This window comes from Sceloporus occidentalis, unplaced genomic scaffold (assembly GCF_023333645.1).
Source record: "Sceloporus occidentalis isolate IW3139 unplaced genomic scaffold, rSceOcc1.0.p SCAF_126, whole genome shotgun sequence".
Taxonomy (NCBI): Eukaryota; Metazoa; Chordata; class Lepidosauria; order Squamata; family Phrynosomatidae; genus Sceloporus; species Sceloporus occidentalis.
In genome coordinates, this window is record NW_028317106.1 from 686 (window position 1) to 138,414 (window position 137,729).

The following is a 137,729-nucleotide window of genomic DNA, read 5'->3' on the forward strand; positions in this document are numbered from 1 at the left end:
CCCCCTTACACGTTATACCGAATACAGCAGCCCCTTATACGTTATACCGAATACAGCAGCCCCCTTATACGTTCCACCGAATACAGCAGCCCCCTTATACGTTATACCGAATACAGCAGCCCCCTTACACGTTACACCGAATACAGCAGCCCCCTTATACGTTATACCGAATACAGCAGCCCCCTTATACGTTATACCGAATACAGCAGCCCCCTCATACACTGAATACAGCAGCCCCCTTATACGTTACACCAAATACAGCAGCCCCCTTATACGTTACACCAAATACAGCAGCCCCCTTATACGTTCCACCGAATACAGCAGCCCCCTTATACGTTCCACCGAATACAGCAGCCCCCTTATACGTTCCACCGAATACAGCAGCCCCCTTATACGTTACACCGAATACAGCAGCCCCTTATACGTTACACCGAATACAGCAGCCCCCTTATACGTTACACCGAATACAGCAGCCCACTCATACGTTACACCGAATACAGCAGCCCCCTTACACTGAATACAGCAGCCCCCTTATACGTTACACCAAATACAGCAGCCCCCTTATACGTTACACCAAATACAGCAGCCCCCTTATACGTTACACCGAATACAGCAGCCCCCTTATACGTTACACCGAATACAGCAGCCCCCTTATACGTTACACCGAATACAGCAGCCCCCTTATACGTTACACCGAATACAGCAGCCCCTTATACGTTACACGGAATACAGCAGCCCCCTTATACGTTACACCGAATACAGCAGCCCCCTCATACGTTACACCGAATAGAGCAGCCCCCTTACACTGAATACAACAGCCCCCTTATACGTTACACCAAATACAGCAGCCCCCTTATACGTTACACCGAATACAGCAGCCCCCTTACACGTTACACCAAATACAGCAGCCCCCTTACACGTTACACCAAATACAGCAGCCCCCTTATACGTTATACCGAATACAGCAGCCCCCTTATACGTTCCACCGAATACAGCAGCCCCCTTATACGTTCCACCGAATACAGCAGCCCCCTTATACGTTATACCGAATACAGCAGCCCCCTTATACGTTCCACCGAATACAGCAGCCCCCTTATACGTTATACCGAATACAGCAGCCCCCTTACACGTTCCACCGAATACAGCAGCCCCCTTATACGTTATACCGAATACAGCAGCCCCCTCATACGTTATACCGAATACAGCAGCCCCCTTACACTGAATACAGCAGCCCCCTTATACGTTACACCAAATACAGCAGCCCCCTTATACGTTACACCGAATACAGTAGCCCCCTTATACGTTCCACCGAATACAGCAGCCCCCTTATACGTTACACCGAATACAGCGGCCCCCTTATACGTTCCACCGAATACAGCAGCCCCCTTATACGTTACACCGAATACAGCAGCCACCCTTATACGTTACACCGAATACAGCAGCCCCCTTATACATTACACCGAATACAGCAACCCCCTCATACGTTATACCCAATACAGCAGCCCCCTTACACTGAATACAGTGTAATACGTTACACCGAATACAGAAGCCCCATTATACGTTACACCGAATACAGCAGCCCCCTTATACGTTACACCGAATACAGCATTCTGCCCCTTCATTTAAACATTGCTAGGTAACGGAGGCCGTATCCCCGGTGTCATCCTCTGCCTTCTCCTCTTTTTTGCCCTGTGCCATCCACCATCCTCACGCATCTTCATCTCTTCTCCTGCTTTCTCCCCTCCCGCTCCTTCTCTGGATCCCTCCATCCCTCCTCCCATGTCTGTCTCTCTCTCTCTTCCACTCCTCCCCGCTTCTCCCCGGCTCCAGCTCATGATGAAGTGATGATGGCGGCTGTGCCCAGGCTCCGCGTTCCGAGCTGCTGCTAGTCTCCCTGATGGAGTGTGCGGGCCTCGGCGCGGGGACCCAGCAGCATCTCCTGCACTTCCTCAGGAGGCTGAAGCAGGTCTTCGACGTGTGCGATGAAGATGCTGACGGCTTTATCAAGGTGGAACATTTCATGGATCTGGGGCTACAGTTTGCTCGGGGAGATGAGGTGAGGACACCGGGCTTTACTGGCTGCGCAGACCGGTGGCTATTCATCGCGCATCTCCCCAAAAATCCCCCCGCTTTGGGAGGTGTCGGGGAGACCGGATTTTACGGCAGATCTGCCCATTTCTTTTCGGATTTAAAATCCTTATTTGGTTTTAGATTTGATTTTAGATTGAGTCATTCTAGCTCTAATGGCTCTAGGGTTTTCGGGGCCCTAGTTAGAAAGATGTAGGGCCCCTACTGCAAGGTGTTTTAATGAGCAATTAAATGCAATCACTGCAGCACAAATAACGAGTTTAATAAATCATGTTATTCATGATCGCCATTAAAATGGGCTGATTCTATTTTACCCCCATACCCTCTGGGGGCCCTAAGCACCATCTCTGCCGCAAACGCACAGCAGCCGCCGAGACTCCAGAGGCCGGGGAGATCTGGGGCCACGACTGGCAAAGGGCTCCCTAATACGGGCACCAAAGGCTGCCGTTCCGCACACTATGCAGGTCTATCCACAGCGCGCTTCCGGAAAACCCACTCATGGAGCATGAGGACCTGGTCTTCATGCGAATGCTGCATGAGTCTACATGTGTATGTGGGTGTCCGTGCGTGAATGCGGGCATCTGCGTGTGTATGGGAGCGAATGTGGGCGTCTGCGTGTGTTTGAGGGCCAATGTGCGAGAATGTGGGCGTCTGCGTGTGTATGCGAGCGAATGCGGGCGTCTGTGTGTGTTTTGGGGCCAGTGTGCAGGAATGCGGGCATCTGCGTGTGTTTTGGGGCCAACGCGCCGGGATGTGGGCTACTGGGTGTGTATGCGAGCGTCTACGTGTGCATGTGGGCGAATGTGCGGGAATGCGGGAGCCTGCGTGTGTTTGGGGGTGAATGTGCGGGAATGCGGGTGTCTGCGTGTGTTTTGGGGCGAATGGGCGGGAATGCGAGCGTCTGCGTGTGTTTTGGGGCCAATGTGCAGGGATGCAGGCTTCTGGGTGTGTCTGCGGGCGTCTTCGCGGGGATTTGGAAAGACATTAAATCTTTTTCCCCCAACAGGTGGAGAAACTTGTTAAATTCTTGGACCCAAATGACTTGGGAAGAATAAATTTCAAGGACTTTTGCCGTGGAGTGTTCGCGATTAAAGGTTGGGATTTCTTGTCACATCATACATGTAATCCGTGATGAAGGGGCTTGGGGCGGTTTCCTGTCCCCACGGAGGAGAAAATGGTGACAGATCCTTTTTCTTCCAGGGCGTGATGAGCTGGTGTATGGAGTGCTGGGGGTAAAACACGGAGAACGCCCTCAATATCACACGGGATATGTGGATTTCTACCACCAGGTAACAGAGTACTACAACCCCATCCAGACTTCCCGAGACGGCCCCCGAGCTGGGGAATTCCCGAGACAGCCCCCGAGCTGGGGAATTCCCGAGACGGCCCCCGAGCTGGGGAATTCCCGAGACGGCCCCCGAGCTGGGGAATTCCCGAGACGGCCCCTGAGCTGGGGACTTCCCGAGCACTAATAAGACCCCCAAGCACATGCATAGAAAGTGCTCCCAGTTGTTTCCTGACACTAATTGGCTGCTTCAGCCAGTGGGCGAAGGGTCAGACCCCATGAGCTGCAGCTTCACCCTAAGGTAGAAATATAAATGAATGGATATCCTTACAGAGTGCCGTCCGCCACATTATTTCATCGGTAGGAGGGCCGACTGGGGTTCCTTTAAAAGGAGAATGAGGAGACAATCACATTCCCCTTAACAACTATAGCTGCCAAGTGGCCCATTTTAGGAGGAACAGTACCAAATTCCAGGCAGGTGATCAGAGGCCTGTTCGGGAGACCCCCACAATTGCCCAGACCATGCAGGGATAATACTATTTTCCGGTACACACTGCTGTTTTCATGTTATATACATGCTGTGAGAATCATGCAGCTTACATGTTACATTCATCATGCCTTTTACATGTTACATACATCATGCCTTTTACATGTTATATAAATATTGTATAAGTCATGTTATTTACATGTTACACAAGCATGCCGTTTACATGTTATACGCATATTGTATGAGTCATGCTATTTACATGTTACACACGTCATACCGTTTACATGTGGCGCACGCGCAGCTCCTGTCTGTATCCGGGCGGAGTTAGGAGTGAGCGTGGCCAGTGAGACTGGCCCGAAACTCCTTCCCCTCCTGACACGCGACCTGATGACGTAATTGAGATGCGCAGCCCTAGAGACGCTTCTTGTCACCCAGCAACGGTGGCAATGGGCGGGTCCGATTCTGAGTCCCACAGAGTGATCGGAAGAGCTCATCCCGAGCGCAATACCCCCCAGAGGGACAAGGTGAGGGTGCTGTGCCAGCAATGCCCCCTACAGGGACAAGGTGAGGGTGCTGTGCCAGCAATACCCCCACAGGGGCAAGGTGAGGGTGCTGTGCCAGCAATACCCCCACAGGGACAAGGTGAGGGTGCTGTGCCAGCAATACCCCCGCAGGGGCAAGGTGAGGGCGCTGTGCCAGCAATACACCCCCCCCTCCCCCCCCAGGTTGGGGCAGAGGGGAACAGGCAATAAGTGGGGCAGGACGAATGTAGAAAGCTGGATTTTGAAAGCTTCTTCATAATTCTGGGAGATGTACTGAGAGGAAGCCCCGGAAGAATAATATCAGGGTCACTGCCGGTTACCGTTTCTATTGAAGCTGCGTCCTGCATAACGGGGTAACTGGCGCCTTCTGCTTCTCAGGTTGTTAAGAGAAATTAGGGTGAGAAAGAGGGACCCTTTCAGCCCCTCGATCGTGTCCTAGAGCATGTAATTGAGAGGTAAGTAGTGTTTACTGTACGCGGTTCACCATCCGTAGCCAGAGCGGAGCTTCCTTTTGGCGCTCTCCGTGGTGAGGAAGTCCTCCTTACAGCAAACGCAGTCTATTTTATACACCTTAGCGCTTCTCAAGGTTGGGAATCATTGACGATAATGCCTATGATCCGAAGGCGTTCGCTCTGTGATGTTGCATTTGCAGCTGTAAGTTGCATGTTGTCTCCTTGTGTAGGAACAGAGCACTGAGCTGCCAGACAGGATCTCCATGGACAGGCAGAGCACGTACAGTGATTCCGAGTCGTATCCAGACGAAGACCGGATTACATTGACGCAGTGTGGACTCCTCCATGAGTCCGATCCGGACAGCGCAATTGAGAGCACTCAGAGCTCGGAAACATCAGACGAGGGTCCGAGTGAAAACAAGACTGGAGAGCTGGATGGCCTCTACCTCCCTAGAGACCGGTAAGTGGGACCTGTATTGTTTCCGCTATATATGCGTGCGTGTGTGAATGTATGTCCACGTATGTGCGTGTGCATTATATATATAGGCCTGAGCCAGATGTGGTTTGAGGGGGTTTTGGGGAATTAATAACGTCTTAACATTGACGATATTAAATGAAATGATGAAATTATATTTCCCTAGAAACCTCCTGAACCCGTCAGCTGATTTCTCAACGCACTCCACGGCCTCCTTAATCAGTAACGAGGAGCAGTTTGAAGACTACGGAGAAGGTGAAGATGCTGATTACCGCCCCAGCAGCCCGTGTCAGGACGACGAGAGCAAAACCAATGCCTACTCTGATCTGGGCTCATCTGTCTCTTCTAGGTATTCACAAAGTAGAAGGACAGATCTAAATGCCATTCAGGGCTCCATGTTTTCTACATCCAATGAACTCTGGCCTCCATAAAACAAAATCATGCACGGTCACGTAGTCATGTTAATTAGCAAACAGGCTGCATGTGAGTCAGTGGGGTTAGAAAGCGTTACAGACATCGTGATCGTTTTACACACCGTCTGCGATGTCTGGGAACGTTTCTAGTGCTGCAGACATCATACAACATATCGGAAGCATGAACTTTTTCTTGGGGTTGGACCCTTAGCCCAGGGAGGGTAAACACTCAGTGATACCTGGACTCAGACTGTGTAATTCGGCATACATTACACATACATCTTGTAAAGAAAGCATAGGTGGAATCCAATCTGGAGACAAATGAGAGGAACCCCCACCTCTGCCACCTTACCCAGGACTTCCTGTTTATACAGGAAGTGTTGTAATAAACCATTTGTTATGTTAAACAGTGCAGGACAAACGCCGCAGAAGATGAGACGAACGTACAATGACGACTTACTAGACATGTACTGCTCCCAGTGCTGCAAAAAAATTACCCTTCTGAACGACCTGGAAGCCAGGCTAAAAAGCCTGAAAGCCAACAGGTGAGGTGTTTACAGCCTGATCTATCGGAGGTAAGAGAGGAAGAAACATCTAGAATAAGGGTTGTGATTATTGAACCTGAATATGTATGACTGTCAGTGTCATGGCCTCTCATCAGCCTCATGCTAACACACCACAGGCTGCCGGCGTCACGGCCTCCGCTGTGTTATGGATATTGATTCTGATGCAAAATCAGGTAGAAATCAGTGGCTCGATTACAATATACGAATTCTATGCCAACAGCTTGTGTTTCCTCCCTTCGCAGCCCTAACAGGAAGATCTCCAGCACGGCGTTTGGCAGGTACAGTATTTCTGGGAGGTCGGAGTCTGTAGCACTTAAGAAAAGTATGAGGGTCCGTTATTCTCCAATGCCCAAGGGGTTGTATCTGACGACATGGCTGCCTATGTGACAAGTGCATGCAAATTGGGGATAACGGTCTGTCCTCTCCGGTCTTGTAGCTTTTGTGCACATCATCGAGAATGTCACGTATGTAGAACGGATTTTTATAAAATAGCCTGAGGGATACGTACTAAGTAAATATGCTATTCAGAATGAATCTTTCATAATGAATGATGGGCCGCAGTCCACGGATGGTCTTAATTTCATTATGCTGATCATGGTGACCAATGACCTCTGGTGTCCTCAGGCAACTTCTCCACAACAGCAACCTGAGCAGCAGTAATGGCAGCACCGAGGATCTGTTCCGGGACAGCATTGACTCATGTGACAATGACATCACCGAAAAGGTAGGAAGGGCACGTGTCGGGCTATTTTTATTTGAGTCAAAGTGTGTGATAATGACATCACTGAAAGGGTTATTATTATTTATTTCTTATATAGCGCCATCATATTCCACAGCACTGTACACTGTTTAATCAGGACAGAACAAGGAGCAAAAGTCAAAACAGTTTGACTCACAGAAACAATAGTTGAGGAGGGCCTGCTCTAACGAGTGCGTATATACAGCGATCAGCCATAACATTATGATCACCTGGCTAATGCTGTGTAGGTCCCTCTTTTGACCCGTCGAGGCACCGACTCACTAGACCTCTGAAGGTGTGCTGCGGTATCCAGCACCGAGACATTAGCAGCAGGTCCTTTAGGTCCTGTAAGTTGCTAGGTGCGGCCTCCATGGATGCGTCCCGTTGCCCCGTGTTCTCCAGGTAAGCAACGCACCCAGCCATCAGACCGGCCACCTTCTTCCATCGCTCCGTGATCCAGTTCTTAGGCTCACGTGCCCGTTTTAGGTGCATTCAGCAGCGGTCAGCATGGACTTCCTGACTAGTGTGCGGCTACACTGCCCCATGCGCAGCAAACTGCGATGCACTGTGTGCGACACACAATATAATGCAGGTAGACATGGGTCTTAATCTGGGACTTGCTGACATCTCCTTTTGCTTTGGCAGGTGAGCTTCCTAGAGAAGAAGGTGACAGAGCTGGAAAATGAGAACTTAACTTGCGGGGATGTCAAAAGCAAACTGAAACATGAAAACACGCAGCTGGTCCATCGGTAAGACGCGCCAGCCTGGGGCAGTTACAAGGTGCAACGCATACAAGGAGAGACTAAGGCTAGGCTGCCATACGTGGGAATGATAGTGGGTATAAAGAAACGTATTATATCGTGACTCACAAAATAGAGGACAGAGACCATGGGTGTAAGTGGCGGGGGAGCTGCTGTTGGTCAGACCTAGGATATTGCCCATTCAAAATATGCCAATGCTTAACATATAGATTATAGTCCATATGTAACCATTTCCATCTATTATACAGTATATAGGTGAGATATATATATATATATATATATATATATATATATATATATATATATATATATATATATATATAGACCATAATGTATGGCCTGTATGGATGAAGGTGGGCCGAATATATTATCCTGGGTAGGTGATGGCCTTGTCATACCCTGGAAAATTCCATTGTTTCCCTTTTCAGCTTGTGATAACAGTCTCACAATATTCACATCCTTTCAGAGTCCATGAATTAGAGGAGCTTCTAAAAGATCAGGAGACGCGATCAGACCAGGTCATGGATGAGGAACTCAAACGGCACAGAGAAATGTTTGGCAAGCTCCAGAAAGAGAAAAACACAGAGACTGAACTACTGAGTGGCAGGTAATGGCCAAAGCATTTGTGTCTCAGAGACCTTCACATGTCTCATTTCAGGATGAACTTTAATATGTTCAGCGCTGACCCCGGGTGGTATATTCCGTTCTGCGCGTACCAGCAGCAGTCCTTCTCAGGGCACAGATAAGGAACGGCGCGAGTTTACTGCAGGGAGATCGCATCAAACCAACTCATTTTTTTTTGGACTGGGTAACTAAAATAATACCCCCTGGAGGGGTAGTTGATATTATCTATCTGGATTTCAGTAAGAGATAATACTTCAGGGAGGGGCAGTATATGTCACAGTGATATATCTGACTGTCCCCCATAGAGGACTTTTAAATAAACTGCAGAGTTTGGGTTTTAATGGTAAATAGTTGAATGGATAAGGCAATGGCTGAGCGACAGGAGGCAGACGTTTGTGGTTACTGGCTTGTTACTAGTGTCCCCCCCTCAGGGATTAGTCATAGACCCAAACTTTCTAATAATATCAGTAGGGATATTACAAAGCAGATATAGACAGTCCTAGTGAGGCGAGCCAGATGTTGAATGATTTAAGTAAATTAGAAGAATGGGGGGAGAAGCAATTCAGTGTTAGAAGAATGGGGAAGAGTGGAGCAGCTGAAGTTTAATGTTAGAAGAATGGTGGAGAGCGTGGCAATTTAAAGTTAGAAGAACCAGGGAGAGTGTTGCAGTTTAAAGTTGATAAATGTAAAATTATGCAGTTGGGATATAAAATCCCAATGCAGAATATAGTATAGGAGGCCCCTGTGCTGTCAGCGACAACAGAAGAGATGGACTTGGGGGGTAATTGTTTCTGAGGATTCAAAGGTAAGTGGGCAATGCAACTAAAGGGGCAGAAAAAGCAAACAGTGCTGGGTGTATAGCGAGGGGCTATTAGTAGCAGGAAAAGGGAGACGCTTCTGCTCTTTTACAGATCTCTGGTCTGATCTCACCTAGAGTATTGGGGACAGTTCTGAAGGATATTGATATTCCAGAGATAGTTCAGAGGAGGTCCACTAAAATGGGGAATGGATCTCAAGATAAAAATTTTAAGGAAACGTTTAATCGCAAGTGGAAGATGTTAATCCGGTGAAAAAATAGACTGTAAGCTCTGTGGGACAGGGACGGCCCTTCTTAATGTTTTCATATGTATTGAACCCCAAGCGTAATGTCTGTTGAGTGCTGTACTTATTATATGGCTGAACTCATTGTAGCTTCCTTTGTTCTTATACAAGAAACTGTAAAGCGCTGAGTACATCGGTTAGCATTACGTAAAGTACACAAATGTATACAGTGCAAAGCGAGGAGTAGGCCTGAGCTCTGATAGCAGCTGGAAAGGGCAAGATAGATGATACCAGCAGCTCAAAACTGCCGCAAAAATTCCAAGCAGGCATCGGTGCAGCCATTTTATTGTGATTTATTTTTCAGGGTTCAGGAACTGGAGGAGGAAAATGAGGAATTATTAACGTCCATAACCAGACTGAAATCGCAGACAGAGAAGATAGACGAGGTGAGCCTCCCAGGGCCTCAGATGAGACATGCCGACTTCACCGATCTGCTTTCAGCGTCTAGGTTTCTCTGACTTCAGAGTTGTCTGAAATACCAAAATTCTGCCACCCTCTCGTAAACCTTTAAACTCTCTTTAAACGGTGGGGCCAGAGTCTCTGCAGCCCAGGGTCTTCCCCCAGACTGCCATTTACAGCATACCTGCGGTGCTTGTCAGTCCAAACTTTGTAAACTGAGCCCACAATAAGGTTAAAAAGGTACATCTCCTAGGTCTTGGCTCAACACATCTCACTCCCTCAGCTTAGTGGCCGAGTTCCTGTGAAATTCCTCTTTTACATTTTAATTGGATTTTCTAGAACTCTCACAATACCAGACACCTATAAATGAATGAGGCATGAGCTCTATTGATTCATTTGCTGTTGATTAACTTGGAAAATGTAATCTTTGCTGCTGCAGGAAAGGCAGCGGATGTCAGACAAGTTGGAAGACACCAGTCTGCGGCTTAAAGATGAGATGGATCTGTACAAGAAAATGATGGATAAACTGAGACAGAGCCGGCTGCACTTCCAGAAGGAAAGGGAAGCCACTCAGGATGTGAGTCCGCTCTTTGGGCTTTGGGCATTCGGCTCAATTGGTATTTACACCACAGGGGGTAAGAGTTGGGAAGTAGCTACTCCCATGACCCTTGCTGTACCATGAATGTAAATCTGTAGAAGTCACACCGTGTGTCTTCCTGCTTATCATTCGGTTCTCTGACATGTCCCTCCATCTCTTTAATCAATAAACTACTATTTTTTAGCTCATTGAAGACTTGAGGAAGGAGCTGGACCATTTGCAGATGAGCAGAGGACGGAGCTTGTCTTCTGGGCAGTGTGAACTCAACGCCAAGACCAGGGAAGCAGAACTGGAGCAAGAAATCAGGAAGCTCAAACTGGTGATTACCTCTGACACTGTGATCTCCAGAACAAAGGAACTTTGGAGGCCTCAGAATTTCACAGCTTATTCCCATGCAACATCATTAATGTCTGCCATAGGTGCAGGTTGATTACCACGAGCTTGAGTTCATAATATCGCCAATGTTATTTATGTGTGAAGTTGCACACGGGTGTTACGCTGATTCACACGTGTCCATCACTGACCGTCCCTTCTGTCTGCAGGATAACCAGAAGCTCCTGGATCAGAACGACGACTTAAATGGCCAAATCCTCAGCCTCAGTCTGTATGAGGCAAAAAGTCTGTTTTCCACCCAGACCAAGGCTCAGTCTTTGGCCGCTGAAATAGACTCTGCCTCCAGGGATGAGGTAAGAGACACGTTCTCCCCCCAGGGATGAGGTAAGAGACATGTTCTCCCCACAGAAGTTTTACACGTGTTTCTCAGGGGCCACAGTCTGCGCTGTTGCGGTAATACGCAGCGATTTAATACTGCGACTCAGGACATCAGGTAATGAGAGCCCAGTCTATCCACAAACCCTCGCTACCATTTTTATTATTTGTTTGCAGCTCGTGGAGGCCTTAAAAGAACAAGAAGAGATCAACTACCGACTACGGCAATACATGGACAAAATCATCCTGGCCATTCTGGATCATAACCCCTCCATACTGGAAATAAAAAACTAATCTCCCCTCCGTCGAAAGCAAGAATCGGAGAAGACGCTTTTACCGCACAGAACATGATCTGATGGGAATATGGTGACACACTTTTAAATATCTGTCTGTAGAAGTCATGCCCGTGGCCATCATCGGAATTCTGCCGTTTTGGTAAAATGCGAATATAACATTCACATTTATGATCCCCTCGTTTTCTGAGGCATGTAAAATGTGTCTGCTGCAGATGGATAGCCCTCGAGAGGCTGGATACGTGTGAGCAGCTTGCCCTGATTCTCACATGAATGCTCTTCTTTTAAGCCACATTTATGCCAACCGGCTCTGTCACGTCTGTTTACAGACCATAGACTGTTAGCTTCCTAGCGTTTGGGATGGCATATTAGAGACTTCTAGAGGCCTCCAGGTCCCATTCGAAGCAGGATCAGAGCACGCTCCAGTCTACACATATGTTTACATGTGAGTGTAATTTTGTAAACACAACTTCAAAAGAGACGATGCCTGCCCCGGGTCGTTCTGGAGATACCAAGCGGTGGGAGATGTATAGCATCTGTAAATAAACCAATGGATTGCTGACCCATAAAGGGTTAACACTAGCCCATTTTGGGGTATGTACTATGAAAAGCAAGCCCCCCCTGCCCATCAGATTGTGCACTCTGTTGAAGGCTTATCATTTTCTGTATGACGGCAGGGTGCGTACGTACAGGGGGTATGTACCGGGGCAGTAACTGGATCACTTGCATGGGTTTCTGGGTTTGTGCCTTCATCCTACTCCATACATTCCCATGGACCATTTCTTTACGGTTTTCCACACCTTGTAAATGTGTAAATAAAGTAGAGATTTGTACATTTTGCGCTGGTTCTTAAAGTGTGGCGCCGGCTCTGTCTGTTTGCGCTCCTTTGCTGTATTCTTCATTAAATTGTATCACTAGTAATAGTACGAGGAGATTTGCATCAATCATCAGTACAATCGCTTTGCGTGATCCATGCGATCATGTAAATTGTAGCCGTTTGCTAAAGGCCGGAGATGGACGCAGACTGTGTGCGCGGCACCACCGGGCACCGAGTCACTGTGGAGAGCCCCGATTCCTGTTCCCTCTCATTAGCCCAGGCACTGGATCCCTCTTGTTAGCCCAGGTGCTGTCTCTCTCTCTCTCTCTCTCTTTAGCCACGGTTCTCTCTTGTTAGGCCCAAATCTGGATGCCATACTGACCTCTTCCCATGAGCCCTTTCGGGGGTAGTGGGGGGTGGCTGAATTCTTAGATACTGGGGGTAATTTTTCCACAAAGCTGCCCCCATGAATTTATGTTATAATAAAAATGCATGCGTGAGAACTTCATTCCACTTGCGTTACGGCAGCCAGGGTAGGTAGACAACAGGTAGGGGGGACCCCACCATATGACAGGTAACAGGCAGAGGCAACCGCAGTGATGTGGTCCTCCAAGGGCCACACAATAACAATGACAGCTCTGCCCTAGACCCAGGGTACATACACAATAGGTAGGGGGGACCCCACCATTTGACAGGTAACAGGCCGAAGCAACCACAGTGATGCTGTCCTCAAGGGGCCACGCAATAACAGTCACAGCTCTGCCCTGGACCCCAGGGAGCCCACTTCCCTAGCTCCCCTCATGCACTGACTCCGGAATAAATGCAGCGTACGGCTAAATACAGAACGTGAAGACACCATGGAGGGAGGCTGCTCTTATATAAACAGCGAGTAACTTATAAGTAGAGCGAATACATGCATAGAGTCTATACTATTATAGAGACACGGCACCTATATAAAAAGGATCAGTTATAGAGACACAGCACCTATATACAGAGCCGTAGCTAGCTCCTTTTGCACCCAAGGCAAGAATGGAAAATTGTTCCCCCCGGCTATTTTTTTTTTACAGAGGTTATTTTATTTACACTGCCCTTACACACACCTGTCCATAAACACACATACACGCTGCCTTTACCCCCACCTGCCCATAAACACACATATATGCATACACTGTCTTTACTCACACCTGCCCATTAATACGCATACACTGCCACTACCCATAAACACTATATACACATATAGTGTTTTTACACACCTGCCTATACGCACTGCCTTTACACACATGCCCACAAACACACATACACTGCCCTTACACAAGCCTGTCCATACACACGTGTATACACATACACTGCCCTCACACTCCTGTCTTTAGACACACACCAGCTTACAAATACCTACACTGCCCACACATAAATAATAAGGAATAATTATAGACACGGAACCTATAGAAAAAGGATCTATTAAAAACAGCTTTATATAAAAAGGATTGATTGTAGAGACAGCACCTATAGAAAAAAAGACTGATTGTAGAGACAGCACCTATATAAAATGCATCCAGCATAGGGAAGACCCGAGTTATAGAGATCAGCATTTTGTACATACAGAGTCCGGGGCTACTCCTAAGAGGGCTTCTCGGTATAGGGCGAGCTACGAGTTCTATTTTTAACACCCCAGCTCGGCGCGGTGGCCAAGTGGTAAGGCGTCGGTCTCGTAAACCGAAGATCACGGGTTCGAACCCCGTCCGTGCCTGTTAGTTTTTACGCCCGCAATAAGTTTCTCTGTGGTTAGCGTTCCTGCTCATTGCTTGATAGGTCGCTCGGAGGCGCTTTTGTTATGAAACAGAGGGAATCCGTTATTTGTTTACCGAACGCAGTCTCGTTCCCCCCCACCGGTACCAACTGCAAAGTCACCTGCACCGACCCCCTGTACCGGGCACACGAGGGAGCCATTCGGCAGAAAGACGGCGTGGCGTGGTGGCCTAGCGGTAAGGCGTTGGCTTCGTAAACCAAAGTTAAAAATGGGTTCGATCCCCGTCGGTGCCTGCCGCGCAGCATCAGACGCCCACCCACGGACAGCACAGAAAAATCCTCTATTCACATCACCTCCAGCCATCCCATTAAAATATATATATATCCGCTTCTTGCACCCACAGTGCTATATTTTCCTTTTTAACGTCCCGAATAATCTCTGATCTCACGCATGTAAATGGCGTCTGGCTGGGGAACCGTCCCATAAACTAAAATGGTCCCGTGAAACTGGGTGAGGGTGCATCCCCGCCTGCCTCCAGCAGAGGGAGCTCTGGGAATTGGTTGATGGTGCATCCCCGCCTCTGGCTCCACCAGAGGGAGCTCTGTGCCCATTGTGTAGCGCTGTGGAATACGAGGGCGCTACATCAAACAGTGATAGTGTTTTGCTAACAGCAGGCGAATGATGCCGATGGATGCTAGGAAGGCATGTGATGGGTTAAATATTCTACATACACAATCTACGTGTCTGAAATTCACATCTTTATTCCAAGCTCCTTTGTTTTTAAAGGAACAGGAAATAAACCACAAACCTACTAAACTAGGAACAACAAGAAACCAGCAGCGTAACATGGGTGCCGTCCGACCCAAAAACCTGGCCTTTCAGAGGAAAGCAGGATAAGGTTTAAGAGCCACGTCCTGCAAAAAACAATCCCTCCTCTGTGGCTACAGCCAGAACATTTCCACATAGTGGATTGAAGTAAAAATACAGAACAGAAAAATGATTAACATTTAACTTGTGGAATATGTCACAACGAGGAATCCAAGAAGCAGATTTTCCGGTGCAGGCGCTTCCTCGTTCTGGCAGCGATGAGACAGTAATGTCAGATTCCAGCAGAGAACAGGGTAGATAAAGCTCCAGAGAGGAAATAGATCACTACATCAATAGAGACATAAATACATAAACTAATTGTCCTGAACAATGACCTAACACCAGCCGAGCGGGTCAAGTACCAGATACACGGCCCCTACTTCTACTGGCCAGCCCAGCGGGTCAAGCACCGGGTGGAGGTTTGCATTTTGCAATCCCTATCCTCCCATAATCAACGAAAACCACCTGTCACTCATTTTGCCCACAGGCCAGAAAAGTGTATTTTTTTTTTTGACCCCAAATAAAGGGGAATTAGATTACCTTTAGGACAGATTCTTCTAAGGAAAATGACTTGGGCAAAAGATGCAAACAAGAAGTTCTTTGCAGCCTGACCTTCTGGCCCAGTCCTCAGCTCCAGTTCGTGGTGGGGATCAAGTTTAAAATGTAAATTCCAATAAGAAGCAGCTGTTCTCAAACTCTCCTCATTTCATAGTTCTGCATCCTCAAACTGCCCCTCCACTGCAGCGTTAGACACACAGCGCCACCCCATGGAGGGAGTGTGACATACACTCGGGATGAAAGGCATCTCGTCTGCCCATGGGTTTGCAGAGACCACTAAAGGCTTAAAGCAAAAGACGTCATCCAGCGCGGCCTGGTCTGCAGGTAACGAGAACCGATTAGTACATACGGGCGGCTTCAGAATGACCTCGACCGGCATTCATGCGCAATCACCTCCAAATATCCGCCAAACATTCTGGGTGTGAACGCAGGAGACCACACCTGGATCCGCCAGAAACGGGAGCCCCCGATGTTATAACAATAATGTGTTACAGACCACATACCGTAAACAGGACTGTCACACATACAACACAGTAACACCGGGGGTCACTCAGTGGAATGTCCTACCGTACGGGTGGTCTTGAAGGGCAAGCATCTCTGCGTCCCAGTCTTCCTTCTCGTAAGTACAGCCTGGCATATTCCTGGTTTGGGGGGAACCTTCATAGTATTTCTCGCCCTCCTCCTGAAAAAACCCGGTGTAAAGATGTCCACCTTCCACCCAGGCCTCGCAGGATGAATCAGAGCCAACACTCTCAGAATCAGAGGTCTGCAGCATGTGATTCTCTGAAACATAGAACAAGACTATGGTTAGACAAAGACACATTAGCTGGTGAAACCCACCACACCTCTGTGGGATCCGGCAGCGGCGCAGAGACGACGCTCTGCGCCCAGTAATGGAACGAATGATCCTAGTGAGATGATAAAAGGGAAGAGTTAAAATAATCCACCTTCAGCAAAATCTTCCCTCTCGGAGTCGGGGCTTTCATCGGGTTCCATGTTCTCAGTAACATCATCTCCCGAGTTGGTTGAAGCTCCTTTCCACGGAAGCCCACCGGCCACCGACCACGGAGCCCAGCCGCAGTTGTGTGTTTTTCCGTCAGATCGCCCGTAGAGATCCTCGTCTTCAAGGCCACAGATATTTAAAGCGACATCCGCTGAGGAAATAGCAAATATGGAGGATCCTATGATGTCATTCTGTGATTAGAGCAACAGCGGAGAAGGACCCAGCAGCTCTGCTCCAGAGAGCCTATCGCTCGATTCATCTGGCAAACGGCCCCCAAGTTATGCTGTTTAAACGGCCACAGTGGGATTTCAGAGTCCAACGGGGGCCCCTGCCGAAGAGGAGTCCAAAGGGGGCAAGGATCTCTGCTATAAATCCGGGGGGGGGGGGTTGAATCTATGCTATAAATTCTGCGTGAGACTCTAGAGACCGTAACCGGAAGATTTCGTTCTTACCTCTGTCAGAGTCTAGAGGAAGAATGGAGACGGCTGACGCACCACATGCTCCGCGGGCGCAGAGCGACCTCGCATCATGCGCCTGCGCAGAGAATGAAAATCCATCTTAATGTCCATTCAAACCCCACAACTTTACCCCCCCCCCCGGTCACCGGCACCAACACCAACCTCTGCCACTCACAATAACCCCAGCAGCCAGTGGACAAAAACCACCGAATAAACTGTGCCCAAGGGGCTCTGCACCGGGCCACACCCACTCTCTGAGGGGCTTCCTTCCCCACTCACACTCAGCTCCCATTCACACTCAGCTCCCACTGCTGCTGTTACCCACTCTTAACTCTCCCTACTGCCACTCACTACCCCTCACTCAATTACTTACCCTCGGCTCTTCCCTTTTCTCCATTAACCCAGCCGTCACCACAGTCCGCACGTGACGTCACCACGTTCCGCGGAGACACGTAACCCTGCTTCCGCTTAGACCACGCCCCTGCCGTCTTCTAGATCCGCCCCTCAAAAAAAGCTATGCTTGGTGACCACGCCCCCACAAACGGGTTTAGGAGGAGAAATCGTTTTGAGTGGCGAGAAATCTGGCCTTGATACATTCCAAGTGTCCCTGTTCAGTCTGCCCAGTCCCTCTGATGCCTCCTTTTCTAGGAGCGCAGAGCTGGTTATGAGGGTAAAACAGGGTTCTACAGCCTTAAAACCCCAATAATGGTGAATGCAATGGTGTAACCCTGCAAACGCACACTGCTCTGTCCCGTTGCCAGTAACTGTGGCTTTTTCCCCATTTTAGGGGCGATTGTTTGTGTGTGTGTGTGTGTGTGTGTGTAGATTAATAAAGATTTAACAAAATGGGGGGGCGCTGCTTCTAACCCTTCGGCTTTACTATTCCATAACCCCAATGAGTCGGCGTCTGAATTGTACCTCCTTGTAGGTGTGGCCAGAGGGCTGTGGTGGTGGGGGGGGGGAATTTAGTATGTATGTATGTATGAACATACGATATACACATGTGAGCTGGCGTGTGCGTGCACATAAAGCGGTTGAGGCTGTTTTACAGAGATTTCTTTATTCCCCACGAAAGGTTAAACAGCAAAAACACAACATAAAGAAATAATTGTGAATAGGGCCCCTGGGAAGCACAATGAGAAACGTTTGATAAAAAGCAGTCAGACATGCCCTGCTTGTAACAATGTGTACTGGCTAATAAATAGCTCCACATTGTCTCCTTCAAGTGTCTTCATGGCTCTCCAGTGGAGGGCGCTGCAATTCTCGGGCCTGCCTTCGGGATGACTGAGTTCCTCCTTTATATAACCCAACCACAGACCTGCAACAAGAACATTAAATGAGAGGCGCGGGCAGGCGGGCGGGCGCGAAAAAAGCGGGGCGGGCGCGAAAAAAGCGGGGCGGGCGGGCGGGCGCGAAAAAAGCGGGGCGGGCGGGCGGGCGCGAAAAAAGCGGGGCGGGCGGGCGGGCCGCGAAAAAAACGGCGCGGGCGCGCGAGCGAAAATAAGCGGCGCGGCCGGGCGCGCCGCAAAAAAAGCGGGGCGGGCGGGCGCGCCTCGAAAAAAACGGCGCGGGCGGGCGCGCCTCGAAAAAAACGGCGCGGGCGGGCCTCGAAAAAAACGGCGCGGGCGGGCGCGCCTCGAAAAAAATGGCGCGGGCGGGCGCGTCTCGAAAAAAACGGCGCGGGCGGGCGCGCCACGAAAAAAACGGCGCGGGGGCGGGCGCGCCACGAAAAAAACGGCGCGGGCGGGCGCGCCACGAAAAAAACTGCGCGGGCGGGCGCACCACGAAAAGAAACGGCGCGGGCGGGCGCGCCACGAAAAAAACGGCGCGGGCGGGCGCGCCACGAAAAAAACTGCGCGCGGGCGGGCGCGCCACGAAAAAAACGGCGCGGGCGGGCGCGCCACGAAAAAAACTGCGCGGGGGCAGGCGCGCCACGAAAAAAAACGGCGCGGGCGGGCGCGCGAAAATAAGCGGCGCAGGCAGCGTGACAAAAACACGACGCGGGCGGGCGCATCACCCAAAAAACGGTGTGGGCGCGCGCTAACAAAATGCGGTGCGGGCGGGTGCGCGACAAAAAAAGCGGCGCGGGCGGCACAGACCAGGCTTTACGGCTCCAAACTCCCTCAAGGCTCGCTCGTAATACTCCCGCAAATTCTGCATTTCACATGATTCCTGACCACGGGGGGGGGGGGGGGGGAATAAAAAAAAAAAAGGATTATGTAGTGTGTGAGCGTGGAACTCATACAAATAATATTAACAGACACACTGTACAGCGCTACATAAATGAACATGAATTATATCTGCATGCAAATGGCCGGGGTAGTAGATATCCGCCCTGGAACCAGCATCTGCGCCGTCAAGCAAACACTCACCTGCCCCTTCTCAATTTCAATCATGTTTTGGAAAAACTCCTCGGAGAACGGGCGGCACTCGTGCAAACTGTAAGACGACACAGAGAGAGCGTCAGAGAGGGCGGGCGCGCCACGCAGAGAGCAAGATGCCAGTGAGATCATGTAGAGGGCAGAAATACATAAAACATTATTCCTCCCCACTGTAGCACAGCGGATGGGCGGCTCACCTGCTGAAGACTTTTTTTGCTTTCTTGTATCCCTTTGTCCTGAACGCCCAGTCCAAGTATTTCTCTTTCATAGTCTTTGATACAGTTTGAACTGGGGCCAAGATGGCTTTCTGCAAAGCGTTAGCACACCGTTAACATGGCCAGGGCCAGAGACCCCCACGACCTTCAGACAGAGCGCGGCTGAGAGTGTTCAGAGTGCGGTAGATGGGTTTACCTGGTAAAGAGCTTCGGTCGCGTCTGGGTGATCGCCGCGTTTCTCGCTCCATTCAACTCTCAATGTCCACAGAGGTAAAAGGTCCTGCGCAAGACACAGAAAGTGGCCTTATTCCCCCAATTACCCCCCGCAGCCTGCACGCCCCCCCAGGACCAGCCCGGCCCCCCAGCCGGTCAATTGTTCTGGCAAACAAACAAAGGTGGACGTACCCGGCCCCCGACGTCTCTAAACGCCTCCTCAAACACTTCCGCCACGACACTTCTCTTCTCCTGGATGAGAAGCTCCAGGCGGAGCAGCCACAGAGCTACGGAGCCACTAAATAGCTTGGTGGCCGCTGCGGCAACGTCCACCGCAGACGCGGATTCGCCGGAAGCCACGAGTTGGGATATCTGAAAAACATGCCGCCAGCAAAGTTAACGCTTTAACTGCCGTGCAAGGTGTTAGAACAATACTTCTCACTCGTTACGGTGGAAGAACCTAGGAAGCAGCGCCACAGCCGGGGGGGGGGGGGTTATTGTTAGTGAGGCTCGTGGCCCCTCTGATTTACATATAAAATTTTAAACCATTTGGGGTTTCCCGGGTACACAAGAAGGGATTACAGATCATAAATAATAAAAACTAGCAAAATAAAAATAAAGGGGGGGGAGGGATTCACAGGAATCAGCGCGTGAACACGACGGCCTCTTACCCACTCTGCGCATTTATCCTCAGACAGCAAACGGGCTTCGTCTGCTCCACGAAACGCAGAAAATAATCTCTCCCGTCTCTGGAAAACAGTTCACCCGAGTCACCGATACAGTAATCAGTCATCAGACTGTGAGATCCTGGGGACGCCCCCCCCACTACACCCGTCAGCTCCGGGGGACGCCCCCCGCTACACCCACTCAAGCATCAGCTCCTGGGGAACGCCCCCCCACACACACCCGTCAGCTGCTGGGGACGGGCCCCATTACACCCGTCAGCTCCTGGGGACGGGCCCCACTACACCCGTCAGCTCCTGGGGACGCCCCCCCCACTACACCCGTCAGCTCCTGGGGACGCCCCCCGCTACACCCACTCAAGCATCAGCTCCTGGGGAACGCCCCCCCCACACACCCGTCAGCTGCTGGGGACGGGCCCCATTACACCCGTCAGCTCCTGGGGACGGGCCCCACTACACCCGTCAGCTCCTGGGGACGGGCCCCACTACACCCGTCAGCTCCTGGGGACGCCCCCCCCACTACACCCGTCAGCTCCTGGGGACTCCCCCCCAATACACCCGTCAGCTCCTGGGGACGCCCCCCGCTACACCCACTCAAGCATCAGCTCCTGGGGAACGCCCCCCCCACACACCCGTCAGCTGCTGGGGACGGGCCCCATTACACCCGTCAGCTCCTGGGGACGGGCCCCATTACACCCGTCAGCTCCTGGGGACGGGCCCCACTACACCCGTCAGCTCCTAGGGACGGGCCCACCGCCGCTACACCTGTCAGCTCCTGGGAACGGACCCCCCACTACACCCACTCAAGCATCAGCTCCTGGGGACAGGGCCTCCCCATTATACCTCTAGACTGTAAGCACCTCAGATTCAACTACCTTGGAGAACCACTTGGACAGCATGGAGGCAACACGCTGCCGAGGGCCGATCTATAAAGCGCCATCGAGAAAGGGCCACACGTGACGCCAATCTACATTCAGCACTAACCTGTTGCTGCAGCTCCTTGCTGTTCGTCTTGCGCTTGAATCGCTCCAGGCAGAAGTTTATGTATAAATCCCACATGGTCGCTGCAGCAAGAAATACGAGACGGTCAGCGGCCGACGTCACCGGGAATCATTTCCACAAAGCTGCCGCTCAATGCGCTATTAACGCAACCTGATGGCAAACGCCTGCTCTAACATCGAAGTCCTAATCTAAAGTATTATCCGATAGCATATTGGTCTGCGCTGTAATATAAACCACGTAAACGAAAACAAACAAAAATATCAAGGGAGAAAAGATGTAATAGAGGAACTGCCGCAACACCTCCAGCTGGCAAAGTTAGAGCAAAAAGAAAAATATACGAAATCGATACATTCTGGAGCGTGCGGCAAAACAAAAAAAACAACGGGCTAGAGCGTAAAAAACAACATTAAATACATGCTTATTGCATCAATGTTTAAAATGCAGAACTGAACAAACAGAAAACAACTGATATAAAATACAATCTATTTGCAAAACAAGTGCCAGCGACCTGAAGCGTTTCGCCCTCAAGCGGCTTCATCTTAATCCAGACGTCTGACCCTACAATCCAGGCAGACGTCCGCGATCGCCCCACTTCCGAACCCCGAATTGAAGCTGGTGAGGGATTCACGCGGGCCTTAAAGCTTACAGCGTCCGTATTAAGCCAGTTCTACACATGGGAAGCCCCTTGAGGGCGAAACGCGTCGGGTCGCTGGCACGTGTGTATTTGTTTAGCAAATTGTATATTACATCAATTGTTTTCTAGATGTCCATCTGGCGCATGCACCACAATTGATAGATTTTGTTATTCCTGCAATAACCCCAACATATTACTCTCTCGCCCTCTCTAAACAGTCCGCTAGACATTCTGCGCACAACGACCACTTCATAACCCAGCCTGTGTAAAAGCGGGGAGAGGAACCCGGCAGCGGAATAAAGTCTTTCCGAGACCTGTTTGCACGGCCTCGAGCGCCGCTTCATAGACGGCCCCGCAGCGCTGCTCCTTGCGTCCCACGTCCAGAGCTTTTCCTTGCTTGGAAGTGTATTCTGACGAAGATGGGGATTCCGTCTCCAGCTCCTGGCGGGCCATGAAGTCCCACATGAGAGGATCCTGCGCATGGACGGCTTGCAGACTGACACAAAGACAGGAGTCGGATTAATTGTCGCAAGCATGCTAATTAAAAACAGAGGCCACCGCATCTACCCTGGAGGTCAGGGGCCCGTCTCTCACACTCACTCGTCAAGGATTTCCTTCTGTAGGTCCTGGGTGAAGTCAAACATTTTGGCGATGGACAGAAGACCGAGATGGAACGCGGCACCTGCAGGAGGAGACGCCGCTTATAAAGAAAATACACCCACTGACGTCGGGCGAAGGACAAACAATGGAGGAGGAAACGCAGCATTGTGTCCACCGTGACTCCCCGAGCACAGAACCCAAGGAAAGCGCTTCCCTCTGTACAAAATACAAACGTCATCTCTTTGCTTCTAAATGAATCGTATTATTCTGGAGACGCTTCACACACAGCTCGTGGAGTAAAAGGAGTTGCATGGAACGGCCTCCCAGGGGGTCAGACTGCCGCAACCAACAAGGGGAAGAACAGAAGGCCAAATGTGGGGTTTTGGTTTTAAAATCTGCCATCAAATTATTAAGAAGAATTCTGCTTCTTACCTTTTATTTTCTGGATTGCAGATTTATAAACGACTCTGGCGAGCCCACCGCTAATGATTTCTTCAGAATACTCCGCTTCACCCTGCCGTATAAACACATTCATATCGGTAAATGTAAAATAGAGACCACCCAGCAGGGGGGATAACAGCCCATCTCCTGCCCACCGCAGCAGCAAAGACCCCCCATTGACTCTACAATCAGGATTATGTAAAGATTTCTGGACCTGGAGCCAACAAGCTCGAGTCGCTTAATGAAGTAATGAATGAGGCGCCCCAGACGAGGTCCCCAATGAGCATTTAGTAAAGAACGCTAAAATTGCTTACGATATCCATTTTGGCCTTTTCTAGATCGGCTTTTTCTTTTCTCTGTTTTTCTGCATTCATCAGCTCCATTCGAAAATACTAAAAAACAAAAGTCCCATTCCACATCAACGACGCGCACCCACGGCTAGAAAATCACACCCACTCCACGCAATGAATATACGCTGCTGTCCAACCGGTGCCCTGGGGGCCAAGACCGGCACGGCCATGTTAGCGACACCTCAGGGCTCACCTCTTCGTACACTTTGGGTGACTCTGGGTGGAAGCGCAAACCTCGGAGAAAGAGGAGTCTCGCACTTTCAGACGAAAGCTGATCTTCCATCTCCCACTTGGCTGCCATGATCCACAAACCTGAGAAGAAAAAATAAATAAATAAAAAGCAGCATTTTAGGGGGACGCAGCATTTCATAAACCAGATTTCTGTGACATCACCCCCCTCCCCCAAACAGGACAGACCCTGAATCTGGTACAAAGCGCTCTCACCTGGTTTGTCCGCGTGGACGGCCAGCAGAGAGGAGAAGGTCTTGCTGAGCTCCAGTTTGCAATTCTAGAAAGAAAAAAACATGAGGTGGGCGAGACGTTCTGCGTACAGCTGGAGGAGAGCATTACGCCGGCGCTCGCTAGCGGGGCCAGTCAGCGACATACTGATGCCAAGTGACGCCGAGCGCATTCCAAGACTCACCCATTTCTTACAAAATGCCACATGGGACATCCAGAGCTGCAGATCATCCTGAAAAAGAGAATGAACAGCTAAAGAACTTCGTCCACTGAATTCCAATACAAAACGTAGCAAACGTCATTTCCGCGCCGGGGAAACGCGCGCCAGCCTCGCCCCCGCCGGGGAAACGCGCGCCAGCCTCGCCCCCGCCGGGGAAACGCGCGCCAGCCTCGCCCCCGCCGGGGAAACGCGCGCCAGCCTCGCCCCCGCCGGGGAAACGCGCGCCAGCCTCGCCCCCGCCGGGGAAACGCGCGCCAGCCTCGCCCCCGCCGGGGAAACGCGCGCCAGCCTCGCCCCCGCCGGGGAAACGCGCGCCAGCCTCGCCCCCGCCGGGGAAACGCGCGCCAGCCTCGCCCCCGCCGGGGAAACGCGCGCCAGCCTCGCCCCCGCCGGGGAAACGCGCGCCAGCCTCGCCCCCGCCGGGGAAACGCGCGCCAGCCTCGCCCCCGCCGGGGAAACGCGCGCCAGCCTCGCCCCCGCCGGGGAAACGCGCGCCAGCCTCGCCCCCGCCGGGGAAACGCGCGCCAGCCTCGCCCCCGCCGGGGAAACGCGCGCCAGCCTCGCCCCCGCCGGGGAAACGCGCGCCAGCCTCGCCCCCGCCGGGGAAACGCGCGCCAGCCTCGCGCCAGCCTCGCCCCCGCCGGGGAAACGCGCGCCAGCCTCGCCCCCGCCGGGGAAACGCGCGCCAGCCTCGCCCCCGCCGGGGAAACGCGCGCCAGCCTCGCCCCCGCCGGGGAAACGCGCGCCAGCCTCGCCCCCGCCGGGAAATGCGCGCTAGCACACGGGGCATTTCTCCAGAACGATTCTATGGGGCAGGGGCCGTCTGCATTACCGGAACGCCTGCGACCATGCGCTATTTAATGCTTCCAGTGTCTCCAAGGGGCGAGAAGTAAAACAGTCCAGCTAGATGGCCTCCGGAAGCAACGAGCAGCTCGGTACTCACCTTCCACTTATTGGTGGCACGATAAAAGAGGCCGTGGATTCTCTGCACGATGGAATAATCGATTTCTCCTTTCTTGAAGGAATATCTGATTCTCTGCAAAGAGAACAGCAGCATAAAAGCACCTGGAAACATGGAGCTAAAAGACGACGCAGAAGAACGAGATGACGCTCCCCGGACCCCTTTTGACATCACACTCACCGTCCGTCTCCTCTTCAGCAGCTCCAGAAAGTTTATTTCATACTAAAAGCAGCAAAGATAACAGCGATTAAAAAACCGGCGGAAAGGGACGTTTCACCCGACGCGTTCCCGGCGATGGCGACCGGCACCTCGTTTTACCCAACCGCCCATCCCGTCGTTATGCAACAATTAAGATTCTGCGCGCATCAGACGGCGACACAACATCCCGCGGCCAGGATCAAAGCCGGAGAAGGAGACGTTTACCTGGACGTAGTTGATAAAATCTGCTTTAGTAACCGATCGCCGCTTTATTTTGTATTCTAGAGCCGTTACTTTCTTGATGACCGATCTGGAAAAAGACACAAAGTAAATCCCAAATCTTGCCTGTAGTTGTAACCCACGGGGCCGAACCGGCAGGAGATGTTTTACCCCGTTCCCTCAGCCTAACCCCTGGAACCAAAGCAGGAAGAACGGGGCCGTAGGGTGGGGGACCCGACTCACTTGATCTCCTTGGGGGTGAAAAGCCCCACTCTCTCCAACTGCTGTAACTCCGGAATCCTGTCTTCAATCCGCCGCTGTACAAACTCAGCCATTCCTACTAATCACACGTGAACAGTATCCACTTCCTGTGTGCGCTTCCCCGGCGCTCGCACTATAGTTCCGCCCGCACTATGGTTCCGCCCGTTCCGGGCTTCACTGTCTTGCATTCGTTTACTAAGAGCCGGAGAGAGGATTAGCCGATTAGCCCATGGCAGCTTGGGCAATGTGGTAGTTATGCGGGGAGCAGACACCCAGGTGGAGGAGCTCCCAGATGAGAGTGTCTGCTGAGTCCATTCGGTCTCCATAGCTGCCAAGCCCCTGTTTACTATGGCATAAGTCCCAAACGTCCCTTTTTGGGGAGGGCCAGTCCCTCTTTGGGCCCCAACCCCACGGGTATAAAACCAGCAGGAAATGAGGTTATAAATTCTTATAACTAGTGGCTATTGGCAGGCTCAATTAAATATAATGCGCAAGTACACCATACTCCTCCCACACTCCACTCGTTCCAGATCCATACTCCACTCATTCCAGATAAATACTCCTCCCACACCCCACTCATCCCTGATCCATACAACTCCCACACTCCACTCATTCCGGATAAATACTCCTTCCAAACCCCCACTCATTCCAGATAAATATACCTCCCACACCCCACTCATTCCGGATACTCATCCCACACCCCACTCATCCCTGATCCATACTCCTACCACACCCCACTTGTTCCAGATCCATACTCATCCCACACCCCACTCTTTCCAGATCCATACAACTCCCACACGTCACTCGTTCCGGATCCATACTCCTCCCACACGTCACTCCTTCCCGATCCATACTCCTCCCACACGTCACTCGTTCCGGATCCATACTCCTCCCACACGTCATTCGTTCCGGATCCATACTCCCCCCCCCCCACACGTCATTCGTTCCGGATCCATACTCCTCCCACACGTCAGTCGTTCCGGATCCATAATCCTCCCACACGTCACTCGTTCCGGATCCATACTCCTCCCACACGTCATTCGTTCCGGATCCATACTCCCCCCCCCACGTCATTCGTTCCGGATCCATACTCCTCCCACACGTCAGTCGTTCCAGATCCATACTCCTCCCACATGTCAGTCGTTCCGGATCCATACTCCTCCCACACGTCGCTCGCTCGCTCCGGATCCATACTCCCCCCACACGTCACTCGCTCGCTCCGGATCCATACTCCCCCCACACATCACTCGCTCGCTCCGGATCCATACTCCCCCCACACATCACTCGTTCCGGATCCATACTCCCCCCACACGTCACTCTCTCCGGATCCATACTCCTCCCACACGTCACTCGTTCCGGATCCATACTCCTATGTGGTTGACGGATCATATACTTCATTATCCGGATCCGGAACGAGTGACGTGTGGGAGGAGTATGGATCCGGAGAGAGTGACGTGTGGGGGGAGTATGGATCCGGAACGAGTGATGTGTGGGGGGAGTATGGATCCGGAGCGAGCGAGTGATGTGTGGGGGGAGTATGGATCCGGAGCGAGCGAGTGACGTGTGGGGGGAGTATGGATCCGGAGCGAGCGAGCGACGTGTGGGAGGAGTATGAAAGGCCTTGGGCTCTCAGGCACCGAATAGTGATTCGGGAGCTGTAAAGCCAAAAGAGAGCCCAGAGTGCCCCTGGGACCCCTCCCACTGTGCACAACTTTCCCCCTTTCCGCGCCGGATAGGCCCAGAATGCACCACGCCGGCTTCCCGCGATTTCACTTGAATGGAGGTGGCGCGCGCACAGACCAACCAGGCCTTCTAGCAACACTCGTCTGAGTGACGGAAGCGCCAGCCAATTAGCACGGGCCTTATCGCACGCCCACAGGTAGAGCCCGCCAATGACTATGTGGGAGGGCGGGGCTGGGTGCGTGCACTGAGAGACGCTGAGGGAATCGGTAGAGTGTCCGCGCGGGCTTTGCGCGCATGGCCCCCGAATAATTGGATGGCACCCCAAAAACAGGGCGGCTCAGCTCCCAGCAACGGAGCACCCCCCGCCTCACTGCCCCAGCCCATCCGCAAAGCCAAGATGGAGCAGATCCAGGCGGACCACGAGCTCTTCCTGCAGGCCTTCGAGAGTGAGTCACTCGGAGACTGCGCGGCCCGAGCCCCCATTCTGTTAATCGTCACGGGGATCCGGAGGGAAGGCAAAACGATAAAGACCGCCGGGGCGATTCATTGTGCCGGGTGCCCAGACCGGGAAGCCCTCGGCGTAGTGTCTGTGGGGTATAGGCTGGTACCCCTTAAGGAGTCCTTCTTGTGAAGCGGAAGAAGCTCCCCGCCCCTCCCGTGGGGTATAAAGCTCTGCCCCCACCCCCCATTGCCCTGTGGGGTGTAAGATATTCTCCAGGGGGGTATGGGGTCTTGCCCACCTCCATTCTCTTCTCCCGTGGGGTATGGGGTCCAGCCCCCCCTCCATTCTCTTCTCCCGTGGGGTTTGGGGTCCTGCCCCCCTTCTTGTTATGGTCTGATTGCTGGTCAGGAGGTTTAACCCTATGCTTGTGTGTTGAGCCAGACCGTAACATTCAGCTGTCGTCCTGGTTACCGCAGAGACGCTCACCGCTTCTTCTTCCTTTCACAGAACCCACCCAGATTTACCGCTTTCTGCGCACCAGGAACCTTATCGCGGTGAGTCTTGGGGCCGGGGGGCTGTGGGGGTTGGATGCTTCCTGCTGCCGCTTCAATAACCGCTCTTTTCCCCCCTTTGCAGCCAATATTTCTGCACAGAACGCTCACGTACATGTCTCACCGGAACTCGAGGTCCAACGGCAGAAGGTAAGGACGCTGCGCGCCTGCAGGGTGAGGGTGATGAGAGTGATTAGACTTTGTAGAAATTACGTTTCAACGAGTGCAAGCAATCAGCGCCTGTCGTCCGTAAGGGCCTCGTGCCGCTCCCTTTTTCTCGAGGTGCGCGGCTGCGTGAGGGTCTCGTGTTACCCGGTGATCAGCGGGAATTAAAGGCTATCGGCCTCGGTGCGACTATTTCGAGGTAACGTGAGACGTTTGGAAGATGTGGAATGAGCCGATACTGATGGCTGGAAGTTACGGAGGGGCCGCGGGCCCCCTCGGCAGATTCTCTGGCTCTCCACCGAGTGTGAATGAACCGCACCTTCTGGCGGCAGAACGCGGCGGCAGCTTCGCGCCCGCCGGTCGGTTACAGTAACCCTATCCTGTCTGCTCTAATTAAATGAAAATTTCCGTGGCTCGTATTTTGAGCCTCTAGGATTTCTCTGTTAGTCACGTGACTTTGCTTTTGGAGACGGATACGGAGGAACTGCTCCTGACTCGGACGCTGTAAACGAGCGGTTCCATGCATCCACTACCCTCTGAGCAAAGTACCCTTCCTTCCGTCAGCGGCTGGCGTGTTAGCCGTGTGCATGTCCCCGGCTGCCGGTTACTCATCTGCACACGTCTGTTTTTACGCAGGAAGTCCTTTAAGGTTGATGGCATGTTGCTGAAAGTGGAGAAGATGAAGGGCGATCAGGAGTCTCACAGGTAACGGCGAGTTGCTGCTGCATTGGGTGATAAATGGGGGGGTCATGGAAATAATCGGCATTGCCCTGACGCGAGGAGACGTCTGTTCACGCTAACCCCACGCCGCAGGGCCGGCTGCGGAAACGTCAGCGTGGCTAACGGCGGGGGCGGGGGGGGGGTGGTGGAATGGTCTGCAAATGTAAAAACACTCAGATTCTGCCTCTGAAGGTCTTTCGTGTCCCACTTTCATTCTAGTTTATCTGCTCACCTGCAGCTCACGTTCACTGGTTTCTTCCATAAAAACGGTGAGTACGGCCGTCGCCAAAATGGCCACGATTTATTTCCGGACCTCTGGGGGCTCCTCGTTTTGACGCTGCGCATGTTTCCCTTTCCAGATAAGCCATCCCAAAACTCTGAAAATGCACAAAGCTGCGTGACTTTAGAAGTCCTGCTTGTGAAAGTCTGCCACAAGAAACGGAAGGTGGGTCCCGGAGCGCGAGCAGCGGGTCGAGTGACGGATCTGCCACGTCGGTGGCTTCTAGATCGAGCAGAATGTTCGTGTGCTTCGCGCTCTGCTTCAGGCTGGCAGCGGACACCTTGTCATAACCTGGTGGCAGGTGGCCTTACGCAGGTTTGCACTCTAACCCGTGGAGCTTTTTTTTTTTTCTCCCCGTTCACGCAGGATGTGAGCTGTCCCATAAGACAGGTTCCTACGGGGAAGAAGCAGGTGCCTTTAAATCCAGACATCAACCCGGTGAAGCCGGGGAATTTGCCGTCACTCGCCGTTTCCAGCAATGAGTTTGAGCCGAGCAACAGTCACACGGTGAAATCCTATTCGCTGCTCTTCAGAGTGACCTGCCCCGGGAGGCGGGAATTCGGCTCCGTGACCAATGGAGAGGCGAACGAAAACATTGGTATGATGTGATGTATGAACCCCTGTAAAGCGTGATGCGTACGTCTCGCCTGGGTCTGTCCGGGTCGTTCTCTCCACGTCAGCCGTAGTCACTTACTTTGTTTCCGATTAGATGTCTCGGAGGAGCCGCCTGCTCGCAGGAAAAGAAACTCGTCGAATCGGGAGGATGGAGAGAAGACGTTCGTGGCACAAATGACTGTATTTGATAAGAACAGGTGAGTGTCTGAGCTCTTCTAATAAATGCAGCTTCTGGGAGTCTCTTCATTTCACTAAACATCTTAGCTGCTAGAACTTCCTTGTCATCGATACATCCACCACAATACCTCTCACCCTTTCTCTATGCCTTATGTTTGTCACCCCATTTCCCTCTAGATTGTAAGCTTGCGAGCCGAGTCTCTCCACCAAATGCATCGGTTTGTCTTAGTCTGTCAATTCTTGTCTTGTCGGACCCCTTGAATTTATGTATTGTATTAAGCGCTGCGTAAACTGTTGGCGCTATATAAATAAAGGATAATAATAAACGGAGCCGATGTTTGTGGCTTAAGGCGTTTGCAGTTACTGGATGGAGAATACGAAGTCGCCATGCAGGAGATGGAGGAGTGTCCCGTGAGCAAGAAAAGGGCCACCTGGGAAACCATCCTCGACGGGAAGGTAAATGCCCCTGGCTCTCCTAATCGGGTATGTTGGTGTTGCCGCCCCGGGGTGTATAATTTACGGCGGATATTTATCTGCAGAGGCTGCCTCCGTTTGAAACCTTTTCTCAGGGACCTACTCTTCAGTTTTCCCTTCGATGGACGAGCGACACAAATGATAAATCCACTGCTCCGATCGCCAAGCCTCTCGCCACTCGGAACTCCGACAGTCTCTCTCCGGACCTGAAACCTGCATCTGTCAAACCCGCTCATGCCGTGGGTAAGAGATGGAAGGGAAGCCGCGTCTAAACGACTCTCGCTGCCTGCTAATTGGGACCTAAATAAAAAGTGAAAGTGGGACCTAGCGGTGGCAATAAGGGTGCGAATGAATGGTCGCTTTTAACCGTGTAATAAAGCAATTTGTGATCTTGGTGAAATGAGAAGCGCTCAGAACCTGACGGCCTCCCTTTTCGCAGCTGTGAAGGAATCCTTATCTGATCTGCAGACGAGGAAGGAGAAGGACCTTTCCTGTGAACCGCGCCAGAAACTGCGGATATTTTATCAGGTAGCGTGTTTGGCGCGAAGGGGGAAGTAATAATCCGGGATGCATTCTGAAGGCTTTGGGACCCGTCATATACTTTCTTCCTTTTGCCCCTCAGTTCCTCTACAATAACAACACGAGACAGCAGACCGAGGCCAGGGACGACCTACATTGCCCGTGGTGTACGCTGAATTGCCGGAAGCTGTACAGTTTACTCAAACACCTGAAGCTGTGCCACAGCCGTTTCGTCTTTAACTACGTGGTAACAAAGAATTTCTTGCCCTGGAGTGCAGAATGGTTCTTATCTGCAGTCGCTTTCTGTTTCTCATGTGTATATCATATATATATATATATATATATGTATATATATATATATATATATATATGTATGTATGTATATATATATACACAAATATATATATATATATATATAATGTGTATATATATAATTTAGAGGTTAAGAGACAGACAGCTTCTGCTCTCCAGAGAGTCTGGTCTAATTTACTAACATGGCCACCAGCTGGCGTCATCGTCCTGCTAATGCTGACCGCCATGTAATGCAGGGGTGTCCAACCTGCGGCCCTCCAGCTGCTGCAGGACTACATCTCCTGTAATGCTTTTTCAGCAAAGGACCTGGTAGAGGAGTATGGGAGATGTAGTCCTGCAGCAGCTGGAGGGGCGCAGGTTGGACACCCCTGATGTAGTGGGTACCATGGGATTTCTGGCATCCAGACAGAGCCGCTTTTCAGATTCATTGGAGGAACATCGGGGACATTTGATTTATTTGATTTATATCGGCCTTTTGTGGGGTTTCTTGTTAGAAAATGATTAAAATCGATATTTGTTTTTTCAGTATCACCCAAAAGGTGCTAGAATCGACGTGTCCATCAATGAGTGCTACGACGGCTCGTACGCAGGAAACCCCCAGGACATACATCGCCAGCCAGGCTTTGCGTTTAGCCGAAATGGCCCAGTCAAAAGGACCCCCATTACTCACATCCTGGTGTGCAGGTAGTAATCCTCAGTATATAGAGATCTCGGTGCGAGTTGGATGGTGCCATCATATTCCATAGCACTGTATAATTTCATAGGCAACTTAATTCCACCTGTGGTTTATAAATCACGTTACCGGATGGAGAGAGATGACCTTTTCAATCACCCTGATAAGTGTTTTTCTTTTTTTAAATATTTTAAGACCAAAACGCACAAAGGCCAGTATGTCTGAGTTTCTGGAGTCTGAGGATGGAGAGGTGCAGCAGCAGAGGACATACAGCAGCGGCCATAACAGACTGTACTTCCACAGCGATACCTGCCTCCCTCTGCGGCCCCAGGAGATGGATGTGGACAGTGAGGATGAGAAGGATCCCGAGTGGTTAAGGGAGAAAACGATTACTGTAAGATTCCCAGCCTTGCTCCTTAATTGGAAGCTTAGGCTGACAGGAGATCAGTCTTAAGGCGGATCTGTTGCTTTTGCCTGCGTATTCGAGTTACTGGGGCCCCGGGTATTGCCAGCCCGCTGGTTACTGTGGGACAGGGTCGGTGGGATGAGGCTGGGAGTAGCGGCCGTGGTCTGTTGGCGGAGTTGAGGCACGTGCTTATAATAGGTTTCTCTAATTGCTTTCTCCTTCCTTTTAGCAAATTGAGGAATTCTCAGATGTCAATGAAGGAGAGAAAGAAGTTATGAAACTCTGGAACCTGCACATCATGAAACACGGGTAATTAATTCTTACCGGACGCAGGATGGCTCCAAACATCCGTCAGGGACTTAAACGGGACGTGTGGCGTAATGACGTGTGGCAGACCCTATGCTGTGGGGTCCATGGGTGGTGGGAGAGAGTGGCTTTGTGTGTCTGACCTTCTCCTTGCTCCGCAGGTTCATCGCAGACAATCAGATGAATCACGCTTGCATGCTGTTTGTGGAAAACTTTGGCTCCAAAATCATTGAGAAGAACCTGTGTCGAAATTTCATGCTTCATCTTGTGAGTATGCACGACTTCAACCTCATCAACATATCCACTATAGACAAAGCGGTTTCCAAACTGCGGGAGATGCAGAGCAAGCTGGACAGAGGGGAGTCTGCCTCCTGCGCCACGGAGGAACCGTGTCACCAAGCACCCGCCACAACAAATGGGTTTTGTGAGACCAACGGCAGAGACAAAGCTCTGGAAAACGACAGTGTCTCAGGGATACCAAAACAGAGCAAAAAAGCAAAGCTGTGAAGGCCTGGCAACCCTTGTCCTCGGAGGAATGGTCGTCTGGGGGTCTCGCGTGGACTAACCAACCCCGCAGCTGATTACAGATGTGGGGAGGGACTGGATTTCTCGTTCTCCGGTGTCTCGTACAGAACGTGCAGCTCTCCTGTGTTTTGGATGGCGGGCTGCACACAGAACTGTGTGTGCTTGTCTCGCTCCTATTTTGCTTCCACGCGATTTCTTTTTCTTCCCTTTTTAAGATATTTGTATGAGATGCAGCTCCCAGCGTGGCTGTCGCAGGATCACGTAGCACTTTGTCGTGTGCCTAGAGCTGCCATTCTGTCTCATACCGCGAATGCAGTTCACGGTCCCTTTCCGTTGGGGACGTCTCGTCTCCCACTGTCCCGTCTTTTCAGTTGGACGGTCTTTGGAATTAAATGCAAAGGATTTTTACATATGAACTGCAATAAAGACCTTGATTATTATTTATTCCTGTGAGGCGGACACGAGCCGATCATCACGAGCTGCTGGTTTTGGGTGTAAAACCTGTCATCTTTGTTAGCGAGCGACTAGTGCGCCGGAACCCAACCCGTGAAATGTGTTCTGCGCTGAATTCTGTGTATTTTAAAGGGATCTATCGTGCACCTTTCAGCCCAACGGCCAGGCTCCCGCTTTTAAAAATAGCCCCTTTGATCATGTGACTAACTGTGGATTACACCCCTCCCCAGGAATTAAAATCCAAGCAGACTTAAAGCAACAGCCCTATTTAACACTGTGCCCTTTGGGGTAATAAAATCCAGAATTGGTTCTAGGGGTGCGGTTTCTGCTCGGACGAGGATGGTTTTCTCCTCTTGTCATCTTTTTCTAGGTGTGTAAAGCCGTTGGCGGTCCTTTCGCCGTGCGCTCTTTCTGTGACGCGCGTAGAGCCAGATGCTCTGGAAGATAAGTCTGTCGCGCGCTTCTTTCGTGGATATTTCTCATCCGTCACTTGATTTGTGTAACAATAGGAAAGGGTTCTTGACTCGACACGCTGGCTTTAGGATGAATTTTCATTTGCTTAATGTTCTAGATCAGTTTTTTTGCGCTTGGCTTCCATTTCGCTTTAGTCTCCGCGTGTAAAACCGAATTTACTTGTAATTAGAGATCCTGGCAATGTGCACAAGGTATGGTGATGGCGCGCTCCCTCCTCGTACGGAAATAGTCATGAAATATCTTGTCCTGTTCGTTTCTAATAAATAATGAAAATAACAGGTGTGTGCGTGCTTTCTTCTACACCATCCTGTTTCCATGGTGGGGGGGGTGGGTGTTCATCTGATGCAGGGGCCACAGCCATATCTTCTGCTAGTAAAGGTATTTTAGAATGTGTGCTGCCCCTGCAAGCCTACACTTACTAGCCCAGCAGGGTCAGCGCTGCACATGGTTACAAAAATCCCGTTTATCAGACTTTGTAGAGAAGAGAAACAAGCAAGTTTTTGCACCAAAGCATTTCCATGAAATGTAACATTTTAATGAATTCTCTGCTGTTACAAAAAAAACATTAAATCATAGGCATGATTCAGACCCCCTATTACATTGTGAACACTGCGTACCTATCACGAGGCAGGCCGGGTCCCACTATTCCAACGTGTGGCCCGAGCATGAACACAGGCATAGCCCAAAATCAACATTGAACACTTGCTGTTAATCTGCGCACGCACGCTAAATTTACAGCGAAGAAAAGGAACAAGCGAACGTTACCATAATCCTCGGACCGAACGTAACGCAAGCGGAGTAGGCCAAGCCGCAGAATAATACAGAAAACGCCCTGAGTGGTGATGTGTAAACGTACAATGAGAGGCCGCTAATACTGAAAGGCACTCCGATAAACAGCAGTCGGGCAAAAAGGCCACAGAATCCTACTATGCAGCAGCAAACAGGGCGGACGCAGCTCATTCTCAAATACAACAATGGCTGCTATTAAAGGGCCTGAGAAGCACCCAGCGATGGACGCCCTCCCAACGTTCGCTGAGACGCTGATGAATGTGCGCTGTGTGTATTAACACGACGCAATAACAAAATAAAATCGATTCCCTGGTTATTGGGCCCAAGCCCCGCCTGTGAAATTTTCTATATTTAAAGAGGTACAAAATTAGGCTCAGGGCAGCAGCCAACACCGGAGACGTAGCGGCCCCCCAAACTCTTAATACATCCTTCCGCTAAAACACCAGGATTTTCCAGCCGGGGTGAATAAATGAACAACCAAAATAGAGAGAGTCACATGACTGATCCAGCAGCCAATCAAAGACCACTTCCCGATTGCTTGAACCAATAGTCACTCTTCTTTTATAGTTTGGCCCCTCGCTTACAACTTCCATGTCAAAGGTGACCGTGGCCCCCGGACACACTGGAGGCAGCTGGTTAGTCATTTCTTTTCCATTTACATAGACGGCACCTGCAAGAGAATCTATGTGATGAATACTGACCTCTGTCACAAGCACAAACAGTATAGGCGATGGTACTTACAGAGAGCGTGAGTGAGCGTGTGCGAGTACCCACATGGTTCACCTGCTCTGCATTTCATCAACAAATGCTACTCCTGGCGGAGCCTCATCGCACATGCATGCACGCACGCACGCTAACACACGCACGCTAACACACGCACGCCATGAACCCAACCTACCGCTTGTACTGATGCAAACAGCCTGATCCCGCTGCAAAGATTCACACTCCAGCTGCCGCTCTGCACAGACACCAACGCTGTCTCGCTTGTCCGTCGGCCCGACAGCCTCCACCCTGCACAAAGCACAAACTACCGTGACTTATCTGACTGCGGAGGTAGCCGATTGTTTCCAGTAATCAATTAGCCTAGGAAAACCTCTATATTTCCCTTCTGCGTGCATAAGGAAGGGTTAACATTAAAGACAGCCATGTGACATTCTGTCACAGGAAGTGATCTCCTGGCAATAAAATGATTGAAACAAATAAGGGCTGCAACTAACGATTATTTTAATAATCGATTAGTTGGCCGATAATTTTTTCGATTAATGGGATAAAAAATGCAATTTTTTTTTATTTAAAATTATGTAATAAACGTACAATTTACACTTTCATCTCTTTATTGCAATGACCTCTCTCTATTCACCTTCTTATTTTACTGACATAATAATAAAAGCTACAAGAACCCAAACACAGTGTTTCTCAAACTAGGTTTTAATACAAAGTTATTAGTAAATATTAATTCATATGTTAACTATTTTTCATATTTAATAAAAACTGAGAAAAAAAGCCTTGTTTAGATTTTCTTGTATTTACCAAACTGCCCCCAGTTATGCACATCTGACCCCCAGCTTGCCACTCTGCCCCCATATATGCCTTATACCTCTTATATGCCAGTGATATGCAACTGAGCCCCCTGATATACCTTTTACCCCCAGATATGTCTTATGCCCCCCTGATATGCCTTATAACTTCCAATATGCCACTCGCCCCCATTTATGCCTTATACCTCCCTATATGCCACTGTGCACCCTGATATGCCACTCCGCTCCCCATAAATGCCCTGCACCACCCTGAAATTCTCCCTGATTCACCACTCTGCCTCCCCCAGATATGCCACTCTGAAATTAATTATACCCCCTATACACCACTCTAACTACCCCAGATATGCCATTCTGCCTCCCTGAAATTCGTTATACCCCCCCCATACACCACTCTGCCTCCTCCCCCTCCTCCCATGCTCCACTCTGCCTCCTCCCATGCTCCACTCTGCCTCCTGTCAGGAACGGAGGTTCACAAGACACAAGGGAGCCGGGTAGAGAGGCAGAGTGGCGTATGGGAGGGGGAGGAGCCAGAGTGGTGACTCTGACTCCTCCCCCCTCCCATACACCACTCTGCCTCTCTCCCGGCTCCCTGGTATTTTGTGAACCTCCGTTGCTGACAGGCACTTTCACTGCAGCTTCATAGAAGTGCAGACCCATCACCGGCTGACAGAGAGGATGATCCTCTGCGGGAGACCTCGATTCTCTGTCAGCCGGTGGGGGTCTGCACGATGCGCACAGACAGCCTCCGTTACTGCCCTTCACTTACGCTGAGGCGTCTATGAAGCTGCAGTGAAAGTGCCTGTCAGCAACGGAGGTTCACAAAACACCAGGGAGTCTGGAGAGAGGCAGAGCAGTGTATGGGAGGGGGGAGGAGTCAGAGGGGTGTATGGGAGGGGGGAGAGAGACGGAAGGGAGAGACCGGCCGACAGTGAGGGGAATCCAGGTCCCCTGCAGCGTTGCGGGGGATCTGGATTCTAGTGTTATAATCCGATCTCTGTTTGAGGTCGGATTATATAAGGATAAAATCGATAAAAATCGATTCGACTAATCGATAATGAAAATCGTTGACAACGATTTTCATTATCGATTTTATCGATTACTTGTTTCAGCCCTAAAACAAATAAAAAAGGATTTCTGGGAATGATTTGGGGAGTGATGGGACGAGGTAGGATTTTTCCGACAATGTTTAGTTACAAACGTGTTAAATTCTGCAGCGTGGGTGGAACAGCAGCTTTAAAATCAAGAAACTGAGCACAGGGTTTGTCCTACGTGTTCGAAGCGCAGCTCACGCCACAAAGACACATGAACACGCGACCCTCGCTCCACAAAGACACATGAACACGCGACCCTCGCTCCACAAAGACACATTAACACGCGACCGCCGCTCCACAAAGACACATTAACACGCGACCGTCGCTCCACAAAGACACATTAACACGCGACCGCCGCTCCACAAAGACACATTAACACGCGACCGCCGCTCCACAAAGACACATTAACACGCGACCCTCGCTCCACAAAGACACATTAACACGCGACCGTCGCTCCACAAAGACATTAACACGCGACCGTTGCTCGACAAAGACACATTAACACGCGACCGCCGCTCCACAAAGACATTAACACGCGACCGCCGCTCCACAAAGACATTAACACGCGACCGGCGCTCCACAAAGACACATTAACACGCGACCGTCGCTCCACAAAGACACATTAACACGCGACCGTCGCTCCACAAAGACACATTAACACGCGACCGTCGCTCCACAAAGACACATTAACACGCGACCGTCGCTCCACAAAGACACATTAACACGCGACCGTCGCTCCACAAAGACATTAACACGCGACCGTCGCTCCACAAAGACATTAACACGCGACCGCCGCTCCACAAAGACACATTAACACGCGACCGCCGCTCCACAAAGACACATTAACACGCGACCGCCGCTCCACAAAGACACATTAACACGCGACCGCCGCTCCACAAAGACACATTAACACGCGACCGTCGCTCCACAAAGACACATTAACACGCGACAGTCGCTCCACAAAGACACATTAACACGCGACCGTCGCTCCACAAAGACACATTAACACGCGACCGTCGCTCCACAAAGACATTAACACGCGACCGTCGCTCCACAAAGACACATTAACACGCGACCGTCGCTCCACAAAGACATTAACACGCGACCGTCGCTCCACAAAGACATTAACACGCGACCGTCGCTCCACAAAGACATTAACACGCGACCGTCGCTCCACAAAGACACATTAACACGCGACCGTCGCTCCACAAAGACACATTAACACGCGACCGTCGCTCCACAAAGACACATTAACACGCGACCGTCGCTCCACAAAGACATTAACACGCGACCGTCGCTCCACAAAGACATTAACACGCGACCGTCGCTCCACAAAGACACATTAACACGCGACCGCCGCTCCACAAAGACACATTAACACGCGACCGCCGCTCCACAAAGACACATTAACACGCGACAGTCGCTCCACAAAGACACATTAACACGCGACCGTCGCTCCACAAAGACACATTAACACGCGACCGTCGCTCCACAAAGACACATTAACACGCGACCGTCGCTCCACAAAGACATTAACACACGACCGTCGCTCCACAAAGACATTAACACGCGACCGTCGCTCCACAAAGACATTAACACGCGACCGTCGCTCCACAAAGACACATTAACACGCGACCGCCGCTCCACAAAGACACATTAACACGCGACCGTCGCTCCACAAAGACACATTAACACGCGACCGTCGCTCCACAAAGACACATTAACACGCGACCGCCGCTCCACAAAGACACATTAACACGCGACCGCCGCTCCACAAAGACACATTAACACGCGACACCAGATATTCTTCACGGAGCAGCTCAGGCCGGATAAAGGGACCAGGAAGCACCCTGACGTCACGTCCGTGACGAATTCCTCGGTTCCAGTGCGGAGGGAGACAAAGATCGAGCTTCTCACCTGAACGTCAGCGTTTGCCCAAAAGAGTAAGTGGCAGCTTTAGAGTAGAGGACTCCGCGGCCAACGCAATCATTTCGAAGGGCAATGTTCCTTCTGCTACTCAGACTGTACCCTTCAAAGCCGCCACTCCACTCTGTCAAAAAGAAAAGGGGGAAACGTGAGCACGGTGAGGTGAGTGGCCGCTCCACGCTCATAATCTCTTTACTGCTGTGATCCGGAATATTAAAATTGTGTTCATATGAAGGTTCTGTAGGAAAGTTTGCGCTGGTGTAACGGCCGTGCAATGTTCACTTCCGGAGCCATAGAACATAAATCCACCCGTATGGACACACGGGCTGGGCCCCACCACACGATGACCCCCCATCCACCGGAATCACGCAATAAAGTGCATGCCCTGGCCCCGTTCCCCCGTGTTGGGCCTGAAACCGGCAGCACAAACATACCGTTCTCAGAAACGCAAATGATTTTGCTAAACGTAACCCAAAAGGGTTTTTACGGCCACGGCGTTAACATTAAACCGGTTCTAATGCTGCAATCTACCGTGCGGGAGCAGGCTGGTCCGCCCCAGCTGGGGAACACTCCACGGACTCCACTCCTGCCTCCCATCAGCCCGGCCGCACACCCTGAACTGATAATCGGTATTGGGGGCGACGTGCAGCACAATGAACTCCGGCTCCGAGCCCACGTACACGTCTTCAAAGAGATTGGATGAATTCTTGCGATACTGAAGACGATAATCCTGCGCCACAAAATCATCGTCAACCTGCAGGCAGAAAACAGGTTAATAAGCAGGGGCCCTGAGAATGGCGCAGACAGACATATATATATATATATATATGATATACACATACTATATGTGCCAACAGACAGATTTCAGGGTTAATAAACTTCTTCCCATTGGGGACATAATACCCAGAATCCCCGGTACAGATATCTAACTCTCCTTACCACGTAATAAGACGGCATAGGGGGCACCAGGGCACTTTGGGTATTAATGCTCCTTACTACATAATAACATGGCACCAGGGCCCCCTGGGTATTAATGCTCCTTACTACATAATAACATGGCACCAGGGCCCCCTGGGTATTAATGCTCCTTACTACATAATAACATGGCACCAGGGCCCCCTGGGTATTAATGCTCCTTACTACATAATAACATGGCGCCAGGGCCCCCTGGGTATTAATGCTCCTTACTACATAATAACATGGCACCAGGGCCCCCTGGGTATTAATGCTCCTTACTACATAATAACATGGCGCCAGAGCACTCTGCAGGAGAGCCGGGAATATTTAATATTCCCAGCTCGGCATTACGAAGGGTTAACCCCAGCAAGTTTCTTCTGCCCACAGTTTAGTGAATAAATGCCATGATCGGTTCTTTTCTTTCATTTTCGTGATGTCCCACTCTGCTCCCTCGGCGGGATCTTATAATTATGTCATACAATGTGAAGGGTCTTAACATTCCAGAAAAGCGGTCTAATCTTATGCGTGAAGTTCAACAAGGTCTCTGTGGCCTTTGTACAAGAGACCCACTTCCGGTCGAGTTCGGCTCCTAACCTGCTCACTTCCGATTACCCGATGGGTTTTTTTAGTCATAACCCTGTAGCGAAATCCAAGGGTACTGCTATATTATTTGACAAGTTCACACCTTTTGTGCCGACGGCTCAGCTTTCCGACCAGGAGGGGCGCTACATCTTTGTCAAAGGCACTATTGGAGAGGCGCTCTACACATTCGCTAATATATACTTACCTAACAGACTGCAACATAAATGCCTTTCCAAGATTCGCCGCTCCTTGCGCCCTTTCCAGGAGGGTGTCCTGATCCTGGGTTGGGACTTCAACGTTGCCGTGGACCCCAGGTTGGATGTTTCCGTGGGCCGTTCCAGTGCTGCTCCGTCTGTTCTGAATAGGATAAAGTTGCTTCTCAGGGACTTTCAGTTGGTGGACTGCTGGAGGGCCCTTCATCCGTCTGACAGGGATATTTTTTTGCCCTATTATCATCTTTCTCGCCTGACTGGCGCTCGATATGGCTTGATTACATTGTCGGATCATGCTCCTCTGGTTGTGTCCATCTCTTCCTCCTTGACTCGCCCTGCTTTTACGACGTGGAGGCTCAACGAGTCGCTTTTGACCGATGCTGTGAACTTCTCCAAAATTAAAGGGACTTTAACTGACTTTTTTAGAGGTAATTTGACCCCTGGGATGTCGCCATTGACTGTTTGGGTGACGCACAAATGCGTGATCCGTGGCCACTTCATTGCTATGGGTGCGGAACGGAAAAAGGCCAACTCGTTTGCACTTCGTCCCCTCTATGAGAGGATTGCTGAACTCGAGCGGCGCCACATGGACGACGCTTCAGCTGAGGACTACCAGTTGTTGTTGTTGCAATGCCGGAGAGAACTCTCTTCTATCCTCAACGCTCGTGCCCGTAAATCGTTTCTGGATATGAAAGCCCTGTTTTACGAACATGGTGATAAGCCTGGAAAGTACCTGGCACGGCACTACGTCAGAGACGCACGCTCTCTTATATTCCTTGCATCAAGTCCTCTCTGGGCACGCCTCATCGTCTCCCTCAGGACATTATGAAAGAATGTGTCATACTACACGGGACTTTACAATTTGTCTCCGGCCCTCTCCCCGGATGCCAAGCTCCGCAAATTGGAGCAAATCAAGGCTTACCTCCAGAAGTTCCTGCGACGGCGTCTTACCTCCGACGTTCCTGACCAGCTGGAGGCCCCCATCTCCCTGCCTGAGCTCGTGGCGGCGATGAAACATTCCCAGATGGCCTCCCACTACTTGATAGATATCCTGGGCCCTCAGTTAGTGAAGTCCTTTAATGCCCTTGTGGATGGCTTAGATTTTCACCCCTCTACCCTGATGGCCAACATCTCTTTGATCCCAAAGGACGGGAAAGATCCCGAACTTTGTAGTAGTTATAGGCCCGTTTCTCTGCTTAATGCGGATATTAAGTTATTTTCAAAGATCTTAGCCCCCAGGTTGCAACCCTTGGTTCCACGCCTGGTCCACCCTGACCAGTCCGGGTTCGTTAGGGGGCGGGAATCCCGGGACAATACGATGCGTGCTCTATCATACACGCAGCTGGGCACCTTCGGTCCCCTCTCCTGCTCCTGTCGACGGATGCTGAGAAGGCGTTCGACAGGCTGGATTGGTCTTTCCTGTCCGCTGTCTTACAGCACTTAAATTTTGGTCCTCAGATGCGTCGGTGGGTTCTTTCACTGTATACTGCCCCCTCAGCTAGAATTAGGGTTAATTGGGTCCTGACGGATCCTTTCCCTATCACTAATGGCACTAGACAGGGTTGCCCCCTCTCCCCTCTCCTGTTTATCTTGTCCCTCGAACCATTTTTAGAGGCCATTAGACAGAATCCGGATATCAGGGGTCTGTTGCTGGGGGGAACGCATCATAAGGTGCTTGGTTATGCAGACGACTTGCTTTTTGCCGTGACTGCTCCGAGGGTTTCTCTTCCTAACATCATTAAGGAGTTTCGACTCTATGGGGTGCTCTCAAACTTTAAGATTAATTCTACCAAGTCGGAGATACTCAATGTTTCTCTGCCGCAGTCTGAGGTCAGCTGGTTGATGTCTACTTTTCCCTTCAAGTGGGCTGCCGGCCAACTGAAGTATCTGGGCGTCTGGCTCACAAGTGACTTGTCTCGTATGTACGCCTGCAACTTTCCTCCACTATTGGCTACCCTGCAACGTGATCTGTCCCGCTGGTCCCCGCAGCATTTGTCCTGGTTTGGGCGGATTGGTGCCCTGAAGATGAATGTGATGCCTAGGATTCTTTACCTGCTTCAGACGATTCCCATTCAGCTACCCCCGTCCTTTTTTGCTTCTCTCAAGACCATGTTCCTTCGCTTTGTGTGGGCTAACAGGAGGCCCAGGAATAGGTTCTCTACGTTAGTCCTCCCCAAGTCCTGTGGGGGGATGGGCCTGCCGTGTCCTCGTACTTACTATCACGCCTGCCATCTTTTGAGGGTCCTGGAGTGGGCGCATGGTCCCTTTCACAAATTGTGGATAGCTATAAAGTCGTCGCTCCCGGGCATCCCTGTTGGTCACCTCCCGTGTCTGCAGCGGCATCACTCCCGGGACCTTGCTCGGGCTCACCCCTTGATATCCACGTCGTTACGAGTCCTGCATTCTCTCCATGTTAACTTGAGTCTGACGTCCTACCCATCACCACTGCTGCCACTGCGGAACAACCCTGATTGCTCCAGACAAACGAAGGCGCAGGAGACTCGCTACAAACTCCTTACCTACTGGTACATGACGCCTGTGGCGCTCCATAGAGCTTTTCCCGACTCCTCCGACAAGTGCTGGTGCTGTGGTGTTGCTCCTGGTACCCTACTCCATATCTGGTGGGACTGTTCTAAGATTGCTCCGTTCTGGTCGAGTGTCCATCAGACGGTTCAGCGTCTTTCGGATGACCCTCCACCGTTCCTGCCTAGTTTTTACTTGCTCAGTCATACCTCTCAGTCCATTGCTGGCTTCAAAAAGTCGGTGACCCGTCATTTACTATGTGCTGCACGGTCGCTTATACCGCTCCACTGGAAGGACGCTTCTCTGCCCTCCTTTCGCGAATGGATCGAGTCAATCAGGGTGTTTGAGGAGCTGGTGCTGCAATCCGAGGACCGTCATGCGCAATATCTCCGGACGTGGTTTCACTGGCTCTCATTCTTGGCGGACCCTCTTACTAAATCTCTCCTGCTGCAGTGATACCGCTACTTTGTGTTGTGAGCTGCTGGGTGCCAGGTGGGACCTCCGTCCGTGTGTGTGTGTGTGTGTTTTTTTTGTTTTTTCCTCTCTCTCTCTCCTTGGTGTCTTGTCTGTGTGTTTGTCTCCTTCTTTTCCCTCTTGCTGTTCCCTCTGGTTCCTTACCTTGATTCCTTTTTCCCTCCCCGGTGGGTGGTGGGGAGGTCTACTTGTCCTATGTATTATGCCTTATCACGCCGCCTTTATTTCCTTGGACGCCGCCGTTTCTGGTTTGCTCATGTTCTGATAAGCCTGCTTGTTATTCTCACTCTGTAAGGACCACTGTGTCTACATGGCTGCCCAGATGCCGGTGTTACATTTGATTCTGTACTGCCTTTGCCCGCTGCGTCGGGTATTTGTGCCCAGTTTTATCTCCTTGTGCCCTCCTCCCGTCCTATCCACCTGTACTCCTCCTCCCTATTTCCCTTTTTGCCCTCTCCCTTTTTCCCTGTCCTTCTGTTGTTCCTTGAAAACTAATAAAAATTATATTTACAAAAAAAATGCCATGATCGGAGTCACTTACCTTGCACCACCTCACCAGGATACCCCCAGGCCTCTCAATCAGCTTATCAATTTGCACAGGAGGCCTGGATGCCACCGCTCCATGTTTAGAGATGTGATTTCGAGCTACTGACAGGAAGGAATCATCCAGCTGGGCAGAGAGACAGGGGGCTTCCACCAAAGAGGGAACCTCCGGCAAACTAAAAATAAGTGAACAGATCAGCAAGTGAAGGGTTAAAGCAGAGGCATCCTCATCTGCCAGGGAGATTGCGAATCCGCTGCTAGGCGAGTCTGGCCTCGGTAGGGAGGGGGGGGGTCGCCGGCGCCATCAGCGCAGCAAATCCACAAATCACTGGCGATAACTGCCATTTGCGGCAACTGGGGAGGACCCAAGAGAGACTTCTCTACAAAGCTCTTGGGAGGAAATTGAAGCAAAAGGGTCAACAGAATCCATGGCGACCACAAGGGTACCCCCAGGCTGCTAATCCCAGGGTTTAAAACGGGGATCGACCCAGCTAATATCCTGCATGTGTGTTCGACTAGCAGGTGCCTGGCCATAGAAACACAGAAATGGGCGACAGACGAATCCACTTGGCCCTTGTGATCTGCACCGCTATATAAACACGATCACATACACACACTGGCATTCAGATACGGAACACACACACAGGTACACGTATAAGAGCGGCCGGGACTCACCTGTCCAGCTGGATGCGAAGAGCTTTATTTGTAAAATGATACAGGCTCTCGCGTTTACCGGCCGGGCAGGACACGGCAAGCTCTCCTGAATAGGGAAACAAAGACATTTTAAACATGGGACAACAGAACAGATGAGATAGGTCTGCGCCATAACTAACCGGCCCAGAGCCAGCTCTGCCAACGAGCACCCACCTTCCTTCAGGAGATCATCCGCCGTGCGGACTCCGTGCTCCAAGAGCTTCTGACAGTCATCCAGCGGCTTGATGTTTTCTTCCTCCACGGCATCCACCTGTTGCAGCAGCGTCAGTAGACGCTCGTCCAGAAGCTTTGTGACGGCTCCTTTAAGATCCAGGAAGTGCTGCTGCAGAGCCCCCCGAGTCTGGGCTGCACTATCTTTGATCTGTTGGGGGGGGGGGGGCGCATGCACAGGTGTAACCCTTCATGTAATAAAACAGTCAGTCAGGCAAACGTAGCCTGCTACCCTCATCAGTTCCACCGAGCCCCCTAAAACTCCAGCGTCCCCGCTCACTTCCGCCAAGCCCCTGTAGCCCCAGCTCAATACCACCGGCCCTTACTAAACCCAGCAGCCCCGCTCACCTGTTTCCGGACCTGGGTGAGGCCAAGTAACCGATGCAGCAGCTCCCTCTTGTAGTTACTGGCAGCCTCGATACTCTCTCCAGCCTCCTGCAAGAGAACCTCCACCTCGGCTGCCTCCATCCTCACCGCCCAGGGACAGTCCGGTACAGGATACGGAAGTGACTCGAACTACAAATCCCAGCACCCTCTGTGTCGGCAATCGCAAGCGAGGCCAGCGAACCAACCCCGTGTGGTTGCTCTGTTAAAGGATATGGGGCAATAACAGCCGGTGCAGGGTTACTACAGGGGTAATAATACGGGCAGCGGGATTCCAAGTCGCATATTTGGGCAATAATAATAATTTCTGTAATAACGCAGGGCATGATGTGAAAGCAGGGGCGGGGCGGACCCGTGTCATGTGTGGTGTGTCATGTATGTGCTGTACTGCTTCCCCTTAAGGCGCCAAACACCTCACACATTTTCCCACAGATAGCTCCGCCCCCATAAGTGACGTCGCTGCTTTAGCGTCGTCTTGTCTAATGGAAAGCGTTTTAGTTTGGCGCCGACCAATCAGTAGACTCCGTCGCACAGTTTTGCGGTCACGTGATGCGACCTCGCGCGGGAAGTTTCATTCGGTTCCCGTTGAGGTGACTGGGGGGTAAATTGAGGGTAACCGGGAGTGAGTGGCGGCACCTGCCCCTGCTGTATGAGGTAACCAGGCAGGAGCTGCGACCATGGCTGGGATACTTACCGTGTCGTCCCCCATCGGGGACTATAACGTCCAGGTAAGCCCTTGACAGAACCGGGTGCTGCTTTCTCTCTCTCTCTGCTGTCACTTTATAGACACCGTATTAGTTTTTTTATCTTTTTGGGGTCCGCTTTTCCTTTTTCTGTATAACTGGCTGCTGCTCTTTTTTAGCCATCCAAGAAGCAGCGAAAGGAAGATGACCCGCCGGTGAAAACCATAACCAATTACTTCCCGCCCGTGTCTCGCCTCCCAGAGAAGGAGCTCCCATCACCTCGATCCAACAACATCGCAGACTACTTCAAAAGTAGCTCGCCTGCAAACGAGATGGAGCAAATCTCGAGCACGCACACATCCAGCCCTCGCCAGGACGGCACCCGCGTGGCAGCAGTAAACGTTCACACGCCTCCCTCGGGGGACCCGGGCAGACCTGGGAAGCACGGCCAGAGGACACGTTTATGCAGGAGGCTTAACGTCACAAAGCCAAAGGAAGAGTTTGGGGACAGTGCGGAAACCGTTTGCGGGGTGACTGGTTTCATGGGCAGTGACACTGCAGCTTTACTCGCCGAGATCTGCAACAACAGCGACAATCTCCTCCATAATAAATTATGTTCCTCGACAGCCACGAAAGCCGATTCCCCAAATAATAAACAGTCCGTACAAAACAAACAAGACCGAGAGACTGCGTGTCACCCCCCCGAGAAGCGCTCTGCTGGAGAGAGACCCCCGCAGATGCCGGGAGAAGCAAGCCTTGGCGCCACCGCCGGGGACGCATCACCAGACAGCAGCAGCACGGTAACGGTTTCTTTTGAGGACTTCCTAAGAAGTCGGGAGGAAAAGGATTCTAAACACGAGACTCCCGTCAGGGCATCAAGTCCAACTGAGCCGGAGAGCAGGGAGCCATCCCCTAATACCGTGACCATCCATGCGCAGGTCCATCTGTCTCCCCCACTTAATGATTCCTGTCCCCAAAGCAAGGCCACAAAGAAGATTGCAGCGATTTTCCTACGGAAAGGAAACGGCGAACCGGGGAAAAGAGCCTACCAGACTTCGCCCGAACACACTGATCCTCAGCTCCAGAAAAGAAAGTCCAATGTGGTCATAGCGGAGGAGGATCTGGAATTGGCTGTCATCGAAGCTGATAATGAACCCGCTAAGCAGAAGAGCACCGCGGCAGAAAGACACCAATTTCTGAAAGCTTTTCGACAGCCGGGGGATACGGTAAAAAGTACTGGAAAGAAAAACCCTCTGAAGGGAAAAGATTCCAGTGAGATATCTGCACCAGCAGCAAATAACTACAGCAGTAACCCTGACATGACAGCCGGTGATGGAGCAACCGTAGACCAACCCGATGAAACAAAGTCAGGAGAAGCAACTCCAAAATCAATTAAATGTACGAATAAAGCCCCGAAAAATAATGAAGCAAACACAGCAACAATCAACAGGAAGAAAGCAAAAGAGAAAGTGGCACGGGCCGCGGGGGCTGAAGCTTCACAGTTGCCCACTGGTGCTGCTGGTTTACGACGGAGCTCAAGACGCCGGAAATCCAATCTGACGCCCTTAAAGTCCCCTGTGAAAAGACCTGTGGAGTCAGGCGGTTTGCTGGCGTCGACTCCAAAAGTGCATAGAATGTGCCGGAAAAGCGACATTTACAAAGCAGAGGTTATAACCGAACTCTCTGATGCGGAGTCACCGATCCGGTAAGCGCTCGGGGCGGCGGGGGAAACGGCATTCAAGTAGTTTGTGAAACATGTTTAGCACAGGAAAGGATCTTCTCATTACGTTCACGTAATGGTTAAATATGTTGGCGCGCTCCACGTTTAATCTGTATTTTTGTTTTTCACCTTAGAATGAAGTTTACGAGGCTCAGCACCAGGCGAAACCGGTCACAGTCGGTGGCAGATGAAGATGTATTTACCCCAAGAAGTAAAAAGGTTAGTAAAAACTGATTTGTGCGCTCAGGCTCGTACAAATCGCAAATGTACAGAATTTTGGTAGATTCAGGGATTCGTACGAGGCCAGACCCCCCCGTGGAAATAAATTCATCCGAAACTCATGAGAAACTCATGAGCCCACATTCACTCTCACCCTCTCTAAACGTTTCCCTGCCGACCGCTTCTGCCTCTTCATCTTCTGTCTTCTCTCGGTGAGCATATCGGGGCGAAACGGTGGCGCTTGCGGTGACGTCCGCTGAGATGCAGGCGAAGATGGCAGATTGAAGTGAGAGGAGAAGATGGAGATACGGAAGTGGTCAACAGAAGTTGGGAAAACACTTGGAGAGGGGAGAGTGAATGCGGGCAACGAGCTTAACATAACGAATTAAAAATGCCCCTGAATTTTCAGCCGAGCCGAATGGGTAACGTAATTAAGTTGCCAAGAATGAATGGCCCAAAAACTAACTGAAAAATTAGTCCTGTTTTCGGCCCGTTTGCACACAGCTGCTGCACAGTTGTGGTTTACGCGACGCTGTGAAGGGATAAAGCCGTGGTATTTGTGACGGGAAATCTCTGGCCTCCTGTAAGAAGACGATGCACGTTTAGTTGAATTTACTGTTTCTTGACTCAGGTTTCTGGCAGCTTGAAAAAAATGACCAAAGCAAAAGAGCTGCTTGAGAAAGCAAAGGCAATTCAGCAAAATATGGCCAAGAACGAGACTCCTCAGAGGTGCTCAGTGAGACGGGCGCGCTCTAAAAGGAAACCTGCTCTAGAGGTGAGTTTTCTTGTATTGTGCATTCATCCTGTATTTACTTTCTATGAATTGATGTCTTAGGCGGGACGCCCTCTCCCTCCCGGGCCGGCGGGCCCTCTCTGGCTGCCGCTTTCTTTTAGACAGGGGACACTGAGATCTGTTGTGTTGATTGGATTGCAGGACTCTGTTGTCTTCATTGACATCACTGGTGATATTGATGCAAAAATAACAAAGAATAAAAATCTCAGAAGCTTAAATGATGTGCTGGGGAAGAAGGCAAAGAAGCAGAAGCCTCGTAATATTTCTTCTGGTAAGAACTGGATGCCTTATCTGCAAAGCTTTGGCAGAAGGAGTTTCCCCATCACGCATGATGTCAAAGCGCTTATGGTTTGACTTATCTATAGTAAACAGAGGTACCGCGTGTTGGGGTGACCGTGAGAGCACATGGTGAACACACTGCGCTCAGTCCACGCTTAGCCTGGTTTGTTTACCCCAGCACGGAGCTGGCGGATGTAGATCTAACACGGGTTGACACACAATCACATCTCCGAAAATTTTCCTAGGCGATGCTGGATTAACCTGAACACCACATCCCCGAGAGCGTTCCTGCCGCATCTGTCAGTAATGGATGATGCGAAATCCTTAATGCAGAGTCCGCTGTGCAGTGCTGCGTAAACTCGTCTCGTGCCTCTGAGCCCGGAACAACGCCGCTTGCTCTAAGTCTTTTTTATTTTTTTCCTGACAGACGAAAATAATTCTGCCAGTACGCCGCCTGCCCCCATTATGGTTATCGATGATAGGTAAGTGCCCACACAACGTACATCGGCAGCTGTACGGAGGACGCGGCTTAAAATGTTTCTTTTATAGTTCAGAGGCCTCTGAAAATTCCCAAGATGATCGTCGATTCAAAGCGAAACGTGAATTTCTCAAGAGTGGCTTACCGGACTCATTGAAGAGGCACATTTCTAAGACGGCGGCGTTTATGGAAGCATACTCTCTGTCGAGTTCTTTCTTCCAGAATGTTGGTCACGTGCAGCAGAAAGATGGCAAGTGTTTTCCACCTTTAATTGAATGGCTCCCATCCAAGGTTGAGGGATCATTAGCCCCATTAAGTATTGCTACTGCGTGACTTCTTCCATCGTCCCAGCGGTACCGTGGTAGTCGCGGGTTACACATCGTGTGCCGCTACGTAAAGAATCTCAATTTTTTTTTCTCTCCAGGCTCTTTGATGTGGAGTCTGAGTTTGCCAACGTGCCCACAGCTAGCCAGGCTGTGCCGTGTGAGCGCAGACGCACCCAATGTGGCAAACCTTCGCCTTTCACTCGGTGACTTGACTGTTACAAGGAACAAGCTGGCTATTCAGCTGTACTCGAGTGCGGTTAGTATGTCCGTGCAAGTGTGCTATGTCCCGTTGTTTACATTAATTAACCTGGCATCGCTTTCCCAGAATGTAAAGCTATAGAAAACCAATATTTTCCTTTGCAACTGTCAATGAGTATTTGTGGGAGCTACCGGCGCATGTGCTCAATGTGAGCCTGCCATTATTATTTATTCTAAACCAACTTCGTGTTTTCATGTGCAAAGAAATGGTTAATGGTTCTGCCGTCTTATTGCATATATATCTGTTGTAACGGGGAACTGGTTAAACGTATCATCTGGTCTGTATTCTCTGCTTCCCTGCAGGTTAAAGGCCACCCTGCGCTGTCGAACGGAGTTCGTGATTGTCTCTTAGAAGAAATCTCTGCCTCTAATCCCCTTTTTCCTGTAAAAAGATTTTTCAAACAGCTTCTGAAAAAGCAAAATGACCAACTTTCCCTTCAAGAGCCGAGTCAGACAGGTTTGTTTGTCCTGCGCTTTGTAGTAATCCAGGCTGTATTTTCTGATATCCCAACGAGTCGGAAATCTTTAAATGTCTTCTGTCGAGTGGGTTCCTGGGTGTCTGGCTTATGCAGAAGTGCTGTGTCCCCCTGGAATTATTTGTCTGTGATGGCGTGTAACACACAAGCATAACAATTTACCCTTCTAACCATGCAGATAACCAGCCGCTAGAAAAAAGCAAAGCGACCTTGGTGGAAGATTGTAGGGCAACCGAGACCAGTAACAGGACTAAGAGGAAGAGGACGCACACCCCCGTCACAGCATCCAAAAGACTGAAGGCTGAAACCCAGCATGACTGCAGTACAAAGCCTCCCACCCCGCAAGGGCCCGTCTGTGGCCCACTTTCCACAAGTGGCAGAAGGAACCACACACAGGGTGAAGAGAGAGACAGACAGCCACCTGAAGAAAGACAGCCCCTTCCACACGACGCCATCTCTGGTAACTAGAAAGCTACTGAGCAAAATGCGGTCCCAAGCGCGATCCCACTCGCCAAACCCGAGTGACGGCTATCGTTCTATTCAGCCGATAGATGGTAAAGGATCCAGCGTTGGGGCACTGCTGGGATTCAGCCCCACCGTGTGCAGCTGGCGATGGGGGTTAATAGCCGGCTTCTTCCGCACGTGGAGACATTTGGGCTGGTGGTCGTACGTTTAAATTCACACTTACGGAGGACTTTATAGCCCTTCAGGCGAGCGCGTGCGCTTTCTTTGTAACGGAGACGGATGTCTCTGCCTGGGAAGGGGTCGCTAGTGGGTTACACTTGTCGGAGTGCACCTCAGTGAAACGTTCTGCTTTTTCTCTGCAGCTGATCTCGTTATTGAGGATGTTCTTTGGACAGAGAAATATCAGCCCTCTGAGTCCTCCGAGCTGGTTGGGAATTCTGCGGCAGTTAAACGTCTCCATGGGTAATCTGTGTTTGTGGCGCGTGAGTGTGAGTGGGGTCGTTGGCATATACTCACATTCTCCTGTTTACCCCCTAGCTGGCTGAAGGACTGGAAAGTCCGAGCTGAAAAAGAAGAAAAACGGAATCAGATGAATCAGACTGAGAAAGATAAAAACGGTATTTAAGATGGTGAAATGTATAATTTTCTGTCCGAATTTTTACTGCATAATATGAGGCCTTTTCCTGTTTGCAGACACCTGGGAGCAAAGCGACTTTATTGACAGCTCTGAGAGTGAAGAGGATTCCATGTGTAACACTGTGCTGATCACGGGCCCTCCCGGCGTGGGCAAGACGGCTGCTGTGTATGCGTGTGCCCAGGAGCTTGGGTTCAAGGTGTGTGCGCGGTTCCAGGTCCGTGTCCGTCTGCTGCCTCTGGGACGTGTGCGATGAATCTCATTTCCCTTCTAGGTCTTTGAAGTGAACGCTTCTTGTCAGCGTAACGGGAGACAGATTCTAGCTCAGCTCAAGGAGGCCACGCAGTCTCACCAGGTGGATCAGCAGGGTGTGAATGCCCACAGGCCCTGCTTCTTCAACAGTTACGGCTCCACCAAGTCTCCAAGTAAGTCGCAGGAATCGGAACGAATGTAAGCGAGGTGCGTCTGTGAGATCGTTACCTGCTCCTCCTCCTATCATGAATATTACGCAGAGCCAAGAGGTTTAGGTGTTTGGGGCCGCTGTAAGTGATGACTCCGTGTGGAAATGCTGTCCATGCAGCCGTCTGACATCCCTGACATCAGGGATGACATCACTCGAGAGCTCCTGCATACACATGATGGCATCTACATGGAGGCTTGTCTGTTTTACTTTGTAATGCGATTTCAGTGTGTAGGAATATGAAACCCGGAATAAATATCACGGGGTTCAGCTTTAGGACCCTCGTCTCCTGTGTGTGCAGATACTCCATTGGTGGGGATTAGAGGTTAAGCTTTGGCTGAGGCATCCATCGTGCTTGCCCTGCTGCAGGAGGAGCGTCTGACCGTTCTCAGAGCTATCCATTTATTTTAGGAAAGTTAAACTCTCCCAAGAACGTTGTTTCATCTCCAAGAAAACCTCCCCTGTCTCCCCGAGGAGTGGGACTCCGGAAAGCGTTGGCTCCTAAATCTCTGGCAAACTATTTTAGAGTTCCTCCCAAGCAAAGAAATGAGGATGCAAAGACCCCCGAGGCGCCTAAAGGTCAGCTGCTTTGCTCTCTTAGTTTAATCTGTAGCGTGCGCAGGGGTCCAGCAGATCACACCTCTCGTCTTTTCTTCAAGTTCTAGCAAATGGGAAAACGACGACAAAACAAGTTCCGTCTATAGAGAGAGGGCAGGGTCCCAATGAGCCCCCCAGAAGAACTGCAACCTCGCTGATTCTTTTTGAGGAGGTAACTTTTTTTTTCCCCCAAACATTTAGTAAGTGGGATACACTGTGGGGGGGCAGAGCATTAGTGGTGGGAGTGTGGAGCGAGTGGGAGGGGCTACAGTGTGGCTGGCGGGGCCATAGCATGGCTAGCGGTGTGTCTGTACAGCTTGTGATGCTCCGTATGGTGCTTTGTGCAGATAACGGGGGGGCCTCAATGTCTTCTCCCCTCAGTGCTTCTATCGCAGTATTTCTGCCGTTTGCAGGTCGATGTGATATTTGATGATGACTCCGGCTTTTTAAGCGCAATCAAGACTTTTATGACCACTACAAAGCGGCCGGTGATTCTCACTACCAGCGGTGAGTCTGTAGCCAGCGGTTACTGGTGATACTTAGGGCAGGGATCGCCTCTGTGCTTCCTACTAGTACAAAGAATCTGATTGGTTGCTCCCCACTTCCCTGAATTTCTCTGCTGCGATTTCTCGTGTAATGACACCGTCCCTGTCTGGTGACATTATCTCACTGGTATGTTCTCAGCGGGAATATGCACCCCAGAGGCTTTTTAGGCCTGGTATTGGGGGCTAGTTGCCCTGGGCCCAGATATTTGACCTTCTGAATGTTTGGGGTGCGCTGCTTGTTTGCGTTATTTACTGTAGGTCGCAAAGTAATTCTTTGTCTAATTGCTGTATTTATCGCCCACAGATCCGCAATCACAAGTAGTTTGTGTTCCATTCATACTTTCCCTCGCTTTTTTCCTTGCAGATCCCACATTTGGTTTGATTTTTGATGGTGTTTTTGAAGAAATTAAATTCTGTACTCCCTCCGTGGTAAGTATACGTGGGATGGTGTTCTGGAGACCGGCACTTAAAGGATAAGCCCTTCTTCATGCTTTTATGTTTCAGGCTGATGTCGCCAGCTTTCTCCAAGTGCTTTGTCTGGCAGAGAATCTCAGGACAGACCCCCGAGACTTTGCTACGTTTTTAACATCCAATAAATGCGACGTCCGGCAGAGTCTTCTCCATTTGCAGTTTTGGGCTAAAAGTGGAGGATGTTTGAGAGAAAAGCAGGCGGGTGGTTGTGGTAAGTAAGCCGCGTTCACATCATCCGAGTTATGCGGGTACAGAGACCGGGTGCCGCTTGCCTCTTCTGGGTGGACAGCTCTTGCCATAACGTCCGGTTAACCCTCCAGGTGCTTTCAGCATTTCGGTATTAACGCCGTCTGCTTTCTGCCAGGTAAACACAGCTCTGGTTCCAAAGGGGAAGAAGCTGCACTTAAACTCAATCCGGAAGATCTTCCAAGATGTAACTCCGGCTACGCCGAGCACACGGCAGGTCTTCATAACGTCGTCTCTCCGGCCGAGGGTTTGATATGCTTTGTAAAGGTGAGTCTGAACCCCTGGACCATGGAGATGTTTCTTTCGCGCTCTTGTGTGAATTTAACATTTTTCATTTCCAGAACAACATCGTCCAGGCAGAAGAATGGAGCCGGATCGTGCAGCTGCTCACAGAATTTCAAATGAAGAACATAGATTTTATATCTAGCAATTTAGAGTTGTTGCTACCGTTGCCCGTGCGCGTGGAGGGGTCGGACGACTGCGAACCTTCAGGTACATCAGCCAAGAGGGAAAAGCTTGCTGAGGCCAGGCCAGAAAACCCAACAAAGCGCAGGAGGAACGTGATGGTTCCGGACGATAGTGATTTGTTTGAAAGTAACACTAATTCCATGGACGAAATCCTCACGATCCCTTCAGGGAAGTCGTGCCAAGAAGAGGGTAAAGAGAAGAGTGGACTGAGCCGTGAGCCACATCTTACGTTCCCAAAGCAGAAACTCACAGAAGCCGAGAAGACGTGTTCGCGTTTAGTGCGACGGTGTCTGGGGTCACTGGCTGAGTTTGTGGATAACATGTCCCATTTGGATTGTTTTACATATAAATCCTCCAGCCAAGCCGAGCTCTGCGGCTACAGCTGGACAGAAAGTAGAATAAAAAATGGTCTGTGTGATGAACTCAGAGTGGAAAGCAGGGACTGGTGGAGCGAGCAGAGCTCCGGGGAACTCAAAGCCACGGTGGAGGCTCTTGCTTTCCGGAAGTGTTCTTCAGACATTTCCAGATACGTAAATTCTTCGTTGGAACGGTGCAAGGAACGTGGGAAGGACCCAAGCGAAGATCTTACTCTGCGTGTGTCTAAGGATTGGGATGCGGTGTCCTTCAATCAGTCCGCAGCTAACCCTGAGTAAGTCAATAAGTCCTAATTATCAGCTTCATTCTGTGGAGTTTGTCCGCCTCTGCACGGCTGGCCACCTGCTTTTGGGGATTGCTGCTGTGTAACGACACCGCCACCTGTGGTCTCTGCCGGTGAAAGTCCTGCGGTACCCTGTCTAATTATTTGTTTTATATAGTGCCATCAAGTTCCGTAGCGCTGTACAATGGGTGTATAATGCATCATTTAAACAGTGAGCTGCCGTTAAACAGACACAATAGTGTAAATGCGCACATAAACATTTTATAAACTAAGCAAAAGGCTGTCTCCTTAACAAGGTACTTATTCTGGGTATATGTGGGGTATACGTGGCGTCCTGCTATTTGATTTGGGGGCTTTTCGTGTCACCTGTAGAAGATGGTTTCTGCTGTCTTGTTACAGAGTGGCTGACAGGCGTTTATCTGTCGTGAGAAATGTGTTATCCAACCGAGCTTTTATAAACCTGGGCAACCGGCAATCCAACGTGACGGAGTATCTGCCGGCCCTTCGCACTATGTGTCGAACTCAGAAACTGAAGGAGCGAGAGAAAGCCAAACGGAGGTAAGTGGCCCTTTCCGTCCCCCAGCATTGCTACTCTCGCCGTGTCTAGAATGGGCTTTCTCGTTAAAGGGACGGTTTTCCAACCCGTTAGCCAAGTGAAAAACTGAGTCCCTCCACAGAAGCCTCTTCATCCTCAAGGTGGGGGGCCTCGTGGACACACACACCACGTTTCACGTGTAGCTGCCCCGATTGTATCTTGGGTGCTGCGTAAATACGATGATGTCATTCTCAATGCTTTTCTCTGTGCAGGTTTCTTCATTACTTCGAAGGGATTCATCTCGAGTTGCCCAAGGTTACGCTGAGTAGTTTAGCGGCTGACTTTCCCTAGGATGTGACGTGTTCCTGCGTGCATTTTCTATCATGAACCAATCGCCCGGTGCTTATCCGGGGCCAGATCTGCCTCCTCTGCGCATGCTGGGGGTAGTTACCCGTCCGAGAAGGTCCAGCCGCACCTCCGTTAACGTGGCCAGATCCGCTGTTATTCCTACCTCTTCATACACCACTTGTAAGCGGCTGTTTGGGTCGCGCGGCCATCCTGCACTAGACATTGTACAGATTTGTAAAGTTATGTCCTTTGTATAGATTTGTAAACAATAAGTGAATATCAATTTCTGTAAAGTTTTTTAAAATGCATTTTAATGTCTTTGATAATTATGCCCTTCTGGAATATTAAAGGAGGTTTTAAATAAACAAAGCTCCCTTTAACTTTTTTTTCCTGTCGGGGCTCGTACAGTGTTGGGGTCCAACCACCATGAGACCTGTGGGGGAGGGGGCACTGCCCAGATCTCAGGGAGAAGGTGGCAAGTTTGCCAATCAGACACTTTCATGAGGACACGATTCCCACAGAAGTTGTTGAGAACATGTGGCCCTTCGTCCCAGCTGCTGCTCAGACCCCGCACACACCCATGTTCCTTAGACACCCCCCCCCGGTCCCTCTGTGGCTCTGTTTACAGTTTAAAATATTTCCTGTTTGCAGGATCTACATGGTTATTCCTCCCCAGGCAGCTGCCAATTAGTGTCAGTTTGTTCAGACAGCCTTTGTCAGGGTGAAGGAAAAAGTTGTGAACTGCAACAGAAACTTGCCTAATGCTGGTTCTGCCAGACTGCCTTAATTTTAGGCTGACAGTTTACATTTCTTAATAACAATTACTCTGCTTCACATACAAAAAGCTCACAGGAGACTTCAGCTAACAAACAGACTGACCGAACGAGCCGTGGCGGCAGCCGTTCCTTCCGCTGCTCCAAACAGCCGGCTCGCAGTAACTCATTAAACGCCGGGAACGTCCTCGCTTTCTCTCCGTGGGGTTAAGTGAATGAATGAAATGTTCTTAAGACATTCTAACTGATTACTGTCTGGGAGAAATCCCTGAGCGCTTGGCGTACACGGGAACGCCGCTGTATTAAACCACTTTGTCCAATTTATTTAACACCGATCTGATGACAAAAACAAAGCACGTTATTCAGCTTTAAGTCACGAGGTCGTAGAAGGTAATGGCCTGTAACAAGGCATCGCACATCTCCTCGTTTCTCTTCTGGCTCCGTGTCTGGAATTGGTGGCGATAGCGCAGGATAAGCTCCTGGGAAAAGGTCACCCACGGCTTTCCCGGGGAGACGGATGCATTAATGAGCTGCTTCACTGTGTCCACGCCGCTAGTGCGGGATTCACCCACCATCAGCCCAAAGTGTTTTCCCACTGTGGTTCGAGCCATGCTGACGACACGGTGATCCCCATCTGCTGCATAGCGCATGTTCAGCAGGGAATAGAGCGTGGCTTCCACCATGTGCAGGTGCAACGTGACCGGGAACAGGCTGCTGTTCTGAACGGGGATCCCGGGTTTCTCCAGAACATAAAAATCTGCTCTTGGGATCTTAGACACAACCTGAGAGATCTACAAAGGGGGCAAAGGAGCCTTGATTAACATGGAAGCGAACGAATCACACGATTCTCATTCTGGTAACTGACACTTACGTCTTCCAGGTAGACGTGGCCGTGGTAGGTCCCTTTCATGAATCGGTAAAACTCTTCTTGCTGCCAATCGCACACGTTCATATTCCGCTCCATGTGCGCCCAGGCCATTTTTTGGGTACCAAATACAATGGAAACAACGCTTTCTGCAGCCTAGAATGAAATACACGCCACACGTAATCAAGTCACCTCCGTGATAAACCCACATCCACGTTTCAATGCATGTTCTTTTAGGTGCTCCTGAGACACTGAATCTCTACTCCCCATTTGCTCAGAACATATCTGCCAGGGGTAATTCCTTCAAAAGTGAGGCAGTTTATTAAGCGCCTGGGCAAAAAGCTCAATACATCCCGTATCCTTCACCGAGACACCCACAAAATCTATTCTACGCAAACCCGTGGAAATTCATATTAATATCTTTCAGAATTCCGAACGTTTCACAGATTCACTCGGTCTGTGGCAGGCGAAAGGGCCGTTTCTTTCTAATCAATTGTTAATTTTGTGGTTCCTTCACAGACCCGGATTAAACGTATTGGCTCTGCTGGGCCACGGGCCTGCTTTCGTTATGTGCGTGCGCAGATGGCACTCACCTCCAGCCGCTCTGCAGGAATGCTGGGTTTCACGAGTCTCGATGGGGCTCTTCCCTCGGGTTTTCGCTCCTTTCTTTGCTCTCTGGAAGCCGCATCAAGAATGGAGTCAAACACTTTGACGGCAATTTTGGATTGGAAGTAAGGAACTTGAACCAAACTGTCCAGGTCGAGGAAGGGGCCGTGCTGCTTCCTGTACTGCACCAGACTGGAGGACTTCTTCCCCCGTAAGAGTTTGATGCTGGAAAGCTCGCCCTCTGAAGCATTGTTCAGGGTGTCCAGGATGGCATCTCGCTCTCCCTCCGTATACGCCTCGTTCAGCCCAACTCTTGCATCCTCTGTTCGGTGCTCGGCCGGGGTGCTCCTCACTTCTAGGCTCCCCTGGGCCTTCGCCAGACATCTGGCACAGTGAACAAGTCTGAGTGCCTGAGCCGCAGTTTGCCACGAAAGGCCTCTGCCTGGAAACCCCAAGCAAGGAAGACGTGAGAATAGGAAGGGAGCTCCCATCAACTGCATAATATTCTTACCATAAACATCATTCTATTCTCTACACTATAATCCCATCACGCACTGTGTCCTGTTCTTACCATAGACATCATCTATTCGCTACATACACTGTGTCCTACTCCCATCACACACAGCCCAAAGCACACGACACCCCCCCGGCGAGCTGTACTGAGTATAATTAAGTATAGTTTAAGGTTACCTGCACTCAGCGCAATTTGTACGGATCTGATCATCTCTAAACCATGTGACCTTCCTCCAATTCGCTGGGTGGCAACAAACCAAAGCTTCCCTCCTCAACAAAGAGCTCGGAAGGAAGGTTCCGCCTGCAATCCACACACAGCACATTGTGAACTAACATTAATCCCCGCCCCTTATCGCCCATAAACCAAACTCCACCTCTAAATATCACCCACTATACATAAACCCCACGCCCTAAATATCACCCAAAGTCCTAACTCCACCTCTAAATAGCACCCCTATACTGTTTAGTTTGTCCAATCCCTCTCTCCTCCTCTCCTGTTATCTCTCTCTCTCCTCCCTTGATGCCCGTCTTCTCTCCTGATATCTCTCTCTCTCCTCCCCTGATGCCCGTCTTCTCTCCTGTTATCTCTCTCTCTCCTCCCCTGATGCCCCTGTCTTCTCTCCTGTTATCGCTCTCTCTCCTCCCCTGATGCCACTGTCTTCTCTCCTGTTATCTCTCTCTCTCCTCCCCTGATGCCCCTGTCTTCTCTCCTGTTATCTCTCTCTCTCCTCCCCTGATGCCCCTGTCTTCTCTCCTGTTATCTCTCTCTCTCCTCCCCTGATGCCCCTGTCTTCTCTCCTGTTATCTCTCTCTCCTCCCCTGATGCCCCTGTCTTCTCTCCTGTTATCGCTCTCTCTCCTCCTCTGATGCCGCTGTCTCCTCTCCTGTTATCGCTCTCTCTCCTCCTCTGATGCCGCTGTCTCCTCTCCTGTTATCGCTCTCTCTCCTCCTCTGATGCCGCTGTCTCCTCTCCTGTTATCTCTCTCCTCCCCTGATGCCCCTCTTTTCTAGGAGGTCAGAGTGTTTGCTGGGTATGAGGTATTATTGCCCCGATAATGTGTATAGAAACAGCAGGGAATGACTTTATAAATTAAACGAGGCAAGTAAAACCCATTATAAATCCTGACCTCCTGCTGTGGGGTGGAATGTAAGTAAAGGTGACCCGGAGAGGGGTTAACCAGGCTGTTTAACTCAGTGGGAGCTGTGCCACACGAAGCCACTGGCGGCTAACCAGCAGCATATAACCCATGCAGGAAGCTGCACTCCTCGTCCTGGAGGCGGATTCGGCCTCAGGTACAGACATAGTGGCCGAGTGCCTGGTTCAGGGTTACAGTCTGGTGAACCCGTCCAGCTCACCGTCACTCACATTCCACCCCGCAGCAGGCAGCCGGGCAGCAGGGACGTGAGCGAAGCCTTCCTGAAAAAAAGGGGAATTTGCAGTTATTGTGGTTGGGTGGGAGTGGCTGTGTCAGGCTGAGAGGGGATTGGCTGTGTCAGGCTCAGCAGGGTGTGGCTGTAAAATATATGGAGACTATAACTTCTAGTCTGTAGCTGCGAAAGGTCACTGACATACACTGCAGCAACAAGTTCTGCACTCCGACTCTGTACTCTCAGCCAGCACCGGACTCTGCATTCCTACTCTGTACTCTCAGCCAGCACCTCACTCCCACTCTGTACTCTCAGCCAGTACCGCACTCTGCACGTATTACTCCCTCTCAGGAAAACGATGGCAAACACCAGGAAGCAGCTTCTGGATTTACTAAAACTGCCGGAGAACTCTGAGTGTGCGGACTGCGGAGAGCCAGGTAAGAGCAGCTCGGTGACACCTTCCATACAGCCCTCTCCTGTGGCAGTAAACAGGACTTTTTCACAAACCTTGTTACATGAGGTAGCAATAGGCTGTGTACTAACGCTTGTAATTGTAGTTAGACGTGGAACAGCCTTCCAGTGAACTGTGACAATCGTTCATATGCCTCTCAGTGTCCGGGAACACATCCGTGTCTTTACCCCTGTACACTCTGACCAGCAGAGCCCCACGCCAGTCTGCTTAAGCCTGCTGGTATATAAAAGAAAAACAGCCCAAATTCCACGTGTAAAAATGTAGAAAAATTATAATAACAATAAATACTCCCCAAAGCCTGCTGGTATCAGGAATAACTCCTATTACTCAGAGCCTGCTGAGAGGTGATCCTGTCAATTTACAGGACTGGACTTGGCCCTGTTGCTTTAAGACCAATGGCCAAGCAAAGTTTGTGCTGCTGCCAGACACGACCAGGCACTATGCCCCTACACACTTGCACCGTTTGGCCACGCGAGAGGCAATAAACGTAAATGAATGGGCATTTGCCAGACAGCCAGTATACGGAGGTTTAGTAGCTTCCGAGATTTTTTCCATAACATGCAAATTAATGTGACGCCACATAATCCCTGCAGCCTTTGACGAGCCAAGTCCCTGCACTGTGATTGTGCACTCGTGCAAGGCACTCGCTGCTCACACATGACATCATTTGTGTTGACTTCCCATAAACATTTGTCTTAAGCTAAAATGCATCTCGACCTCAGCCTGAGCATTTCATGCCCTTCCTTTTTACGAGAAACCCTCCTAACATCAAGTGGTTTAATACAGGGAGGGCTAATATTTCAGAGTCTTCTGTTATATTCCACGCTCGTTCCTTCTACATGCAGCGAAGACACTATGGAACTTTTCTCCATAAATTGGTATTCAGCGGAGAATGTAGGAAGCAGTAAAGGTTTAGGGATTAGCGTTAAATATCTGTAGACGTGAACGTGCGTGTAAGCTCGGTGCCCAGATGGCGCATGTTGTGGTCTCACAGTTCCTTCTACCACTTGTGCAAGATGAAGGGGCAGAGAGGCTTCCTGAATAGAAACTGCTGATCCAGCAGAAAGTGGAGAAATCTCTCCAATTGCACAAGATACACGGATCGCATCCGGCCATAACAGGGCTGAAAGGGCAGAATAACAGGAGCCCAATGGCAGTAACCTTAGGGCCGGAATCATGGCTCCGCACAGTAACCACGTTTTCATGGGGCAGCCTCGTAACACCTGCCCTAGTCTGCCCCAAACCTTGTGCTATGTACCCTGCACTTCAAAAATGGAGTGATGGCGGATACTGGACGAGAGAGAACGCCTCGGAGGGGATGCTGATCAGCGCTTTCTTCTCTTTCAGATCCGGAGTGGGTATCGGGCACGCTCGGGGTTTTCATCTGCTTGCAGTGCTCTGGAATTCACAGAAACCCGTCAATTGGAAAAGTGAAGTCTGTGCAGTTAGATAACTGGGAAGACGACACCGTTCAGGTAAAAATAAATCTGTTTTGTTTTCCCCTTTCCCTAAAAGCACAGAATAGTTCATGAGGTTGCCAGCAGGCCAGCGTTAAGGGTACGTTTAGCTGGTCTTTGGAGAGAGTTCTGTGCCCAAAGTCCCAAATGTAATTATTGCCACCAAACCTTTCACCTGTTCCAAAGCATATAGAGCACCAAAACCTCTTCTTTGCCTCTGTGGAAGGACCTCGGAAAGTACTAGAACATTTTATGTGTGAGGAGAGCGCTGGAAACTTTTTTCTCCCTTCGGTGTGAGGAGAGCGCCGGAGACCTTTTCTCCCTCCGGTGTGAGGAGAGCGCCGGAGACCTTTTCTCCCTCCGGTGTGAGGAGAGCGCCGGAGACCTTTTCTCCCTCCGGTGTGAGGAGAGCGCCGGAGACCTTTTCTCCCTCCGGTGTGAGGAGAGCGCCGGAGACCTTTTCTCCCTCCGGTGTGAGGAGAGCGCCGGAGACCTTTTCTCCCTCCGGTGTGAGGAGAGCGCCGGAGACCTTTTCTCCCTCCGGTGTGAGGAGAGCGCCGGAGACCTTTTCTCCCTCCGGTGTGAGGAGAGCGCCGGAGACCTTTTCTCCCTCCGGTGTGAGGAGAGCGCCGGAAACCTTTTCTCCCTCCGGTGTGAGGAGAGCGCCGGAGACCTTTTCTCCCTCCGGTGTGAGGAGAGCGCCGGAGACCTTTTCTCCCTCCGGTGTGAGGAGAGCGCCGGAGACCTTTTCTCCCTCCGGTGTGAGGAGAGCGCCGGAGACCTTTTCTCCCTCCGGTGTGAGGAGAGCGCCGGAGACCTTTTCTCCCTCCGGTGTGAGGAGAGCGCCGGAGACCTTTTCTCCCTCCGGTGTGAGGAGAGCGCCGGAGACCTTTTCTCCCTCCGGTGTGAGGAGAGCGCCGGAGACCTTTTCTCCCTCCGGTGTGAGGAGAGCGCCGGAGACCTTTTCTCCCTCCGGTGTGAGGAGAGCGCCGGAGACCTTTTCTCCCTCCGGTGTGAGGAGAGCGCCGGAGACCTTTTCTCCCTCCGGTGTGAGGAGAGCGCCGGAGACCTTTTCTCCCTCCGGTGTGAGGAGAGCGCCGGAAACCTTTTCTCCCTCCGGTGTGAGGAGAGCGCCGGAGACCTTTTCTCCCTCCGGTGTGAGGAGAGCGCCGGAGACCTTTTCTCCCTCCGGTGTGAGGAGAGCGCCGGAGACCTTTTCTCCCTCCGGTGTGGGAGAGCAGTAGGGCCTTTTCTTCCCATGGTGCGGGGGAGTACAGGAATCTTTACGTTGGCTTGTGCCGGGAACCTCTCCTGTAGTCTGGGGGTTGGGGCCAAATATGTTTGTGAATTTGCAATAGCTGCATCATGTAATATCATATGGGGCATGAAGTCATTTAAAGGTCCAAATCTGTGATTTTACTTTGTTCCAGTTTCTGAAAGAGCACGGGAATAAAAAAGCAAAAGAAAAGTACGAAGCCTTTGTTCCTCCTTTTTACTACAGGCCACGAGCCAGGGATTGCATGTAAGTTGGGACATATAACACACAGCGTGAGACAGCAGCTAGAGGTGGAGAGTCTGATAGACAGGGGCCACCAATTTCAGACATCGGTGTCTCGAAGCTGAGAGGGAGCAGCCATATGACACCCCCCGGTCTCCACTAGTGACTCCTTTCAATGATTATCTTTTATTCTGCTCAGGGTCTTGAAGGAACAGTGGATAAAAGCAAAATATGAACGTGAAGAATTCATATCCGACGAAGAGTCTCCCTATACGACAGGTAAAATCCAACATTTCATCAGCAAGTAATCAAAGTATTCCCAGGCCTCACAAGGCCATATTAATATATATTAATACACCCACATCATGCGTGAACATCTGTCTTTTGTATTTGCGCACGTGTGTTCCAGTAGTTTTCACTTTCTATTGTTTCGGGGAGCGGCTGACTAATGTTCCGTTTTGATTCACACGATGCTTTAAACCGGAGGGTTGAGGTTTGTAAATATGGTGGGAAGTCTATCCTGGGTCAGCGTGATGTATTCCGGCTGCCTGCTCTCGGCTTTGTCTATCACTGTACCAACGAAACACGTCACCTTCTTTAAGTGGACTCTCTGCTTACCCATGTTTCCCTTAAGGACATAAAGAGGGAAACCTGTGGAAGAAAGGGCGCGATCGTAAACAGTTTCTAGAGCGGCGTTTTGTCTTCTCCGGGAGAGAAAAAGTCCTTAAATATTACATTAATAACGTGAGTATTAAGATTGTGGACTTATACAATGACGAAGGTCACTCTGCATCCTAATAAAGTTTGCTTTTTAAAATCTATACTATTTTGTTTTTCAGCATGCAGACCCTAAAGGAACAATTCCTATCCAGAGCCTAAATGCCACATTTCAGGCTGAGAAGATCGGACATGCCCATGGACTGGAGATCACATATATAAAGGACGAGCAGACCAGGAACTTATTTGTGTACCATGATGAAGGACAGGTGAGCGACTGCTGTTTGATCCAGCTTCAATATAAATGTAATCTAAGCAGGAATGTTAAGTTACTTGTTACATAGAAGAGCTGCGGTTCTGGGATAGGTCTGTGCAGATCTCCTGCGCTCGGTGTCGGGAGATGAAGAGCTGCGGTTCTGGGATAGGTCTGTGCAGATCTCCTGCGCTCGCTGTCGGGAGATGAAGAGCTGCGGTTCTGGGATAGGTCTGTGCAGATCTCCTGCGCTCGGTGTCGGGAGATGAAGAGCTGCGGTTCTGGGATAGGTCTGTGCAGATCTCCTGCGCTCGGTGTCGGGAGATGAAGAGCTGCGGTTCTGGGATAGGTCTGTGCAGATCTCCTGCGCTCGGTGTCGGGAGATGAAGAGCTGCGGTTCTGGGATAGGTCTGTGCAGATCTCCTGCGCTCGGTGTCGGGAGATGAAGAGCTGCGGTTCTGGGATAGGTCTGTGCAGATCTCCTGCGCTCGCTGTCGGGAGATGAAGAGCTGCGGTTCTGGGATAGGTCTGTGCAGATCTCCTGCGCTCGCTGTCGGGAGATGAAGAGCTGCGGTTCTGGGATAGGTCTGTGCAGATCTCCTGCGCTCGGTGTCGGGAGATGAAGAGCTGCGGTTCTGGGATAGGTCTGTGCAGATCTCCTGCGCTCGCTGTCGGGAGATGAAGAGCTGCGGTTCTGGGATAGGTCTGTGCAGATCTCCTGCGCTCGGTGTCCGATTCCCTCACCCTATTAGCCTCCACCACTTCTGCTGGCAGATGAAGGCACGCTACAAACTGTAGGGTTTATCAGCTGGAGTTCCCAGTTGATTTGTCGCGTCGGCTGCAATCCAAGACTGTCAGGAAATGTTTGTCTGAACAGTGTCTTTATCGTGATGCAGGAAATAGTGACCTGGTTCAACGTGCTACGGGCGGCTCGATTCACTTACCTGAAGGGAGCGTTTCCGGCAGTCCCAGAGGAAGAGGTAAAGGCAGAGTACTGAATGCTTTGCACGAGTTTACGTGGTGGTATGCTTCTTTCTTCTATTATCTGTATAACCTGATATTTATAGAAACACAAAGCTGCACCACATATTGAGTCAGTTGTAGTCTACAGACCTTCTCATTGGGTACAACAGGTATGAACATATGAGGGATGGAGGTCATATATAAACATATGTATACGTTTATATATTACGCTATGCCCGTGACCCGGGTGAAAGGGCCCTACACATTTCCCATGCACAGAAGGTGATTGTTCACAATTTACAAGACCTACGATGTTGCCAGACTGAGCCGGTCGCCCAGCATTCTTTCCCGTCTCTCAGCGCCTTGCACACTTCCTTCTACTGAATCGAGTGAAGTCCCTGTGCTGATGTGCGGACAGACAATACACGAGACAAAGCCCTGGCGGGACTGCAAAGAGACTCCATTAGCACAGCAGCAAGGGGAACTCGGGGCCTGGTATATGAACAAAGACTAGTGCCCCCCCATTGGGGTAACAGGCTGCTCACGTACGGAAGAGCTTTAAACTTGAGAGAGCCTTACAGTAGTTGGGGTAGGATTGACTTTCACTCTTGGTGAAGGAAGGATACTTTGACATAAAAGATACATAGAGGTATCCCCAGGGGTAAGGAATGGTTCTGGTGTAGGGATCTACTCAAGGTGGTTGTATCTACATACTAATTATTCATTTAGGTCAGCGCTCTACACAGTGCCAAGTAGATTATTACATATGTATGTTTTACACGCATAGAATTACACCTGTAGCTTGTCAGCAGATAGAGGAAATGTGAACACGCTAATTTCCCTTTCAGCTCATCCCGCGGATTACACGAAATTATTCCAAAGCTGGATACATGGAGAAAACCGGTCCCAGGGTAAGATCTGTTACGTGGATCGGCAGCAGCATGGCCCCGTATGTGAGCCTGCATTTAATGATGCCAGGAATTGCACTTTAATTGGTAACAAGCATCCCGTGGTATTTCCGGAGACCCTAGTAACCTGCAGGTGTCACGAAGCCTATTTAACAAACGAGTACACGTTGAACCAATTCGGAATACATTGTAAATCCCTCTCGGTTTCTTACAGCAAAGGGAAGCTTTCAGGAAGCGATGGTTTAACTTGGATTCTGAGGAGCGAAAACTGCTTTACTACAAGAAACCTTTGGTAACGGCAACGCTTTCCACATTATTATGGGAATAAAATGAGTAACAGCTGCAGATACGGGTTCTGGGTAATGGCCCTCCTTATACCGTTATCACACGACACACAGATCTTCTGCGCAGCCGGGGATTCTGGGTAACAACCCCCCATTAACCCATAATCACCCCCAGCATACAGAACACCGCTGCAGCCTGGGATTTGGGGTAATAACCCCCCCTTACCCCATAATCACCCGGGATACAGAGCTCTCCCTGCAGTGGGTTTCCAAATATAATTTAGCGTTCGGTGTCGTGTTATTGGTTTTCTAGGATGCCTTTCCACAAGGTGGAATCTTTTTAGGAAGTAAAGAACAAGGATACCGGGTCTTAGAAGGTTTACCTGAAGGAACAAGAAGAAATAAGAGGGATGCTGTGATCATCATCAAAACACCAGACAGGGAATTTAAATTGACTTGTGAGAACACCAGAGATCAGAAAGAGTGGCTGAAGGCTCTGACCCAAGTCATATCCCGGCCAACGACCGCACAGGACATGGACGGTAATTCCCCGACCTCACGACTCACGTTATGCGAGTGTTAGCGGCTTGTTCAGCGAAATCACAAACCAGCACCGAGCAAAGTGCCACCAGAAATGGTCACTCCCTTGGCATAATCCTTTTAACAATAACTTGGTATCTTGAAATATGATTTTAAACAATTTACATACAACACGCTTAAATATTATGTTTTTTTCTTACAGAGGAGAAACGCTTCCGAAAAACGCATCACAAATAGATTAGATGGGAAACTTCAGACAAGAAATCTAAGGTTCCCGTGTAAATTAGGCCTTTATTTAACAATTAACAGCTGCATGGACTGGGCCGATATATACTGGAGAGAAGACGTTTACACCACGTGGAGCAATAATCACCGAGCCTGCCCAAAGGCACAGAACTAGGAATACCCGGCCACGGCAGAGACTGTGTAATTCCGCATAGCATCGAGACACTAAACGTGGCCTTACAGGTTGGGCTCTCTTAACGGGACGGCACTGTGAGCCCAGCAGCTGGAAGAGCCCAGAGGATGCGTGTGCAGCTGTCCGTGGCATTCAGATGGCTCTCAGGACTGTAGAGGAACTTATTTACAAAACCAGCCCCATGGAGGCCAGGGACGACATCTGCAGCCTTTCAGTAACACTATTTGGGTCACTAATTCAGACACATGAAGCTTGTCCTTATATAATATATATATATATATATATATATATATATATATATATATATTATACGTTGCGGAAACACGGAAAGCCTCTGGCAGGAAAGTAGGGTGTGATATATAGATTTTGTTGGTTTTAAAGGATAGAATTATCACAAATCAAAAGATACTCTACACCACTATACAACGGCAACCACCTTGTCACATAACTTCAGCAAAAGGTGATGAAAGGCTGGCTCACAGAAGCTTACAGTCTAAATATACATGTGGAAGGACAGGTAAGACGGGCCCTTCCAATCAGCTTACATCATAATTTTACTTCCATGTTTCAGGTCATGGTCCTGCTGTGCTTCAGCTGGCGGACGGCACCCTGACATTATCCTGTATGATGTGTCGATAAAGTTGGGAATTCATTGTCCCCTCGATGATGGGAAGCTGTCCAACCCAGAGGCAGCAAAGCAGCCCAAAATGTTACTTCCTTCTCCCACATCACCTTCTTACACCATATATCGTGCTGCGTGTTCTTCCCGAACAATTCAGCCTTAGTTTTTTCTGTCCACAAAACATTTTCCTGACCGTGCTGTGGAGTCAAGCTGCTCTTTGGCAATCTTCAGGTACGCAACATTGTTTGTTTTTTTTTTGCAGAGCAGCGACTTCCTCCGAGGTGTCCCACCGCAGACTCCATGCCTGTTTAATGTTTTGCGTACGGGAGACTCATAAACAGAGATGTTAACTGGTTCCAATGATTGCTTTGAGGCTTTTGCTGTTACTGCCGGGTTCTTTTTTTTACCCCATTGAGCATTCTGCGCCGTGCCCTTGGAGTCACCTTGGCTGGGCGTCCACTTCTGGGGAGAGGAGGCAGAGCACTAAATCTCCTCCATTTACACACAATTTATATAACTGCAGACTGATTAATATATAAACTCTTTGTAACCCTTTCCAGCTTTTTTTTGCAAGGTATGGTTCACTTCAGCAGATGCTTCTAGAGAAGAGCAAACCCAAAATGTTTGTGACAAAGTATCTCTAAATCTCACCTCCGATCCCATTTCATTGATTGGACACCAGGTTTGATAACCCCTGACTCCAAATAGCTTTTGTTGAAGTGATTAGCCTTGGGGTTCACCCACTTTTTCCAAGCCACGCTGTGAATGTGTAATTGATGTGTTCAATATGAACAAGAACAATAATTTGTGTTATTAGTTAAAACGTGTGTTTATTATTGTAACTTAGATGAAGATCATACAATGTTTTAAGACTAATTTATATTACTAGAGTCACAATTAGTGTCCCAGAATTATATCTGACACGGGAAGCTGCCTTTGTTCTGTACAGAACTGTTCTTAGACACACTTCTTTCTACTGCCGTCTCCGAATGCAAAGTAAACATTGAGTTCGCAAAGTGCTTGTGTAATAGTCTCAGCTCACTGGAGCACGTGAGCTGAGACTAGTAGTCTCAGCTCACTGGAGTACTGCTTAGGTTACAAGGGAGTGTAGCAATGTAGGTGAAATTTCATCATGTATTTCCTCACTGGATTAGCTTCTATCACCTCTGCTGGAAAGCTGTTCCACTCTTCTACTAACCTCTCAGTAAAGTATAACTTCCTGTCATTCTATTTAAGCCTCTGGCCCTCTAGTGTTAGATTACCGCCTATTGTTGTAACATTTATCCTCTTTTGAAATAAAGGTCCCTCCTTTGTTACATCCCTTTATGTATGTAAATGTCTCTTTACCATCCCCTTTTAGTCGCCTCCTCTGAACTCTCTCCAGAATATCAATATCCTTCTGGGGGCTCCAGACCGATACATAATACTCTAGGTGAGGCTGGACGGGAGATCTGGAAACGGGGGCAGATCGGCCTCCCTATTTTTGCTACCAACGCCCTCGCTATACACCAGCACTCTGCTTGCTTTATCCGCCTCCCTTTGGCACTCCCCTCCACTTGCTTTCAGTTTCGTTTATTTAATCTACGATGGCGGAGGACAGGCAGTTGCTGCTCAGGCTGCAGCCCAATGACCTGACCTGCTCTATCTGTATAAGCCACTATACTTTCCCGACCACACTGCCATGTGGGCATACCTTCTGCAAAAACTGCATTGAGAGATACTGGCAAGAGAAAACCAGACTCATCTGCCCAATGTGCCAGACATCATTCGAAAAGAAGCCGGAGCTCAACAAGAACACAGATATCGCCTCTCTACTGGAGATTCTACGCAAACCAAATAACAGGACCCACAAGGACTGCCAGTCCTGCACCGGCCGAGGAGCACTAAAACTGTGTTTACCATGCATGGCCCCTCTGTGCAAAGACCACCTCCTGCTCCACAGTGAGGATACGCTAGGACAGCGACACCTGCTGGTGAATACGTTAACTGGCGGCTCCACCTGGCTGTGCAGGGACCATGAAGAAGGGCTGCAGTATTTCTGCGAGCCTCACTGCTCCCCCTTGTGTCCAGCCTGTGTAGTGCAGCATGAGGCTTGTAAACCTGAGCTCTTGCTGCATCGCTACGGGGCCAATAAGGTGAGCGGTATGGGGGGTGAGCGGTATGGGGGTGGGAGGGTTACTGGCGTTAGTTTCTCACGCATTCCCAAATATCTTTGTACGTATTTAATTCAAAGTGATGACATCAGAATCTAAGGCATACAGTTCCAAGAGGCTTAATGCTGTGTCTAACCCTAACCCACACTACTCCTAACCCCGGCCGAACCCCACGCCGCTCCTAACCCCCGCCGACCCCACGCAGCTCCTAACCCCAGGCCGACCCCACGCCGCTCCTAACCCCAGGCCGACCCCACGCCGCTCAACGTATTTCATTGTGCTTTTATGTGTGAAGGAAAAAATTCAAGAGAGGATTGCTGAAGTGAACAAAGATATCACAATAAAAGAGCACGAGATAATGGATTTGAAAAACGCTTATCAGGAATTCCAGGCAAGTAAAGGCAATATACAGATCAAAAAGAGGTTAAAAAAAAAGGCTGCGCTTAAAATAACAGATATAAGATAACCAATAATAGTTAATAAGCTGCTATGGTGAGAAGCTCTTAAAAGCGCATATAAAAACTCCCCCAACTAAATATGCAATAGTACAAATGTAAAACAAACAAACAAACAAAAAAAAGAGTATTTCTCTAACCAAGTGATTATAAAATATTAAATCTATAAAGTAACCTTAAAATACTTAAATTCAAGCGTGCATAGGTCGGTCAGCGCTTTTCAATCGATGTCTCTCAAATGCAGATATCGTATGAAATATAAAAGGCAAAGAGAGACATCATAGAGCAAAAAAAAACATCACTGTATAAAATAAAAATGTTAAAACCTATACACAGTCTGCTCACCGTATTATTATTGAAAAGCGCTGACCGACCTATGCACGCTTGAATGTAAGTATTTTAAGGTTACTTTATAATCTATAGATTTAATATTTTATAAGCGCTTGGTTAGAGAAATAAGCTTTTTTATTGTTTTACAAGTAAAGGCAATAACTATAAAGCCGCGATCACAGCGCGTGTCTGTGTGCGTGTCTGTCTCTGTCTGTCTCTGTGTGTGCGTGTCTGTCTCTGTGTGTGCATCTCTGTGTGTGTGTGTGTGTGCGTGGACAGCCAGGTGCGATTGCAGAGGGTGACAGCGGAATGCGAGCCGGATCTGAACTCTTCTCTTCAGAAAAGTTGAAAGTTTTTTTGTACAGAACGTTCACAGAGTGGATGCTGGAAGTGTCCGGGTCTCTACTAAACATGCATTGCGTGCTTTTAGATCCTAGTCTGTGATATTAAAGATAATCTCACCCGAGACTTCAGAGAGATGAGGGATTATATCGAGAAGCAGGAGCGGGCATCCTTTTGGAGAATTCAGATGGAGCGAGACAGAGCACAGAAGGGCATTCTGGGAGCTATCCAGCCCCTCACTGTCCAGATTGAGGAACTGAAGAAACTCAAAGCAGATCTGGAGGACAATCTACAAAATAACTGGATGGAAGTGCTGACGGTAACGGCACAGAATGCAGAACACACAGGGCAGATACCAGGGCCCCGGGGAATCCTACTGCGCCCCTGGGACCCTTACCCTTTCTTTCTCTCTCCGTGGTCTTGCTTTCCGTATAGCGCATGGTCTCTCCATGGTCCTTCTTTCTGTAGAGTGCATGGTCTCTCCGTGGTCTTGCTTTCTGTAGAGTGCATGGTCTCTCCGTGGTCTTGCTTTCTGTAGAGTGCATGGTCTCTCCGTGGTCTTGCTTTCTGTAGAGTGCATGGTCTCTCCGTGGTCCTGCCTTCTGTAGAGTGCATGCTCTCTCCGTGGTCCTGCTTTCTGTAGAGTGCATGCTCTCTCCGTGGTCTTGCTTTCTGTAGAGTGCATGGTCTCTCCGTGGTCTTGCTTTCTGTAGAGTGCATGCTCTCTCCGTGGTCTTGCTTTCTGTAAAGGGCATGGTCTCTCCGTGGTCCTGCCTTCTGTAGAGTGCATGCTCTCTCCGTGGTCCTGCTTTCTGTAGAGTGCATGCTCTCTCCGTGCTCCTTCTGTCTGTGTTCTGTATCAGCTGGATAGTGTCTCTAACTTTTTATTCCGTTGTTTTCAGGACACAAAGGAAAGCAATATCAGCCAAAGAGCATCTCCTGCAACGTGGCATACATCGATATTTGATGAAAACAGGATTATAGACACGACCCTTGTGATATCGGAAATTAAACAAAGTCTCCTTGCTCACGGTCTTCTAGAACAACGTCCCTGTCCACCAAAACAAGGTTTCTTGCCAACAAAATAAATAAGCAGACAAAAGTGAAGTCTCCTTAGGCTTATATCCATGTAATCTGTATGAATCTGTAATTATGGAGTAAGGTATGTTTTACCCAGAATCCCCTGGTGTGATGGGAGCTAAGGATGTAATTTGATTATGGGGTAGGTAGGATAGTGTGTCTATGCTTTATTATCATGCATATTATTAGTAAGTTAGATGGGTACCCAGAATCCCCTGGTGTAGCAGCATTCTATGCGATATTATTAGTAAGTTAGATGGGTACTCAGAATCCCCTGGTGTAGCAGCAATCTATGCGATATTATTATGCATATTATTAGTAACTTAAATGGGTACCCAAAAAGCCCTGGTGCCAGTCCGTGTCAACGCCATGCGGTTATGGGGTAAGGGAGGGGAATCAGTATTTGGTATCCCTTGGTGCAGCTGGAGGATGCCATATGATTAGGGTTAGGTAAGGTTGTTACTTTGCAGATGCAAATATTTGTATGAAGAGTAAATCTGCTGATGTGGCATGTAAGGTGTATCTTGTGGAAAACTAGATTATTCTGTCTGCACTCTGCTTTTAGTGTTTGAAGAAACAATTGGATCCCAGACAGTTCCATCTACTGGGACAGGGCACCCGGCAGTAAATGCGCCCCTGGAGATGGGGGACCCGGCAGTAAACGCGCCACTGGTGATGGGGGACCCGGCAGTAAACGCGCCACTGGTGACGGGGGACCCGGCAGTAAACGCGCCACTGGAGACGGGGGACTCGGCCGTAAACGCGCCACTGGAGACGGGGGACTCGGCCGTAAACGCGCCACTGGACACAGGGTACCGTAACCTTCTGCAGTGTAAGTAACATCTTTTACAAGCAAACTCAACCTACATGCTCAATGCGAGTGTGAGGCTTGGGAGGTCTCAGCATCACAGTAGCGCCCCCATGAGACCGGGGATGTCGTACGATGCAAATACTAGGGGGAGCCAGTGAGTTGTGATGGAGGTAAGAGGGCGCGCAGGCCGGAGCATCAGTCTGTGACTGTCTCACTGTGAGCTCTGAATACAGAGATATTGCCTGCTTACCCATATTTGCCCTCGTTTTATTAATTACTTTGTCGGCTATTGGAACATTCCAGTAAATCTGTCTCCTGGGCTCAGATACAGAATAAAGCAACACGTATGGAAAGTGGTAAATACACACTTCAGTTACGTCACCTTTCCTACAATGTCCTCGCCATATGTATAAAGTATGTGTGCATGAAGCCACAACGTGAGGTTTTCTGTAATTTCAGGGGCACGGAACTTATCCTTTGATCGTGAGACTGTCCATAACCGCTTGTCTCTGTTACAAAATTCCAAGACGGTGATTGTGACCGGCACGGTGAATAAGCACCCCAGACACTCCCGGAGATTTACCTGCAGTCAGGTGCTGTGCTGTGAAGGCTTCTCTGCCGGCTGCCACTACTGGGAGATTAACACCAAGGACAGCAACTCCTGGGCCATCGCGGCTGCAGCCAAAGAGATGGGCATTGAAGACAAATTGGGTCGAAATGGCTGCTCGTGGTGTGTGGAATGGAACAAGGAGCACCTGTCCACGTGGCACGCCAACGAGGCTATCATTATCCCCCATGGAAAGCCGGACACTGTGGGAGTCTTCCTCGACTGTGGAGAGAGGGTGATCACGTTTTATTCGGTGCAGGAGGCGGCCGTGACTCTGCTTCACTCTTACAGACTGGATTTCCAGACCGAAATCTTCCCCGCCGTTTGGCTGTTTGGCTTAAAAGCAGGAAATTCTTTAACGATAAAAGATTTAAGAAGGCTTTAGATTGTTAGCTCTTTGGTTCAGGGTTGTCATTTAACACATATATGTTATCCTCTACTTTTCTTTATGAATAAAGTCATTATCTACTCCCTAGACAATGCAATCTTGTACCCCAGTGAATAATTCACAAGGAGGCCTGAGATAACGCAGTCCCAAAAAGGCAGGCAAGACACGAACGCAGTGTATAGAAACCCTAAAACAGAGGAATATGGCCTATAGCCATGAGACCCCCCCCCCCCTGACATCATGATGGCTATAAGTGGAAAGTAATGTAAAGGAGGTTCAACCTCACTGAGAGTGTGAACACAAGGGCTTCAGGCAACGGCTGCATACATTTATCTCATATACACAGTAAATACCCAGGGGTTGCATATATTTACCTCATATACACGGTATATACCCAAGGGCTGCATATACTCACCTCATATACACGGTATATACCCAGGGGCTGCATATATTCATCTCATATACCCAGGGGCTGCATATATTCATCTCATATACCCAGGGGCTGCATATATTCATCTCATATACCCGGGGGCTGCATATATTCATCTCATATACCCAGGGGCTGCATATATTCATCTCATATACCCAGGGGCTGCATATATTCATCTCATATACCCAGGGGCTGCATATATTCATCTCATATACCCGGGGGCTGCATATATTCATCTCATATACCCAGGGGCTGCATATATTCATCTCATATACCCAGGGGCTGCATATATTCATCTCATATACCCAGGGGCTGCATATATTTACCTCATATACACTGTATATACCCAGAGGCTGAATATATTTACCTCATATGCATGGCATTTACCCAGGGGGTGCATATATTCACCTCATATACACGGTATATACCTAGATGCTGCATATATTCATCTCATATACACTGTATATACCAAGGGACTGCATATATTTACCTCATATACATGGCATTTACCCAGAGGCTGCTATTCATCTCATATACACGACATATACCGAAGGGCTGCCTATATTCAGCCCCTAAAAAATCTCGGATTCATTAAACTTCCCTGCTCCACACTGCGTAATATCACTCATAGCGCAGGCGGGCCTGTCCTGGACAGCCCCTGCACACCAACCGCACCAGTCACATGATCTGCTATGCTGCTGTCACTTACCTGGGCGGGAACTATCTGACGTCACGAAGCTGCGCGCATTCTCTTTGGTTGGGTCTTCTGTCCCTGGCCGGCTTCCGTCCGTGTCTTCTGCCCGGGCCGCGCTGTGAGGTGACTCTGGGGTCCTGCCGCACCGGCAGCATGAAGAAGGACGTGCGGATCCTGCTGGTGGGCGAACGTGAGTGGACGGTACCAGGGGAGGCCGGCTGTCCAAAGGGTGCCGGGGAGGACAACTGTCCGAGCGGTGCCAGTGGGGGACGGCTGTCCAAAGGGTGCCAGGGGAGGGCGACTGTCCAACGTGTGCCAGGGGAGGACAGGGGTACCAGTGGGGGACGGCTGTCCAACGTGTGCCAGGGGAGGGCGGCTGTCCAAAGGGTGCCGGGGAGGACAACTGTCCCAGGGGTGCCAGTGGGGGACGGCTGTCCAAAGGGTGCCAGGGGAGGGCGACTGTCCAACGTGTGCCAGGGGAGGACAGGGGTGCCAGTGGGGGACGGCTGTCCCAGGGGTGCCTGGGGAGGGCGGCTGTGCCTGGGGAGGGCGGCTGTCCAAAGGGTGCCAGGAAAAAGAGGCTGCATCAGGGGGCTTAACAGGTAGGTATTTTTCTGCATAATATGTAAAAGGCATGAGGTGCAAACACAGAGGTGCAGATGAATAAACCCAAATTCATGGTTAGGGAGCTGGACACCACAAGGGGCCGAGGACACAACTCGCATCACTTTGTTTCCTTCTTTTACAGCCCGGGTTGGGAAGACTTCGCTCATTATGTCGCTGGTCGGTGAGGAGTTCCCTGAGGAGGTGAGAATATAATGAAAATTAAACTCCAAGCGCCACGTTACGTTTGAGAATGTTAAGTGATACTTTGCAAGTTGACACCTAATGTTGGAACAGGAAGATCTGAATCCTCATCCTTTTGCTTCCAGGTCCCTGCCCGAGCTGAGGAAATCACTATCCCTGGGGATGTTACCCCCGAGAGGGTCCCGACTCACATTGTGGATTACTCTGGTAATAAATATAGATAGATAGATATACAATTGTGCTTGCAGACTTGGGCCCGAATTGCTCAGCTAAATCTTTTATGGATCCCATGCAGGGATCTCCCGGCTCGGTCACCACAGATGGGGTGGGATCTCCTGGCTCGGTCACCACAGATGGGGTGGGATTTCCATCATGAAGAAGTGACAATGTTTCATTTTAAATACTAACTCCTTGTCTCCTTGTTCCTGGCAGAGGCAGAGCAAACAGACGAGCAGCTGTATCACGAGATCTCACGGGTAAAGAGTATTATCTGTTTTATCATGCTTGCCATGGGGCTGGCAGATCTATAGATGTAATTAACGTATTTTCTGGGTTTACAGAGGCAGCGTTCCTGCCAACTGTTCACATTTCCGTCTATTTTGCATGGTAGAACCACCACCCGTAAGCATAAAAAGGGAGTTTTACCCATATTGTCTGGTTTAAATTTGACCAGCACAGCGCGTGGATGCTGTTTGGTGTCAATGCGTACTTTTTTTGTTCACACGCATGTATTGTAACAGGAGAATCTGTGTTAGGTAGAATATATTTGGTTATTTTAAGGCTAAATATTTGAAATCTTCAGATATTAAATAATGGTTGTTATCTAAAAGAACAAACACCTGTTTTTTCTTTTATTGTAAATTAAGTATATTTGTGCCATAAAAAATATTTAAATTTCTTTTAGGCGAATGTTATCTGCATTGTGTATGCCGTCAACAACAAGAACTCTATAGACAAGGTAGGACCATCTCGTCATCTATGCAGTTACCAATATCTCCAGTAAATGATTTCTCGTTCCCTGACATGCTCTCGGTACATCAGGAGTTAGTGTGAAAATTGGTGTTATCACTATAGCAAGCAAGGTTTACCCTGATGCTCTTATTTTTTTTCATCTCCGTCAGAGAAGAGCAACCCCTACCTATTCCTTCCCTAAATATACAATTTTGCTGCTGTACATAGCATTCCCAAACCTACAGACCTACCTACCTACAGAAAAAACCTATTTTTTCTCATTTAAACTGCTGTTCACAGGTCACTAATCACTGGATTCCTCTAATCAATGAGCGGACGGACAAAGACAGCAGGTAGGGCTGTTCAAGGACGTTTATTTCTTGGCCAGACCGGGCACAGCTTTCTAGGCTCCTGTGTGCGCTTGGCAGCCTTAGTTTTACCAGAGTAATTATGATTATGTGTTTATTAATAAAATTGTGCCCGATGAGAGTGGAAGTGATTCCGGCACATAAAGTTTCTTATTGATCTTTTGGGAAATACTCGATTTCCCAATGGTTTGTCGGTGGATGCTGTGCTATTCTCATTAAGAGCATCCCACTGTGACTAATCCTGGGCACTTTTTAGCGAGACGTCGGTTATCGCCTGTAAAAGTGAGGGGTATTTGGGGTAAGTTATTTGTTTCTGTTGTCACTTCGCAGGGTACCGTTGATTCTAGTGGGGAACAAATCTGATTTATTGGATTCCAGCAGCATGGAAACGGTCCTGCCCATTATGAACCAATACTCGGAGATTGAGACCTGTGTGGAGGTATGTCTGATGTTAAAGAGCGCTGCCACAGGCACGGATTTTAGAACCATTAAATTAGGGTAATTACTTTGGGTAAAGGTGAGGGGCTAATTTGAATCCAGCGGAAATTAGTTCAGGGGCAGGTGAGGCAAAACATGCATGACTAATTACTTTCATGAACTCATCTACCTTTTCCTGACTCCACCTTGTAAGGCTGCTAGAGCCAATCAGCTTCCACCAAAGGGGAGGAGTCAGTGGGGATAGTAACCCTTGGAATCGCATGAAATGCAGATAAGGGGATTTCTAATACTAATAAAGTGTTTTAATGGCGTATGTGGCGCCTCCCATTTAAACCCGTTAGTTCAGTATTCAGACTGGAAAATGACATTTTTTATCCAATTAGCTGGATTGATGGGAAGCGTAATTTGTCTGGTTTGCCGTGTCATTGCTTTGTCTCTGGAGCACTATTTACTTTTGCATGTGTATTTTCTACTTACAAATCGTTGTGTACTGACTCTGATCCTGTCTTTGGGTTTCAGTGTTCTGCTAAAAACTTGAAAAACATATCTGAGCTGTTTTATTATGCACAGAAAGCTGTGCTACACCCGACTGGGCCGCTCTACTGCCCTGAAGAGAAGGAGGTAGTCCGTGCTTCATTAGTAAAGTAATAAGTACCTTGTGCGTTCCTCTTATAATAGTCCCCCCTCTCCCTGTGCTTTCTGGGCAGCTGAAGCCGGCTTGTATTAAAGCTCTGACTCGCATCTTCAAGATATCAGATTTGGATAATGACAGGATCCTGAATGATGCTGAACTCAACTTCTTCCAGGTAATATTCCATCACTGTTCCGGGAGGTGACCACCTGCACTCCTTTGTCGTCTGTATGATGGGGTGTCGACTTGTGATCTAGTTTACGAGAGCTCCGTTAATAGGTCAGGCGTTATTTGTGATGTCTTGCAGAGGACCTGTTTTCACATACCACTAGCACCACAGGCTCTAGAAGATGTTAAGAATGTTGTGCGCAAGAATGTCAACGATGGCGTGTCAAGAAATGGGCTGACGCTGAAAGGTAAGTGCTCCTGTGTCCCATGACACCGATCCCAACTGGTGTTTCTCATTCAGAGATCATGGCAAGTCTGGGGGCAGCTGTAGCTTTGGACAGACCCCTATGTCGCTTTTCTTACTCAAACTGATGCTGCCAAGAGTGTTATGCCTTGAAGCCAGTTGTGCCACCATATTGTGAAATACTTGAAAGGGTACCTATCTCTGTTTTCAGGATTCCTGTTTTTACATACACTTTTCATTGAGAGGGGAAGGCACGAGACCACCTGGACCGTGCTGCGACGCTTCGGATACGATGATGACCTCGAACTGACCCCAGAGTATTTATTTCCGCTGTAAGTCTGGTATCCGAATATTGACAAATTGCTGAAACTCATTTCTATTTTTATGGTGTTGAAGGTGGCACCTGGTTAGGACAGAGTGTTTAATGCCGGGGTGTCCAACCTGTGGCCCTCCAGCTGCTGCAGGACTACATCTCCCATACTCCTCAGCCAGCCCCTTAGCTGAAAGAGCATTATGGGAGATGTAGTCCTGCAGTAGCTGGAGGGCCGCAGGTTGGACACCCCTGGTTTAATGTGTCTGCACCCTGTGTGCGGCTCACTACAGACTGGAGGCCACTTCAATCTGTATTAGAATTGGGTTTTTGCGCTGCGATCCCAGACAAAGTCTGTAATATAGTTTTGACTTGTAGGCATTTTGGAAACACGTATATGCACATGCTAGATTTCTGGCCGCTCGCCGTATTTATAACCTTGGAAGTTCCGTGTTCAGCTTGTAAACTGGCAGTTAGTACAGATGCAAGCTTTGTAGAATAGAATCTCTTCTTATTATAAACATTACTGTAGACTTAAGATTTATATCGGCATTTAATATGAAGACATGACGTTATTTATTTAACAGGTTAAAAGTGCCCGTGGACTGTACGACAGAACTTAACCACCATGCGTACCTCTTTCTTCAGAGCGTATTTGATAAACACGATCAGGTGTGTGGCATTTTGGCACTTATCACCAGCTCTTCATTATTCTGTACGTTTATGGGAGTCACACGTTAACAGGGTATTATCAGTATAAAGCAAGGGTGTTCAACCTGCCGCCCTCCAGCTGCTGCAGGACTACATCTCCCATAATGCTCTTTCAGCTAAGGGGCTGGCTGAGGAGTATGGGAGATGTAGTCCTGCAGCAGCTGGAGGGCCGCAGGTTGGACACCCCTGGTATAAAGGGTTCCTCTCAAATCCTAATGACGCTGTGCATAGCCCTCAGTGTCTCCTCGGTGTGGATGTATCACAGACTCGTGGCTCCTGTGTTGCAGGACAGAGACTGTGCCCTATCTCCTGAAGAGCTCCGAGATTTATTCAAAGTCTTTCCTTACATGCCATGGGGACCTGATGTCAACAACACGGTTTGCACCAATGACAGGGGATGGATCACATACCAGGGCTTCCTCTCCCAGTGGACGTGAGTGTAACTGATAGAGTGCCGCGTCAAATATTGCAGAGCATATCGCTTTTACAACATGTGACTGCTCCCTGCTATTTTCATTTTGGCTTTCCAGGGGTAGGGTGCTGGAAATGAACTACGGATGACTCTTTGACATTAGTAATACTCTCCAACCAGACGCCCTTTGGAACAATTGTTGCCCTCTGCAGCTTTGTCAGCGGCCTGTAATTATTGGATTATGTTGTAGGGAAATTATTATTGAATAAATTAATGATGTAATCCATGTCCTTCTTTCAGATTGACAACCTACTTGGATGTACAGCGGTGCTTGGAATATCTTGGTTATTTAGGATATTCTATATTAACAGAACAAGAGTCTCAGGCCATGGCAGTGACAGGTACCCAAAGACCTGTTTGTACTTGTCATAGGTGTATACCCTAGAGCTGACTTCCATCATCGAGGGTTGCAGACAGACCAGGAATTAGGTTTAATGAATTTAAATTAAGAGCTTCTGCTCACGACGTGGCATCCAAAAAAATTGTTGCCTGTTGTAGCCCTCCACTAGAGAATGACCCTGGGGGGGGGGGGTTGACAGACACGCAGAGAGCCATCTTATAGGTACGTTGGATGTATAAAGACTGCAGTGTGACCTATATGATGTTGGTTATTTATGTCTGGACGTTTGTTCAGGAGACGTTTATTAGGAAGGCAAGCTGCTGTTTGAGTGTCAATGCCAGCCCGTACGTTGAGTGTCCATATCAGCTATGGAGCTCCTGGAAACCTCTCTAAAAATGTTTTTTGCTTTAGTTACCCGAGATAAAAAAATTGACCTGCACAAGCGACAGACGCAGAGGAACGTGTTCCGGTGCAATGTCATTGGCTCAAAGGGATGTGGGAAAAGTGGCATTCTCCAGTCACATTTAGGACGAAATCTCATGGTAAATTGTAGGGTGATAAGTACCTTCGCGTTTCTCTCTACTTGGTCCTGGGGTGGTTGGGTCAGGGAGGTCCATGACTAAATTACCTGGTCAGGGGGTTGTTCATGTACAGGGCTCAGCTAAATGTGCCACCTTTATGCTTTGCAGAGACAAAAACAAATTCGAGAGGAACACAGATCGTTCTACGCCATCAACGCTGTGTATGTGTATGGCCAGGAAAAGTATCTGCTGGTGAGTTTTAATGGGAGTTATTTGTTTACTGTTGGTTCTTTTACTTCCTTGAGGACATCAAATCCCTTTTCCACATAAAAAGAGACCTCCAGGGTTAATATATAGAATTCTTGCTCTGCACTTATCTCCAGTACATCTGGATGAATGAGTGGATGGTGCTCAGATTTTATACATTTAATTTTGCAGCTGCATCACATCCCCGAGTGTGAATCCTTGTCTCCTGCTGACACCGTGTGTGATGTCGTCTGCTTGGCCTATGACATAACTAATCCCAGATCGTTTGAATACTGTGCCAGGATATTCAAGGTTAGTTTGGCTGTTACCATGTCCTTGGTCTATGGGTGCAAGGACTCAGACCTTCACCCACCCTTTTTATTGTTATCGTCGGCACGTTTTAAGGCTATTGAAGTTGCCCCAAAATTCAGAAGTGTGGAAAGAAAGCGTAATTGGGGATGGGGAAAACACAGCTCTGCAGCTTGTTCTTGATTTGAAATGCTTCTTCTTTCTAAAGAATCGGGCATTTCCACTATGGACAGACTCTGCATGCAGTTCAGTTCCGTGAAGAGGCTTCTGCAATCCCTTTTAATGTGACTCTTGTCTGTACAGCAACACTTTATGGACAGCAGGATGCCTTGTCTCATAGTGGCAGCCAAATCTGACCTCCACGAGGTGAGGCAGGAGAGCAGCGTCTCCCCGGCAGACTTCTGCAAGAAGCACAAGATGCCTCCGCCACAAGCCTTCACCTGCGACACGGCCGAAAGCCCGAGCCGAGACATTTTCATCAAAATGACCATGATGGCCATGTATCCGTGAGTAACAGCTGCCCCCTCGTCAGGTGGCAGTCATGATGAGAGCCCCCTTCAGGGGATGTTTAAAGAAGTTCAGTGCCGACTGATGTGATATAGTAGAGCTCACCTGGACACCCTGTTTACCTTGTCTGGGATGCCTTTCTTACCCCTTGTGGCTGGCTGTATTGGAAAGGTACCATTTAATGGTAGTAATGGTTTATTTGCACGCTCCGCTCGCTGCATAACCCTCCTGCTGCCGACAGAGCAAGGCCCCGGCCCTCTGTAAAACCTGTGAGTACAGGCACCCTTGGGAGCGTAAAGACCTGTTTGGGCTTTTTCTTGTTTGTTTTACCTGACTTGTGAACTAATATCTTATAGCGATGCTTCGCAGGCTGTTTAATAATCAGCATATGCTCTTCCCTTGCCTGCAATAGCCCAACACTCTCCTATAAGTCACGCTGTTCCCCTGTATCTGTATAGAGCCATATGTTTCTCTGCATTGCCCGCGTACGATGATGATTTCCAGGGGGATATGGTAGGTTGGTGGCTGCCGCGTGATGCATGACCCTTCTTCTGCTAGCAGTGTAACCTCACTGATATCGCACGGCCGACAGCGCTATCCCGTTTCAGAAAGGTGAAATCATTTTAACCGTTCAGTCCCACGCTGGCCAGTCGCATAATCCACTTAAAGGCAAACCGCTACTGGAAAGCTCCCCTCTGGCACAGCGTTCCTGGTAATATTGTTTCTCCCGTACGCTGGAATAGAAGGAAGAATAGACGCTTTCCTCAGTAACTAAACCACACAGCGAGGCTGCAGGTGGGTGGACTTTATTCAAATGAATGTGCCTCAAAACATGGCATAACTTTTTAAATAAAACTGTAAATAATAAAAAAAATAAAATTCTGTAGATAATTAGGGGGGGAAACATGCATGTGTCAGAAAAAAAGCAATGGGCACCGCCAGACGCAGCGTGAAACTGTTAGGGGACTCTGAGTCCTATTTGCGGGTAGCGGGATGTATGACAAATGCACTGCCCTCCGAACCCTGCCAGGTGGGCTCCGCTTTACTTAACCCGTCAGACGGTAGGCAGGAATTTCTGGAAGTCGGCGCTGGCTGCAGGTAATGTTTTTGCGCACGCACACACACACCTCTACGTGAAAGCTTGCTGCATCTGAACCTGTCGTTCTGTGTGTTTCTGCAGTCATGCCCGGCTACGCTGTCTGTGTACCTGCAATAGATGCACATTCTGCATCTGTCAGAACCTCCTCAGCTCAGACCTGCTGCAGTCTGTAAAGGACAAACTCTTCACTGCCGTTGTGAACAGGTCTTTCATTTTATTATTCGCCCCCCCCCCCCCCCGAGTGCCCTAACCCACTAATACTTAGAGAGAGCGCAGCCGTTCACAGCAAAGCCCCCGCGAGTCCCCGGCCCGGTCCGTGTCAAACAATAGGGTACAACCTGTCAGAAAACTTGCGTTCATTTTTATATGAAGCCTTAATAAAAATGGGAGAACTCCACATGCATCTCCGATAAGCAAGCCGTAGAGCCCCTGTGTGCGACGGCCCGGGTACCTGGGTGCTGCGGTGTTTCAGCGCGCTCGTGGTTAGAGGAGACAGGCCTTGATATGTCTGAATACCGTATTACTGCTAACACGCTAACCTTTTCCGTGTGTCCCCGTGTGGTTGTCAGAATGCGAATGTTTCACATGCAGAAGCTTGTCTTCTCGTTGTCAGAGTTTTTCAGGGGTGGCCGAGTAGCGTGAGCGGCACCGGCTTTCCGTCCGGCTCTTGTGATATACTTGAAGCTGGCCGGTGTTAAGCAATAACGTACATTTATCCTCCGCTGCTGGTTCCTGCGCTGCGTCCCAGAATCCCCTTCTCATAATCGCGCTGCCTTTCTCTTGTTCATTACTTCTCTCTCTTTTTTTCTCGTCTTTCCATAGGTGTTCATTTAAGATTATTTGGATGGTTCTCACTCTGTTTGTGCTGCATCGTTTTTCCCCGTTAACTTATTAAAATCACTTCCCCTTCTGTTTTTGTGAGAAGTGCAAAAAGATATATTAATCGTTATTTCTGCTCTATATTTCTACTCACCCAAAATCCCAATAAATGGAAAATTGATTTAGTCTATGGAGGCAGCATGGCGCGCATGCTCTGTCCCCTGGCATTGCTTTTTGGTTGTGTAGCTTCTCATTATACTGACACGGGGTAATTCCTCTTTACCTCTGTGAGGGGAGCCGATATTATTTTTCCCATATTTAATGATGCTGGACGTATATAGGTACATGCAAAGGAGTTTATTCACTAAGGGGTGGTTTCCACTCCCTGCCTTCACTGTTCGTTATAAGGGTTCGGAACTGACAGGCTTCTCCAGTTGACCATATAATGTAGGGAAACCTCACTCGTATAACTATACATTACACAGGGTCCCTCACTGGTTGAACTATACATTATACAGGGTCCACCAAACTTTCTTTCTCACTAATTGGCTCTTCATAATGAATCATGAAGTCAAGGAGATCGAACTCTCCAGCCAACTCTCCTTGAATGAAATCCAAATGAACAATAGCTAGTTGCGGATTCCCTCTGGGTTTCCGTCCCCGCTGGGTGATGGCGGATTCCCTCTGGGTTTCCGTCCCCGCTGGGTGATGGCGGATTCCCGCTGGGTGATGGCGGATTCCCTCTGGGTTTCCGTCCCCGCTGGGTGATGGCGGATTCCCTCTGCGTTTCCGTCCCGCTGGGTGATGGCGGATTCCCTCTGGGTTTCCGTCCCGCTGGATGATGGCGGATTCCCTCTGGGTTTCCGTCCCCGCTGGGTGATGGCGGATTCCCTCTGGGTTTCCGTCCCCGCTGGGTGATGGCGGATTCCCTCTGGGTTTCCGTCCCCGCTGGGTGATGGCGGATTCCCTCTGCGTTTCCGTCCCCGCTGGGTGATGGCGGATTCCCTCTGGGTTTCCGTCCCGCTGGATGATGGCGGATTCCCTCTGCATTTCCGCCCCGCTGGGTGATGGCGGATTCCCGCTGGGTGATGGCGGATTCCCTCTGGGTTTCCGTCCCCGCTGGGTGATGGCGGATTCCCTCTGCGTTTCCGTCCCGCTGGGTGATGGCGGATTCCCGCTGGGTGATGGCGGATTCCCTCTGGGTTTCCGTCCCGCTGGGTGATGGCGGATTCCCTCTGGGTTTCCGTCCCGCTGGGTGATGGCGGATTCCCTCTGCGTTTCCGTCCCCGCTGGGTGATGGCGGATTCCCTCTGGGTTTCCGTCCCCGCTGGGTGATGGCGGATTCCCTCTGGGTTTCCGTCCCGCTGGGTGATGGCGGATTCCCGCTGGGTGATGGAGGATTCCCGCTGGGTGATGGCGGATTCCCTCTGCGTTTCCGTCCCGCTGGGTGATGGCGGATTCCCGCTGGGTGATGGCGGATTCCCTCTGGGTTTCCGTCCCGCTGGGTGATGGCGGATTCCCTCTGCGTTTCCGTCCCCGCTGGATGATGGCGGATTCCCTCTGGGTTTCCGTCCCCGCTGGATGATGGCGGATTCCCTCTGCGTTTCCGTCCCCGCTGGGTGATGGCGGATTCCCGCTGGGTGATGGCGGATTCCCTCTGCGTTTCCGCCCCGCTGGGTGATGGCGGATTCCCGCTGGGTGATGGAGGATTCCCGCTGGGTGATGGCGGATTCCCTCTGCGTTTCCGTCCCGCTGGGTGATGGCGGATTCCCGCTGGGTGATGGCGGATTCCCTCTGGGTTTCCGTCCCGCTGGGTGATGGCGGATTCCCGCTGGATGATGGCGGATTCCCTCTGCGTTTCCGTCCCCGCTGGGTGATGGCGGATTCCCTCTGCGTTTCCGTCCCCGCTGGGTGATGGCGGATTCCCTCTGGGTTTCCGTCCCGCTGGGTGATGGCGGATTCCCGCTGGGTGATGGCGGATTCCCTCTGGGTTTCCGTCCCGCTGGGTGATGGCGGATTCCCGCTGGGTGATGGCGGATTCCCTCTGGGTTTCCGTCCCCGCTGGGTGATGGCGGATTCCCTCTGGGTTTCCGTCCCGCTGGGTGATGGCGGATTCCCTCTGGGTTTCCGTCCCGCTGGGTGATGGCGGATTCCCTCTGCGTTTCCGTCCCGCTGGGTGATGGCGGATTCCCTCTGGGTTTCCGTCCCGCTGGGTGATGGCGGATTCCCTCTGGGTTTCCGTCCCCGCTGGGTGATGGCGGATTCCCTCTGGGTTTCCGTCCCCGCTGGGTGATGGCGGATTCCCTCTGGGTTTCCGTCCCCGCTGGGTGATGGCGGATTGTTACAGGCCTTTAAAGTGCGGGAAATGCGTGTGATTATTATTATTATTTATTATTATTACTATTATAATTACTATTATTATAATTGGTTACTAAACATGTCTTCCTTCACGTGTTTACGGTTTGCTTGCTGTGGTGGCGGCTGCAATAAACTAATGCTTGAGTCCTTTACTCACTATTGAGCCAGCGGCTATCCTTTCCGGACTTTTCCGCTATGAGCCATGTTGTTTGCATGTGTGTATAAGGTTGCGAGTCGGGGTAGATGTGTTGGGAGAGTCGCTGCTGACAGACACGGGGACAAGCCTAGGACATCAAGTCCACCCCGTTTCCTACGTAGAAAGCTCCACTTTCATGGAGTCCTCTTCCCAGCGTCCTGAAGACCCTACCAGGTATTAATGTTGTGCAGAGCCCCCTATCCGCCCGCCGGCCTCGTAGATCCCGGCACGTTACCGGCTGCGATTAGCTGGTGCTGAGAATATCGCGTGTCTCGAGGGTGTCGGAGAAATCACTTCTTCTTGCTAAGGGTTAGGGTACGGCCAGCGGGGGCTGCGGTTTAAATGTCTGCTGCCATAAATAGGAAATATTTGTGCTCTTCCGTGTAAAACTTCTCTGGCTTCATACCCGTATCATGTGTAGTTTAATCAACAAGCCGGCCCCTATATAACGCACGGCAAACCCGAGCGCCAGGTCGCCATGGTGACTTGAAACCTCTATTAGGGTTTTGCGGGTCACATAATACACACTATACGACCCCGTTGGGTGCCTCGCATTATCCGCTTCACGGCGCGCCCGCGGGAAGGCATAGTGTGCTGGATTCACAATGGCTGAAGATATGCAGCGGAGTGAGAGGGGAGTAGTGTATGTGCGTGTGTACTATGATGTCCGAGTCGGTGTGTATGGAATGTATAGTGCCAGATTCGGTGTGTATGTGCCCATAGTGTTATATGTTTAGTGTTAGCCAGTGTATGTACAGCCAAGTCAGCATATTGTGTTAATGTGTGTGTATTAGTGTATGGTGTTATCATGTGCGTACGTGAGCGTGGAAAATAAAAACATGATTGGGGAAGGAAAACAATAAGCTGTCTCCTGACTTTTTATTGGCTGGCTCTTAGATCCAAACTTGTCGACCCCCCCCCCCCCCCCCCCCCGAGATAATGTAAATTCAACCCCCCCCCCCCCATCGCCCAAACTGCCGAGCTGCGAGAAAGGGCTTTCACCACTAAGATCAGCGTCCACGGTGGCAGCGTCCACGGGGGCTTTCACTCTCCCAAACACAAAGTAATCTTTTCTATTGTGTTTTTTATTTTGGAACCCAGGCACATGTCGCAGGCGGAGCTGAAAAGTTCCACGTTCTGGCTGCGGGCGAGTTTTGGGGCCACCATCTTCGCCGTTCTGGGGTTTGCGATGTACAAGGCTCTCCTCAAGCAGCGATGATCCCGATGGAGCTGCCGTCCCGTCAGATCCCCGCCACATCTCTCCAGCGTACCCGACACGAGCTTTCCACTCCGCGAGCCAAGCTGACTACGTGACTTTCATCGTGGTACCGCTCCTGACACTTGGCTCTAAAACATCATCAGTGTTCTGTAAACTTCCACAAAGACCCTTTAGTGAGGATCTGCATTGCTGGTGTGGGATTAGCACAGAGTATCCTCAGCGGACCTGGCTCTCCCCAGTGACCCTTTGGAGGACCGGTCCGTGGCGTCCCAAGCCGTGGATCGCTTTCTCGCACATCCAGCTTTTTTCAGGCAAGGAGGTAGATTTAATGCTGGTCGCGATACTTGGAAGCAGCCAAATTTCCTTTCCCGGGAAGACGGTGCTGGAGACGGTGCGGAGCGCGATTACCGAGCGGTGATGAGACTCGCGGCGGGCTCTGGCGTGGCGAAGCAGCGTTCTCTGTGTGCCGTGGTCAGTGATATAATGTATAAAGTGTGCCGCCACGGGGGGCTCTCCTTACCGCGGTGCCACAAAAAGACATGCCAGCTATATTTTGTTTTAAATGTGCATGTACCACGTGAGAGATTAGAAAGCTATTTAATGTTTGGGGGCAAGGGGATAAAAACCAACTCTGCCGGGTATTCTGAAAATGTCTGGAAGTTTTTGCGGTTTCATTTTTTTCTCAAACATGTCATTTTATGCCCAATTAGTGGTATTCCGTTTATTAGATGTAGCCTGTCCGCAGCGGGCAGTGAACGTGGCACTTTTACTTAGCACGGTCCTATAGTCCTTTAATCTGGAAACGTACACCGCTTTTTATTTGCCTCTTGCAGCGAGATGTCACGCCTTAGATAATAATTCCCACTTAGCACGTTTTGTAAGGACAGAGGAAGACGGATGGGATATTGACTCGTACAAAACCTATATTTTTCATCACTGGCCTTTTTTTTTTTTTGTGGTTTTCATTAAAAGCAGAAACCCAAATCTTGCGTGCCGTGAGTTTTGTGTCCCGCTTTGTTTAGAAACAAGTATTTTGGTTCTTTGTTTGAAATCTTTGCGTAGGAAATTGGAGGAGCGCAGGGAGCCTGATTCACTAAGCTGTGAGTCTAGGAGAGGTAAGAAATGTGTAAGCGTGTATTGCAGCGCTCCGTCCGCCTGCTTATCCGGTATGGCGTGCTGGCCCTGTACCCTGCATAGTTATGTGATGTGGTACCACGCTCCTGCCACGTTGGCAAACCATCTTGGAGGAAGACTCTCAGGGACAGGCATCGGCTAACGCGGAATATTTCATGTGATTATCGGCAGCTTTGGGTTACGGTGAACGTTTTCATAACGGTGTAATACTGTGTTTAATGGGTGCCACGTATTGCTCTTTGTCAGTACGCACGGCCTCTCCATTCCCGGCTTAGCACCTCTCACTGGAGGTCACACCACGCGGCTGTTACTCCGATATATAAATCGTTTCTCCTCCGGCTGTTACTCCGGTATATAAACCGTTTCTCCTCCGGCTGTTACTCCGGTATATAAATCGCTTCCCGTCCGGCTGTTACTCCGGTATATAAACCGTTTCTCGGCCAGCTGTTACTCCGATATATAAACAGTTTCTCGGCCGGCTGTTACTCCGGTATATAAACCGTTTCTCGGCCAGCTGTTACTCCGATATATAAACAGTTTCTCGGCCGGCTGTTACTCCGGTATATAAACCGTTTCTCGGCCAGCTGTTACTCCGATATATAAACAGTTTCTCGGCCGGCTGTTACTCCGGTATATAAATCGTTTCTCCTCCGGCTGTTACTCCGGTATATAAATCGTTTCTCCTCCGGCTGTTACTCCGGTATATAAATCGTTTCTCGGCCGGCTGTTACTCCGGTATATAAATCGTTTCTCCTCCGGCTGTTACTCCGGTATATAAATCGTTTCTCCTCCGGCTGTTACTCCGGTATATAAATCGTTTCTCCTCCGGCTGTTACTCCGGTATATAAATCGTTTCTCCTCCGGCTGTTACTCCGATATATAAACCGTTTCTCGGCCGGCTGTTACTCCGGTATATAAATCGTTTCTCCTCCGGCTGTTACTCCGGTATATAAATCGTTTCTCCTCCGGCTGTTACTCCGGTATATAAATCGTTTCTCCTCCGGCTGTTACTCCGGTATATAAATCGTTTCTCCTCCGGCTGTTACTCCGGTATATAAATCGTTTCTCCTCCGGCTGTTACTCCGGTATATAAACCGTTTCTCCTCCGGCTGTTACTCCGGTATATAAACCGTTTCTCGGCCGGCTGTTACTCCGATATATAAACCGGTTCTCGGCCGGCTGTTACTCCGGTATATAAACCGGTTCTCGGCCGGCTGTTACTCCGGTATATAAATCGTTTCTCCTCCGGCTGTTACTCCGATATATAAACCGTTTCTCGGCTGGCTGTTACTCCGGTATATAAATCGTTTCTCCTCCGGCTGTTACTCCGATATATAAACCCGTTCTCGGCCGGCTGTTACTCCGATATATAAACCGGTTCTCGGCCGGCTGTTACTCCGGTATATAAACCGGTTCTCGGCCGGCTGTTACTCCGGTATATAAATCGTTTCTCCTCCGGCTGTTACTCCGATATATAAACCGTTTCTCGGCTGGCTGTTACTCCGGTATATAAATCGTTTCTCCTCCGGCTGTTACTCCGATATATAAACAGTTTCTCGGCCGGCTGTTACTCCGGTATATAAACCGGTTCTCGTCCGGCTGTTACTCCAGTATATAAACCGTTTCTCGGCCGGCTGTTACCCTGATATATAAATCGTTTCTCCTCCGGCTGTTACTCCGATATATAAACCGTTTCTCGGCCGGCTGTTACCCTGATATATAAACCGGTTCTCGGCCGGCTGTTACTCCGGTATATAAACCGGTTCTCGGCCGGCTGTTACTCCGATATATAAATCGTTTCTCGGCCGGCTGTTACTCCGATATATAAACCGTTTCTCGGCCGGCTGTTACCCTGATATATAAACCGTTTCTCGTCCGGCTGTTACTCCGGTATATAAACCTTTTTTCGTCCGGCTGTTACTCCGGTATATAAATCGTTTCTCGTCCGGCTGTTACTCCGGTATATAAACCGTTTCTCGTCCGGCTGTTACTCCAGTATATAAACCGTTTCTCTGCAGCGGCGTCGGGTTTCTCGGCCGGCTGTTACTCCGGTATATAAACCGTTTCTCGGCAGTGGCGTCGGGTTTCTCGTCCGGCTGTTATTCTGATATATCAATCGTTTCTCGGCAGCGGCGTCTAGTTTTTCTCCGTGGCCGGAATCCGCTTTGCTTGTTGTGGTTCCGCTAGCAGCCGTGGCCGGTTTCGTCTCTTCTCGTTCCCGTGAAAGTGCCGTCTCGTTCCAGAATGTGGAGACAGACTTCCGAGCTGGGCAGCCGGACCCGACGTGTAGAAGCTGATGGAGGGTTCCACCGCGCATGCAGATCATGTCCGTGGTTCTGGCGTTGTAAATGATTGTTGTGCTCTGCCTCGGTGCTTCTAGCGAAATATATTCTATAGAAGCGCTCAGGGCCGACGAGTGACAAGTTACTCCCCAGCGAGGGTAACAAAGTCCAAAGCGTCTGTTATGATGTCATTATTCGGTTAAATAGCTGCTACTGATGCTTCCGTGAACTGGGCAGGGAAGCTATAGGTGAAAGGTACCTGAGAACAGACACGTGACACGTGGTTCCTCCCAGCGCCCTCACAGAAGGGGAAGTACAGACGAGGACGTTTTTTGCTTTTAATGGCGCTTTATAGACTGCAGCGGGACGGCGCGCTTCAGCACCAAATCATGGAGTCTGAGAAGGAGGACCTGATGTTTGAAGGGTTTCTACAGAAAAGAAAAGACACGATGGTGAGCGGCTGCTCAAGGGAAGTGTGTCACCTGTGTCTGAGCCCGTGTGTCACCTGTGTCTGAGCGCATGTGTCACCTGTGTCTTGGTACGTGTGTCTGAGCGCGTGTGTCACCTGTGTCTGGGCGCGCATGTCTGCGTGTGTCACCTGTGTCTGAGCCTGTGTGTCACCTGTGTCGGAGCGCATGTGTCTGCATGTGTCACCTGTGTCTTGGTACGTGTGTCTGAGCGCGTGTGTCACCTGTGTCTGGGCGCGCATGTCTGCGTGTGTCACCTGTGTCTGAGCCCGTGTGTCACCTGTGTCTGAGCGCGTGTGTCTGCATGTGTCACCTGTGTCTTGGTACGTGTGTCTGAGCGCGTGTGTCACCTGTGTCTGGGCGCGCATGTCTGCGTGTGTCACCTGTGTCTGAGCCTGTGTGTCACCTGTGTCGGAGCGCGTGTGTCTGCATGTGTCACCTGTGTCTTGGTACGTGTGTCTGAGCGCGTGTGTCACCTGTGTCTGGGCGCGCATGTCTGCGTGTGTCACCTGTGTCTGAGCGCGTGTGTCTGCGTGTGTCACCTGTGTCTGAGCGCGTGTGTCTGCATGTGTCACCTGTGTCTGAGCGCGTGTGTCTGCATGTGTCACCTGTGTCTGAGCGCGTGTCACCTGTGTCTGGGCGCGCATGTCTGCGTGTGTCACCTGTGTCTGAGCGCGTGTGTCTGCGTGTGTCACCTTTGTCTGAGCGCGTGTGTCTGCATGTGTCACCTGTGTCTGAGCGCATGTGTCTGCATGTGTCACCTGTGTCTTGGTACGTGTGTCTGAGCGCGTGTGTCACCTGTGTCTGAGCCCGTGTGTCACCTGTGTCTGAGCGCGTGTGTCTGCATGTGTCACCTGTGTCTTGGTACGTGTGTCTGAGCGCGTGTGTCACCTGTGTCTGGGCGCGCATGTCTGCGTGTGTCACCTGTGTCTGAGCGCCTGTGTCTGCATGTGTCACCTGTGTCTGGGCGCGTGTGTCACCTGTGTCTGAGTGCGTGTGGGCGCGTGTGTCACGTGTGTCATCTGTGTGGGCGCGTGTGTCACCTGTGTCTGGGCGCGCATGTCTGCATGTGTCACCTGTGTCTGAGCGCGTGTGTCTGCATGTGTCACCTGTGTCTGGGCGCGTGTGTCACCTTTGTCTGCGTGTGTCACCTGTGTTTGGGCGTGCGAGTCTCCTGGATGCCCGTGGTACCTGTCTCTGGGAGTGCGAGTCTCCTGGATGCCCGTGGTACCTGTCTCTGGGCGTGCGAGTCTCCTGGATGCCCGTGGTACCTGTCTCTGGGCGTGCGAGTCTCCTGGATGCCCGTGGTACCTGTCTCTGGGAGTGTGAGTCTCCTGGATGCCCGTGGTACCTGTCTCTGGGAGTGCGAGTCTCCTGGATGCCCGTGGTACCTGTCTCTCGGCGTGCGAGTCTCCTGGATGCCCGTGGTACCTGTCTCTCGGCGTGCGAGTCTCCTGGATGCCCGTGGTACCTGTCTCTCGGCGTGCGAGTCTCCTGGATGCCCGTGGTACCTGTCTCTCGGCGTGCGAGTCTCCTGGATGCCCGTGGTACCTGTCTCTGGGAGTGTATGTTAGAAAAGGGTTAAAGTTATACTCTCTTTCTGACCGGTTGTTTTGCTGGAAAAACCAGATTGGTGGTTATACGGCCACGTCTGGCGAGTGTGACGCACAGCGCTGCTAAACCGTGTCCTGTTACAGAGCGCATCCTATTGTATGAGCCTCAAAGACGTGGATCATCATTCTTCATAATTACTTATTTATCACAATCTGTGTGCAACTTGATCGCATTTTCTGTGGCGCTGTCTGCCCAGAAAGTTATTGAAAAGGGCTTGTGATTGCCTCATCACTCTGTGCCGGATGTGTGCATGCGCGGCTAGCAGTGGCCCTTTGATTCACTGGGTCAGATGGCTCCAAAAGGATCTATCGTTTTGTGGGACTCTCGCGTGGTCATTGGCTGTGTCAGCGTATGACATCATAACCTCAGGTGACAGATCGAGCAATGAAGAAACCCGCTGGGTCTGCCCCGTCACCCCAAGATCTGGTCTGGGGTCCTGCGAACTATAATAGGCAGAAGCGGTTTGGGGTTGCTTTTGCGTGGAAGCGTTCTGTGGCTCTGTGGCCATCGGGGTTATTATACGCGTTCTTCTGTATTTGTGCGGATTCTAAGTCCTTTCTGTGCTTTACAGAAATTTACGTGGGCAAGGTATTGGTTTAAGCTCCAGAACACGACCTTATACTTCTACCTCACTGGGGATGCCCAGTCGGTAAGTCCACGTTTTTACCGTCACTCGTCACCGTGTGCTGCCCCTGCCGGGGTAATCCACCGGAGCGTGGCTGAGGGTGCTGTAAATGCCAGCTAAATGGCTTGAGAGCAATATACTGCGTTTACTCCTAGTAACTAACACGACGACCATCTGGACGGGGTTTGGGCTGCCACATGCGCCACGTCGTGTGGGAAAGATTGCTTTTTAGTTTATGTTGTTTACAAAACTGCCCTTCTTTTCCAGATGTCGCTGCGTGGTCAATATTACATGAGTTCTGTAAGTATTGTTGAATCCCTGAACCGGCCTGCGGAGTGAGGCGCCACGGCTCGGTGGCTAAGCCCAGTGCCTCCTGGGACCACCATTTACATGAGGTGTGGGGCTTTTGTGCCCTGTCCGGGGGCAGTAGAGAACATCCCTGCACCTGCCTGAAACCCACCATGAAACTGCACAAAGTGGGACTCTGCTGGTGGTGGCAGCTGTCAGGGGCCACGGTCTGTGGTTCTTTCTTAATTGTGTTACGTGGCACGGGTTACGCTTCTAGTCAATCAGGCAGTATCTGTACGGAACAGAGACAATATGGCTGCCTCCTGTGCCGTTAACATCGCTTCCCTGTGTCCCACAGGTGCAGTCGGTGAGGAAAGCAGCCGCCACGGAAAATGAGTTCACGTTTGAGATCGTTATGAAAAATGGAAAACGGAAGCTGCTGGTGAGAAGCTCTTTGTGTCCTTCGTTTCTTTCCACTCGCCACGTACCGCCTGAAATAAGCGTGTTATGTGCGTGTTTCCAGGCTGCAGACACGGCTCCGCTTCGTGATGTGTGGATGGAGTTTCTGTGGAAAGCCATGCAGTTACCGGGGCCCGGCCGACACGCTTCCTCCTGCACGTGGTACGTGGGATACGCCTCGTGTGCTTTACATTAACAATTAACAATGCTTCTGAAGAAAGGGCTGTGATATACAGTGGGTGAAGGTGGTACGATCTCTGCGTGGCAGCGGGTGAAGACGATGCGATGTCTGCGTGGCAGCGGGTGAAGGTGTTGTGATCTCTGCGTGGCAGCGGGTGAAGGTGATGTGCTCTCTGCGTGGCAGCGGGTGAAGGTGTTGTGATCTCTGCGTGGCAGCGGGTGAAGGCGGTGTGATCTCTGCGTGGCAGCTGGTGAAGGTGATGCGATCTCTGCGTGGCAGCGGGTGAAGGTGATGCGATCTCTGCGTGGCAGCGGGTGAAGGTGATGCGATCTCTGCGTGGCAGTGGGTGAAGGCGGTGCGATCTCTGCGTGGCAGCGGGTGACGGTGGTGCGATCTCTGCGTGGCAGCGGGTGAAGGCGGTGTGATCTCTGCGTGGCAGCGGGTGAAGGTGATGCGATCTCTGCGTGGCAGCGGGTGAAGGTGATGCGATCTCTGCGTGGCAGCGGGTGAAGGCGGTGTGATCTCTGCGTGGCAGCGGGTGAAGGCGGTGTGATCTCTGCGTGGCAGCGGGTGAAGGTGATGCGATCTCTGCGTGGCAGCGGGTGAAGGTGATGCGATCTCTGCGTGGCAGCGGGTGAAGGTGATGCGATCTCTGCGTGGCAGTGGGTGAAGGCGGTGCGATCTCTGCGTGGCAGTGGGTGACGGTGGTGCGATCTCTGCGTGGCAGCGGGTGAAGGCGGTGTGATCTCTGCGTGGCAGCGGGTGAAGGTGATGCGATCTCTGCGTGGCAGCGGGTGAAGGTGATGCGATCTCTGCGTGGCAGCGGGTGAAGGCGGTGTGATCTCTGCGTGGCAGCGGGTGAAGGTGATGCGATCTCTGCGTGGCAGCGGGTGAAGGTGATGCGATCTCTGCGTGGCAGTGGGTGAAGGCGGTGCGATCTCTGCGTGGCAGCGGGTGAAGGCGATGCGATCTCTGCGTGGCAGGTGCCATTTTATTTGATATCTGTCTCCTCTGCCCATCAGGTATGATATCCCCGGACTCCTGCGGAGGGCTGAGCCACGGGCCGGAGTCCACTCACTCGCAGGTAATGTCTGGGAGTATCACGGGGAGCAGCTAATTCCCGCAGACTGAACCACGGATTTCCACGCTCCATGCAGTTTCACGTACCCCATAATCACCCGGCATACAGAGCCCCCACCGCAGCCGGGGATTCTGGGTAATAACCCCCCCTCCCCGTACCCCATAATCACCCGGCATACAGCGCACAGCTGCAGCCCGGGATTCTGGGTAATAACCCCTCATTACCCCATAATCACCCAGCATACAGAGCACCGCTGCAGCCGGGGATTCTGGGTAATATATAGTATGTAATATCCTGCGTTGGCGCATGCATCGTCGTCTCCGGTTACGGTTTTCTTAATTTGTATTCGTTTTCTTTTTTTTTTTTTTTTCGTCTTTATGAAGAAACGGCCAGCGATGGGGATGATGAGAAACATATCTATGACGTGCCGAGAGCGGCTTATCGCTCGTGTCTGGTAAGAAAGGGTTAATCTCTCCTCCCCGTCCACATTCTCAGTCCTTGGTGGGGGGGGGTCTTTCCCTAATATTGGGGGAAAGCGGTTACTGAACGGTTCTATGTATCCAGGGTTCCTCCACGCAGGGTTGGGGGCTCCATATATCTGGAAGGGCCCCCCCCCCGCTCCAGTACGAGTTCCGTACGAGATGCTGTTACACGGAGACCCCTCTGCTGGGTGGACTTCACAGGGGCTGCATGTGCCACGTAGGATTGGACGTGGGCACGTGGCAGGCAGCTGCATTACGCCACGTTTCCTGCCAGATGTCCGGCTCGGTCGCTCTCTCCCCGTAAAGACGCGTTAATCGGAAGCTTTTTTCTTGTAGGAGACGCGGAAGCCGGACGGTGACCTCCAAACGTCGCAGGAAACGCTCCAATAACTGGATAGTGAATGCGGGACGGGCTTAGGACCCCCGGATCTAGGGCAGGGTGCAGGGCCACGTAAACCTTGAGGTTCTTACAGCAGGTAGATAAATCAGCGAGCCGGAACCTGTATAATGTATAGATAAATCAGCGAGCCGGGGCCCCTGTATAATGTATAGATAAATCAGCGCGCTGCCCCCCTGTATAATGTATAGATAAATCAGTGAGCGGCCCTGTATAATGTATAGATAAATGAGTGTCATTTTGCCCGTCTCCTCACCCAGTGATTATACATTATACATTATACAGGACCAGCGCTCGCTTTCATTGACTGCCGCTCCAGTGAATACACCCTTCGTGTGAAATCGAAGGGATTTTGGTGCAGAAACCCTGAATCTGCCTCTTTAGCATTGGGGAGGTTCTCCTGGCTCCGCCCCTTAAGTAGCATTCAGCCAATCAGTAGAAGCGCCTGCTGTTTCAATCTGAATCTCCGCTCGCTCCCACCATCTGCTTCATCCAGACCACGTCATTCACTCCTGGAGCGGGCAAATAAATCGGCGGGGGGCAAAATCATAGTTTGATTTCCATTTTACTGATTAAAACCATGAAAACACCAAACATTTCATTGTCTGTCACTAAGCGACCGGATCCTCCTGCAAGTCAGCAGTGAAGGGGTTAATTCTATAAAGACTTACTTTACTGGAAGCCGATATAACGTATAAAACATATAGAACCTGACCCTGCGTAACGTATATAATATATAGAAGCTGACCCGTGGCGCACGCCGGCGTAACGTATATAATATATAGAACATGACCCGTGGTGCACGTCGGCGTAACGTATATAATATACAGAACCTGACCCGGCGTAATGTATATAATATATAAAACCCGCCCCGCCAGCGTAACGTATATAATATATAAAACCCGACCCGCCGGCGTAACGTATATAATATATAAAACCCGACCCGCCGGCGTAACGTATATAATATATAAAACCCGACCCGCCGGCGTAACGTATATAATATATAAAACCCGACCCGCCGGCGTAACGTATATAATATATAAAACCCGACCCGCCGGCGTAACGTATATAATATATAAAACCCGACCCGCCGGGTAACGTATATAATATATAAAACCCGACCCGCCGGCGTAACGTATATAATATATAAAACCCGACCCGCCGGCGTAACGTATATAATATATAAAACCCGACCCGCCGGGTAACGTATATAATATATAAAACCCGACCCGCCGGCGTAACGTATATAATATATAAAACCCGACCCGCCGGGTAACGTATATAATATATAAAACCCGACCCGCCGGGTAACGTATATAATATATAAAACCCGACCCGCCGGGTAACGTATATAATATATAAAACCCGACCCGCCGGCGTAACGTATATAATATATAAAACCCGACCCGTCGGGTAACGTATATAATATATAAAACCCGACCCGTCGGGTAACGTATATAATATATAAAACCCCACCCGCCGGGTAACGTATATAATATATAAAACCCCACCCGCCGGCGTAACGTATATATTATATATATAACCCGACCCGCCGGCGTAACGTATATAATATATAAAACCCGACCCGCCGGCGTAACGTATATAATATATAAAACCCGACCCGCCGGCGTAACGTATATAATATATAAAACCCGACCCGCCGGCGTAACGTATATAATATATAAAACCCGACCCGCCGGCGTAACGTATATAATATATAAAACCCGACCCGCCGGGTAACGTATAAAATATATAGAACCTGACCCGCCGGCGTAACGTATATAATATATAAAACCCGACCCGCCGGCGTAACGTATATAATATATAAAACCCGACCCGCCGGCGTAACGTATATAATATATAAAACCCGACCCGCCGGCGTAACGTATATAATATATAAAACCCGACCCGCCGGGTAACGTATATAATATATAAAACCCGACCCGCCGGGTAACGTATATAATATATAAAACCCGACCCGCCGGCGTAACGTATATATTATATATATAACCCGACCCGCCGGCGTAACGTATATAATATATAAAACCCGACCCGCCGGCGTAACGTATATAATATATAAAACCCGACCCGCCGGGTAACGTATATAATATATAAAACCCGACCCGCCGGCGTAACGTATATAATATATAAAACCCAACCCGCCGGGTAACGTATAAAATATATAGAACCCGACCCGCCGGCGTAACGTATATAATATATAAAACCCGACCCGCCGGCGTAACGTATATAATATATAAAACCCGACCCGCCGGGTAACGTATATAATATATAAAACCCGACCCGCCGGGTAACGTATATAATATATAAAACCTGACCCGCCGCGTACGCGGTGTGTATATAATGTATATATATATATATATAAGGTGTTTCCGTGTCCTGTCGCGCCGCTCATAGAGCTTTGCAGGTTCGGGGGCCGGAGGGGGGCGGGGCTGCTATGCGTTTCTATTGCCCTTTTCTTTGTACCCCGTAAGTTTTTCCCGCGGACCCCGTAAGTGACGCCGACGGCTGCGAGAAGCGAATGAACACAGGCAGCGAGCGCCGAGCCTTCCACCAAACCACGGCTTTTATTCACAAACCAAACAAACAAATTCAAAAACAAAACTCAACGGCAGAAGACGAGCTGCGGGGGGACCGGCGCGTTTTCAGGGTATGGGGGGGGCTCGTTGCGTTTTCAGCATATGGGGGGGGGTCCAGTGCGTTTTCATCGCCAGGCGGGGGCGGGGGGTCCGTCACGTTTTCAGCGCCAGGCGGATGTTGGAAGCTTGCAGCACATTCATAAAATAGCCTCGCTAGTGAGATTGGGGTCGCTTCCTCCACGTGGATTCCGGATCGGTGAGCAGACGCTGGAGACAAACGCGACGCCTTTTATGGATGGTTTTCAGGATCATTCGAACGTCTCGTGCCCGGAATCTGTTAGCCCCGGAGTCACCCCGGAGAGCATTAACACCCAGCTCTGCACCCTGACTACACTACAGCACGTGGCCTAGAAAATCCCACGGACCCAGCAGTAGGGCGGCGAATATCGCACACACGCTATCCTCACGGGAGGGCCACGGACCGAGTGCCCGCCCGCTGCAGCGATGATCATTGGATCCGTGTTGGGGGATTGGACCCGCTAAGGCCACCATCAGAAGGGCTTGAGCTTCCCACGTGTGTAAATTCTCCCCACGCAAAGCGTGTGATTTCAGACGTGGCATTCATGCGGCTTCTAAACGGCAAACTACACGGTGTCGGGAGCCACGTCCACGCGACTGACATACCACGGAGCGTCACGGCAGGAACCATCCACTTACAAAGCAGTTTGAGCGCCGAAGCCCTCATCGCGGATGAACTCCTCCAGGACGCTGACCACGCCGCTGGACTCGGGGTTCTCGGCCTGCTCGGCTCGCACCACGTCCAGCAGAATGTCGCCGTTCCCGCAGTTCTTCAGAAACGTGTAGCAGCGGAACAGGGCATAGTGGCTCGTGTCTGCCTGGCGAAGCAGCCGTTTCAGATTGTTCATGTCCTGAATAACCTGCGGAAAAACAATTGGAAACGTCGGCCGTCAGTCTATCTGCTCCTGAAGTCACCACGAGCCACAGGAGCCACGGCGGGGAGACTTACCTTTAGCTTGAAATTCTCCAGCTTTTGGCGAAAGAGGAAGGGGTTTCCGCCAGCGCTGTTCATGAAGACCTGCACCCAGTCCTCGCAGAAGGCATTGCTCGCTGTTGACACAGAAGAAAAGGTATTTGGTGTCCCGGGCAGTTCGGCACCTACCAGCCGACGCCACGTTATCCGCGGAAGAAACGCCGGGGGCCTCACCTGCATGAATCAGACGTGGCTGGGACCCTCCGCAGTCCACCGTCACGGGTTTGCGCAGTTCTTCCGTCGTGGTGACGCACAGAGACGTCGCGCCGTGGTCCTGGACGAGGCCGTGCAGACTGGCAGAACTCAGGAACCTAATAACAGAAAGCCCCCAATCAGAGCGGTCCAGAAAGGTCACGAGGGGCTCCCACACAACGATTAGCCTGTGCGTTTGGTGGAGGTAACCCGGCAGCGTGGGCCGTGTGCCTTTACCCATCGACCCACATATAAACCAATTTCAATGTGGATACTTCGCTATCCAGTCTCATACCGGCCCGCCGACCCTCTATTCCAACGTCAGGCTTGATTTTCCCGTTAATCCTGTCGGCCGTTCCTCTTATTTAAGTGTCTCGTGTCTGTGGCAGACACGGCGCATGCACGAGGCCCTGTGCTACCAACTCTTTACACTTTACCTGAATATGTCGTTCTCGGTTTCTACGTCTGAATTTTTCACCTCTAGCGGAGTGGAGCTCAGCGCCTAAAAGCAAACAGAGCCGGATGAGCCTGCGCCGTGAACACGCCACATGAGAGGCGGCTGCTCTGCCCCACTTACAGCGTGCAGGAGGTAAGCCAGCTTCTCCTGAAACAGCGTGACCACCCGGGAGATCGGCAACACGGACTCCGCAAACCAGCCGGCGAGGTGCAGCGACACTCGGGTATCCAGATGGGTCGCCTGCAACGGGATATCTGGTGTAAGAAAGACACGGAGAGCGGTCCCGCTGCAGAGCCGCCGCCACCACCAAAGCAGCTCGGATCCTGCATTGTGACGCAGGAACTCGGACCGCTCGCGGAAACCAGATACTCCAAATCTGCCCTGACGCACCGCCAGCCCTGCCCCACTGGGGTCTTACATACCTGGGGGTCCAGTATAGCCTTCAGCCGCTCGGCGTGTTTGTCCAGTTCCAGTCTAAACGTAAAACGTTAAGGAAAAGGTTCACCCGAGCCGGACGTCGGGGAATAGCGGGCGAGCGCAATCCGAGTGAAAGGATATAGATCCAGGCCTTTCTCGGGGCCCCCCAGGAAGCAGACCACGTATTCCGGAGGTCGAGAGCCAGGATCGCACGCCTGCTCCTGACGCAACAGGCAGTAGTAACAGCCCACAGCGTCCTCTGCAAAGCTGGGGGCAAAGAGGGCCACATCACCTAAATGCAGCGATGGACTAACATCAGCTCAGTTCACAAAGCTTTGCTCCTGGGGGTCCTACCTGAGCTCAACAGACACAACGTTCCCCATTCCCACAAAAAGGGCCCCACGAGACAGACGCTTAGCCATGAAACTCCTCAGCTCGGGTTCAGACTCAGCCGGGAGGTTTGTATCCACCAGCGACAAGCTTCAAACAAAACACAGAGGCAGCGTGTTCACCGGTTATATATATATATATACATATATATATATATATATATATATATATACAGTGCCATGGCGTTTGCGACAAATAATTAGTTCCCCCCAGAAGCGAGCACAAACAATAAGCTCAGGTGATTCTAATGCATGGGAACGAGCAGCGTACAGGTCACCGGACGGGGCAAATAGTAAGAAAGCGAGAAGAGACGGGGCAGTTGATAAAGACGGACAATTTACCTGAAGCCCTCAGCGGGAGGCGTTTCTCGCGTGGTACACACAGGGGACCCATCATCGCTTTCTGCGGCCCCATGCGACAAGCTACAAAACAATAACAGCCATGTGTCCTATACACAGTGATGGGGTGTTGTAAGCAAGGATTCAGTGGGGGAGGGGACTCAGCAGGGGCGGGGATGGCGTTATATATGCACGGGGGTGGGAACGGTGTTATACATAAGCCTGACCTCCCAGCCTGGTACAAATACAAAGCATAGTAGTGGATACATGGCCGCTCCTCCACAAAGCTGTCCTCACTCCTTAGCTCATCTCCATCCATGGATTCTGCCACAGAGACCTGAGCCTGCAGCATCTTGGAATCTGGTCCAGCAACCAAAGCCTTCCCCCAAAGGAGAAGCGGGTGATAACCGTTATCCCTGGAAAAATAGGGTCCGTGAGCCAACCACTTCCACCTGGAAACCGGATTCGCCAATACAATCTGCCAGGTCCGTCAGCCAACCACTTCCACCTGGAAACCGGATTCGCCAATACAATCTGCCAGGTCCGTCAGCCAACCACTTCCACCTGGAAACCGGATTCGCCAATACAATCTGCCAGGTCCGTCAGCCAACCGTTTCCCCCGGAAACAAGAAGGTGCATTACCCAGGCCCAGCCAATTTCTTTCCTCGTGATAATGTTAGGGCCATCGCTCAATCACTTCCCCTGGAAACAATAACAAACGGTACTCGATCCCTTCCCCTGTAGAATAAAAGGTCCGTCAACCCAATCCTTCCCCCTGGAAATATCTAAGAACGAGCATGCTTGAGTCCGTTTACAGACCCAGTCGAACAAGGCTTTTGCCTCTTTTATCCGACCTACCAGTAATTTCCAACCCAACGGAATCAAACGGGTTAAAACCGCCTTCTCTGTTGGGATGGAAATTGAAAGAAACAGAATACAAATGTATTTATGTATCTTTACTAATCCGATACCGTGTGCCGATTAGCCAATCAGATCGCTTGAAAACAGGGAAGGGGGGCCGTCAGACAGTTTCGATCCGTCAGCCAACCGCTTCCCATGGAAACATACGACGCCAATTCCTTCCCTCGGAAACATATAAAAATGTATTTATTGTATTTTCATTAATTAGAGAACAGTGTGTCGATTAGCCAATCACACCCCTTTAAACAAGCTGGGTCAGTCAGCCAAACATTTTCCTAGAGACAGCGTTTAGTCCGTAGATGTGTGTGGCAAATAGATCAATTATTTGGGAAATCAAAGAGGGAAGCGCTTTTGGTCGCCTGGCTGAAAAATACAAATACATTTGTTAGGAATTGGAAGTTCATCACTCATTTCCTTTACTTTACTCGAGACGTGTGTTGTGTCCTTTGTTTGGGACTTGGTTAAATTACTAGTGATGTCCAGTTTATGAACGAATCGTTCTTTTGAACTGACTCTTTTCAATAAACTGAATGAATCAGTTCAGTAGACTGAACGAGTCATTTGTAACAGTTCAGTTTGTGAATCATTAACTACACTGGTAATATGATCCTAGACTGAGGCATCTGCACAGCACACAGACTCACAGATCAGTCTACAGCACATCAGTTCACTGACTCAAAGAACCATTAAGAGCAGCTCTGAGTCACCAGTTCACTGACTGAAAGAACCGTTGAGAGCGGTTCTGAGTCACCAGTCGTCAGTGTGAGTGCAGGTAGTGACTGGGAAGCAGTAACTGCTGTGAGTCACATTGAGTGAAGCGATGAATCGGTTCATTAATCTTTACTGATCCGAATTTACCATCATTAATCATCACACCCCACAGATATCCCCTCACCCAGTAACACCGGGCTCAAGATTGTGGCCACACTACAAATGGCTGCCGGGGGGTCAGGTTACCCCCACAGTGGGCGGTGCTTTCCATTCCCGCCCTGTTGCGCTGTCTGCTGGGAGCTGCGTTCGCCGGCGCCATCTTGTCTTCGCTCTGTGTTTGTGAGTCGGCGGCGCTATGGGTAGGAAGAAGAAGAAGCAGCTCAAGCCTTGGTGCTGGTATCCTTTGCAGAGGAAATGAGCGGGTTTTTGTGGTCTGTAGTGGATTAGGATCGGGTTGTGATGGTATTTGTGGTCTGTAGTGGATTAGGAGGGGTTCGTGGGGGAAATGAGGGTATTTATGAGGTGTAATGGGTTTGGAGGGGCTTGTGGGGGGAATTAGAGGGTATTTGTGGGTGTTAATGTGTTCGGATGGGATCGTGGGGGGAATGAGGGGTATTTGTGAGGTGTAATAGGTTAGGAGGGGCCTGTGGGGTAAATGAGTATTTGTGGGGTGTAATGGGTTAGCAGAGGCCTGTGGGGTAAATGAGTTTGTGGGGTGTAATGGGTTAGCAGGGGCCTGTGGGGTAAATGAGAGAGTATTTGTGGGGTGTAATGGGTTAGCAGAGGCCTGTGGGGTAAATGAGTTTGTAGGGTGTAATGGGTTAGCAGGGGCCTGTGGGGTAAATGAGAGAGTATTTGTGGGGTGTAATGGGTTAGCAGAGGCCTGTGGGGTAAATTAGAGAGTATTTGTGGCGTGTAATGGGTTAGCAGGGGCCTGTGGGGTAAATTAGAGAGTATTTGTGGCGTGTAATGGGTTAGCAGGGGCCTGTGGGGTAAATTAGAGAGTATTTGTGGCGTGTAATGGGCTACTGGGGAATTCAGGTGTCCTAGAAATGAATGGAGTGTTATGGTTGCTTCCCTTTCACTTATTTGCCCCATGCATACCCCTCACGCTGTCCCCAGTGTGGCGCCTTGTGCGTTGTTAAATAAGCCTTAACCTCGCATTAGGTATTGCAACCGTGACTTCGATGATGAGAAAATTCTCATTCAGCACCAGAAAGCGAAGCATTTTAAATGTCACATCTGCCACAAGAAGCTGTACACGGGCCCTGGGCTGGCCATCCACTGCATGCAGGTCCACAAAGAGACTATTGATGCCGTACCCAATGCCATCCCTGGCAGGACGGACATCGAGCTGGAAATCTACGGCATGGAGGGCATTCCCGAGAAAGACATGGAGGAACGCAGGCGGTTACTGGAACAAAAGACACAAGGTACACCTTGGCTCCAACAGAACATGTGACTTACAGGTTCCACGTTGGCCAAAGGCCCCTCGGCCCTCATTGGGCTGAAGTTTTGCGACGGGCACGATATGGGTGGACCAGACACGCTCCCTGTAATGTGCCTTTCTTGATAGATATTGTCCAGGGCCGGATAAGCCTTTCCTGCAGATTTTATTTTAGGATCAGACACATTTTTTTTTTCTTTTCATTATATTCCCAGATAACCAGAAGAAGAAAAACCAGGATGACTCCGATTATGACGACGATGATGAGTCTGGCGCGTCCACTTCATTTCAGCAACACATGCAGCCACAGCAGGGGTATATGCCATCCATGGGGCAGACAGGTCTTCACCCTGGTATGCCAGGTGCCCCAGGCATGCCACCAGGTATTGTGCTACCGTAATTATTGTATAGCATGAGCACTGCTATACACTGAAGTCGTTTCAATGGCAAGCCTCTTGTATATTATGCTAAAATACATGACAGCACACAGTGTTACACATATGCCAGTACATATCTACTTAAGGTTCTCTTTTCCATGGATGATTCCCCAAAATACTTTCAATCCCACAAAACCATTTCTTGGTTCATGATCTTGTGATCAGTTATGGTGTCCGTATTTGCTGTTAATTTAAAGCACTGTTGCGATGATGTTTCTTGTATTTATGCTCACTCGTGCTTTCCCTGTTTTTAGGCATACCCCCGTTGATGCCATCTGTTCCTCCACTGATGCCAGGAATCCCTCCTGTTCTGCCTGGAATGCATCATGGGTTAGTATAAACTGACCCTTCATACAAGATTAACCCGGGTTGTTTTTAATGTAAACATTAAACGCTATTCCGCATACTCCACGAAATAGCTTTGTATTACTGCTTGTTCTTAAATCTAGGGGTAGAGAAATAATTATTGGTTGTGCTGGATGCCAAAATCCTTCGCAGAAATACATTTTGGCTTTTTTCATTCATATCCTTTTTGCCAGGAACGTTTGTCATTTGACACAAAAGCAGATGCTTTTAGGAAAGATTTTTTTTTTCTTTTTTGTTTGCGTGTCTAATTGGAAGAAAACCTTTAAAACTGATTTAAAGTAGAATATTAAGTATTGTGTTTCTGGGAATTTTTACCTATGTTCGAGACTAATTTCATGCAAAATAATGCAAACCTTGTTTAAACAGGATGATGCCGATGGGTGGTATGATGCATCATCACGCCCCAGGGTTACCTCCGATGATGGCTGGTTTGCCCCCAGGTATGTAGTGTCCACAGACAAAACTACTTTTCTGTAGCTTCAAGTGGGGTAAGGAAGGGATTGGCAGGCTAGGAGCCCCCTCTATATACGACTGGCGAGGTCACTTTCTATCTGCAGTATTTGGAGAATCCCATGCAGTTTTTTTTTTTTTGTTTGTTTTTTTAAGTCCTGAGCCTTCAGCTAATAGTGGTTGTGTAAGTTTTATGTTGGTTTTGTCGCATGGGAATACTATACTGGTATTGTGATGTGAATTCCAGGTGTTCCGCCGCCTGTTGGACCCCGGCCAGGAATCCCATCTGTTTCTCAGGCGCAGCCCATCACCTCACCGCCGGGTATTGGTAGACTTTCGGCTCCTAACACATCTGCTGCTACCTTGCAGTCTGTTCCCAAACCACTTTTCCCTAGTGCTGGGCAGGTGAGAAATGCTATGTATTTTTACCGTTTATGTGATCTTTCCAGTATTTACCCCCCACACCCCTTCTCTACTCCTCTGCGGTGGATGGTTAGTTGTGATAAGCAGAGCTGCCCTGTTTCCACTTCATGGGAAAACCAGTGTAGAGTGACTGTTAAGAGAAGTGGCTCCAGGTGCCAGAAGCTAACCATTCAGTAGGTGACGAGCACTGCAACATGTGCGTTACCCAAACCTGGATTGGTTAGAATGGGGTCCCATTCTTTGTTATCTAAATGCTCTATTGGCTCCGCGATTCTCTTATCTGGACGCCGTTATGTAGGCTGTGTACTGGTTTGAACTTTTCCAGGCATCGAGGTAGCATCTTCATTCCTTCCTTTCGTTGCTGCAGATGGGCTCACAGATCACAAGCTCCAGTACAACGTCCTCCAATTCAGAAACTCTCTCAGCATCTTCTAAAGCGCTGTTTCCTAGCACAGCACAAGTATGCAGGAAATTGCACTATTAATATTAGCTTTGCAAATTAACCCTTTGGAAAAACATACAAGCCTAAAATCAATTATCAAGTTTCAGGAAGACTAAAATTTAGAAGTTCAAATTTTACCATTTAAAGTCTAAAGGGTTAATTCATGCAATTGACAGTGCATATGAGTGAGCAGATGTTGGTTTAATGCATGATTTTAAAATTTGTATTTCCATCTTTACGGCTAATCGTCGGCTCTTAAGGGACATTCTCGTTACCCTGCCAGCTATACGTACAAAAGATATGTTTTTAACCCTGGGCCTGTGACCAGAGCAGGTACCCTGTAGGGGGTGGGGATCCTTGATGGAGCCTCTCGGCTTTATATCTGTACATTTCTTTTGACAAAACTGCAAAAACCCACGTTAACGTGGGTTTGATCTTGGGGAGAATGTTCCTGAGTATTTCTTTCCATCTACACCCCGTTTAGTGTCTGCATTTTGCTTTTAATGTCACTGCAGTGATAAAATACTTTTTGTTTTGCTTGTGATGTTCCTGCTTGTCCTGTAGATTTGGCAGTCTAACTCAAAAGGCCTTGGCTCTTACTGTATCATTTTACCGGTTAGGCACAAACATCGATGGCGGGACCCGTTGGAACAGATTTTAAACCCTTGAACAGTATGCCAGTCACAGGGACAGACCCGCCAAAACCAACATTCCCGGCTTACACCCAGTCCACAATGTCAACCACTAGTACAACCAATAGCACTGCAGCCAAACCTGCCTCCATAACAAGTAAGCCAGCTACCCTGACCACAACTAGTGCAACCAGTAAGTTGATCCACCCAGATGAGGATATCTCGCTGGTAAGTACTTTCATGAGTAATGGCTTTTGGAAATGTTTGAAATGTTGCTGGAACTAAGGTTCCAGAATCAATAGCTTTTTCTCTTTTCATTGTAATTGTTTTATTGTAGATTTTAACTGTATATGCAGACATGCCATTTTCATGAAGAGAAGGATTAATTTCATGCAATGTTCTGAATTCAACTTTAGGTTTTAAAACTCATTTTGTATTTAATTTTTTGTCTATCTTCTTTTTGTGCTTTTTCTACTTTTAGGAAGAAAAAAGGGCCCAGCATCCAAAGTACCAGCGTAATCTGCCCCGGCCAGGCCAGGCTTCCATGGTTAATCCTGGGGTTAATCCTGGGGTTGGTCCAATGGGGGGCATGATGGCTCCACAGTCTGGACTTCCTCCCCAGCAGCCGGGAATGAGGCATGCGATTCCCCCTCATGGTGAGCCCATTTCAAGGATTAGATTTTTTTTTTTCCCCATACGCAGGACCTGTACGTCCTCGGAGTACCAAATAGAAGCTTGTAACTTGCTTCCTAATTTTTATGTATTTAGATGTTGAGGATTAAATAGAGGAATGTATCTGCTTTGTGTACTGATCTAAGCTCCCTTGTTCATCACTTTAGGACAGTTTGGCAGCCCACACCAAGGAATGCCTGGATATCACCCTGCTGGGATGCCCCCTTATGGACAAGGACCCCCAATGGTTCCACAGTACCAAGGAGGACCCCCACGGCCTCTGATGGGAATCAGACCTCCTGTAATGTCTCAAGGTGGCCGCTATTAAATAGGTTTGGCGATTAAACCTTTTCTCATCTTGTGACGTGTATATAGCCCAGCTTTCGCCAGTTCCCGCTTTGTGGCTAATACCCTATCTCCCTGCATACCAAGAACTGCTGGACACTCTATTACCGGGGGAAAATTTTTTTTTTTTTTTAATTTGAGGGAGGGTTTGCGGGGCTCAAAACAGGAGATTTTCCTGATGTTGCAATTTATATTGTATGGCTTCTTTTTCATGTTTCACCTAGGTTTTTAGAAGTGGCGTTTAGTAAATATGGTTCGTTTAATTGTGAAGGCGCCAAATTCCATCCCAAGGCAAGTTCTGCACCATTACTTTGCTGTTTCTTGACATGAGGCCTTCACAGTGCCTTTATGGTGCTGTTGGACTTTAGTCCCCAACATTGGTTGGTGAGGGCAGTATGTGTTCAGCCCCAATGTGACTGTACCTAGATTCCCATTTAAATAAAATGTGTGTGTAATGTGCGAACCTCATTCTGTAATAAAAGGAAAGAAAACTTTCTGGCTACTTATTCATTGTGAGCTCTGCAGCGGCGCCTGCAGGTTTGTACAGATGCATGTCACACCTCTGTCTTTGCTTTGGGTTTGTCCAAAAGCAGCAGTTTTTACTTTTTATTTTTTTTTATTGAATTTTTAATTTGTACAGGTCTAGTTGTACTGCTGTGATAAGAATAACAGGCTTCCTTCCCGTAAAATCAGTCTTAAGCTGCAGTTTAACTTAGATTTTCTATTACACTGGATTCGGTCATCAGGTTCCTATCATTGTCAGTGGCTCTGTAGTGATCGATGTGCATGTTTTCTGATGACACTGACTGGGGTATGTTCTAAAATGTGGATTTTTCTTCTCCCCATAGCACTGCCATAGCACAGGCTGAGGCTGTCTCACTGTTGCTCTGTTCAGTCTGAGGCAAGTGGGATTTATTTTATATATTTCAGGGGCTTTCACAGCTTTAGCTGTTGGATATATATGTCCCCAAACTTGCAGCAAGTTTGGTGAAAGCCTCTCTTTATTTAATTTAGGGACACAAGATTTTATCAAACCTGATTGCTGTGTAGAACCATTGACCGTACAAAACATCTGCACTTAGAGTGACATTGAAGAGAAGTGGCCACAAAGAGAACTCTGTGGGCAATTAAACTGGACGACTGAGAGGCCATCGTTAAACAGTTATAAATATCGAAGTGCGCTGTTAACAGGCCGATGATCGCAGAGTAAAACTACATTAAAAGCATATTGTCAGGAGCTGGCGTCACCTGCCCGCCTAGCTTTATTTGTCTTCCTTCTTTCTGATGTCACTTTGTAAGCGGAGGAGATACCGTGCGTGCAAGTCTGGCACTTTAGAGACATGGGTTTCTTGCACGTACACGTCTAATCCAGTGTCACGTGTCAGCATTGGTTACTTGTGTTTTGGAATATGTTTTGTTAGGTGTTCTATCAAGTGGCAGTGCCTTTTACCTGTTAATACACAGAACCCTGCCTGGGTGTAAATGCTTTCTTGTAGTCAGACACTTGAAGCAGTTCTGTACAGCGATGCATTTATTTACGGTGTCCGCTGGGTAATGTGTCGCCAGGTTAATCGCTGCGCATGTTTAAGGAGAGATTCTCTTTCTGGCTGTGTGCGCGCCCCTGGGCCGCTTCCCGTTACTCTGCCTGTGCTTTGCTGTTTCTTCTACATGGCCCTTGAGTGCTCTACTGACTGTCATTAAGTAAAGCTGTCTACCTTTTATTTCGGGAATGGGCCAGACCACATTAATTCTGCAGTAAGCATGTGTTTCTTTCCACGAGATTTCACGTAATGTACACATACTAACACATGCTGTATGTTAGACGTGTATAGAACTGCTCTGTGTGTTGGCTCACACGCATTTAGTATTCACAATACAGCTTATTCTATAAGGAGGGCGCATCACTACAGCTTCATGCAGACTTCTTGGTACCCCTTGTTCAACTGAGTGATTTGCAATATTCAGAAATGAAAAGTGTAATTTCGCAAGCGATATCCAAAACCATGCTAGGATCTGGTATGGAGGGCTGGGGCGACCATAACAGTGACCTGCCGCTTCCAGGAGTAGAGCCGTCATGTTCAATGCATGAATTGTGGCCATGAAGCATTTCTGGCTTGGTGAGTGACAGGAGCCTCTTACTGTCCGTGGGGTTTGTGCATCTGTAATTGGAACACAAGCCTGACGGGAGTCGTCTGGTGCCACAGTATCCGTGTCATTGAATTAAGGGCTAATGGGTGCCATCTGCCCCGGGTAATGTGTAGGCCCTTCCTTGGTGACCAGACATATCGAATGGTCAGCTGCTGCCACCTTGACAGGCTTCTTGGGGCGGAATTGGGATTATGATGAATGGCGCGCGAGTGGCAATAGAGGTACACAGGAGGTGCCGTTGGGTACCAGGCTTCACGTGTCTGCTGCCTGTTACCTGTCTGGCAGTGTTTCTGCCGAAAGCTGCCAGGGAAGTCATGGCGGCGTTTCCGTGTTTTTTTTTTTTTTTGTTTGTTTTTTTTTTTTGTTTTTTTTATAAATTGCAAAGTATTTACATTTAAAACACGTTGAATTTTGCTTCTTGTGATAGCGTCCTGTTCCCTAATGCATGAATCCTGGTAGCCGTTAACAGAGAAATAGGTAGACCCACTGCAAGCCAGCAGTAGGGCAAGATACTGTAGCTCAGGCTACGTCCGTGCATTGCCAGGAGGACCAGAGAAGATGTCAGATGTTTGTAAAAAAAAAAAAAAGGCTAGCTGAAAGGCATTAGAGTGCAAGCTTTTGAGACTAGTTAAGTCTCGTCAGGTATATTAAATATATATATTTATTATGCCTGAATTATATTATATGCCTGATATGAGCTTAACGAAGTGTGCAGCCGAATACCAGTGAAGGTATCACAGCAGCTCACTATTCCCGTTTGTAAAGTGCTAACGACTTCTGCTGCACCATATTAGGCAGGGGTGTCCAACCTGCGGCCCTCCAGCTGCTGCAGGACTACATCTCCCATACTATTCAGCCAGCCCCTTAGCTGAAAGTGCATTATGGGAGATGTAGTCCTGCAGCAGCTGGGGGGTCTGCAGGTTGGACACCCCTGATATAAGGGGGAATTTTTTTTTATTTTTTTTTTATTAATACAATGAGTTTAGGACCCCTCACTCCAGAGCTTACATGTAAAAGAAACCGTGTGGGTTGATGAGTTATACATGGCTGCTGTATTCCTGGAACAAAAGGCCGTGTTATAGTTTGTTCTGCTGCCATCCCTCCCTCCGAGTGCCGGGAATCATCGGAGAATTAGTGAGTTGTTTGTTATCACTAAATTCAGCCAAACCAGGGCTTTACCCCTTTACATCAGACAACGCACTTATAATAGAAGTAATGGAAAAGAGAGTTCTCTTTGGTTGCCGGTAGTTCGGCCTTCTGTCGGACTCTCACTTTATTTTTCTTAAATGTTAAGCGTTTGTCGCAGATCAGCCCAGTTTTGTTACTGGTTTATGTAGCGCCATCATTCTCCAGATTTTATATCTCGGATCCCCAGTACATCGGGGTGTTTGTGATTTACTGAGGGTAAGAATGGTTTAGTTAATAGAAATCCTATACGCTACACTTCAGTTAATGCAATTTATGTTTCTGTTGACTAGCAAACAGCATTTCAGCTACTTACTGGTAGAGAAGAGTACGCAGACACTGCGGGTACAGGTTAGTTTGAACCAGTAAGTACTCCATGTTACTATTTGAAACGTGTCATTTCTTTATAACGAAGTGCTGGGCTCTGGCGAGGCGCTGTGACTCTATCTTCCACTATTTAATGGGTGTGAGAAAGCACTGGGACTGTGACCGTTTCCGGTTGACTTCCCTGCCTGCCGAAGACACGTGTAAGTTGGTCGGTTACATGCATGTCATTGTATCTTGTATTCCCGTCATAGTTACATTGCGTATAAAGATAAATCAACCCCCCCAGACATTCATTGATGTTTAATGAGACTTGTTTGTCTTGTATTCCCGCTATTCTGTCTCGGTAATTTTGTAGTGGTTAACAAATAGAAATATTCTCTGGAAAGCAACGTTTCTCTTTGAATTTGCTCGTCTGATGTGAAATGCTGTTACTGCTGCATCCAAAGCGAAGCTCACGAAGTGGTTCCTGCCGCCTGGGATACGACCTGTTAAGCTTCTATGTTTTATTTGGTTCCCCTCGTTGCCAATCGCTCTGCGGACTCGAAAATCATCGACGACCAAGAATACTGGCCAGCGGCAAAAGGTTTGAGAAGAAACGGTTTACGCTGTACTGGACATGGGCTTCTGTTAATACCTCCTGTGCCTCTGCATAATAGCATTGGAACACCTCGAAGTTAGAGGTTCTTAGGAGTGGGTGACCAATGTACGTTTAGGAAAGGGTTAGGGACAGTAAGTAGGTCTAACCCAGTGGCGGTGTGTGGCATCGCCTAGCACGGGCATAACGCCTCTTACTGGCTCAATCCAGCGTTACCCGAGCTTGGAGAAGCATTCTTTTCAGGAAACCTTGTGTGGCGTTAAGCAGATGGGGTAACTGTATGCCTAGGATGGGAAGAGATGTACACACGCGTACACGCACGCACGCGCGTGCACACGCACGCACACACACGCACACACGCACACACACGTACACACACACACGTTAATGTACGGGGGGGCGGCTTTAAGCTCTGGTGCCCTTCTAGGCTATTGTGAGGTTGAGGCCGAGGACAATTGGATGCCTTTTTCAGTATCTCACCGGCTTGGCTACAAGGCAACGGAATAGTCTTCAGAAAAAAAATATTGACGTAACATTTTCTACATTTCTTTTATATACATCGTATGGCGTAGCGCTGTACAATGAGTAAACCAGACATAAGTCGTATATCATAACTATTTGAGAAATGACCATTTTCATGTGGAAGAGTTGCTTGACTTGTAGCATTGTCATCATTTGTACTCATGTTTCTTACACGTCAATGCCTGCTCATGTGTTGGGTTGCACTCTCTCTCCTCACGACAGTTTCTACGTCTTCTGCCGATTGAGGTAAAAACAAATGCTGCTCCAGGTCTTAGAACCAAGGCTGAGTGTCTGTTCATGTGGGCTCCCCGTGGGCTGCTGTGTCCCAAACTCACATGTGAAGCAGGTACTCTATTATCTTGTGTTCTATGTGCCTTGCCTGTGACGATTAGACTGCACTTAATGGACCGGGCATCTGTTTGATGGATACGTGGAATTCTTTTACTGTCTAATTGTTTTTTGTTCATGTCAATAAAAAAAATCTTTTAATGAAAGGCTTGTGGACCTGTTCCTAGTAAGAGATTGAATAATTACCAAAATGTTTGTGCTGTCTGTCATAACTGGTGGTCAACTAAAAGATTGTTATTCATGTTAATCATACTGTGGTTCATAGGCGTCCTAAAAAGTGGGCTTTGGATCTTTGAAAAACCGAAGACGGGGGAGAGACGGATAGAGCGGGGGAGAGCGTTCCAGAGGATAGGGGCAGCCCTTGAAAAGTCTCGCAAGCGGGCATGAGAGCAAGAAATAAAGGGAGAGGATAGGAGATCATTGGATGAGCGGAGAGCCCGGGGGGTATTTAAAGATAATCAGAGACCGGTGGGTTATATAAAGATGGGCACAGACCAGGGGAGGGGTATTTAGTGATGAGTGGAGAGAGGAAGCCATGTAAAGGGCTTTGAAAGTAAGTCGGGATTTGAAGTAATAGACTGGTGGTGTTAGTAAAGCGATTGATAATGAAGATAAGTCTGGCGACAGAGTTCATGGTGGATTGTGGAGGGCATGGACAATAGCCTTAGTGGCATCTTGTGTTAGGAAGGGACGGATGCGGCCAATGTTTTTAAGATGGACCCAACCGGGAATCGGTGCAGCATTTCTGGCACTCTTCTAGGGGTACGGCCTGTGTGAATTCAGCCAGACCGTGCCACCACATCGACGTATTTCAGGAGCTATTTGAGAGGCATGGGACCGCGGCCACATCAGCCCAGGTGAGTGGTTGGTAAACCTGTTATTTTTGGTCTGTCTTTGGCTGCACTTTTGTGCTGTTAGTAGTACTTTTAAGACCCTTTCTTTTGACAGCTAAGAGAAGGATTTTCCCTCGCTTGTATGCCCGTTAGCGCAGGTAGCCTTCCGTTGGTTTTCATGGGTCCGTCTTCTGGCTCTGTCCGTTCTCTCTTTGGCTCAGCTTCGTGCCGCCCCGAACTTCCCGACATGTATTCCTGCTTCCGAGAATATAACCCGGCATCCAGCACGAGCTACCGGTGAGTAACAGATTCACTAAACATTTATTTATTTTAAAGACGGAAATGTACCTTAAACATGCCTAACATCTCAATGGAAAATAAAAATCAATGCAAAGTTTGGTTGAAAGCTTTACATTTTTTTTTTTCATCATCTTACAACAAGGTAATATTTTTACAAAAACAAGATATGAAATAGATTTTTTTAATGGAAAGAAAACGAGCTGTTTTAGTGCTCAGCCCGGGTGCTGCTCAGAAGGCAGTTTTTCCAGGTTTAAGCCGTACAGTTTGGTACAATGGATTATTTTAAAAAGGAATACTTATTTACGAGGTATACTGTAGGCGTGCGTAATATAAGAATCCAGGAAGTGGGACAGCGCTTTTAACCCCCTGCTACTTCTGTGTCATGGCAGGGACTGTTAAATAAAGGTCTACGTGGTAAAGGTAAGACACGGTAAGCAGAATCACGTCGTCGGAAAGCTTTTCCCGTAACATGCCAACTGCGCTATTGTTTGGGAAGCTGTTCGCCTGCATCGTTAAACGTCCGTTTCAGTCTCGCACCTGTATTTTGTTAGCAACAAAACCGATATACGTGAAGCCTAAGTAGAAGGTGACGTTTTCGTTTCCTTGGGGCACTGGTGAGTTGTTTAAAGGTATGATTTCGATTCTGTGTTCTTTGCTGTGACCTCGTGCATAAACCTTTCCGTTCTCCGTCCAGCCCTGCACAGCTTTTAACAGATTGCGCACGCTGTCGTTCTTCCATACATCCTCGCTGTCCCGCTTCATCCGCTGTTCGTTCAGCGGACTTTCTATTTGTTTCTCTATCTTCTGTGCATTATCTACTCGAGTTCACTGCCCTTCCCTAAAAAGAAAAGTATGTTTGTGCTTTTCTTTCTTACTGGCACATTCTTGATTCTTATTTCATGCAAATATTTTGCTGTCTGGAGAGCCGTGTTCTGTACATTCTGTTCATCTGGCTTCATGTCGGCCTCGTCGTCGGGCCAGAAAAGCAAAAAGATCAAGAGGTAGGCATCAGGAGCCAACGTTTTCCTCTTGTTTAGAAGTCGTTTGCTCAGATCATGTAGTTTTTGAAAAGATGTAAGTTTGGAAGAACACTGGTCCCAGTGTACCGGTTGGATCTATACATGGTTTATCAGGAGCTGGTTTCTGTGTTGGGATTAGCGCGGCTGCCGGCTCTGCAGAGACTGGTCCCAGTGTACCGGTTGGATCTATACATGGTTTATCAGGAGCTGGTTTCTCGGTTGGGATTAGCGCGGCTGCCGGCTCGGCAGAGACTGGTCCCAGTGTACCGGTTGGATCTATACATGGCTTATCAGGAGCTGGTTTCTCGGTTGGGATTAGCGCGGCTGCCGGCTCGGCAGAGGCTGGTCCCGGTGTACCGGCTGGATCTATACATGGCTTATCAGGAGCTGGTTTCTCGGTTGGGATTGGTGGTGTTCCCGCCTCGGCAGAAGCTGGTCCCGGTGTACCGGCTAGATTCATAAGTGGTTTATCAGGAGCTGGAGGGTTCTTTACACTGAGTGGCGGATTTACCCACCGAATGATTTGTAGCTGCTCCAGGCCGAAACCTGCTTTCTGCGATTTCATTCGATACGGATTCCCTGACAGAAGACGATTCCTTAAATTCTACTGTTCCTCATCAACTGTTTTCTTGATTTTTTATAAGGTGTCTCCGTTACATTTTTATACATACAGGTTTTATGGATCTCATCTGGTGCAGCTTGTGTCCTGACATGGTTACGGTCTAACAATCGCCGAAATGACGCCTACCCATCGATGTGAATCGGCTGTTCCCGGGCGCATCCAAAACCTGAACAACACAGACTGAGTAAACCCACAGAGAAGCAGACGGTGCTGCCAGCCCTAACTGAGCCTGAAGCCTGTGTATACACTACTGCTACACGGCACCGGGGATCGTCAGCGGTGATGCCTGGCAAAGAACAACCAACAGCCCGGCTGTTAGACAGCTGCTAACCCTGTCTGAAATTATCCCCAGTGTTGCCAGGGGGTGGGGATGCTGCTGTAACCCCCTTCCTCCATGTTAATAATCCCAGTAACCCCCAGGGGCCCGGCCTGGTTTATATATTATGGGTTTTGGATAATCGCAGTGATTTTCTTATTAAATTCATGGAGAACTTCACCATCGGGCCCTGTATGCAGCTTCTGTGAAACCTTTTATCAATTAATCAGCTCTGGTGTTTCTCTAATATGGACTCGCTACTTTGAAGAACGTTAGCAAAGGGTTAATTACCTTGTTTTTAAGGTGTTTGGGGTAATGTAAGACACCTGGATATAGTCTTTCAGGGGTTAATTTTGTGGTTGCTGGGAATAGGAACAGGTCGCAAGGGACCCCTAACACCCCCCCCCCTCCCCCCGTCTCAGCCGGTCCCATATCACTCACCGTGACTGCAGTATATTGGGGTAAACAGTAGGGATGCACCGCAATGAAAATTCTGGACCAGAACCAAAAATCAGGCTTCACTTGGCCGAAACTGACCCCCTCCCCCCATTAAAAAAAAAAAAAAAAACACCACACTTTTACTAAAAGTAACACCAAAATTGTACAAAACAAATAAATATACATATATATGATGAGCAGCTATCATACTCAGGGTTCAGCATGTATTGGCTGACTTGGCATGATAGGAGTGTAATTCTTTGCTGATAACAAATACACTCCTATCATGCCGAGGCATACCTAGGTTTCAGCATGTATTGGCTGACTTGGCATGATAGGAGTGTAATTCTTTGCTGTTACCAATCAACACAAGCTGCAGTGGATGAGATCCATAAAACTTGTATGTGTAGAAACATCACGAAGACATAAAAGTTAAGGAATCGCCTTCTCTGTCGAAGTCGCTTACTTAGGGTTTCTTTTTGCCTTCTTTTGGATCAAAAATAGGGTGGTTGGGTAGAAGGGTTGAACTTGATGGACTTTGTAACTCCTATCATGCCGAGGCATACCCAGGTTTCAGCATGCATTGGCTGACTTGGCATGATAGGAGTGTAATTGTTTGCTTTTAATCGACACAAGCTGCACTGGATGAGATCCGTAGAAACGTCACGGAGACGCCTTATAAGAGTTAAGGAATCGTCTTCTCTGTCGAAGTCGCTTACTTAGGGTTTCTTTTTGCCTTCTTTTGGATCAAAAATAGGGAGGTTGGGTAGAAGGGTTGAACTTTGTAACTCCTATCACGCCGAGGCATACCCAGGTTTCAGCATGCATTGGCTGACTTGGCATGATAGGAGTGTAATTGTTTGCCGTTACCAATCAACACAAGCTGCGATGGATGAGATCCAGAAAACCTGTATGTGTAGAAACGTCACGGAGAGAAATTGCGGGTGTCTCAGCTTTAAGCCAGGGATCGCTGCCTACCAGTTGCAATAAACTAAAGGGGGTCTCTATGCACGCCTCTTAGTAAAGAAGCCCCTCGTTACTGTGGTTTCCCGAGAAAAACACCCCGAAACCATTAAGGAACTTTTATAATGAAAGATGTGGGGAAGCAGACGATGTTTGAACGTACAGACTTTATTTTCCACATTAATGCTTCATGTACAGTTTGTGCATAAAATGCATAGAAAGGAAAAACAAACCACAAAGCCCCTCGGGGTGGACATCTCTGTATGCAAATCAGGAAGCAGCGCGAGGAGCGCCCCGACTCCTGGATCTACTGAAAACAATCCATTCGTCAAATCTGGCTCCCAAGAAATCCCCGAACGGAATCTAGAATTTATGGATCCAAAAATGTAACCAATTCCCTCTGGCGTTGGGGGCCACAGGGCTCTCCAACGTAATCCTCAGCGATGGCGCAGGAGCCTTCGGGCCAAATACACAGTACAGGCGATCGCCCCAACAGTATAAAAACATATAAAAATACATTCAGCTTTTTTTTCTTCAATAAAAAAAATTAAAACGAACATAAAAAAAACTCCCAAAGCGTAAGATGGCCCAGAATCCGGCTCTACCAAGCTTACAATCTTTACTTAGCATAGAAAGTCAGTTCCAGTTCTAAGACCCCTCCGACCTGCCTGCGTCCCGCCGCACCAGATCCAAATACTTCATACGATACCCACAGAGCATTTAATGCCATCGGGGCAGCAAAAATGGCTTCTGAGCAAAGCCGCAAAATTCCTACAATGACCAACGTTGGCTAGCTGCAGCAAAACACTGGAGATAAAAGAAAGTAGGCCAGGATGATTTGGGAAGCTGAGCACGTCCCCAGATAAAACGGACTGTAAAATCCACTTACAAGAACGTCCATTGAAGGCCACGTTACCATAGTCCTGCCGGTGCGTCCGCCGGACCGGTGTCCCATCAGCAACAGTCTGAACGTGGAGGCCGAAAACCGCTTTACATCAAAAAGGTGCGATCGCCCCACGTAAGAGAAGTATAGTGCAACAGAGCCACGGACCTTGCAGCCTCCCTGCTGGCCACCCTCTCGGCCTCCGCCATCTTACTGGTGGAATATTAAAAAGGCACTTTGTAGCCTGTCCAGGGCAGGTCCCAAAACCAGTGTGTGTGACTTCCATTTAGGCCACGTCGGGACTCGTGCTGCACGACACGAGCTGCACGGGAGCCTGGTGGTAATACTGCTGGAACAGCCGCTCCCTGCTGCACATCCGCATGGCCAGGTAAGTATGCAGCAGCAAGCCGGGGAAGCGCGAGGTAAAGTAGCTGACAAACTCATCCGGGACGGAGCCCAAAGTCTCCTGCACCTCCGGCGGCAGCTCCCGGTAATGGTGCTTCTGGTGTAAAATAAAACAAGGCGAATTCAGAAAGAGAAAAAAACAAAAACACATTTGTAAAATTAGACCCCACTTGTGAAGCTCAAAACGGCAGAGGACACGAGCCACGCACTCTGACCGGGGTGGACACGGAGGTTTCATTTATCACAGACTGACCTTGTTTCTCAGCGCTCGGAGCAGATCGCGGACGGATTTTCCTTTATAACTGCGGAATTTCCTGAGATCTGCAGGGAATAAATCAATGAAAATTACCGCCAACAACGCTTGTAAATATAAAATATACTCAGCAGCTGAGCCTGCGAATGAATTCTATTTGCTGCATTGCATTATAGAGGGACTCCACAAAGATGGTGGCTGCTCCCGCCTGTGGAGGCAGAAGGTGCCTTGGCCGCCATATCTTAGGCATTTCCAGGCCCAATTTCCCAGTGATGATGTCATTCAGGTACCTGTTTGAAGCGGGACGGTGATGTGTTCGCGCCAGTCCTCATTCACCACCTGTCTCCCGCCTTTCTCCAGTTGTTTAACGATTGGACCATCAAGGGCTTCTTTCTCTATGCGGTCACTGACGTCCTGAGCAAAAAGGGGTGCAGAACCACGCTCAATGCCCGTGATATGACGAGAATATGATCAAGAAAACATAAAAGCCTGCGCACAAACCTGGAAAAACTGAAGCTGCTTTTCCAAACTCCAGAAAAATGGATGTTTGAGGACCCCATCTGCTGACGGACGCCTCGGGGGGTCCTTATCGATCATTTGCTCTATGAGTTGGTGAGCAATGAGGTCGTCTAAGAAAGAAAAGTCAAGAACCGGTCACAGCACCGGGGGTCATACCCCCCCCCCCCAAGATCAAACAGACGTCATTAAGCCTAAACTGCCCTAACCCTTCCAAGCCCAGAAAAACATTTTGCAACATTTTTGGGTTTTCTAAAAAGGATGCAAACAAAGGCCGCCATGGAAAGGTGTTTTGCTTTTAATCGTGGACCCCGCGTGGACCTACAGGGTCCGTCCCACTCACCATGCTGGTCTAGCTGGAGGCTGTCCAAGCTGTAGACCCCCAGAAGGATGTTGGCTTGCCGCTGCAGGGACTTGCCAAACGGGTGCTTCCCCTCCGATACCACATAATAGAACACACAGCCAGCTGAGAAGATGTCCACGGTATAAGTCTGCCGATGAAACGCAGGTCAGTTTATTAAACCCCACCGAGCCCTTCCACATACAGCGGCCACGAGCGGAAGCCGACGCTCGGGACCGGACGGTGCTCTGTGGATCACCTCCATGAAAAAGTCATCACGTGCAGACCGTGTATGCGCACCAGGGGCCAAATTATAAAACGCAAATCCAAAGACCTACTATAAGGATCAAATATTTCTGCAGCTCTAGTACATGGAGCTACATTTCTCCCGGGGTAGGCAGCACTCAAGTATCGCTGGGTCACAACTCCCAAGACTCTCAGCACTACTGGCAGGTTTGAAGAAAATGCAGATCAGAGATGTTATCTGGGCGGCCGCACATTTCGCTGGAATCCCTCCAGGCGCCGTGAAATAATTTCGCGTATCAGGATGCTCCTTACCGGATTCTCTTTGCAGTCTTCACTCAGCATCTCGGGGGCGATCCAGCCTTCGGTCCCCGGGATCCCAGAGCGCCGGCTGAAGCTATTCCTCCCCACAGCCAGCTTCTTGCACAGACCGAAATCAGAGATCATGGCTTTCACCTTACCGTGGGCGTTCGGCATGGAGATGAGGATGTTGTGGGGTTTCAGGTCTCTGTGCACTGAGCAGGGAAAATTCAAAACTCTCAGATAGCTAACAGTTTTTTTCACGACAACCTACACCATGGCTGGAGCCTTTGAAGGGTTCATCACATTTGATGATGAAACAAGGGACGCCACATCTTGTCTCCAGGGTCACGTCTCCTGGACGTCACAAGGGTTTTTGCTTTTTAATTTGTTCTATTGACAGTCCTGCTGTTAAAATACCCAGAATGCATAGCAAGGGCAGCAAGTACCCCTTTACCAGGGACCCTCTGTGGCACGGGCTTGGTCAGTGAATGGTTAATGTAGCAGTGAATAAGGGAGAACCTACCAATGTTTAGAGAATGTAGGTACGCGAGTCCAGACATGGTCTGCTCCAGAAGGGTCCGAGGCTCCAAACCGTGGCGATCGAAGTCTTTCTCCTCCACATACTGAAATAAGTAAAGGTTTGAAAAGGCCGCCGACGGTCACCATAAGCCTGGCCGCCGAGCGCATGAATGAAGACGCAGTCGGTTACCTCTTGCAGAGTGGCCGCGCACAGTTCGATGGCGATGTACTGGAACTGGCGATCTTTCTCCGTGCAGAAATAGCGGATTACGTTGGGATACTCGTCCGACTCGCGCAGGAGCTGCACCTCCCTGTCTGCAAAGCTAAAGCATTCCGGCAGGATTCTCTTCACCGCGACATCACGATTATCAAACCGACCTCTGCAGCAAAAAAAAAAAGTAAACAAAATCACCAAAACTCTATTCCCAACACAAACATGGACTCCATCAGCAGGCTCATTGGCACTTTAACAGGGCCGCCAGGGCCAAGGAGACCCAACACGTTGTCAGCTCCCTGTACAGAGCCTGCAGAAAACCACTAATGGCAAGCGTTATCCTGACCTGTAAACTATGGTGCCTTCAGCTCCATGGCCCAGAACGTCTCTCGGGTTAAACAAGATCTTTCCGATGGTCACTCGGCTGTCTTCATCTGAGGAACGGCAAGAAGCAACAGATAAAACGACACATCCGAGGAGCGCGATAATGCCCCCGCCAGATACACACGCTGAGCATGAGACAGCAGATACCCCGCAGCACGTCAGATACCCCGCCTGTCACACACCACCTTCTTACCTTCTTCCTCCTGCTCAGTGGAGGTCACGCTGCCGACCTCAGATGTGGACATGTTGGAGTAGACAGAATGATTTGAGGCCTTAGGAGACAGGTTAGGAGTGCTATGAGCAGAGCTTTCGCCCCCCACTCCAGAGATTTCCAAGAAATCCCCCTCTGAGCTGCCCTCGGCAGGGGTCTGAAAAGTGACCTGCTGCATCTGCAGGAGCTGGATCTTCTCCTCTAGTTGTTTCTGGAACTGCTGATGCTGCAGCTGCTGCTGCCGCTGCACAGTCTGAAAGCATATATATTCAGTCAGATGGAGCAGACTCGGCCAGCATACATCCGCGCCCAGCATACATCCGCGCCCAGCATACATCCGCGCCCAGCATACATCCGCGCCCAGCCACCCCTCCAACATGCCAGGAGCATTAGAGCAGATGCAGCTCTGTGCCTGCAGCTTCCCAATACCACCTAGTTCAGAGCAGAGCAGCGGGGATTCTGGGTTCCTCGGACAGATTTGCCCACTAGAACACCGTTCCGCAGTACGGTGTAATCCGCTCAATGACGTTACCTTGGGGTACGTGATCATAAATGCCACCCAGCCAGCCAGCAGGAAGGTGCTGAATATCACGGTGGCCAAGTCCTTTAGCATGGAGTCGACAGGTGCTTCCGGCTTGGGAGGAAACGGACTGGACACGTCGCTGACGTCTTTGGAGTAAGAAGTCTCTTCATCCTCAGGAGCCTCGTTTGCCAGGACTTCCTGAAGAGAGAAACCAGACCGCAGAGACCACTTATCACACGAGCCGTGTCTGCACCTTTGCTGTTCACAAGAGACTCTCCAGGCCGCTTGCACTCACCTCTTTGAAGCGAGACCTCTCTGTGCTGTCTTCTATGATGTTCTCTTGACCTCTGGGCAGGGTGGCAGGAAAGGTGTTCAAGATCTGGGTGGGTGCAGAGAGTGGGATCTCATGGTGACCTTAGGCAGAAGGAAACCGTTATTTCATCAGATTGGAATTGGAATCTGAGACAAATAAGCCTTTTCTGCACCAAAAATATTAAATGAAAGCAGATCTGCCCCTTTAGAACATGCGCAGCTGACCGCGGTACGGGAGGTCCTTGCACGTGCAGGAATTACGCCTGCATTGTAAGCGATCGTGCCCTGTAGGGGGCAGTATTATACCTATAAGCAACCATTGGTTCTTCCAGTAATTCAGACGATCCCTTCCTTTCATTCCAGAGGGAGCCTTCAGGTTTGTGCTGGGTGTGAACTCACACTCACCGCTGTCCTCAATCGTAACGCCCTCCGTTTTCGGGCCGTCAAGCAGGGGAATCGTTCTCCCTCTGGGCTGCAGAAGAAACAAAAGGAACAGAATATTTTACCCCAAAATAACATTTACAAAAACAGAAAGGAGGCTGTTCAGATTATTACTCACCACAACGGTCACCCCCTCGTGCACCATGGATGACGAGGCGTAGAGGCTGGTGGAATATTTCCCCACGTACAGCGTGGGCCTGAAAATGAGACGAAACATCAGGAAAGCGGCCCAGACGGCGGAACGCGTTGGATCCGGGGAACGGCTCCGATTAGAAATATTTTGAGGGTGAATTTAGGATTTTACCCATTGTCCTGTCTCCTGGAAAGATATGAATTTAACCCCGCGCAGAATGAAAGGGGCCGAATCCTATTTTATTTATTTCAGGCAAAGCAGCCGGAGGGGCTGTGCGAGAGGTAAGGGCAGGAAATGTAGGATTCTACATCACACAGGGGTTAATTTACAGATTTAACCCCTTCCACAGACTCCGCTGCCCATCTCCTTGTTCTTCCTGCCCCTGTCTGGGATTTAAACGACTCGCACTCACGTGAGTTTGCTCTTGGTCTCCGTCTCTTTGGGGAACGGGTACTTCCACTTGGTGATGTGTCCGACCTCTCCAGACATGAACGTGAGATATCTCAGAGTCTCCACACCCACGTTCGTGTGCACGACCTTCCGCAGGCCTTCCCTCTGCCAGATGTACAGCGCTACTACCGGGGAGGCGTAATGCTGTATCCACAGGATGTCTCCGGACTCGCTGTCCACGGTCACCACCATCCCGTCGCCGTTGGACACGAAGTGAGACATTTCTGGGAGAAAGGAGGAGATTTTGAGAAAGCGGCTTCCCCGTCGCCCCGCGAGGCCAAGCGCGAGCGGCTTCGTGTCTTACTGTATTTGGTGTCCTTGTCGGGGAGCGTCGCCGCGTAGTCGTAGTAAGTGGCGTTCCAGCGCAGCTCCTTATTTTTGGTGTCATACATGGTGATGGTATATTCTGTAAATCAAAGAACCCGTCTGCGTGAAACTCATGCGCCCGTCCTCCCTTCCCAGGCGGCGTAATAACCGTGTTATGCTATAGCTTTGTCTTCATCATAAATGAATGGACAGTGTTAACAGCGGCACAGCAGGCCTTTCATCAGGTAACCAACATAACACATTATCCGGCCACTGAGCGCCAGACATCTCGGATCTGTTCTGGAGCTATTTGTATTCTGCATTCTAGCTATTGGTTCATTTTGGGGGAATCGTGGACAGATTTAACGCTTTCATTTTGTGAGGATTCTAAATACTATGAACAGGGGTAAGTCCCGGGGCAGCAGAGGCAAATACCTGTTCTTCCAAGGTAGAGGAGAGACGCGGAGGGGCAGAGGCTCTCGGCAAAAGAGGACGTCAGCGTCTGCTGCTTCTCCCCGGTCGCCAGGTCGACGACGTACCAAATATCCTGCTTCTTCCCTGTAACCGGTGAGAGAAAGAACAGTGCGGACTGAGCAATAAACACCGTTCAGCAGATCGACGCCAACAAAAAAAGGAAAACAGGATTTAACTCAAGCATCGCCTACTCACCCATATATAAGATCCCGTCGGAGGTCCGGCACGGCGAGGCCTGAACCAGCGTGGGAATCGTAAATGGAAGTTTCTGCAAAGAAAACACCAAAACTGGTCATTACCGGAAGATGGACCGGAAAGTCACCACCCGCCTCCCGTGACCCCACAGAGCCCATGCCGGCCGGCAGCCATACGGTCTGGCGAGGAAAAACGTTTTGGAACTCATTCCCTTGTCCTTCTCCCTTTTTTGTTTCCTTCTCCCTCGGCACGCAGGCTATCGCTTCACGCAGCGGATACCCGGTTAGTGGTGAAGAGACGGCCCTTACCGTTAGACCTTCATTGTTTTTACTGCCAAGTGTGTACAGACTGCCGTCATTTGGATCCGGGAGGAACGCCGGCCTGAAATCAAACAGAGAGAGCGTCCAGCAGTTCGCCAGTGAATGGCCGGCATGGAGAGGAGACCCTAAAACCCGGGGGGGGGGGGGGGAGACAGACTAAGGGACGGGCTGCAGACCCAAACTGCACGGCGCTGGTTCTGCGCCCTGCCGGAAAATGGCTGTGTTGTCCATACAGAACAAATAAATACAAAGGGTGGTGGGACAGGCGACGCGTTCCGCGCATGTTCCCTCGCTGCTGAAATGCTCAGAGGAGTGCAGAAGGAAACGGCTTCCCCCCCCCCCCCCCCATTTAAATACAACCCGTGCACCTGGGTTCCACTGCAACGGTTTGGGGTAAATATGGTACAAACACCCCGCCTTGGGTAAATACGCTTCAGGCGAGGCAGGGAGGATGTGAACTCACTCTTCAACGTGCGTCGGAACCTGAAGTACGGGATCTGTGGAAAAAGAAAAAAAAACAAATACACACGAAACGTCAGGATCAGAATACGCTGCAAATCAAAGACCCCAAACGCTACGCAGACATCACCTGGTTAACGGGCCTGCGCAGCCATCAATTTTCTGCCCCTCGGTAACCTGCACTCCTCACCCTGTCCCGGTTTGCCCTGATAGAGGGAGGCAGATCCAGCCAGTGTTTACACTTCAGGGGAATGATGCAAGACGCGAGAAATCGTGGAGCGGCCCCGAGAGCACATTATACGCTTGCCATAAACCCAAAGCGATACGGAAAGGGCGCCGACAGCCCGGGGCAGGTAGGACCACCATGGACCTCATCCGCGGAGGGACTTCCTAACCCCTGAGGTGTAGCTATGGGGGGTGCAGATCAGGGCACGACCCGAAATGCCACGGCATGGGGTGCTGGGCCGTACCCCACATATTTTTGGGATCAGCAAACGAAGCAGAAATGTGACATTTGTAATGGAATCGGAGGCAGCCAGCGACTCCAGGGGTTCTGCCCCACATCGCGGCAGTTAGGGGTTAATGCCCTGAAGTGAAAACTCCCATTTTCCTCTCCGGTAACGGGAAAGATTGTATCCATCAGTCAATTTACGCAATCAGAATGATGCAGGGTTTTCAGATCGTCATTCAGGGGTAACATTCACCTTGTGGGGCCGTTTGCACAGGGCGAGGCGGGGTGGGTATTTAGCCAACGGGGTCAGCAGCCGCTTCAGATAATGGCCGTTTACTCCCCGTTGAAATGTTTGACCGGTTCCCAGAGCCGGTGTGGAAGGAACACACGGGTAGCAGATTATTGTGATCCGAGAACATGGAGACCGGCCAACCCAGGACACAGTGACCCTGCCACGGCGTGGACACCGCGTGAATAAATAATATCATAAAATATTATTCCGTATTTATTCAGGGAGTGGATCGCTCGGGGGGGGGAGCGGATCGCATTATTACTTGCCACGTGTTTGGGGACAAAGCAAGAGGGGAAACAAACAGAACGCCTGGGATTTGGGGAAGGGTCTCACGGATCACGTATAATCACCCTCTTTTAACGTCCACTTGATCGAGCCGCTCCTCTTGCTGACGGCGTGAAGACTCCCGTCCAACGTGGACACGAAGAGCAGGGATTCAGGCAGAGACACCGTGCCGCAGCTCCGGCCGTCCTGGAACAGAGGCGGCAAAATTTATATATATTAAAAAAACACGTTATGGCCGACGCGTTTCACACATGGGGGGGAATCAGGACAGGCATAACCCTCTCATATAACATGTAGCAATACGTATCTTAATAACCCCGATACAGATAAGCGATTAGAAAGAAGTTTAGTTGCCCCCCGTGGATCAGACGCCGGTCACAGCACGGACCGGTTGTTATCTCAGAGCCAATTTCACTTCTGTTTATAGCAGATCCAGCCCTGAAAGCTCCGCTCGGTGACCCCGGAAACACGTGTTCGCTTCCCAGCGCCGGTACCTGGACAGGCAAACAAACCAAGCACCTGCCAAAGTACCCGTCCCGCCTGGAGCTGCGCAAGCACACGCTACACGCATCGCTTGGGGCCGGGTCAAACAGAATTCAGAGCCAGGCTAACGAACTGCCCTGTAACTGGGTAAATGTGGCATTACAGGCCAATATATTAATGACATTAAATTACTTGGCGTGTTGTACACAGCCAGCGGTTTCTCAACACGCAAACAACGCACCGGAACACGCAGAACGGGCATCGTGCCACGCGGCTCGCCGGGAACCGAGATGGTTATCTCAACATCCAACAGCAGAGCCTCGTGTGACCGCACGCGAGCCGCCATCTGTCTCCAAGAGCGTCAGGCCGAGGGTCACACACCGGACGCGGCAAGTCATCCGACGCTCTCCCCGGAGCAACAGAGCGGCCGAGAAAACGCTTCCCGACGGCGTTACCACCCTTCCCACCCCTCTAATAACCAGCACTCGACGGGGACAGATCTGCCCCCGTACAGCCCGCCTGGGGGCATTCTATGATAACAGCCCGCCTGGGGGCATTCTACGATAACAGCCCCGCCTGGGGGCATTCTTCGATAACAGCGCCGTCGGGGGGCATTCTACGGTAACAGCAGGGGGGGGGCAAGAGGGGCATAAACCGAGAGCAGAGCTCCCGGCAGGGGAGCGGGAGGGGCATAAACTGAGAGCAGAGCTCCCGGCAGGGGAGCGGGAGGGGCATAAACTGAGAGCAGAGCTCGAGAGGGGCATAAACTGAGAGCAGAGCTCACGGGGGGGGGGGGGGGGGGGCGAGAGGGGCATAAACAGAGCAGAGCTCCCGGGGGGGGGGGCGAGAGGGGCATAAACTGAGAGCAGAGTTCCCGGCGGGGGGGTGAGAGGGGCATAAACTGAGAGCAGAGCTCCCGGCGGGGGGGGCGAGAGGGGCATAAACTGAGAGCAGAGCTCCCGGCGGGGGGGCGAGAGGGGCATAAACAGAGCAGAGCTCCAGGCGGGGGGGCGAGAGGGGCATAAACTGAGAGCAGAGCTCCCGGCGAGGGGGGCATAAACTGAGAGCAGAGCTCCCGGCGGGGGGGCGAGAGGGGCATAAACTGAGAGCAGAGCTCCCGGCGGGGGGGGGCGAGAGGGGCATAAACTGAGAGCAGAGCTCCCGGCGGGGGGGCGAGAGGGGCATAAACTGAGAGCAGAGCTCCCGGCGGGGGGGTGAGAGGGGCATAAACTGAGAGCAGAGCTCCCGGGGGGGCAGTTTAACCTGATGGAAAACCCAAAAGGAGTCTAAATAAGCGCAGAACGATGCAGTCGTTAACCCCTGGAACACTGGCTGGGCCCTGGGGCCGTTGGATTATACACTACGGCCAAGGATTACCTCCCAGGGGACCAACTGCACCTTATAGCCGCTCGTCGCATCCGTATGGGCTCCGTCCCACCATCCAGGACTAACCTGGCCCAATCACGCTACCCCACATGGGGCAAATAATTCTCAATAACGAGAGCAAAAGAGATGCTCACGAAGGGGCAAACAAACCGTTCATAAACGGGTATAAAGGGGCCACACATACACGGGGACGCTGCTGCTATGTGAGCCATTCCACTGGTTGCTATGGTGACAAGACCACTTTTTAGAGTGTGCACCAGAATCACAATTCATATATAACCCCCACGCTGAACTAGCAGGGGGGACTGTCCACACGCATGTGCACGGCGCACTAACCCCTCCCCCCACGGGGCCCCCAGACATTGGGGGCCCTCATGCCACTTCTAGTACAACACCACGGCACGGCACTTGGTAGCATTTTCTGGCAGTCTGGCCCACATAATGATGGCCGTTCCGCGGGGCGTCAAATGCCGCTGTACTTACCCCCGTCCCCTCAGACACCATCGGTAGCCCTCTATCTACCTCCCTCAGACACCATCGGTAGCCCTCTATCTACCTCCCTCAGACACCATCGGTAGCCCTCTATCTACCTCCCTCAGACACCATCGGTAGCCCTCTATCTACCTCCCTCAGACACCATCGGTAGCCCTCTATCTACCTCCCTCAGACACCATCGGTAGCCCTCTATCTACCTCCCTCAGACACCATCGGTAGCCCTCTATCTACCCCCCTCAGACACCATCGGTAGCCCTCTATCTACCTCCCTCAGACACCATCGGTAGCCCTCTATCTACCTCCCTCAGACACCATCGGTAGCCCTCTATCTACCTCCCTCAGACACCATCAGTAACCCTCTATCTACCCCCCTCAGACACCATCGGTAGCCCTCTATTTACCCCCCTCAGACACCATCGGTAGCCCTCTATTTACCCTCGTCCCCAAGACACTAACTGCCCCACACCATGAAGTTACAGAGTTGGCATAGACTGGGGGGGGGGTTAACCATTAAAAGATACAATAAATACCACCACTAAATCATTAACCCTTACGGTACAGGGCACTGCTTACAGTCCAGTTGGGCCATATGGTAGGCTTAACCCTTACAGTAATTCTGGGATTAATGCCGGTTGACACCAGCATCGCCGGTAATCACAGGGGGCAGGAGAGGGGTATTTGGGGAGGAGGGGGCTGCAGGTTACATTGCCAGCTTAACCCTTAGAGTGCCAATTCTGAGTGTGGCAGAGGGTGGCTCACCTGTCTGGTGCTCAGACAGTCACCCTGCCTACCCCCAGGAGTGGCAGGCGGTGGTGTGGGGTATTACTGCCAGTCCAGAGGCACAGCTGGGTGACCCGAGTACATACAGGTACCCCCTGCCCAGTCATGACAGGTAAGTGGGTAGGTAGGTGGCATCACACTTACCATCTGGAGGAGCAGAAAGCAGCAGATGACCCTCAGCAGGAGCCGCCTCATGTCTCCTCCACAGTCCGATCTGCCCCAGGGGCGGGGGGGAGGGGGTACAATCAGGGCAACAAACACAGGGGCAGAAAGCTGTTTGCACCTTCCTCCATTACTACTGCTGCTGCTTCCTGTAGCCGGGATCAGTGCGGCCACGCCCCCGGTGACATCACAGGCGCGCTCCCCCGTCCTCTATCCATTTAAACATCCTGGATGATCGGGCAGAGCTCCAGACACGGAGGAGGTGGGGAAGAAGCCCCTGCCCGTGGCAAACGTACCCACCAGGGGTAGAAGCAGCCAGGTGTTTCAGGATCACACATGGAGGGCTTCCTCCTGCAGATTGCGAGCTCTTGTGCCAAGGAGCACAAATAATGGGAGATCATCGCACAAGAGCAGCATGCAGTCTAGTGGTATGATTCGAAAGCCTGTCCCAGGGAGCTTACGATCTAACAGATCGGACAATTCTTAAAGGAAATTAAGATCCATTATCCATTTCTGAGCAATAATAATAATATTAATAACTTATAGATGATATAACGCAATACCCCATAACGGCAACACATAATAATAATAATAATAATAATAATAATAATATCATATAGACAATATAACGCAATACCCGATAGTGGCAACATATAATAATAATAACATATAGAAGATATAATGCAATACCCGATAGCAGCAACATATAATAATAACAATATCATATAGACGATATAACGCAATAACCGATAGCAGCAACATATAATAATAATATCATATAGACGATATAACGCAATAACCGATAGCAGCAACATATAATAATAATATCATATAGACGATATAACGCAATACCCGATAACTGCAACATATAATAATAATAATATCATATAGACGATATAACGCAATACCCGATAACTGCAACATATAATAATAATAACATATAGACGATATAACACAATACCCCATAACAGCAAGATATAATAATAATTAATATCATATAGACGATATAATGTAATACCCGATAGCGGCAACATATAATAATAATAACATATAGACGATGTAACCCAATACCCCATAACGGCAACATATAATAATAATAATAACATATAGACGATATAACGCAATACCCGATAACGGCAACACATAATAATAACATATAGACGATATAACGCAATACCCGATAACGGCAACACATAATAATAACATATAGACGATATAACGCAATACCCGATAACGGCAACACATAATAATAACATATAGACGATATAACGCAATACCCAATAACGGCAACACATAATAATAACATATAGATGATATAACGCAATACATGATAACATATTTTAATAATGATAATAAAATCGCCCACAGATGCGTCTCCTCTACCGTCAGTAAAGGAGTCCCTCAGCCGTTGTCTTGGTGACCAGCCACCTCCCGCCCCTTGCCCTGATTGGCGGAGGCGCTACAGGACGTGCCGTATATAAAGCGTCACTCGGAGCGGGCTCAGCCTTTCCGGCCGGAGTCTCGGTAGGTATCGGGTATGGTTACGGGATGGGGGCGGATCAGGAACTCCGGGTGGATGTTCTGCAGAGCAGTACTGCAACTCTCATGAACCTTACCTTGCATGTATGCACCGCGTGCTGGCTGAGCGTTGTGGCAGTGGACACTTCCGTAATTTGCTGGGCCGGGGTAAATGTCACGTGATGACTTCTTATGCGTTAGACTTCTGACTCTGATGAAGTAACCGGAAATCTGAATGCTGCCGGCGCGGCCTTTAGCAGACGGGGCCCTCCGCTGGGCGATATTCACTAAGCTTTGTGTTTTCTCTTCCTACCGCAGACCCGAGGAAGTCCCGGAGCCGGCCCGCTGAATGGTGTCTGATGTGATGTTTGTAAGAATGTTAATAAAGTTTGTTTCCTCTCAGCCCTGTCCTGGTTTTCTTTCTTCTCGGTTACCCCCCCGCACCCTCTTTGAACCGGCGAATTGCCCTTTCCGTGGCTTCGCTGGCCAAGCGTCGGTGCGAAAACATATCGCCTGTTCATAACTGGTGCCCCCCGGACCCTTCCCGGGATGTGCTTTTAAATACAGGCTACATGCCCTACCCGCTGGTGCCTGATGGGCCTTGCTATCTATAACGGCGGAGCGGCGCCCGATGTGGCGTCATCGGGTGAAACCTGCGCATTCTCAGGTACGCTGACGTGACCCTCGGTTACGGGGTACGATAGAGTAACTAACCCTTTCCAGAGGGCAGATTGGGGTAATTGCTGGTGGCTGGGAGCTCCTCCGCTGGACGCGGGGTATCACGTTTAAACCAGAGCCTCCGTGTCCGCAACGTGGCTGAGTTCTGTGGGAGTTGTCCGACTGGCTCCTCATGTGCCAACCGTCCTGAAGGTTACCGATAGCGACGGCGTACAGCGCCGTGTTGTGGGGCTGGCTATAATCCCGCGGGGGCCGTCCCCTGGTTGGTAGGCACGTGGCCCTGCTCCCAGTAACCCAGTGGCAGGGGCCACGTGGGACGAGGAAACAAGTGAAGGAAAATCGCTTTGTGGCTCTGTGAACGTTTGTGTCCTGTTGTACAGCACTACGGCCTATGATGGCGCTACATAAAAATATATTTACAGGTTGCCGTGGGGGCTGGTGACAGAAGGCGGTGTCCACGTGAGGCTGTAGCGTTTATTCAGTAAGGTATTGGGAGGTGGCAGGCCTGGATAGGGCTGCTGCCACTGGCCTGGTTCCGCAGGTTAGCGTTTGGGATGCCGGCTTCTGGGGCGTCAGGCAGTTACACGGCTGATGCTGACATCATTGGCTTGGCCGTAGAGCTTACTATCCGTTGAGTGATTGCTGCTCTGCACCTTTCAAATCCAACAGACAGTAACTGAAAGGCAGCAGCTTTATAAACGGGCTCTGGTTGTCTCATCGCCATGGTAACCGCTACACGGCTTTCTGTTCGTCATTTCACGGAAAGGCCGCTTTATTTAACAAACTCACAGCAGAGACGTCACCCGAAGAGGAAAATATGATTTATTTCATAAAACGGCGAGCGGACCGCATCGTGCGGCGGCTGGGCCTGTAAGATCCGAAATCGCTGATATCTCACCCGGTAGCGCGGGATCCGTGGCGAGCGCCTGCTGCGAATACCCTGTGGTACTTCGGAACCGTTCGCGCCGTAAAGCTCTAATCTCGCAGCCCGGTCTCTACCCCGTTTGTCTACGTGTGGTTATGATGTCACAGGCCGGTCTGTACCGTGTTTTGTTTGTGTGGTTATGATGTCACAGGCCGGTCTGTACCGTGTTTTGTTTGTGTGGTTATGATGTCACAGCCCGGTCTGTACCGCGTTTTGTTTGTGCGGTTATGATGTCACAGCCCGGTCTGTACCGCTTTGTGCAGTTACGATGTCACAGGCCGGTCTGTACCGCGTTTGTCTACGTGTGGTTATGATGTCACAGCGCGGTCTGTACCGCATTTTGCTTTGTGCGGTTATGATGTCACAGCACGGTCTGTACCGCGTCTGGTTCTAATCCTCCGGTGCTTCCAGGTAGAATAAAACAGAAGCTTGGATTGTGGGACTCGCTGTCCATCCTAAAATGAGCAGCATTTGCAGCAATTTCCCCATTAAACTGACGCAAACCTGCAAAATGACAGCCTAATCGCCGCAATCAAACACAATTCTGTAGCAGATTTACATATTAGATCACGTGATGAAATATTAATTCACAAAAACAGACAAAATGAGCAGAAAACTTCATTTAAAAAATTACTTCTCAAAAAAATCTAAAATGATTTCGGTTTCATCGTAAACAAAAGGATCAGCTGAAGAACGCAAAATAAAGTTGGCAAATTCTGAATCTGGAACTCAATAAACCCCTCCGTATCCTCTGCCCCGGGTATTAACACCCCCGCTCCCCCTCCATGTCCTCTGCCCCGGGTATTAACACCCCCGCTCCCCCTCCATGTCCTCTGCCCCGGGTATTAACACCACCCCCCCCTCTGTATTCCTTGCCCCGGGTATTAACCCCCCTCCGATAGGCCCCCTGGCCTCCCACCATATTTGGCAATTAAAGGCAAAGCACCCCCTCTTTGGGTCTCTTTGTACAGGTGGGACGGGCGCCACGCGGAGCACGGCTTGAATAATGTATCCATAGCAGCCAATCAATGTGTCTGACGCATATTAACCCCCTCTATACCAGGGGCTGCAGCCAGTCCAACAGTTTATCAGGCCCCTCACAGGGCCAGCGCCCCTTGGGGTAACTCTTTGGATAGTAGGGAACCGGGCGGATGTAAAGTCCCGATAGAGTTTAATGTATCCGGTTAGCGCGCAGGTACACGCAGCCCTTATACTTAACCCACAGGGGGAGGGGGGGGGGAGTTAGTAGCAGCGGCACTGAATTCTACACCAAAAGCAACGTGTGGGGGTAACTTCTACGGAGGGGTTCAGAGGGACTGCACATGTTGGCGTGGATGGCCAGGTGCAGAGCGTGCGGCAATCCGTGGCCCCCGCCCCCCCCCCCGGCAGCAGCAGGAAGCAGCCCGCGATCCAAACGCGCGGCAGAGCAGCGCCATCAGACCCAAAATATACAATTATACATAGAAAAGTACAAAACACGTTCACGCGACACAAGTGCTTTATATCACGGGCTCCCGCTGCTCTCCTCCAATCACTGAGCCTCTGCGGCCCGGGAGGCGGAGCTCGCAACCGACTGGGAATTCTGCAGCCAGAAACCCAGAAAAAGGAGGGGAAAAAAAGGCACAAAATGGCAAAAAAAAGCGGATAAAAAGCAGCATGAAAGGACTCTGGAAATTACGGGCAATAAGCCCTCTGAATGAGGTCAGGGTCATGTAACGGGTGCTGGGGGTCCGTGTATGACCCCGCGTGACACACGAGACGTATTAAACATATTTATCAGAAATACTCCTCTTCGTGTTAAAAATACATCTTATTTCTGGGGCACCCGCGAGAGGCAGGCGTATAACCTGCGAGGATCACCTCCATGCAAACACAGATGTAACAGCCGCAGGGTTAGGGGCTGCCCCCTTGCTAACGCATGACCAATAGCCGCAGGGTTAGGTGCCGCCCCCTCGCTAAAGCATAACTAATGGCTGCAGGGTTAGGGGCCGCCCCCCCCCGCTGACGAATAACTAATGGC

The 137,729-nt window shown here is 50.0% G+C and overlaps 12 protein-coding genes and 2 non-coding genes across 17 annotated transcripts; 9 read left to right on the top strand and 5 right to left on the bottom strand.

The window, feature by feature from the left end:
- The first annotated feature begins 5,219 nt into the window (after nucleotides 1-5,219).
- Nucleotides 5,220-11,532, top strand: LOC149281858 (rab11 family-interacting protein 4-like). The gene is made up of 11 exons (XM_089498874.1): nucleotides 5,220-5,314; nucleotides 6,153-6,287; nucleotides 6,551-6,586; nucleotides 6,933-7,032; nucleotides 7,693-7,796; nucleotides 8,275-8,415; nucleotides 9,838-9,919; nucleotides 10,372-10,509; nucleotides 10,715-10,849; nucleotides 11,073-11,216; nucleotides 11,416-11,532. Exons 2-11 carry the CDS (start codon nucleotides 6,175-6,177, stop codon nucleotides 11,530-11,532), a joined length of 1,110 nt encoding a protein of 369 aa, XP_089355000.1. The 5' UTR covers nucleotides 5,220-5,314; nucleotides 6,153-6,174.
- Nucleotides 11,533-14,023: 2,491 nt separating this feature from the next.
- Nucleotides 14,024-14,095, top strand: TRNAT-CGU (transfer RNA threonine (anticodon CGU)). The gene has a single exon. It is a non-coding gene; the product is annotated as a tRNA-Thr (tRNA).
- A 4,046-nt stretch (nucleotides 14,096-18,141) lies between these two features.
- On the bottom strand, nucleotides 18,142-25,892 carry LOC149281860 (U3 small nucleolar RNA-associated protein 6 homolog). The gene is made up of 18 exons (XM_089498791.1): nucleotides 25,801-25,892; nucleotides 25,564-25,648; nucleotides 25,321-25,362; nucleotides 25,123-25,215; nucleotides 24,144-24,191; nucleotides 23,945-24,008; nucleotides 23,694-23,812; nucleotides 23,465-23,542; nucleotides 23,142-23,223; nucleotides 22,710-22,791; nucleotides 22,424-22,605; nucleotides 21,458-21,537; nucleotides 19,983-20,162; nucleotides 19,774-19,857; nucleotides 19,560-19,669; nucleotides 19,354-19,420; nucleotides 19,081-19,153; nucleotides 18,142-18,299 (listed from the first exon to the last, which is right to left on the bottom strand). The coding sequence occupies exons 1-18, from the start codon at nucleotides 25,890-25,892 to the stop codon at nucleotides 18,142-18,144; spliced, it is 1,719 nt and encodes a 572-aa protein (XP_089354917.1).
- A 1,922-nt stretch (nucleotides 25,893-27,814) lies between these two features.
- Nucleotides 27,815-33,648, top strand: LOC149281861 (polycomb protein suz12-like). The gene is made up of 16 exons (XM_089498877.1): nucleotides 27,815-27,947; nucleotides 28,451-28,497; nucleotides 28,580-28,644; nucleotides 29,296-29,364; nucleotides 29,599-29,648; nucleotides 29,739-29,824; nucleotides 30,026-30,257; nucleotides 30,369-30,471; nucleotides 30,802-30,907; nucleotides 30,991-31,168; nucleotides 31,365-31,453; nucleotides 31,548-31,691; nucleotides 32,283-32,440; nucleotides 32,625-32,823; nucleotides 33,065-33,144; nucleotides 33,303-33,648. The coding sequence occupies exons 1-16, from the start codon at nucleotides 27,815-27,817 to the stop codon at nucleotides 33,646-33,648; spliced, it is 2,085 nt and encodes a 694-aa protein (XP_089355003.1).
- Nucleotides 33,649-35,816: 2,168 nt separating this feature from the next.
- Nucleotides 35,817-46,620, bottom strand: LOC149281862 (cytokine receptor-like factor 3). Its single transcript, XM_089498886.1, has 8 exons — nucleotides 46,501-46,620; nucleotides 46,096-46,303; nucleotides 45,904-45,988; nucleotides 45,227-45,404; nucleotides 40,469-40,691; nucleotides 39,929-40,061; nucleotides 36,281-36,393; nucleotides 35,817-36,052 (listed from the first exon to the last, which is right to left on the bottom strand). The coding sequence occupies exons 1-8, from the start codon at nucleotides 46,618-46,620 to the stop codon at nucleotides 35,817-35,819; spliced, it is 1,296 nt and encodes a 431-aa protein (XP_089355012.1).
- A 593-nt stretch (nucleotides 46,621-47,213) lies between these two features.
- On the top strand, nucleotides 47,214-57,198 carry LOC149281863 (ATPase family AAA domain-containing protein 5-like). Its single transcript, XM_089498792.1, is given in 22 exon segments — nucleotides 47,214-47,264; nucleotides 47,399-48,924; nucleotides 49,074-49,158; nucleotides 49,790-49,933; nucleotides 50,093-50,222; nucleotides 50,658-50,712; nucleotides 50,780-50,958; nucleotides 51,133-51,290; nucleotides 51,596-51,749; nucleotides 52,596-52,695; nucleotides 52,771-52,869; nucleotides 52,943-53,066; nucleotides 53,142-53,292; nucleotides 53,739-53,881; nucleotides 53,941-54,096; nucleotides 54,338-54,431; nucleotides 54,834-54,898; nucleotides 54,974-55,151; nucleotides 55,305-55,453; nucleotides 55,528-56,303; nucleotides 56,712-56,870; nucleotides 57,120-57,198. Coding segments are annotated over 22 exon segments (4,755 nt in total).
- Nucleotides 57,199-58,336: 1,138 nt separating this feature from the next.
- Nucleotides 58,337-61,585, bottom strand: LOC149281864 (transcription elongation factor, mitochondrial-like). The gene is made up of 5 exons (XM_089498793.1): nucleotides 61,526-61,585; nucleotides 61,309-61,369; nucleotides 59,427-59,881; nucleotides 58,840-58,989; nucleotides 58,337-58,759 (listed from the first exon to the last, which is right to left on the bottom strand). The coding sequence occupies exons 1-5, from the start codon at nucleotides 61,583-61,585 to the stop codon at nucleotides 58,337-58,339; spliced, it is 1,149 nt and encodes a 382-aa protein (XP_089354919.1).
- Nucleotides 61,586-61,678: 93 nt separating this feature from the next.
- LOC149281865 (arf-GAP with dual PH domain-containing protein 2-like) lies at nucleotides 61,679-68,455 on the top strand. Its single transcript, XM_089498794.1, has 10 exons — nucleotides 61,679-61,757; nucleotides 63,140-63,267; nucleotides 64,680-64,771; nucleotides 64,947-65,026; nucleotides 65,382-65,491; nucleotides 65,587-65,733; nucleotides 66,614-66,697; nucleotides 67,529-67,591; nucleotides 67,803-67,880; nucleotides 68,186-68,455. The coding sequence occupies exons 1-10, from the start codon at nucleotides 61,679-61,681 to the stop codon at nucleotides 68,453-68,455; spliced, it is 1,131 nt and encodes a 376-aa protein (XP_089354920.1).
- A 2,583-nt stretch (nucleotides 68,456-71,038) lies between these two features.
- LOC149281866 (E3 ubiquitin/ISG15 ligase TRIM25-like) lies at nucleotides 71,039-75,615 on the top strand. Its single transcript, XM_089498796.1, has 5 exons — nucleotides 71,039-71,587; nucleotides 72,821-73,051; nucleotides 73,635-73,749; nucleotides 74,378-74,644; nucleotides 75,083-75,615. Exons 1-5 carry the CDS (start codon nucleotides 71,039-71,041, stop codon nucleotides 75,613-75,615), a joined length of 1,695 nt encoding a protein of 564 aa, XP_089354922.1.
- Nucleotides 75,616-76,895: 1,280 nt separating this feature from the next.
- On the top strand, nucleotides 76,896-89,456 carry LOC149281867 (mitochondrial Rho GTPase 1-like). 4 transcript variants are annotated; one of them, XM_089498767.1, is made up of 21 exons: nucleotides 76,896-76,932; nucleotides 77,491-77,549; nucleotides 77,675-77,756; nucleotides 77,982-78,025; nucleotides 78,454-78,507; nucleotides 78,801-78,853; nucleotides 79,199-79,307; nucleotides 79,826-79,927; nucleotides 80,014-80,112; nucleotides 80,245-80,353; nucleotides 80,561-80,681; nucleotides 81,247-81,331; nucleotides 81,658-81,803; nucleotides 82,083-82,183; nucleotides 82,594-82,724; nucleotides 82,872-82,955; nucleotides 83,142-83,261; nucleotides 83,562-83,764; nucleotides 84,946-85,068; nucleotides 88,268-88,408; nucleotides 89,324-89,456. In XM_089498767.1, the coding sequence occupies exons 1-21, from the start codon at nucleotides 76,896-76,898 to the stop codon at nucleotides 89,454-89,456; spliced, it is 2,136 nt and encodes a 711-aa protein (XP_089354893.1). The 4 variants fall into 4 exon arrangements, with proteins under 4 accessions (XP_089354893.1, XP_089354892.1, XP_089354894.1 ...); XM_089498766.1 differs by having other exon boundaries at nucleotides 88,268-88,392; nucleotides 89,302-89,456; XM_089498768.1 differs by lacking the exon at nucleotides 88,268-88,408 and having other exon boundaries at nucleotides 89,339-89,456.
- A 12,320-nt stretch (nucleotides 89,457-101,776) lies between these two features.
- Nucleotides 101,777-104,260, bottom strand: LOC149281868 (protein Njmu-R1-like). The gene is made up of 10 exons (XM_089498797.1): nucleotides 104,136-104,260; nucleotides 103,912-103,992; nucleotides 103,535-103,660; nucleotides 103,322-103,447; nucleotides 103,186-103,243; nucleotides 102,884-103,003; nucleotides 102,744-102,808; nucleotides 102,289-102,425; nucleotides 102,091-102,191; nucleotides 101,777-102,001 (listed from the first exon to the last, which is right to left on the bottom strand). Exons 1-10 carry the CDS (start codon nucleotides 104,258-104,260, stop codon nucleotides 101,777-101,779), a joined length of 1,164 nt encoding a protein of 387 aa, XP_089354923.1.
- A 1,635-nt stretch (nucleotides 104,261-105,895) lies between these two features.
- On the top strand, nucleotides 105,896-110,737 carry LOC149281869 (BUB3-interacting and GLEBS motif-containing protein ZNF207-like). Its single transcript, XM_089498890.1, has 10 exons — nucleotides 105,896-105,936; nucleotides 106,708-106,973; nucleotides 107,203-107,370; nucleotides 107,679-107,754; nucleotides 108,157-108,230; nucleotides 108,488-108,645; nucleotides 109,031-109,123; nucleotides 109,726-109,965; nucleotides 110,219-110,393; nucleotides 110,577-110,737. Exons 1-10 carry the CDS (start codon nucleotides 105,896-105,898, stop codon nucleotides 110,735-110,737), a joined length of 1,452 nt encoding a protein of 483 aa, XP_089355016.1.
- A 10,802-nt stretch (nucleotides 110,738-121,539) lies between these two features.
- On the bottom strand, nucleotides 121,540-130,027 carry LOC149281870 (serine/threonine-protein kinase/endoribonuclease IRE1-like). The gene is made up of 22 exons (XM_089498798.1): nucleotides 130,007-130,027; nucleotides 129,348-129,468; nucleotides 128,259-128,292; nucleotides 127,784-127,856; nucleotides 127,476-127,548; nucleotides 127,242-127,364; nucleotides 126,805-126,906; nucleotides 126,463-126,724; nucleotides 126,036-126,114; nucleotides 125,783-125,948; nucleotides 125,454-125,578; nucleotides 125,174-125,362; nucleotides 124,624-124,894; nucleotides 124,393-124,480; nucleotides 124,023-124,212; nucleotides 123,837-123,936; nucleotides 123,326-123,525; nucleotides 122,771-122,918; nucleotides 122,413-122,540; nucleotides 122,202-122,325; nucleotides 121,912-121,979; nucleotides 121,540-121,755 (listed from the first exon to the last, which is right to left on the bottom strand). Exons 1-22 carry the CDS (start codon nucleotides 130,025-130,027, stop codon nucleotides 121,540-121,542), a joined length of 2,901 nt encoding a protein of 966 aa, XP_089354924.1.
- Nucleotides 130,028-134,544: 4,517 nt separating this feature from the next.
- LOC149281871 (small nucleolar RNA SNORA50) lies at nucleotides 134,545-134,682 on the top strand. Its single transcript, XR_016278007.1, has one exon. It is a non-coding gene; the product is annotated as a small nucleolar RNA SNORA50 (small nucleolar RNA).
- Nucleotides 134,683-137,729: the final 3,047 nt, after the last annotated feature.

Coding starts and splice junctions, on each gene's coding strand:
- LOC149281865 (XM_089498794.1), top strand. CDS start 61,679: ATGGCAAACACCAGGAAGCAGCTTCTGGATTTACTAAAACTGCCGGAG. Junction 61,758..63,139: donor TGCGGACTGCGGAGAGCCAG/GTAAGAGCAGCT, acceptor CTTCTCTTTCAG/ATCCGGAGTGGGTATCGGGC. Junction 66,698..67,528: donor CGGCAGTCCCAGAGGAAGAG/GTAAAGGCAGAG, acceptor TTTCCCTTTCAG/CTCATCCCGCGGATTACACG.
- LOC149281867 (XM_089498766.1), top strand. CDS start 76,896: ATGAAGAAGGACGTGCGGATCCTGCTGGTGGGCGAAC. Junction 77,550..77,674: donor GTGAGGAGTTCCCTGAGGAG/GTGAGAATATAA, acceptor TTTTGCTTCCAG/GTCCCTGCCCGAGCTGAGGA. Junction 78,854..79,198: donor CGGACGGACAAAGACAGCAG/GTAGGGCTGTTC, acceptor GTCACTTCGCAG/GGTACCGTTGATTCTAGTGG.
- LOC149281858 (XM_089498874.1), top strand. CDS start 6,175: ATGAGACGAACGTACAATGACGACTTACTAGACATGTACTGCTCCCAG. Junction 6,288..6,550: donor AAAAGCCTGAAAGCCAACAG/GTGAGGTGTTTA, acceptor CTCCCTTCGCAG/CCCTAACAGGAAGATCTCCA. Junction 7,797..8,274: donor AACACGCAGCTGGTCCATCG/GTAAGACGCGCC, acceptor ACATCCTTTCAG/AGTCCATGAATTAGAGGAGC.
- LOC149281862 (XM_089498886.1), bottom strand. CDS start 46,620: ATGGAGGCAGCCGAGGTGGAGGTTCTCTTGCAGGAGGCTGGAGAGAGT. Junction 46,304..46,500: donor TCACCCAGGTCCGGAAACAG/GTGAGCGGGGCT, acceptor CCCCCCCAACAG/ATCAAAGATAGTGCAGCCCA. Junction 45,405..45,903: donor CTTCGCATCCAGCTGGACAG/GTGAGTCCCGGC, acceptor ACTTATTTTTAG/TTTGCCGGAGGTTCCCTCTT.
- LOC149281864 (XM_089498793.1), bottom strand. CDS start 61,585: ATGCAGAGTCCGGTGCTGGCTGAGAGTACAGAGTCGGAGTGCAGAACT. Junction 59,882..61,308: donor GGGGTGGAATGTGAGTGACG/GTGAGCTGGACG, acceptor TGGGGTTTCCAG/GCAGAGGCCTTTCGTGGCAA. Junction 58,760..58,839: donor GCCACGTCTACCTGGAAGAC/GTAAGTGTCAGT, acceptor CCCCCTTTGTAG/ATCTCTCAGGTTGTGTCTAA.
- LOC149281869 (XM_089498890.1), top strand. CDS start 105,896: ATGGGTAGGAAGAAGAAGAAGCAGCTCAAGCCTTGGTGCTG. Junction 108,646..109,030: donor TTTTCCCTAGTGCTGGGCAG/GTGAGAAATGCT, acceptor TCGTTGCTGCAG/ATGGGCTCACAGATCACAAG. Junction 110,394..110,576: donor GCATGCGATTCCCCCTCATG/GTGAGCCCATTT, acceptor TCATCACTTTAG/GACAGTTTGGCAGCCCACAC.
- LOC149281870 (XM_089498798.1), bottom strand. CDS start 130,027: ATGCCCGTTCTGCGTGTTCCG. Junction 127,365..127,475: donor CGACGGGATCTTATATATGG/GTGAGTAGGCGA, acceptor CACCGGTTACAG/GGAAGAAGCAGGATATTTGG. Junction 121,980..122,201: donor CACCGTCCCGCTTCAAACAG/GTACCTGAATGA, acceptor TATTCCCTGCAG/ATCTCAGGAAATTCCGCAGT.
- LOC149281868 (XM_089498797.1), bottom strand. CDS start 104,260: ATGCTGCAGGCTCAGGTCTCTGTGGCAGAATCCATGGATGGAGATGAG. Junction 103,448..103,534: donor GTTGTGTCTGTTGAGCTCAG/GTAGGACCCCCA, acceptor CTTTGCCCCCAG/CTTTGCAGAGGACGCTGTGG. Junction 103,244..103,321: donor CCCGAGAAAGGCCTGGATCT/ATATCCTTTCAC, acceptor TTAACGTTTTAC/GTTTAGACTGGAACTGGACA.
- LOC149281866 (XM_089498796.1), top strand. CDS start 71,039: ATGGCGGAGGACAGGCAGTTGCTGCTCAGGCTGCAGCCCAATGACCTG. Junction 71,588..72,820: donor ATCGCTACGGGGCCAATAAG/GTGAGCGGTATG, acceptor GCGTGCTTTTAG/ATCCTAGTCTGTGATATTAA. Junction 74,645..75,082: donor GTACCGTAACCTTCTGCAGT/GTAAGTAACATC, acceptor CTGTAATTTCAG/GGGCACGGAACTTATCCTTT.
- LOC149281861 (XM_089498877.1), top strand. CDS start 27,815: ATGGCACCCCAAAAACAGGGCGGCTCAGCTCCCAGCAACGGAGCACCC. Junction 30,258..30,368: donor AGAGGCGAACGAAAACATTG/GTATGATGTGAT, acceptor GTTTCCGATTAG/ATGTCTCGGAGGAGCCGCCT. Junction 33,145..33,302: donor CTGCACATCATGAAACACGG/GTAATTAATTCT, acceptor CTTGCTCCGCAG/GTTCATCGCAGACAATCAGA.
- LOC149281860 (XM_089498791.1), bottom strand. CDS start 25,892: ATGGCTGAGTTTGTACAGCGGCGGATTGAAGACAGGATTCCGGAGTTA. Junction 24,009..24,143: donor TGGCATTTTGTAAGAAATGG/GTGAGTCTTGGA, acceptor TTTTCTTTCTAG/AATTGCAAACTGGAGCTCAG. Junction 19,858..19,982: donor TTAGAGACGTCGGGGGCCGG/GTACGTCCACCT, acceptor TGTCTTGCGCAG/GACCTTTTACCTCTGTGGAC.